Source organism: Leuciscus leuciscus (genome assembly GCF_965113295.1).
Source record: "Leuciscus leuciscus genome assembly, chromosome: 25".
In the NCBI taxonomy this organism is placed as follows: domain Eukaryota; kingdom Metazoa; phylum Chordata; class Actinopteri; order Cypriniformes; family Leuciscidae; genus Leuciscus; species Leuciscus leuciscus.
The window spans coordinates 2,297,965-2,442,143 of NC_138724.1; the positions used below are offsets into that span (position 1 = coordinate 2,297,965).

The 144,179-nt window shown below is 42.1% G+C and overlaps 3 protein-coding genes across 3 annotated transcripts; 1 reads left to right on the top strand and 2 right to left on the bottom strand.

Moving 5' to 3' along the window:
- Nucleotides 1-1,552: 1,552 nt before the first annotated feature.
- Nucleotides 1,553-4,856, bottom strand: LOC309490524 (uncharacterized protein). Its single transcript, XM_082159743.1, has 8 exons — nucleotides 3,956-4,856; nucleotides 3,222-3,855; nucleotides 3,039-3,137; nucleotides 2,794-2,936; nucleotides 2,601-2,707; nucleotides 2,382-2,526; nucleotides 2,171-2,297; nucleotides 1,553-2,018 (listed from the first exon to the last, which is right to left on the bottom strand). The coding sequence occupies exons 4-8, from the start codon at nucleotides 2,824-2,826 to the stop codon at nucleotides 1,804-1,806; spliced, it is 627 nt and encodes a 208-aa protein (XP_082015869.1). The 5' UTR covers nucleotides 2,827-2,936; nucleotides 3,039-3,137; nucleotides 3,222-3,855; nucleotides 3,956-4,856; the 3' UTR covers nucleotides 1,553-1,803.
- A 7,903-nt stretch (nucleotides 4,857-12,759) lies between these two features.
- LOC309490458 (scavenger receptor cysteine-rich domain-containing protein DMBT1-like) lies at nucleotides 12,760-88,922 on the bottom strand. Its single transcript, XM_082159644.1, has 23 exons — nucleotides 88,819-88,922; nucleotides 88,507-88,579; nucleotides 37,244-37,276; nucleotides 35,799-35,855; nucleotides 35,346-35,651; nucleotides 32,871-33,176; nucleotides 32,313-32,348; nucleotides 32,096-32,152; nucleotides 31,643-31,948; nucleotides 29,183-29,488; nucleotides 28,624-28,659; nucleotides 28,407-28,463; nucleotides 27,954-28,259; nucleotides 25,487-25,792; nucleotides 24,929-24,964; nucleotides 24,712-24,768; nucleotides 24,259-24,564; nucleotides 22,779-23,084; nucleotides 22,221-22,256; nucleotides 22,004-22,060; nucleotides 21,551-21,856; nucleotides 19,683-19,717; nucleotides 12,760-13,338 (listed from the first exon to the last, which is right to left on the bottom strand). The coding sequence occupies exons 2-22, from the start codon at nucleotides 88,553-88,555 to the stop codon at nucleotides 19,710-19,712; spliced, it is 3,273 nt and encodes a 1,090-aa protein (XP_082015770.1). The 5' UTR covers nucleotides 88,556-88,579; nucleotides 88,819-88,922; the 3' UTR covers nucleotides 12,760-13,338; nucleotides 19,683-19,709.
- Nucleotides 88,923-117,666: 28,744 nt separating this feature from the next.
- LOC309490036 (uncharacterized protein) lies at nucleotides 117,667-122,661 on the top strand. Its single transcript, XM_082158975.1, has 2 exons — nucleotides 117,667-121,716; nucleotides 122,453-122,661. Exon 1 carries the CDS (start codon nucleotides 118,227-118,229, stop codon nucleotides 119,430-119,432), a length of 1,206 nt encoding a protein of 401 aa, XP_082015101.1. The 5' UTR covers nucleotides 117,667-118,226; the 3' UTR covers nucleotides 119,433-121,716; nucleotides 122,453-122,661.
- The last annotated feature ends 21,518 nt before the right edge of the window (nucleotides 122,662-144,179 follow it).

Genomic DNA, 144,179 nt, shown 5'->3' on the forward strand with positions numbered 1-144,179 from the left:
TATTAGATGTTCCATTTGAAATGGCTGAATTGAAGAGAGCTAGCCTGGTTAAAACCAGACTATTCTCAGTAGTAACTGAGTTATAGTCTGGCAAAGCTCCATAGACAAATCATTTCCAAAGGGGCGTCACCAACGGGCATCGCTCAAATGCCTCTGGGCGCAGTTGGATAGACCTAAAACCAATCAGAGCGATCGTCATCGTGTAAAGCCATATGCTGCATCCCAATTTGCCTAAGTTACACTACGCCATAAAAGTATGTACTCTTTTTGTGAAGAAAAGGTATTTACTTTTGAATGTGTAGCAAAAAAGTAGGCAAGCTTTAGGACATACTACTTCGTCATCTTTATCGGACGGATCTGTCGCGTGCATCCTGTCACTTAAACTGCCCTGTCAATCATCGTGTCACAGTTAAAAAATCCTCTATTAAATCTAATTTAATTTCCTACCGTTTTGGAGAGAAATGTAGTATCACGTTCATCTGCCAGTGGGTCTTTTATGGAGACTGTCCTCATGTGTTTGCAATTTGAATATAATGCATTTAAAAGTTGAACGGACGTCGCTCAAATACCTCTGGGCGCAATTGGATAGACCTAAAACCAATCAGAGCGATCGTCATTGTGTAAAGCCCGCCTCAACGTTTCTGATTGGTGCCGTGATTTCGACGGCATGGAAATGGGCTTGAATGAGCTCTTTGCCAGACTACTTCTCGAGCAAATCTGAATTTGCCGGAAGTTGTCTGGGTTTTCCCAGGCTAGAAGAGAGCATTAAAAAGAGTGAAATAATCTGCAACTGGGCAAGATGGAGTAAGTTATAGTATGATAAAAAAAAATTAAGTGAAAAGGCATTGAGTGTAATATTGGAGTTTGTAAACAGGATATGGATGGAAGGAGTGTTACCTAAGAGCTGGAAAGTGGCAATAGTTATTCCCATAAGGAAGCCAGGGAAGGATCATAGTATTCCTACAAATTATAGACCAATAGCACTTACCTCCCATGTATGTAAAATAATGGAAAAAATTATTACAGACAGGTTAATGTATTATTTGGAATAAGAGAAGAAGTTATCTCTAAATCAGAGTGGATTTAGGTGGTGACGAGGAATGATGGACCCAGTAGTTTGCTTGGAGTCAGATATTAGAAAGGCGTTGATAAATAAAGAGATCGTGATAGCAGTGTTTTTGGACATTGAAAAGGCTTACAATATGGTTTGGAGAGAAGGGTTTCTACTGAAACTGGGAAGTATGGGGGTAGGAGGGAGAATGTATTTCTGATGGTCGAGACTTGTACATCCAATTTCTCAATAGTATAGCTCTATTTGTTCAAAAAAAATTGTCGAAGTGTGAAGTGAAACAGAACACTTCTCAATAGCTGTAATTTGAAAACAGCAGTGAAAAAAAAAAGTTTACAGACCTTTCTAAATGGCATTGGTCAAGGCACACTAATGTATATCATTATAGAGCAGGTCTCATTTGTACTGATTTAAGTAATGCAAATCAACAGTAATGCAAATCAACAGTAATGCAAATCAACAGTAATGCAAATCAACAGTAATGCAAATCAACAGTAATGCAAATCAACAGTAATGCAAATCTCCAAAGACCTATTATTGTATTAACCACAGAAACAGGATAAAGTGCAACATTTTCTAAAGTGCTGTTATTAAACAAGAATAAACAATGAGCTGTGTTGATATCTGTCTGACTACCATGTTTTAAACTCTGAAGAATCCTCCTCCATATCTAACAGCATCACTCATAATTATTTTAAACTCCTGGTATGTTCTCATGTGTTTAACAGGAAATGTTACTGTACAAGTGCAAGCACTAACAACTGGATAACATACAGAGTGATTTCCAAGTCGTTGACAAAATGACATGCAATTTTAAACAGTCTCTTTTCATCTGGAAGGATAGGAATGTGGGACTGCCCTGTCATCCACTGGAGCACCTTTTGGACAGAGAGTGGTTGTGTGTCACCCAGAACTGTATCTCCTTCCTCATCAGCAATGGACACATCAACTTCAAACAGAAAAACAGAACAACAAAGTTCTTGTTTTAGGTCTTCAAACAAAGCAGTACAGCTTTGATAAAAGTAGTGTCTAACCTTGGTTTAAATAAAGAAACCAGTACATAAGGTCATTCTACTAGAAAAGTACAGCAAAACTAATTACCTGTCACTTCAAGCTCTTGCAGAAAGTCTTGAAGGAAGTTAGTCACTTTCCTCTCAATTCTTTCTTTCAACGTTCCCTTTTCACTGTATAGTGGCTGACAGTTCATCATGATGAAGTCTGCATCAGGCTATAAAAAAATAAAATTGGTGATTACCTTTCTAAAAATAAAGAAAATAGTACTGGAATTGAAACAATAAAATATGTTAAATACTTTTGTTATCTTTCCCGGAACAAACAGTGGTTTGCATAATTCAGAGTTTTTACTCAATTGATCCACCAGGCCATACAATTGCATGCCACTCTGAAGCTGCTGCAGAAATTGAATCAGTCTTGTTGTAGAGTGTAAGACAATAGCCCTTTAAAAAAAAAGACAAACTGTTTTAAAAAACACAAACAAATGATAAAAAATAAAAAATAAATAAAACCTCACCGAATTATGCTTTCTTTCCGTTCATGATTGTTCTGACTAGTGTACCCACAACTAACAATTTCATCAGCCAACATCAATAGGGATTCTGTATCTGTAGCATCTTCAACCTGCAAAATTCAACAGTGGAAGAGAGATGGTTAAGAATCATAAATATGATATTAACCTGACACACACTCAACAAATGATTACTTACCCTACAGATGAGAAGAGAAGATTCCAGATCCATTACATCCTCTTTGCTCAGACAACTGAAGTTAACTTCTCCTGCACAGAGAAAGTTGTAGCACCACTCCCTCAGGAATGCAGGAGCAGGGCCCCCTTATTTCTCCAACTATTCTGTTTTTAAAAGGACAACCAAAAGGACCAATTATAAAACTACAAAAGCCTGTTTATCTTTACAATGCGTTAACATAATAAACAAACTCTGATAAAGGCCACCTGAAATTCTCATCATCAAGGTCAGTTAAGAGTATTTGGGATTTTTCCCCTGGCTCCCAGCTCCCTCAAATAACCGGGTTTCAATCCCTGAAATCATGTCTTAAGCAAAGAGCAATTATTTTTTGTTAATTGCTTTTTGTTATATCAGATTAAAAATCTAGAAAATAAGTAAAAATTACTCACCAGTCAGAAATTCCTTTCTGAGAGCCCCAGTATCAATGCCTGACTCTCCTATAAAGACTACCTTGAGCAGACTGACAGGAGATGCCATTTTCTTTATCTTCCATTGAATAATGCCTCTCTCTGGAAGATATTCTCTGTCGGCACACAACTTAAACTCTGTTGTTGTGTCAACCTTCTCTTTAAGGAATGTCAGAACCTCTTCAAGGCTGCGAAGGACATAATATTAGATCAATTACAAATTTCTAAATGTAAATCAACTGATGTGTATCTGGAGTGTGTATTTTGGACCATATCAAAGATATGGTTACTTATGTAAAATTAGTGTATGATGCATTTTGATTAGCAGCCTAACTTTTTTTTCAATGAAAGAAAAGACATGGCAATTTACAAAACCTAAAAATCAAATGTATTTGTATAGCGCTTTTCACAATACATATTGTTTCAAAGCAGCTTTACAGAAAGTGCATTTCAGAAATGTACATAGAAAAATACAGTTAGTTAATCATGTATTAATTTAGAGCATAAACATATCGCCAGCGTCGAGTCTTCTCTTCACAGGCTTCGAGTCGTCTCTTCACAGGCTTTGAGTCGTCTCTTCACAGGGCAAGTTGCTGCAGAAGTCACTGTACACAAACTACATAAAAACCAAATGCAAGAATACATTGGTAAATAAATTCAGGCATGCATACAGACATGTTATATAATGTTATATAAAACACCGCAATGCAAATCACCTCTCTCAACAGACACTTGCATGGCCATTGCAAATTGGACAAGACACCTGAATGATTTCCCATAAAAAAAAAGCAGTGTATTACAAACAATGACAGACTTGAGAACACTGGCCCAAATTGAAAAACTTTACTTTTAATACTATTGGGCCTGGTTTAACAGACAGGGCTTAGATTAAGCCAGGATATGGCCTTAGTTCATAGGACATTTAAAGGGATAGTTCACCCAAAAATGAAAATACTGGAATAACTCACTCTCAAGTTGTTCCAAACATGAATGAGTTTCTTTCTTCTGTTGAACACAAAAGATGATATGTTTTAAAAATGTCTTTAAGCAAACTATTAATGGGCCCCATTGACTTCCATAGTATTTTCCCCCCATACTTTGGAAGTCAACAGGTCCTTGGGTGGTTTCCCATATTCTTCAAAATATCATCTTTTGTGTTCAGCAGAAGAAAGAGATTCATACAAGTTTGGAACAACATGAGGGTGAGTAAATGACAAAAGTAAAATTTTTGGGTGAACTATCCCTTTAAGTAGCTTTTATAAACATGCCTTAGATAAAAAAAAATTACTGATGTGCATCTTAAGAAAAAACAATGGCACTGACATATTTTTAGATATATCAGTGCAAGTTGCTTTCTGTTAAAACATCTCAAACATTCAATTTAGTCTGGGACCTAGCTAAAGCTTTGTCTGTGAAACTGGAGGTCAATGTGTTGAGTTTACCTTACTCTCGTCCTCAACTACCCATACATCTTCGGATGTCTGCAGGTTTAAAGATAATACTTACACTAAAAATCTATTGCCACTAACACAACATAAAAAAGAGGTTTCTTTAGTTGTTCTCACCTGATCAGGCCCGGGGTGGGGAATCGGGAGAATCGGGAGAATCGGGAGGGTGGGCCGCTTGAGGATTTTTTTCCACATTTGTCACGTTAGTTACATTAGGCTACACACGTTCCGCATTCTGACACCGCAGCGCGCAGCCTCTGCATGGGTTGTACCATGTGAGGAAGTTCTCCCCTCCCCTCCTATAGAGTTGGTTGGGTCCATAGCCCGTCTTTTCCAAAACATTGGGCTTGTTTGAGATGAGCAAAATCTGCGCAGAATCGATCACCGGTGATCAGCGCGAGATGCATGCCGGTGTTGTGCCGAATTTCGACCCCCGCCAAATTATTACCCCCCTAGTATTGGTAGGTTTAGGATTAGTTGTGGGGGAGGGGTTAGGATTAGGGGTGGGGTTAGGATTAGGCAATCAGGTACTGACTTCAACGAGGGGGGTAATAATTTGGCAGGGGGTCGAAATTCGGCACAACACCGGTTAGAAATGTGTCCGAGTGCGGTCCGCCTTGCTCTGATGTCATGCTGACGTATGTCAAAAATCTCTCGCGACCGCAAGCCGCAAATGTCGGATTCTGCAGTCGAGCGCAGTTGCTCTCCATCGACTGCGCTGATCAAAAGCATGATGGGAAACGACTTACTGACGACACAGCTTAATGTTCATTGGTTTAAACAACCGTGATGTATTGTTCTCTTTTGATTTTAAAACTCTGATATCATGTTTTATGTGTATACGTTATGTGTGAATATTCCCAAACTATCTGACAGTGCGATCTCTATGTAATTTTTATAAAAATAAAATAAAAAACACACATAGCCTATGTCTGTATTATAGAAAAAAAAGATTGATAAACATGTATTTGGAATGGAATTAAATAAGTAGGCTGCTTTGGGTGTCTTGTTCATAATATATATTTTTTCATATGGGTTAGGGTTAGGTTAGGGTTAGTTTATTTAACAAAAATTCCATCCAGTTTATTAGCAACACTGTGCACGAGCGTGAATCCCGTGATATTCATCTTTGATCTCGCCGGTGTCAGATCCACTACGAGAAGAGAGAACTGTCCGGCTTGCCTGCGCTTTTTTCACTCCTCCCCTCACTGCAGCCGCCTACTCTCGCATACATTTCAGGCGAGGCAAGGCGCATCTCAAACAAGCCTCTTTTCTCAGGTAGGCTACCGCGGCACCGCCTAACGATAGCTGGGCCGGCCCTACCGTAACGGTACGCGTCAGAGAGGATGGATGGGAGGAAGAGGCCAGGAGGTATGGAAGCTTGTTTCCGCCACAGAATAAAACATTTTAAAAGATAATTGCGACTTTTTATCTCACAATTGCGGGTTTACATCTCGCAATTCTCACTTTATTTCTCAGAATTGCGAGATATAAAGTCAGAATTGCGAGATATAAAGTCAGAATTGCGTGAAATAAAGTCTAAGTGAATTGTTATTTAACCTTTACATTATTTGTTGAACCATAGTATTAATTAGGGCTGGGTATTGACACAAATTTCACAATTTGATTCGATTTCGATTCACAAGTTTGCAATTCGATTCCGATTCCGATTCGATTCAATATTGATTATTTTGGATATCAGGTACAATACACTGCAAATTTTCTCAAGGAAAACAAATCTCTTAACTATTATTGTAAACTATGGGAGTCAGTTGTAGCCTATAGGCTTCATTAGCCTACTATTATGTTGAAGGTAAAAATGAACTGTTTGTATACAAACACTTAAAATACACTTTTATTTATTTTATAAAAATTATATAAAAATTTAAATGGTGGCTGTCATAAAAAACTTTCCAGATTTATTCAAACATGCATTAAATATTGAAGAACATTACAAATTATAATGAATATGTAATATGGTGCATATATTTAACAAAATGCTCCTCTCTAGAGTTAATTTTTCTATGTGACTAACGAGTTTATGGTCACTGGATATGTTTAGGTAAATGTGACGTTACATGGCATTGTTTACTAACGTCTTTCCACGGTTGAAACACTGATTGAGCGATTCTATGTGATACAGACTTCGATAAGTTGTACTCTATCTTTTAACACACTTTCAGATGCTCATTCATGTTTATTTCGCACTGTAACTGGTTTTATTTAGGCGGAAGAGAAGGTCATGTCCGCTCCGCGCTGCTGCTTCTCTTGAGCTGCGCCAGAGCGATCTCACGCCACAGCGCCAAAACGGTAATTATGTTTTTGAATTTCGTAAGAAAATGGACGTAATTTGAAATCTGAGACTTTGTTTCATATTAATAATAACACAGCACAAAGATGATTGCGATTTATTGGATGGGATGCGCGCAACAATGTTCCATTCATTCATCAACTGAAAACAGGATGATTAATCGATTCTTGGGATTTAAGAATCGATATCATTTCGTAAAAATGAGAATCGATTAAAATCGAGAAATCGATATTTTTTACCCAGCCCTAGTATTAATACAAACTACACAATAGTAAGAGCTGAGCTGTTGCTTCATTTATCCAATTTGGAAAAAGTGCTAATTTGGAATTCCACCATGGAAAAAGTGGGCCGGTCTTGGGCCTGAAACTCCCGGGCTGAAAAGTGGCCCCACTCCGGCCCTGCACCTGATGCTCATCGGAGGACAATTTTCCAATGCAGGTTTTTATGTGCACTGCCAACATTTGCTGTGGCATCACCTCACTACATTGATAGCATGTCGTCTTAGGCATTTTTGAAAAGTGAGGCGAGTCAGGAGCCAGAGGAGAGGTGTCTAATGACTCCTGGAGTGGCACAATATAGAATATTGCTTTCCCTCCAGAGGAGACAGACCTTAATGTTTTTGCAGAGAATCCCTCGGATCCCTCGCGGAGGAATGATCACCAGCTTTCTTCTACCACTACCACCTTTAAAAAAAATTGCTAGTGCAATTCCACTAATGCCAACATCATTTTTGAGTCTATTTAAAAGAATGTTGTGGTCGATAGTGTCAAATGTAGCACTAAGATAGAGTAACACTAATACAACCACAATCGGACGATGGGGGCATCATTTGTAACTATTGTAACCGCACTGGGTAGTACGTTAACATTAGCTCAAATGTTCTATAGGGAATTTTAATAATTAATCATGAATATGATTAATATTGCATATTTACAGTTACATAAAATTTATCGAAGTTGAAAATAGATCGATTGTATATGGATAATCAATTACAACGAATTATAATTCCTCATTCATATATCAATAGTCTTATCTCAGATCGATTTATATGAGATAACCCTTAATGGAAATTAATGTAATTATCAAACAGTTGTTTTGTCCAGCAACCAGCCGTAAGATTAACTTATCAACTTCTCAATAAAGTTATCACTTCTTATAATTCAAAGAAAGCTGTTTTCTGGCCATTGAAACAACTCTCCTGTCCTTATAAAATTTAGGTTACTGAAAAGTAACAAGATAAAGCATGTAGCTTGGATCAACAGTTCATTGACTTCGTGTCATGAGCATTTAAGACAGAGACAATCAAGGATATATGGAATTTTAATAATTGGACTAATACTACATCGAACTACGAGTATACACAGAGTAAATACATGTATTTACAACAGAAACAAACGGACGAAAACATTACAAGACCAAACGGATAACAGATGAGAGAGAGAGGATGAAAGGGTGAGCAAGAGAAAGTGAAAGCAAAATCTGGCAAAACTCATATATGTAACCTTTTGAGAGAGACAACAAGGAATCACATCAATCAAATCAAATCAATACTTGCGTATGGTTCTCTTCGTATTTGCTTGAGGAAAGAAGGCGCGTGTGTCATTTTCTTGGAGCTAGTTCTCTCGTGTCTTCCGGGCGAGCGCGGTCGCGTGAAGATTTAAAGGTTCACCGAACGTGAAGTTACCAAAGAAATAATTCAGAGTTCATCTCCCTTGTGGAGGGAGAGGCGAATATGAAAATAAAACTTAGTAAAGGAAAGAAAAACGGAGATGAGAGCTCCCTAAAGAGCCATGGAACCAGAAATTCCCTCAGACGAAGTGCTCGGGCGTGCTTCCTTAAGGAAGAGGAGCTGAACGCGGTCGCGGGAATTTCAAGAGAGTCTTTTTCTTTGAGTTGAAGTTGCCGGCTACATTCGCTTCACTGAACGTAGGAGTCCGAAAACGAAAATAAAGAAAAGACTTAAAGAAAAGAAAAAAGAAAGCGGAGAACGCTCCCTAAAATGGAGCCATGGATCTTCTGTCACTGAAAGATGAGGGTTCGTAAAAAGGTCTCACTGAGGAACTCTAGGTCGGTGTTCTTATGGAAAGACTTAACGTACGCCTACTTTGCGTATGCGGACCAATCGCCTTAGAGTATCTCGAGCGGGAGAAATTCTTCTTTGTCTTGTCAGGAGAAATTATTTGTATAGTTTGATGGTATAAAATTTCGTAATTTTTACCCAGAAAGATTGTATACACAGAACAATACATTTTACTGTAATCTCCTATGTATGAGTGGTTCAGTCAAAACAAGACGGTTAAAGAGAGACCAAGAATGGCAGGTAAAGGTAGAAGAAACATAAAGTTACATTCATATGCAGAATTATACACATTCAAAGTTTGTTCCTTCAAATAAACGTCATAAACGAAGTGAATATAAACTGGGAAACACACAGGAGTATATGAAATATGACATGCTTATATTCTAAGTTTAACGTTCAAAGTTCGTGTATGTGTGTCAAGTCAAGTCAAGTTTATTTGTATAGCGCTTTTCACAATACAGATTGTATCAAAGCAGCTTCACAGTATTAAATTAAAATAATACAACAAAGTTTGTTTCAAGAGGAATTTATTGATTGATAAAATTAAATTAAATATCCCCAGAATATCCCCAACTGAGCAAGCCAAAGGCAACAGTGGCAAGGAACCGAAAAACTCCATCAAGTGACCTAATGGTGTCCTAAAACTCCATCAGGTGACCTAATGGAGAAAAAAAAAAAACCTTGGGAGAACCCAGGCTCAGTCGGGGGCCAGTTCTCCTCTGGCATTTATGAGCTAGAGGCCGGATTGTAGTTTGAACTGTAGGATTATATGAATGCCTGACTGAAGAGATGCGCCTTTAATCTAGTTTTAAACTGGGAGAGCGAGTCTGAGCAACGAACAGTATCAGGAAGACTATTCCAGAGTTTTGGAGCCAAGTGTGTGTCGGAAGCTGCTGAAGCTTGTTGGTCATAAGCTTTATGACCTGCCGTGAGATCGGGTTACGGGATGCGATTCCACTGGGAGAAACATTCTTCAAAAATACCTTTCAGAGCCAAACACTAGAAGATCATAACTATATGATCAAAACAACACTAATCAAACATGCATACAGGAAGGCCAGATACAAGTCTGAGTTACATATATTAAAAGGATATTCCTATCCTAAGTTACACACAAAGGATGTTTGTGTGTGTGTGTGTGTGTGTGTGTGTGTGTGTGTGTGTGTGTGTGTGTGTGTGTGTGTGTGTGTGGCGTATGTGTAATGTCACATAGAAAGGCTTGCGGAGCTCGCAAGAGAATGTTGATTTTAGGTTCTGGTAATACTCCAGGGTGCCATAAAGTGTCGCGAAAGACCATTTGTTGCAGACTAGCTGGAGCCTAAGCATGATTTGTATTTGGGAGTCAGGAGGTTAAAAGCTTTAGTGAGCTTTGCAGAGAATGTGTTTGGAAGAGATTTGCTTAGAAAACACAGAGTCCGAATTTGTTAATTCAGACCAAACGAACGAATGATTCAATAGCCCAGTAGTTACACTATTGAGAGCTGTCTCTGTACTATTGTATGGTCTAAATCCTGACTGGAAATCCTCGCAGATATCATTTCTTTCTAAAAGGAACATAGTTGTGAGGATACTGCCTTTGACAGAAAATGTAGATTCGTGATCGGCCTGTAATCGACTAATTCTGTAGGATCAAGTTGCATTTTTTTAACAAGTGGTTTATTAATAGGCAGCTTAAAGGTTTTTGGTACGTATCCTAATGTCAAAGATGAATTAATGATATTAAGAAGAGGATCTATGACCTCTGGAAGCATCTCTTTCAGTAGCTTAGTCGGTATAGGGTCTAACATACATGTTATTGATTTATATGATTTAACGAGTTTAGACAATTCTTCCTCTCCTGTAGGAATGCATAAAAGGAATTTTTCCTCAGGGAGACAATGCACAGCCTGATGCGATACTGTAGTAGACGGTTGCATAGTTCTAATTTTCTCTATACTATTATCAATCTTGAAAGTAAAGAAGTTCTTAAAGTCATTACTGTGCTGTTTAGAAACATCTGGGGTTGAAGCTTTATTTCTCGCTAATTTAACCACTGTTTCAAAAAAATTCCTAGGGTTGTGTTTGTTTTCTTCTAAGAGGGTTGAAATATAAGCAGATCTAGCAGATTTTAAGGCCTTTCTGTACGCAATCATGCTCTCTCTCCATTAAATGCTTCAGATTCAAACGACGCTACGGTCCCTAAAGGGTGCAACACACAACACAGGGTGCCAAATCTTCATCCCTGGAGGACTCTAGCCCACCCTCTAATGCAGCAATTGACAACGTATCTTCCACCGGATGCCTGAATGAGACGCTGGGTCACCCATGAAACCCACCCAGAAGCTCCACAGCTTGCAATGTGATAGAATGGGAGGGCCGCAGAGATTGGCCTGGTGCAATTATGAAGCAATTACGATCCACAACCTTTCAAAACCCCTTAATAGCTTACAATGACTTCAGCCATTACTAGAGACTTATCTTTTTTGTTTTTTCACTTTAGAATACTTTTCCAAATAATTAGTAATTCCTTCAGAAGGATTTGGTAATACTTGAGTCATTACTAGTAGGTAACCACCAGGAAGGTATGAAAAAATAGTAGTTGCTGATTAGCTAATAGTGAACTACCTCATTCGACTGAGCGCCATTAGTTTCTAATTCATTAGTCAGAGTTTCTTCTTAGGTAATAGTAGTTACTAGAGAGTTAATGATGCGTTACTCATTTGTTCCTGTGTAGTTATTCATTAATGATGGAACAGCATTCTAAAGCGTTCCCACATTGTTTATTTCTTTGGTGATTTTAATGTTATGTGAGTTTGCTTGTTGTATATTTGTGGAACCATGTGAATATATAGTGTAAATAGTTGTAAAATATACTGTGGAAAAATGTATATGTATACTGTGGCCATTTGTTTATTTGTGTCTTTATTTCAGACTTAGTTGTACACTATTGTAACGGACAAAACATTACTTTTTGTATTATTGTATTTTAGCTACTCTGATGCCCTTGTGTGATGTATTTGGGTCACATGCAGTAACAAAAGGAGCAGCTTGAGGGCGCTATTGCCTGGAAGTAACCGGACATATGAACTCAGCTATCATAGAGTACATCAGTTCGTTTGGTAGAGGGAAATCTAATCGCTGAATTCATGCTACCTTCTTGCTCCTCTAAAGTCCTTTGTTGAGAACTCTTTGAGTTTCTGCTCAACTGTGAGTATGGATTGATTTATATATTTGACGTTGTGTTTGTTTCATAAGATCATTGATGTTAGCTATTTGCTTTCTTTCTAGAAAGGACATTTAATTTCCACATGTTCTTTTGTGAGCACTGATTGGATACAAGAGGCAGTGAATTCAAGTGCAGTCCATGCTGGCAATGAGACTACAACACATGGCTTTGCACATGGCCAGTAACTTGGCGCTGAGGACAACGCTTCACTGAATGCTGTTGACCGCGATCTTTTCTCACATTGTGGATTATAGGATTACAACCATTGTAATATGGTTTGCAACCACTGCAACCACTAGCCTTGTGGATTTGTGGAACCAAAAAAAAATATGGTTCCAACCATTGCAACCACTCAAGTAGCCTTGTGGATTTGTAACTCATTTCATCTTCATCATCACTTCAACTTATCAAAGACAGGACATTCAAACGATAAGTTTACTTCATCTCATTGACTCATTATTGAAGAGACAAAGACCTTTGAGATTGCTTTGCAGTTTATTTCTATTGTCTGTTTGGCACATGTATTAAGCACTGGTGGGGAAAATAAAATAGGTTTAAATGATCATTTGTTGAAGAGATTTATTTATCAGTACATGTCAAAAATCTGTTGAACCACCTCAGAGTAACATAGAATATTGTCAAACAGTAGACATTGTTTCTGTTCTTCCTAATGATTCTATCCCACACTTTAATGTGAAAAGAAAACTACCCTTTGAACCAGACAGCTCTTAAGTTCTACTTAATAACAAGAAATCTACATGTTGATTTGGGAAAAAAGATATTACTCCAACGTACAAATTTAAGATGATCTTGAGAGTGTGATTTGCAAAGGTGTTGAGAAACGCAGCTTGTAGCAATGTGGCATCAGTGTCACATTCATTTAGAAAGAGATTAAATGTGTGTAAAACAATGAACATTCTTTGTAAAAAGTATTTCACTCTGTGAAATATTCTAGAAAAAGTTCAGGACACTTGGCAGAGAAACAAATAGCATAATCAAAGAACCACACAGAATTGGAGCTGTGGATATGTTCCGTTGTTCTTGGGTCCAAATATCTGTGAACAAGAAATATAATACAGTGATATGTAATAGATTTAATCTGACATATAGCAGATTATTTTAAATATGCATAACCAATACATCACTCAACTGAATTAAATTAGTTCCCTTTCAAGGGAACTCGCGCTGCATCAAGCGCTGCAGGAACGTCCTGCGTGATTGCGTCGTGAAGCTCATGTGTAATCAGTCCAATGGAAAGACGAGACGTCATAGGCGGGTGACATCATTGACCAGGAAACTATAAAGCACCCCTGAGACAGACCGCGACAGCTTCTGTGCCTTCAGCAAGCGATCTGTGTATTCTGTCCTTGTCATATTTATTGTTGTCTGTCAAAGTTGCAATATGCCTATATATTATGGCAAAAGAGAGCAAGCAAGCGTTATGTTGTTCCCTGCCCACGTTATATCACGGGTGGGGACACACACTTCAGCTTTGTGTTGCTTATTTGCGAGTGGACCATGCCAACAGTCAGTTCTCGAGGGGGCTGACTGTGAGCATTGCGAGAAGCTGTCTGAGAGGACGCTCCGCTCCCGCCGGCCGTTCTTCGAGGAGGACGGATAGGTGTGCTCTCACCGAGGCGCGGGTCCCGCTGCTGCCGAGGCACGGCATCGACGCGCATCTTGGGGATCACAAATGGTTCTAACGGCGGGGTTTGAGACGGACCCAGCCCTATCTCTGCCTTCACCTGTTAGATCCAGTGCTTTATCTCGGGGAGAAGCACGCTCTGCGGTTTCTCCTCCCCGGGATGAGGCACTCATGCTGTGATTTCCAGTTCCGAGGAATTGGTATTAGTGTTTGTTGTTTTAAAAATAAATAAGGCAGATGTTTATGAGTTTTCAATAAATAAATAAATAAGCCAGCTCATAACTCTGTTGAATGAAGAGGAGCTTATAAAAGGAGGTTTTATCTAGTGCTGTTGCTAAGTTAAATATTACTGGCCAGCCGAACATATATGAGAGTGAAAATATAAGGAAAACTCTATATCTCAGCCTCCTCGTCGTCGACACTGAGGTGTCGAGATCGTGGAATAAACCGGTTTTCTATTTATGTGAAATTCTATCCCTAAACTTCTACTATAGTAATGTTATGGGTATTAAGTATCACGGTATGACAGTGCCTCGGGTTAAAGAGACGCTTACGAGCTATCTCTCTCCTGGGTCGGCGTCATCATAACCCCGACGTTACCCACCAGCCATCATAAATAATAGATAAATATTATTAGGCAGAACTGGTGGGTAAAGTATATAAGGACATGGATGAATGTGAGGATATAACAGCACTGACGCTATTCGAGAATTGCTTCGCGCAACAGATAAACTATACCGGGGAGGGACGGTTTCGAGAAATCGTTTCTCCTCGGCGACTCTCTGTGGAGGGTCGCAGTGCTGCCAGTTCGGTTGTTTCCTGCTGGTGGCCACGGAGTGATATATATTTATATATATATATATGTATATATATAGTTTTTCTGATGTAAAGAAAAATTAAGATAAAATATGTCTGTTCTTCTGGGCGCTCCGCTTTCAAAAAAACAAAGAAAAATAAACTCGTCAGCGGCGTTCCAGAGGTTTCTTCCTCACCGATCTAATGTTCCTGAGACTGCTGGGTGGGAGCAGTCTCAGCCAACTAAAGCTCCTCGCAGCATAAATAAAATGCAGCAAAACAGAGCGTTGCCATTTGGGCTCATCCACAATCGAAGGGGACCTGGGTGGCGGTCGCAGTCTAGCCAGTTAGAGATATGCAAGATTTGAGGACTGTTTTTCTCTAAAATCGCTGGAAGAAGAAGCCCTGACACAGAGGCTGCAGGTTTCTGAGGGCAGTCCCCTCCGGGGTAGGGACAGTTTTGAGAAATCGTTTCTCCTCGGCGCCCTCTGGGGTACGACTCTCTGAGGAGGGTCGCAGCGCTGCCCGTTCGGTTGTTCCCTGCCGGTTCTCCGTTCAGGGCACCGAGGTGTCAGCGTCCCCATACGATCCTCCTCCGAGGGGAGTAGAACGGTCAGTTTGGTTGTTCCCTGCCAGTTCGCCATTTCAGGGCACCAAAGTGACTGTTCAACCAAATCCAGAGGCCAGTCTCGAGAGACTGGTTCCCCTAGTAGAATTTCTGGCAGCGTGGAAACTACTGCCACATATTTCTCAGTGGGTCCTGCACACTATAGAAAAGAGTTTCAGAATTCAGTTCGGTTCTCATCCTCCCAGATTTCTAGGGGTCCTCCCCACAGTGGTGGACCCCGAGCAGGCTCTGATTATAGAGCAGGAAGTACTGACACTTCTGCAAAAGGAGCTATAGAAGGGGTTCCTCCTCCCAGCAGACAGCCAGGGTTTTACAGCTGTTACTTCATTGTTCCGAAAGAGGATGAGGGGTTGCATCCTATTCTAGACCTGCGTCAAACAAAAGGTTTTAGAATCTCAAGATCAAAGTATGCTTACGCTAATATGTCACAGATTCAGTCCGAGGACTGGTTTGTCACAATAGACTTGAAGGAGCGTGTACTTCCATGTATCTATCCATCCTCATCACAGGAAGTTCCTGAGGTTTTCTTTCGGGGGCGAAGCATACCAGTATCGGGTTCTTCCCTTCAGCCTAGGTTTATCACCCCGCACCTTTACAAAATGCGTGGATGCAGCTCTGGCTCCTCTGAGACTCCAGGGCATTCGCGTATTAAATTATCTCGACGATTGGTTGATTTTAGCTCAGTCCGAGCAGATGACAGTTCGGCATCTAGATGTCGTTCTGTCTCACAGAGGTTGGGGTTGTGGCTCAATGCCAAGAAAAGCGTGCTCCTCCCAGCTCAGAGGACCCCTTTTCTGGGTGTTTTATGGGATTCGACATTAATACAAGCACGTCTGTCGCCTGCACGTATTTCTGCGATTCTCACAGCCGTAAAGGGGTTAAAACTAGGCCAGTCACTCACTGTGAAACAGTTTCAGGGACTGTTGGGGCTCATGGCAGCTGCTTCCAACGTAATTACTTTTGGTGTTCTGTACATGAGACCTCTGCAGTGGTGGCTCAGGACCAAGGGGTTTCTCTGAGGAGAAATCCATTTCACACGATCAAGGCCACGCGGCGATGCCTTCATGCCTTGGTCATGTGGAAGAAACCTTGGTTCCTCGCCCAGGGCCCAGTGCTGGGGGCTTCTTGTCGACACGTAATGCTTTCGACGGATGCCGCCCTCACGGGATGGGGGGCGGTCATGAGTGGCCGCTTGGCGAAAGGTCTTTGGCAGAACCATCAACGTTCTTGGTACATAAATCGGCTGGAAATGATGGTGGTATTTCAAGCTCTCAAATACTTCCTGCCAGACCTGAGAGGCCACCATGTGCTTGTCCTCCGGACAACACACTGATGGTCTCGTATATCAGAGCAGATATCCTGTTGAGGCAGGGGCTGAGGCCCGGGGAATGGAGACTTCACCCCGAGGTGGTGGAGCTCCTTTGGGAGAATTTCGGTCAAGACTCAAGTCTACCTTTCGCATCGTTTTATACAATGTATTGCCCTATGTGGTTCTCCCTGACGCATCCAGCTTTGATTGAACTAGATGCAACGTATTAGGTGTGGTTGAGGCTACACCTGTATGCATTTCTCGATATCTTTGCTCCTGGGAGTTACTCTCATCCGGAGTTATGGATACTGTGGGCTTGGCCTCTGAGGGGGCCCAGCTCATAGGTTCAGGTCTCTCGACTGAGGTCGTGGAGAGCATACTCCAGTCTAGAGCTCCCTCCACGAGAAGACTGAATATGCATTGGAATGGAAACTGTTCTCTGCCTGGTGCGGAGAACGCCTTCTGAATCTTGCTATCTGCCCTATGGTACAGTACTTGATTTCTGCAATGAATGTTTCTTTGCTGGGTTATCTCTGAGGAGAGATCCTTATTTCGTCTTCTCCATGGTACGTGAGGCTGAGGCCTGCACATACTTGGATTTGCACCTGGTATGGTGATAGTCTTTCTTCACCCCTTGCCAGGTTGTATTCCTAGGTCCCTTCTAAATTTTGCGGGTCATTTGTGCTGCAGGCCCTCTGTCCTCCACCTCAGATCAGGAAAAAACGTAATCTGTTATGCCCCTTTTTGGGCTTTCGATGCTTATGTCCACAAAGCTGCCCTGTATATTATATATATATAAGAGCAATTATTTGTTTGCTTCGGGTTACCTAAGTTAGGTTGCCCTGCATCTAAACAGATAGTGAGCAAGTGAGTAGTTGAGGCTATCTCACTTGCTTATTAAGCGGCTGGACAGCCTTCACCTTTGGCTGTCCCGGTCCATTCTACAAGGAGTATGGCTGCCTTTAAGGCTTTATTATCACGAGTTTCACTCTGACATCTGTAATGCGGCAGGCTGGTCCTCACCGCAAACATTTGTTAGATCTTATGACTTGGACCTAGGCTCCACTCCAGGGTCTAGGGTGCTTGTTCCTAGTGTGCGCATGGTCTTCATACAGAACAGGCATTTGTCATATGGCGTCGTGGGTATAGGGCAGTGGTTTTCAAACTTTTTCAAGAGCGACCCTTTTTTTTTTTTTTTTTTTTTTTTAAGCGACCCATAGGCCTATATAGGCCTATTCTTAAGCCTTTTCTTAGCAACCGCTTTTGATGATGCACGTGCAGTGGCTTATCCGTGACGCGATCGCAACGCAAAGTTGATTCTGCACTCTTTTGATCTAGCTAAAGCTACAGGGATGCTAATTAACCGGTTAACCATTAACCATTGTAAGAATTTTAACCAATTAATATAGCCTACTATCGTTTGATGTATGCTTAAAAAATTCACTAAAAATATTCCACAACAAATCCTTTAAATTTAATGATATTCAGAACAGAACAAGAATGAAAAAAATATCTATAAACAAGCCAAAACGAAATAATTTCGTTGGGCTCACCTAACTCTCTCATTCGAATATTTTTTTTTTCCATATTCGCGATTTATTTGGATGCTAAACTATTATTTATTATAGGCTTCTAAGAAAAAATGTAAATGATTATCCCCCCAAATTTTTTATATTTATTAGGCTTCAAAAAAATATAAAAACTTTTAATTTAAGTGAACTTAAAACAAACCTTACATAAACCCATTATAAATGTCATATTTACCTGTGCCTTTCCTGTCTAACAGATATGAAATATACAGAAATTGGATAAGGTTATCAAAACATTCTGCACTGCATAAATTATAAACTAAATATAGAGAAATCCGTATTAAAGCTACACGCATTCTTTAGTCAAGAGCAGTTAGTAATTTTCTCCGAGAATTAGCTGCTGCCACTTTAGGACCAGCCACAGCTGACGATCTCACGCATCCCATTCTCTCACTACTCTTTACTTTCATTTAAGATTTTATTTAACTCATTTTCTTGTGAGGATACTCGACAAAACGGACATTTTGGCATGCATGCGTGTTGTTCGTTCTTGCGCGAAAGAGAACTTGATACTGGCGCGCGTCTATCTGTGGGTCGTGTGTGTGTGTGTCAGGAGGACATTTACTGACAGCGCGTTCTCTTTTGTCTTGTCGCGCATGAATGGTTTAAAAGCATTTGCATGAATAAGAGCGGGATCATATAACGATAGCTTAGTCACCTGTTGTTGTTTCTGACGTTTCATCGCCTGTGCCGCAACCGCGATACCACGGAGGAGCAGGACGGAGCCTATATCGATGCGCGCGCGTCCGCGTCCGGGAACATCGCGTGCCGTCTCGGTTTTCTTTCCGTCAACTTGTTTGTGAGGCGCCGCGCCTCACAGAAATGGACCAAACTCAGTTGTTTAAATAGCCATATTTCGCGTGTTTCTTTTATATAGGCCTATAGACTATGATTTTATGAAAACAAATTTTGTTTTTTAATTTAATTATATTTTCCTTAAATCATCCTGGCGACCCATTTTGGGTCGCGACCCAGGGTTTGAAAACCACTGGTATAGGGTTCCCGCAGCGCTTGACGCAGCGCGAGTTCCCTTGAAAGGGAACGTCTCAGGTTACGTATGTAACCATGGTTCCCTGAGAGGGAACGAGATGCTGCGTCGCTTTGCCATACTCCCTGCATGCCTGTGATCGACATGCTTCGGCTTTTCAGAAGCTGTCACGGTCTGTCTCAGGGGTGCTTTATAGTTTCCTGGTCGATGATGTCACCCGCCTATGACGTCTCCTCTTTCCATTGGACTGATTACACATGAGCTTCACGACGCAATCACGCAGAGTCTCGTTCCCTCTCAGGGAACCATGGTTACATACGTAACCTGAGACGTTTTTTAAATTAAAAAATTAAAAAATTAATTAAAAACAAAAAACCCTTTGTTTCTTTCAGACAACATCAGGGGACCCATGGAAATTCCAGCACTGTCATGGAATTCTACAAACCTGCCCTCTCTCCAGTGGTCTCCAGAGTCACAGTGCTAAAAGAGAAAAGGAAATACAGGATAATCAGGCTGTGTATTATTTAGACTAGCATTTGATTCTATACTTTATTAAAGCAGAGGACAGTAAAAACATATACCAAAGCAAACATGTGTTTTGGTTTAGGACATAGTGCAAGAAAAAAATGTCATGATACTTTTCAACATTTATTGATACCTTTATTTATTAATATGTTTTGTTGGAGATCAAGACTGTATTAATGAATGCTAATTATTAGTATTTACAATAAGACTGACAATATATATATATTAATACATACATACATAATATATATATATATATATTAATATATATATATATATATATATATATATAACATTTTGGGATGATCCAGCCATACTCAGTTTACTGACCAAATATTCAGATATTGTTATGTATAAATCAGAGATAGAAGGGGTTGTGCAGTGGTGTAAGGAGTGTAACTTGGTGTTGAGTGTTAAAAAAAAAAATGAAAGAAATAATTTTTTGACCCAAGGTTTGTGGGTGATCATTGCCCAGTGTCAATTTATGAGGAGGAAGTTTAGCTGGCAATAACATATAAACATTCAGGGATTTACTTCTCAGCTAAAATGAGGCCATCAAGTGGAGTATGTTTGGACACAAGCTAGTCAGTGCTTGCATTATTTGTAAAGACTCAGGGACTATGGGGTGGATAAAAGTATCATGTTACAGTTCTACAGATCAGCTATTTAATCTATAATATGTCATGGCTTCACAATATGTCCATTAAACGTAGGTCACAACTTCAAAATGTGGTTGAAATAATTGCCATTTAGCCCCATCTGTCTGTAAAGAAACAGAGCCGTATTTATTATTGTTGATCCAAGCCATATTCTTCATAAGGAGTATGAGCTGATGCCCTCAGGCAAGACAACCTGTAAGTTGAATAGGTATAAATTCTCTCTAATTCCATTGTCAATTACATGATTGAACAATAAGTAATGATTGCTTTGTGTGAGTGAGGGTAGATTTGTAATGTGTTGGGTATTGGGTAATAATTTAGGTGTAGGTATTGTGTATTAAAATCTGTAATGATTGATGTATACCATTTGAAAATGTTATGTTTTGTGTTGTATGGATAAAATGTAAATGTATGGTGGACTGTTCTGCATTGACCTGCTCTCTCGATAGCCCAAGACAAATTTCTCAAAGTATCAAACTAAAGGTGATGATACACTGGGAAACTTTTTGAGCAATGTTGATGGGCAATCTTGCCGAGCGATTGTTGCTTGGGCACTTTCCCATTGAAAATGGGCAATACATTTCTGTCTGGATAATTTATATCAGTTGTGGGCCCTGTGACTCATCTGGTTGCCCGTTGACAGCAACATTGCCCAGCAACATTGCTTAAAAAGTTGCCCTGTGTATGCCCCTTCCCGAGCTAAAAACAAGTTGACTGTGGATGAGAGTCTGAAACAAGGACGGATGGGATGTTGTCGTTCTCCATTTCACAGACGATGAGTGGAAAGAACGTAATAGAACATACAATAATGCCTAAGTTTATCACTGGGGGTGACCACACAAATGTCCTCAACAATACTACGTGCATGCCATTGGATAGCTTGACCCCGTGATTTAAGCATGAATGGAATATAATTGGAAAAAGTTGTTGTGTTATTGCAAACATAAAATAATGAAATACTATAATTATACATGGGTTTTTTCAAGTAGATTATGTTATTTAGATAACATAAATATGAGAAATCTCATGAGAAAATATCAAAACAAATACAATTTATTTTTCACATACACAACAATATACTTTATAACATCCCAAATATACATCAGTTGTATAAATGTGTTTGACTCACCTTGGCAGATGACTCCAGCATCTTCATTGTGCCCACAGTCATGTGATCCCCATGCATTTGATGAACAGTTTGTCAGTGTTGATTCATTCCCACGGCACTGGACATTATCCAACCATATTTGTCCAGAACCTTGTCCAAAATAAGCAGAACTCTTTGCCTCTATAACTCTCCCACAGCCCAGTTCTCTACACACCACTGCTGCGTCTGTAGAATCCCACAGATCATCACACACTGTTCCCCATATTCCATTGTGGAGAACCTCCACTCTTCCAGAACAGAGGTTGGGTCCATTCACCAACTTGACAGCTATTAATCAGAAAACAATATAAAGAGAGAAAAACAGGTCATTAGGTTTTTCGTTTGTTAATTTTTGTTTGTTAGTTTTGTATTTTTGATGAGAAAACAAACAAAGTGTTAATATTAGTGGAGTTTCATCCTCCTCAGCATCATTACCTTTGGGTCCTGGCCGTGAGGCAGTCGTGTTCAATGTCGCTGTTGAAGCAGAAGAAACTAACACACAAATAAACAGCAATGTTATGTTTAGATGAAGATGTTGACATATCAGATTGATTGCAGTGCTTTATGTTTTTCAGTTCAAACTCATTTTTTAGGCTGTTTTAAAAGTTGTGTGAAAAGCAGATCTGGTTCTAATTCAAAGGTCTATAATTACCTGTCGATGGTGCTGCACTAGTTTGTGCCTGGCCTGCTACAGAAAAAGAGAGATGAACAAAGTCTATTACAGTTCCAGAATGGATATCTTCATTTGCATGGTCTTTCCCACACTGAGAGTGATATTCAAACGGATGGTAAACAAAAATTAGGTTTTTATTCTCTAAACCATTCGCCTTCAACATGCTAAGAAAGTCGACTGCAGAGATTCCAAACATGAAGTGAGTGGAACAAAACTCAATGTCTGACATTGAGAACAGGCCAATTAATTTAGCCCATGCAACCAACTGGGCAAAAATTACAAAGTTCTAAATGAAGCTTAATGTACACATTAGCTGCCTCCCAGTTCACTTCCCCCAAAGAGATTGCCTACTCATTAGTCTTCAGGCATCAGGAGCCGCCTTCCGGAGGGGGGAGTAATGTCATGTTTAGTCTGTTCTTGTTTCGTTTTCAAGGACTTTTAGCATGTGTATCTTTTGTTTCCTGCCACCTCATCATTAGTGGTCATGGCTATTCATTGTTTCATTAATTAGAGCATGAATAAATGTGTTTGACTCACCTTGGCAGATGACTCCAGCATCTTCATTGTGCCCACAGTTATGTGATCCCCATGCATTTGATGAACAGTTTGTCAGTGTTGATTCATTCCCATGGCACTGGACATCATCCAGCCATATTTGTCCAGAACCTTGTCCAAAATAAGCAGAACTCTTTGCCTCTATAACACTCCCACAGCCCAGTTCTCTACACACCACTGCTGCGTCTGTAGAATCCCACAGATCATCACACACTGTTCCCCATGTTCCATTGTGGAGAACCTCCACTCTTCCAGAACAGCGGTTGGGTCCATTCACCAACTTGACAGCTATTAATCACAAAACAATATAAAGAGAGAAAAACAGGTCATTAGGTTTTTCGTTTGTTAAAGGAACACTTCACCGTTTTTTGAAATAGGGCTTATTCACCTTCTTTCCTACATTTAGATAGGTGGGCAAATGCATTTTTGTCTCAGTGCATGCATTGTTTTAGTTTGACAGGGTCAGCGCTAGCTTAGCTTAGCACAATGAATGGAATCCTTTGTTGCCAGCTAGCATGTCCTGAGTAAAAGTGATAAAATAAAAAAAAACCCTCCTAATTACTTCTTGTGGCCTGCGTATTCACAACGAGCCGATTTCCTAGGCAGATATTGACTTGGGACTATATTAGGGGGAAGCAAAGGCGAAGCACTGCTACTTAGGCGAAGCATGCTGCTTGGGCGCAGAGATATCACGCAACACATGAAATCCCACGACTGCCCAAGTAGCAGTGCTTCGCCTAAGTAGCAGTGCTTCGCCTGTGCTTCCCCCTAATATAGTCCCAAGTCAATATCTGCCTAGGAAATCGCCTAGTGTTAATCTGCATCGCTATTTGTACTCATTGTGAATACGCAGGCCACAAGAAGTAATTAGGTGTTTTTTTTTTGTTTTTTTCACTTTTACTCAGGCCATGCTAGCTGGCAACAAAGGATTCCATTCATTGTGCTAAGCTAAGCTAGCGCCGACCCTGTCAAACTAAAACAACGCATGCACTGAGACAAAAATGCATTTGCCCACCTATCTAAATGTTGGAAACAAGGTGAATAAGCCCTATTTCAAAAAACGGTGGAGTGTTCCTTAAATTTTTGCTTGTTAGTTTTGTATTTTTGATGACATAACAAACAAAGTGGTAATATTAGTGGAGTTTCATCCTGGCCTGCTACAGAAAAAGAGAAATGAACAAAGTCTATTACAGTTCCAGAACGGATTTCTTCATTTGCATGGTCTTTCCCACACAGAGTGATATTCAAACGGATGGTAAACAACTGCCCTAACTGCTCATTAGTCTTCAGGCATCAGGAGCCGCCTTCCGGAGGGGGGAGTAATGTCATGTTTAGTCTGTTCTTGTTTTGTTTTCAAGGACTTTTAGCGTGTGTCTCTTTCGGTTCCTGCCTTCTCATCATTAGTTGTCATGGCTTTTCATTGTTTCATTAATTAAAGCATGAATAAATGTGTTTGACTCACCTTGGCAGATGACTCCAGCATCTTCACCGTGCACACAGTCATGTGATCCCCATGCATTTGATGAACAGTTTGTCAGTGTTGATTCATTCCCATGGCACTGGACATTATCCAACCATATTTGTCCAGAACCTTGTCCAAAATAAGCAGAACTCTTTGCCTCTATAACTCTCCCACAGCCCAGTTCTCTACACACCACTGCTGCGTCTGTAGAATCCCACAGATCATCACACACTGTTCCCCATGTTCCATTGTGGAGAACCTCCACTCTTCCAGAACAGAGGTTGGTTCCATTCACCAACTTGACAGCTATTAATCAGAAAACAATATAAAGAGAGAAAAACAGGTCATTAGGTTTTTCGTTTGTTAATTTTTGTTTGTTAGTTTTGTATTTGTGATGAGAAAAGAAACAAAGTGTTAATATTAGTGGAGTTTCATCCTCCTCAGCATCATTACCTTTGGGTCCTGGCCGTGAGGCAGTCGTGTTCAATGTCGCTGTTGAAGCAGAAGAAACTAACACACAAATAAACAGCAATGTTATGTTTAGATGAAGATGTTGACATATCAGATTGATTGCAGTGCTTTATGTTTTTCAGTTCAAACTCATTTTTTAGGCTGTTTTAAAAGTTGTGTGAAAAGCAGATCTAGTTCTAATTCAAAGGTCTATAATTACCTGTCGATGGTGCTGCACTAGTTTGTGCCTGGCCTGCTACAGAAAAAGAGAGATGAACAAAGTCTATTACAGTTCCAGAATGGATATCTTAATTTGCATGGTCTTTCCCACACTGAGAGTGATATTCAAATGGATGGTAAACAAAAATTAGGTTTTTATTCTCTAAACCATTCGCCTTCAACATGCTAAGAAAGTCGACTGCAGAGATTCCAAACATGAAGTGAGTGGAACAAAACTCAATGTCTGACATTGAGAACAGGCCAAATAATTTAGCCCATGCAACCAACTGGGCAAAAGTTACAAAGTTCTAAATGAAGCTTAATGTACACATTAGCTGCCTCCCAGTTCACTTCCCCCAAAGAGATTGCCTACTCATTAGTCTTCAGGCATCAGGAGCCGCCTTCCGGAGGGGGGGGTAATGTCATGTTTAGTCTGTTCTTGTTTCGTTTTCAAGGACTTTTAGCATGTGTATCTTTTGTTTCCTGCCTCCTCATCATTAGTGGTCATGGCTATTCATTGTTTCATTAATTAGAGCATGAATAAATGTGTTTGACTCACCTTGGCAGATGACTCCAGCATCTTCATTGTGCCCACAGTTATGTGATCCCCATGCATTTGATGAACAGTTTGTCAGTGTTGATTCATTCCCATGGCACTGGACATCATCCAGCCATATTTGTCCAGAACCTTGTCCAAAATAAGCAGAACTCTTTGCCTCTATAACACTCCCACAGCCCAGTTCTCTACACACCACTGCTGCGTCTGTAGAATCCCACAGATCATCACACACTGTTCCCCATGTTCCATTGTGGAGAACCTCCACTCTTCCAGAACAGCGGTTGGGTCCATTCACCAACTTGACAGCTATTAATCACAAAACAATATAAAGAGAGAAAAACAGGTCATTAGGTTTTTCGTTTGTTAAAGGAACACTCCACCGTTTTTTGAAACAGGGCTTATTCACCTTCTTTCCTACATTTAGATAGGTGGGTAAATGCATTTTTGTCTCAGTGCATGCATTGTTTTAGTTTGACAGGGTCAGTGCTAACTTAGCTTAGCACAATGAATGGAATCCTTTGTTGCCAGCTAGCATGTCCGTAGTGATAAAAAAAAAAAAAACCCCACCTAATTACTTCTTGTGGCCTGCGTATTCACACCGAGCCGATTTCCTAGGCAGATATTGACTTGGGACTATATTAGGGGGAAGCAAAGGCGAAGCACTGCTACTTAGGCGAAGCATGCTGCTTGGGCGCAGAGATATCACGCAACACATGAAATCCCACGACTGCCCAAGTAGCAGTGCTTCGCCTAAGTTGCAGTGCTTCGCCTGTGCTTCCCCCAATATAGTCCCAAGTCAATATCTGCCTAGGAAATCGCCTAGTGTTAATCGGCATCGCTATTTGTACTCCTTGTGAATACGCAGGCCACAAGAAGTAATTTTTATTTATTTATTTATTTTTTCACTTTTACTCAGGCCATGCTAGCTGGCAAAAAAGGATTCCATTCATTGTGCTAAGCTAAGCTAGCGCCGACCCTGTCAAACTAAAACAACGCATGCACTGAGACAAAAATGCATTTGCCCACCTATCTAAATGTTGGAAACAAGGTGAATAAGCCCTATTTCAAAAAACGGTGGAGTGTTCCTTTAATTTTTGCTTGTTAGTTTTGTATTTTTGATGACATAACAAACAAAGTGGTAATATTAGTGGAGTTTCATCCTGGCCTGCTACAGAAAAAGAGAAATGAACAAAGTCTATTACAGTTCCAGAACGGATTTCTTCATTTGCATGGTCTTTCCCACACTGAGAGTGATATTCAAACGGATGGTAAACAAAAATTAGGTTTTTAATCTCTAAACCATTCGCTTTCACCATGCTAAGAAAGTGGATGCATAGATTGCAAGCATGAAGTGAGTGGAACAAAACTCAGTGTCTGACGTTGAGACCAGGCCAATTAATTTAGCCCATGCCACCCACTGGGCAAAAGTTACAAAGTTCTAAATGTAGCTTAAATTTACACATTAGCTTGGTCCCAATTCAGAGGCTGCATCGTTCGAAGGCCGATTGCGTCACCGTTGCACCACAAAGGCTCCTTCAAATGCGGCCTCCAAATGCGTCCTTCGTTCCCCGTGAAGTGAAGTATACAACAGATGGATTCTGGTAGAGTACTGGTACTGGTAGAGCTGGATGATGAGTTGTGTGGTGAAGCCCTTCCTCCAGTATTTGAATTCAGTTTGGAGAGAACGATTTGCTGATCATTTCCTGTGCTCAGGCCCTTCCTCCTCCACTGGTTCCGTCCGGCATCCAAGTCCCTTCATTTCCATTGGGTCTGCCCAGACCAAGTCTTCCTCTTCTTCTCCGTCTCCACCGGTCCAGTCCGGTTCTGACTCATCTTCGTCACAGATGGTACTGTCCATCTTCAAGCCTCTTTCATCGCCGCTGGTCCTAACCAGCTCAAAGCTTTTGTTGCCACTAATGTTATGCCCACCTAGCCTCCCTCTCCCACCTCCTCTGCCCAAGCCATTCAGTCCTTCGGCCCCTCCTTTTCTGGCTCTCTTCAGTCCCTCAGCTCCACTATTTACTCTACCCTTCTTAGACCAGCCTTGGGCTTCAGATTCGCCAGCTCAGCCCAGGGGTGTCAATTCCAGTGCTCCACATCAGACCTCCAGGCCTGTAGCTCCACCTCGGCCTGTCGAGCAGTCGACTCCACCTTGGATCCTCCCTCCCTCTGCTTCACCCAGGACCGTCCACCTTGGTCTGACATCGCTCTGTCTGCATCACGGACTTCCAAACCTTACGCTGCTACCTGTCCTGACACTTCCCCCAAAGAGATTGCCTGCTCATTAGTCTTCAGGCATCAGGAGCCGCCTTCCGGAGGGGGGAGTAATGTCATGTTTAGTCTGTTCTTGTTTTGTTTTCGAGGACTTTTAGCGTGTGTCTCTTTCGGTTCCTGCCTTCTCATCATTAGTTGTCATGGCTTTTCATTGTTTCATTAATTAAAGCATGAATAAATGTGTTTGACTCACCTTGGCAGATGACTCCAGCATCTTCACCGTGCATACAGTCATGTGATCCCCATGCATTTGATGAACAGTTTGTCAGTGTTGATTCATTCCCACGACACTGGACATTATCCAACCATATTTGTCCAGAACCTTGTCCAAAATAAGCAGAACTCTTTGCCTCTATAACTCTCCCACAGCCCAGTTCTCTACACACCACTGCTGCGTCTGTAGAATCCCACAGATCATCACACACTGTTCCCCATATTCCATTGTGGAGAACCTCCACTCTTCCAGAACAGAGGTTGGTTCCATTCACCAACTTGACAGCTATTAATCAGAAAACAATATAAAGAGAGAAAAACAGGTCATTAGGTTTTTCGTTTGTTAATTTTTGTTTGTTAGTTTTGTATTTTTGATGAAAAAACAAACAAAGTGTTAATATTAGTGGAGTTTCATCCTCCTCAGCATCATTACCTTTGGGTCCTGGCCGTGAGGCAGTCGTGTTCAATGTCACTGTTGAAGCAGAAGAAACTAACACACAAATAAACAGCAATGTTATGTTTAGATGAAGATGTTGACATATCAGATTGATTGCAGTGCTTTATGTTTTTCAGTTCAAACTCATTTTTTAGGCTGTTTTAAAAGTTGTGTGAAAAGCAGATCTGGTTCTAATTCAAAGGTCTATAATTACCTGTGGATGGTGCTGCACTAGTTTGTGCCTGGCCTGCTACAGAAAAAGAGAGATGAACAAAGTCTATTACAGTTCCAGAATGGATATCTTAATTTGCATGGTCTTTTCCACACTGAGAGTGATATTCAAACGGATGGTAAACAAAAATTAGGTTTTTATTCTCTAAACCATTCGCCTTCAAAATGCTAAGAAAGTCGACTGCAGAGATTCCAAACATGAAGTGAGTGGAACAAAACTCAATGTCTGACATTGAGAACAGGCCAAATAATTTAGCCCATGCAACCAACTGGGCAAAAGTTACAAAGTTCTAAATGAAGCTTAATGTACACATTAGCTGCCTCCCAGTTCACTTCCCCCAAAGAGATTGCCTACTCATTAGTCTTCAGGCATCAGGAGCCGCCTTCCGGAGGGGGGGGGTAATGTCATGTTTAGTCTGTTCTTGTTTCGTTTTCAAGGACTTTTAGCATGTGTATCTTTTGTTTCCTGCCTCCTCATCATTAGTGGTCATGGCTATTCATTGTTTCATTAATTAGAGCATGAATAAATGTGTTTGACTCACCTTGGCAGATGACTCCAGCATCTTCATTGTGCCCACAGTTATGTGATCCCCATGCATTTGATGAACAGTTTGTCAGTGTTGATTCATTCCCATGGCACTGGACATCATCCAGCCATATTTGTCCAGAACCTTGTCCAAAATAAGCAGAACTCTTTGCCTCTATAACACTCCCACAGCCCAGTTCTCTACACACCACTGCTGCGTCTGTAGAATCCCACAGATCATCACACACTGTTCCCCATGTTCCATTGTGGAGAACCTCCACTCTTCCAGAACAGCGGTTGGGTCCATTCACCAACTTGACAGCTATTAATCACAAAACAATATAAAGAGAGAAAAACAGGTCATTAGGTTTTTCGTTTGTTAAAGGAACACTCCACCGTTTTTTGAAATAGGGCTTATTCACCTTCTTTCCTACATTTAGATAGGTGGGCAAATGCATTTTTGTCTCAGTGCATGCATTGTTTTAGTTTGACAGGGTCAGCGCTAGCTTAGCTTAGCACAATGAATGGAATCCTTTGTTGCCAGCTAGCATGTCCTGAGTAAAAGTGATAAAAAAAAAAAAAAAAAACCACCTAATTACTTCTTGTGGCCTGCGTATTCACACCGAGCCGATTTCCTAGGCAGATATTGACTTGGGACTATATTAGGGGGAAGCAAAGGCGAAGCACTGCTACTTAGGCGAAGCATGCTACTTGGGCGCAGAGATATCACGCAAAACATGAAATCCCACGACTGCCCAAGTAGCAGTGCTTCGCCTGTGCTTCCCCCTAATATAGTCCCAAGTCAATATCTGCCTAGGAAATCGCCTAGTGTGAATCTGCATCGCTATTTGTACTCATTGTGAATACGCAGGCCACAAGAAGTAATTAGTTTTTTTTTTATTTATTTTTTTTACTTTTACTCAGGCCATGCTAGCTGGCAACAAAGGATTCCATTCATTGTGCCAAGCTAAGCTAGCGCCGACCCTGTCAAACTAAAACAATGCATGCACTGAGACAAAAATGCATTTGCCCACCTATCTAAATGTTGGAAACAAGGTGAATAAGCCCTATTTCAAAAAACGGTGGAGTGTTCCTTTAATTTTTGCTTGTTAGTTTTGTATTTTTGATGACATAACAAACAAAGTGGTAATATTAGTGGAGTTTCATCCAGGCCTGCTACAGAAAAAGAGAAATGAACAAAGTCTATTACAGTTCCAGAACGGATTTCTTCATTTGCATGGTCTTTCCCACACTGAGAGTGATATTCAAACGGATGGTAAACAAAAATTAGGTTTTTATTCTCTAAACCATTCGCTTTTACCATGCTAAGAAAGTGGACTGCATAGATTGCAAGCATGAAGTGAGTGGAACAAAACTCAATGTCTGACGTTGAGACCAGGCCAATTCATTTAGCCCATGCCACCCACTGGGCAAAAGTTACAAAGTTCTAAATGTAGCTTAAATGTACACATTAGCTTGGTCCCAATTCAGAGGCTACATCCTTCGAAGGCCGATTGCGTCACCGTTGCACCACAAAGGCTCCTTCAAATGCGGCCTCCAAATGCGTCCTTCGTTCCCCGTGAAGTGAAGGATACAACAGATGGATCCTGGTGGAGTACTGGTACTGGTAGAGCTGGATGATGAGTTGTGTGGTGAAGCCCTTCCTCCAGTATTTGAATTCAGTTTGGAGAGAACGATTTGCTGATCATTTCCTGTGCTCAGGCCCTTCCTCCTCCACTGGTTCCGTCCGGCATCCAAGTCCCTTCATTTCCATTGGGTCTGCCCAGACCAAGTCTTCCTCTTCTTCTCCGTCTCCACCGGTCCAGTCCGGTTCTGACTCATCTTCGTCACAGATGGTACTGTCCATCTTCAAGCCTCTTTCATCGCCGCTGGTCCTAACCAGCTCAAAGCTTTTGTTGCCACCAATGATATGCCCACCTAGCCTCCCTCTCCCACCTCCTCTGCCCAAGCCATTCAGTCCTTCGGCCCCTCCTTTTCTGGCTCTCTTCAGTCCCTCAGCTCCACTATTTACTCTACCCTTCTTAGACCAGCCTTGGGCTTCAGATTCGCCAGCTCAGCCCAGGGGTGTCAATTCCAGTGCTCCACATCAGACCTCCAGGCCTGTAGCTCCACATCGGCCTGTCGAGCAGTCGACTCCACCTTGGATCCTCCCTCCCTCTGCTTCACCCAGGACCGTCCACCTTGGTCTGACATCGCTCTGTCTGCATCACGGACTTCCAAACCTTACGCTGCTACCTGTCCTGACACTTCCCCCAAAGAGATTGCCTGCTCATTAGTCTTCAGGCATCAGGAGCCGCCTTCCGGAGGGGGGAGTAATGTCATGTTTAGTCTGTTCTTGTTTTGTTTTCAAGGACTTTTAGCGTGTGTCTCTTTCGGTTCCTGCCTTCTCATCATTAGTTGTCATGGCTTTTCATTGTTTCATTAATTAAAGCATGAATAAATGTGTTTGACTCACCTTGGCAGATGACTCCAGCATCTTCACCGTGCACACAGTCATGTGATCCCCATGCATTTGATGAACAGTTTGTCAGTGTTGATTCATTCCCACGGCACTGGACATTATCCAACCATATTTGTCCAGAACCTTGTCCAAAATAAGCAGAACTCTTTGCCTCTATAACTCTCCCACAGCCCAGTTCTCTACACACCACTGCTGCGTCTGTAGAATCCCACAGATCATCACACACTGTTCCCCATGTTCCATTGTGGAGAACCTCCACTCTTCCAGAACAGAGGTTGGTTCCATTCACCAACTTGACAGCTATTAATCAGAAAACAATATAAAGAGAGAAAAACAGGTCATTAGGTTTTTCGTTTGTTAATTTTTGTTTGTTAGTTTTGTATTTTTGATGAGAAAACAAACAAAGTGTTAATATTAGTGGAGTTTCATCCTCCTCAGCATCATTACCTTTGGGTCCTGGCCGTGAGGCAGTCGTGTTCAATGTCGCTGTTGAAGCAGAAGAAACTAACACACAAATAAACAGCAATGTTATGTTTAGATGAAGATGTTGACATATCAGATTGATTGCAGTGCTTTATGTTTTTCAGTTCAAACTCATTTTTTAGGCTGTTTTAAAAGTTGTGTGAAAAGCAGATCTGGTTCTAATTCAAAGGTCTATAATTACCTGTGGATGGTGCTGCACTAGTTTGTGCCTGGCCTGCTACAGAAAAAGAGAGATGAACAAAGTCTATTACAGTTCCAGAATGGATATCTTAATTTGCATGGTCTTTTCCACACTGAGAGTGATATTCAAACGGATGGTAAACAAAAATTAGGTTTTTATTCCCTAAACCATTCGCCTTCAAAATGCTAAGAAAGTCGACTGCAGAGATTCCAAACATGAAGTGAGTGGAACAAAACTCAATGTCTGACATTGAGAACAGGCCAAATAATTTAGCCCATGCAACCAACTGGGCAAAAGTTACAAAGTTCTAAATGAAGCTTAATGTACACATTAGCTGCCTCCCAGTTCACTTCCCCCAAAGAGATTGCCTACTCATTAGTCTTCAGGCATCAGGAGCCGCCTTCCGGAGGGGGGAGTAATGTCATGTTTAGTCTGTTCTTGTTTCGTTTTCAAGGACTTTTAGCATGTGTATCTTTTGTTTCCTGCCTCCTCATCATTAGTGGTCATGGCTATTCATTGTTTCATTAATTAGAGCATGAATAAATGTGTTTGACTCACCTTGGCAGATGACTCCAGCATCTTCATTGTGCCCACAGTTATGTGATCCCCATGCATTTGATGAACAGTTTGTCAGTGTTGATTCATTCCCATGGCACTGGACATCATCCAGCCATATTTGTCCAGAACCTTGTCCAAAATAAGCAGAACTCTTTGCCTCTATAACACTCCCACAGCCCAGTTCTCTACACACCACTGCTGCGTCTGTAGAATCCCACAGATCATCACACACTGTTCCCCATGTTCCATTGTGGAGAACCTCCACTCTTCCAGAACAGCGGTTGGGTCCATTCACCAACTTGACAGCTATTAATCAAAAAACAATATAAAGAGAGAAAAACAGGTCATTAGGTTTTTCGTTTGTTAAAGGAACACTCCACCGTTTTTTGAAATAGGGCTTATTCACCTTCTTTCCTACATTTAGATAGGTGGGCAAATGCATTTTTGTCTCAGTGCATGCATTGTTTTAGTTTGACAGGGTCAGCGCTAGCTTAGCTTAGCACAATGAATGGAATCCTTTGTTGCCAGCTAGCATGTCCTGAGTAAAAGTAAAAAAACAACAAAAAAAACACCTAATTACTTCTTGTGGCCTGCGTATTCACGACGAGGCGATTTCCTAGGCAGATATTGACTTGGGACTATATTAGGGGGAAGCAAAGGCGAAGCACTGCTACTTAGGCGAAGCATGCTACTTGGGCGCAGAGATATCACGCAAAACATGAAATCCCACGACTGCCCAAGTAGCAGTGCTTCGCCTAAGTAGCAGTGCTTCGCCTGTGCTTCCCCCTAATATAGTCCCAAGTCAATATCTGCCTAGGAAATCGTCTAGTGTTAATCTGCATCGCTATTTGTACTCATTGTGAATACGCAGGCCACAAGAAGTAATTAGGTTTTTTTGTATTTTTTTTTTTACTTTTACTCAGGCCATGCTAGCTGGCAACAAAGGATTCCATTCATTGTGCTAAGCTAAGCTAGCGCTGACCCTGTCAAACTAAAACAACGCATGCACTGAGACAAAAATGCATTTGCCCACCTATCTAAATGTTGGAAACAAGGTGAATAAGCCCTATTTCAAAAAACGGTGGAGTGTTCCTTTAATTTTTGCTTGTTAGTTTTGTATTTTTGATGACATAACAAACAAAGTGGTAATATTAGTGGAGTTTCATCCTGGCCTGCTACAGAAAAAGAGAAATGAACAAAGTCTATTACAGTTCCAGAACGGATTTCTTCATTTGCATGGTCTTTCCCACACTGAGAGTGATATTCAAACGGATGGTAAACAAAAATTAGGTTTTTATTCTCTAAACCATTCGCTTTTACCATGCTAAGAAAGTGGACTGCATAGATTGCAAGCATGAAGTGAGTGGAACAAAACTCAATGTCTGACGTTGAGACCAGGCCAATTCATTTAGCCCATGCCACCCACTGGGCAAAAGTTACAAAGTTCTAAATGTAGCTTAAATGTACACATTAGCTTGGTCCCAATTCAGAGGCTGCATCCTTCGAAGGCCGATTGCGTCACCGTTGCACCACAAAGGCTCCTTCAAATGCGGCCTCCAAATGCGTCCTTCGTTCCTCGTGAAGTGAAGGATACAACAGATGGATCCTGGTGGAGTACTGGTACTGGTAGAGCTGGATGATGAGTTGTGTGGTGAAGCCCTTCCTCCAGTATTTGAATTCAGTTTGGAGAGAACGATTTGCTGATCATTTCCTGTGCTCAGGCCCTTCCTCCTCCACTGGTTCCGTCCGGCGTCCAAGTCCCTTCATTTCCATTGGGTCTGCCCAGACCAAGTCTTCCTCTTCTTCTCCGTCTCCACCGGTCCAGTCCGGTTCTGACTCATCTTCGTCACAGATGGTACTGTCCATCGTCAAGCCTCTTTCATCGCCGCTGGTCCTAACCAGCTCAAAGCTTTTGTTGCCACCAATGATATGCCCACCTAGCCTCCCTCTCCCACCTCCTCTGCCCAAGCCATTCAGTCCTTCGGCCCCTCCTTTTCTGGCTCTCTTCAGTCCCTCAGCTCCACTATTTACTCTACCCTTCTTAGACCAGCCTTGGGCTTCAGATTCGCCAGCTCAGCCCAGGGGTGTCAATTCCAGTGCTCCACATCAGACCTCCAGGCCTGTAGCTCCACCTCGGCCTGTCGAGCAGTCGACTCCACCTTGGATCCTCCCTCCCTCTGCTTCACCCAGGACCGTCCACCTTGGTCTGACATCGCTCTGTCTGCATCACGGACTTCCAAACCTTACACTGCTACCTGTCCTGACACTTCCCCCAAAGAGATTGCCTGCTCATTAGTCTTCAGGCATCAGGAGCCGCCTTCCGGAGGGGGGAGTAATGTCATGTTTAGTCTGTTCTTGTTTTGTTTTCAAGGACTTTTAGCGTGTGTCTCTTTCGGTTCCTGCCTTCTCATAATTAGTTGTCATGGCTTTTCATTGTTTCATTAATTAAAGCATAAATAAATGTGTTTGACTCACCTTGGCAGATGACTCCAGCATCTTCACCGTGCACACAGTCATGTGATCCCCATGCATTTGATGAACAGTTTGTCAGTGTTGATTCATTCCCACGGCACTGGACATTATCCAACCATATTTGTCCAGAACCTTGTCCAAAATAAGCAGAACTCTTTGCCTCTATAACTCTCCCACAGCCCAGTTCTCTACACACCACTGCTGCGTCTGTAGAATCCCACAGATCATCACACACTGTTCCCCATGTTCCATTGTGGAGAACCTCCACTCTTCCAGAACAGAGGTTGGTTCCATTCACCAACTTGACAGCTATTAATCAGAAAACAATATAAAGAGAGAAAAACAGGTCATTAGGTTTTTCGTTTGTTAATTTTTGTTTGTTAGTTTTGTATTTTTGATGAGAAAACAAACAAAGTGTTAATATTAGTGGAGTTTCATCCTCCTCAGCATCATTACCTTTGGGTCCTGGCCGTGAGGCAGTCGTGTTCAATGTCGCTGTTGAAGCAGAAGAAACTAACACACAAATAAACAGCAATGTTATGTTTAGATGAAGATGTTGACATATCAGATTGATTGCAGTGCTTTATGTTTTTCAGTTCAAACTCATTTTTTAGGCTGTTTTAAAAGTTGTGTGAAAAGCAGATCTGGTTCTAATTCAAAGGTCTATAATTACCTGTGGATGGTGCTGCACAAGTTTGTGCCTGGCCTGCTACAGAAAAAGAGAGATGAACAAAGTCTATTACAGTTCCAGAATGGATATCTTAATTTGCATGGTCTTTCCCACACTGAGAGTGATATTCAAATGGATGGTAAACAAAAATTAGGTTTTTATTCTCTAAACCATTCGCCTTCAACATGCTAAGAAAGTCGACTGCAGAGATTCCAAACATGAAGTGAGTGGAACAAAACTCAATGTCTGACATTGAGAACAGGCCAAATAATTTAGCCCATGCAACCAACTGGGCAAAAGTTACAAAGTTCTAAATGAAGCTTAATGTACACATTAGCTGCCTCCCAGTTCACTTCCCCCAAAGAGATTGCCTACTCATTAGTCTTCAGGCATCAGGAGCCGCCTTCCGGAGGGGGGAGTAATGTCATGTTTAGTCTGTTCTTGTTTCGTTTTCAAGGACTTTTAGCATGTGTATCTTTTGTTTCCTTCCTCCTCATCATTAGTGGTCATGGCTATTTATTGTTTCATTAATTAGAGCATGAATAAATGTGTTTGACTCACCTTGGCAGATGACTCCAGCATCTTCACCGTGCACACAGTCATGTGATCCCCATGCATTTGATGAACAGTTTGTCAGTGTTGATTCATTCCCATGGCACTGGACATTATCCAACCATATTTGTCCAGAACCTTGTCCAAAATAAGCAGAACTCTTTGCCTCTATAACTCTCCCACAGCCCAGTTCTCTACACACCACTGCTGCGTCTGTAGAATCCCACAGATCATCACACACTGTTCCCCATGTTCCATTGTGGAGAACCTCCACTCTTCCAGAACAGAGGTTGGTTCCATTCACCAACTTGACAGCTATTAATCACAAAACAATATAAAGAGAGAAAAACAGGTCATTAGGTTTTTCATTTGTTAATTTGTGTTTGTTAGTTTTGTATTTTTGATGAGATAACAAACAAAGTGTTAATATTAGTGGAGTTTCATCCTCCTCATCATCATTACCTTTGGGTCTTGGCCGTGAGGCGGTCGTGTTCAATGTCACTGTTGAAGCAGAAGAAATTAACACACAAATAAACAACAATGTAATGTTTAGATGAAGATGTTGACATATCAGATTGATTGCAGTGCTCTATGTTTTTCAGTTCAAACTCATTTTTTAGGCTGTTTTACAAGTTGTGTGAAAAGCAGATCTGGTTCTAATTCAAAGGTCTATAATTACCTGTCGATGGTGCTGCACTAGTTTGTGCCTGACCTATTACAGAAAAAAGAGAGATGAACAAAGTCTATTACAGTTCCAGAACGGATTTATTCACTTGGATGGTATTTCCTACACTGAGAGCGATATTTGTACGGATGGTAAACAAAAATTTGATTTTTTCATTCTCTAAACCATTTGCTTGCAACATGTTGAATTTTCGCCAGCAGCCATATCACCCTGTAGCCCAACACTGGTTGCCCACTGAAGCTAAGCAGGGTTGAGCCTGTTTAGTACCTGGATGGGAGACCTCCTGAGAAAACCAGGTTGCTGCTGGAAGAGGTGTTAACAAGGCCAGCAGTGGGCGCTCACCCTGTGGTCTGTGTGGGTCCTAATGAACCAGTGTAGTGACGGGGACACTATACTGCCAAAAGAGCACCGTCCTTCGAATGAGACTTAAAACCGAGGTCCTGACTTTCTGTGGTCATTAAAAATCCCATGGCATTTCTCGTAAAGAGTAGGGGTGTGACCTGGCCACATTCCACCCATTGGAATTTACATTGAATTGGCTCTATCACTCTCTCTCCACCTATAGCTGGTGTGTGGTGAGCGCACTGGCGCCGTTGTACTGTGGCTGCCGTCGCATCATCCCAGTGGATGCTGCACACTGGTGGTGGTTGAGGAGAGATCCCCTGATATGAGTGTAAAGCGCTTTGGGTGTACAGTAATCAGGCTTGGGAGGGTTACTTTAAAAATGTATTCCGTTACAGTTACAAATTACTTCATAAAAAAAGTATTCAGTAACGTAATCCAAGTACTATAATATGAAAGTAATGTAACTGATTACTTTTGGATTACTTCAAGGTCACGTATATAATTAAAGTCAAGCAAGAAGAAATATTATTTAAAAAATAATAATAAAAAAACGTTTATTTATTAAGAATTTGGTCCAGTGTACAATATTTGCAAAATATACACACAGGCCTTAATATATATTTATGTAAAGGGCTATACAGACATCTAGTGACTAATGTATGGTATTACAGATTATTTTGTTTTATTACTAATTAAAACAAACTATTACTGATTTAACTAATTTTTAACTAAAAAATAAAAACACAACATTTAAAATTTGTACACAATCTACATATTAGTTTATTTTAAAATAGGCCTACATGTTGACTAAAGCCGTGATCTTTCTTAATTTGCCTGACTGAACTTGGGGCGTTGGCAGTGGGAGTTCCCCTACGTTACCTAGACAGCGAACATCCCGTTACGCTAGAAAAGATAAGAAAGGACATTTTGGGTACTAAAAAAGCTACTCTCCTAATTTCTACAAAATAGCAGCGGAATTTCCATGAATTAAAAGCGATTTTACCCGCAGGCAGCATCGTTTCTACTAGCAGCAGTGATTCAATCTGCGTCTGAGGAGATTGTAGAAAGCTGTTATTTGCACATGCACCAGCGCGTGGCACACGTGAGTCATTACTGGCAACAGAACCAGGAACTACTGTATAATCAAGCAGCGCTTAATATAGTGTTATTATGCCAAAATACTTATTTATTTAGTTTTAAATGAAACCATTGTAATCCTGAAAGTATTCCCCCTTTTTTCAAAATGTAACTATAATCTGATTACAACGTTTTTTGACGTAACTGTAACGGATTACAGTTACTGGATTTTTGTATCCTGATTACATAACGCCGTTACATGTATTCCGTTACTCCCCAACCCTGACAGTAATACATATGAAAGCGCTATATAAATGCCCGATTCTATTCTATTCTATTCCCCAACAATCTCATAATATTATTTTATTATATTATTTTTATATTATTTATTATTTTATTGTATTTAATGCAGGTTTTTTTTGTGTAAATTATTTCATTTAATTGGTAACAGCCCTATAGTGTCTTAATATTTCTAATTGAATATATTGATCAAATGCAAGATTTTAAATTGAAAGATGAAGCATACTGTAACTTTAATAACATTGGGAAAGAAATGCCCCTTTTAAAGGTAAAAAAAAGAATTGCCACAAATATGCAGATTTATATATGTCAAAGCTGATAGAACAATGATGAGAATATTGCTTCAGAATAAATTATTTTTATAAATGTATTTTTCCAGACAAGCATTTTTTTATAAACCCTTTTAGAGTAATGGTTTGGGTTCAAACATTCTGACATAAAAAGTGAAGAATACACGTGATTGTAAAGAAAGTGATGCTTTGTTTTTCATTGATAATGTGTTTCTCTAAAAACAATAAGCGCTCCGGCATGGAGCTTCATGAGAAATTGCGCTGCGTACTCGATAGATGCTTTAAAGCTTCAGGGTCATATGTAACATCACTACTGAACAGTAAAGAGTATGGTAGGGCTGCACGATTATGACAAAAATCATAATTGCCGATTATTCCCTTGAAAATTGTAATTGCGATTATTAATTATGATTATCACAATTTACATTGGATATATATATATATATATATATATATATATATTATATATATATATATATATATTTATTTATTTATTTATTTATAGACATATATAGACATATTATTATACATGTTTACTTAAAAATTGTGAACACACACACTGTCCCCCTTTACTTAACATACACATAAATTGTAAGAATATGACTAATAGTAAAGACTACTAAGAAATTAACATTAGGCATAGATCCTAAATCTATTAAATAGCAGTCCCAAACTAGCTTTTAATACAATGTTGGTATGAGCCACCAGTCATTTAAAAATATAAAAAATAACACAAAGTGAAAATAAAGTGGCATTTTGGGGTTAATATTGAAACGACAGTTACCATGGTGAATACACAATACTAACAAGAACTGTTAATGAAACATGGAAACTGCTCCTGGTGAATAGAATGAAAATCATACCTGCATGCAAATCCTTCTTAGCTAACACACAACATACCAGTAACATGATTTATTGGTATTTTACTTTTATTTCATGACTTACTAATTTACAACGTAACAACGTTGCATGCTCGTAGTCTCCTTTGCACTTTATACACAGCGCACGCCGCCGCATTTGCGAGTGCGATTTAAGAGTGTGCGCTACGAACACAGTTAGCCTATAACGGCTGACATTACAGTCACAGGAACGTTCGTTTTTCTGAGGTGAAATTTTAATACTTACACATACGTCACTGCCTGGTAGTTCCTATTGTGCTGGGCTTTCTGAAGTAGTTGTGATTCGCCTCTCATAACATGCTTTAAATGCACGCAGAGTGGATTTTTATTTTTTTTTGTAATCACGGCTTTGAACGATTACATAATCGTGGCATCCATAATCGCAATCGCGATTAGAAATTCGATTAATTGTGCAGCCCTAGAGTATGGATTATTACTCAGCAGTTTGCTTTACTCCACAGGACAGGATGATGGATTTACTCCAGGAAACACATCCTCTGGAGGATTATGTGGAGGAATTCTTGGAGCTGTCTCAGCTCGTTCCCTTGAATGATGACAAACTAAAGGGCAGTTTTTGGAGTGAGCTCAGCAAGCACCTCTTATTAATAATGCCTATGGGGAACTCCAGCTGCACATTGCAGCAGTTCATCGATTATGCACTGTGGTTGGGGGGTTCCCCCTGTGACTGTAGGGGTGGTTGAAGAGGATTGTTACATCTCACATTCCAAGGTCCATTCACCCAGAGGTTGTCCTCACCCCAGAGCCTACGCCCACGGCAGCTAAGGAGCCAGAGCCCACCAAAGGCCCAGTGCCAGAGCTGATGCCCGCCAGGAACCCTGAGTGTAAGTCCCAGTGGGAGTACTGGTGGAGCTGGATGATGAGTTGTGTGGCCAAGCCCTTCCTCCAGTATATGAATTCAGTTTCGAGACATCGATTTACTGATCACTTCTTGTGCTCAGGCCCTTCCTCCTCCACTGGTTCCGTCCGGCATCCAAGTCCCCTTATTTCTGCTGGTTCTGCTCAGACCCAAGTCTTCCTCTTCTTCTTCGTCTCTGCTGGTCCAGTCCTATTCCAACTCGTCTTTGTCACAGATTTTACTGTCCATCTTTAAATGTCATTCATTGCTACTGGTCCTACCCAGCTCAAAGCATTCATTGCTGCTAATGATATGCCCAGCCTCTACCCTGCTTAGATCAGCCTTGGGCTTCAGATTCGCCAGCTCAGCCAAGGGGTGTCAACTCCTGCGCTCCACTTCAGACCTCCAGGCCGTCGTCCCCTCACCTCCACCGTGCTTCCTCACCCCACCGGCTCCACCTTGGTCTGACATCACTTTGTCTGCGCTGCAGAATTTCAAGCCTTCCGCTGCGCTTTCGGGTCTCCATCCCTTCGGCCCCATCTGGCTCCGACTTCCCTCTAGCTCCTCGATTTTCAGTTTCATTGAACCTCTAAAGATAATGTATTACTTGAGCTTGGGTATGGTTGAGGGGCTTTATGGCTGTGGTCAGGATGAAATTTCTCTTATGTGCACGAAATTTTGATTTTTTACACTTTCACACACTATTTTGAGGGTCTGACCATGGCTAAAAACTCATGAACATGACTAGGCTATACTTAAACATCTGTTATGTGATAAAGCTTTTCAGGACTGTACTAAATAAAATGTTTTTCTAAAAAACAATGTTTTTATTATCCTTGTTATTAAAAAATAAATTAAAATAACATTTTGGAGGTTCTGCAAGGTGAATGTATTGCAAACTTATGACTAAAGCGTAAATGTAATCATAACATTATTAGATGGCAACATGTTGATATGTTTATCACATTCTCATCTTGCTATGTTTACTATGTCAATCATAACAATTTCATGATTCACAGAACTATAATTTAGCGGATTCACTCCCACATTTAAATGCAGTTATCACTCCTTACACTTTACAGTGTGAACGTAACCACTGGTCTTTTAGAACCATGAAAAACAAAACTATTAGCGCTCCCATTAAGCCATCCCTTACTTACCGTGTTCTGCACTCTCACTAAAACTCTCGTCATAAACACTTAAGTTGTCTGCATCTGCACTGTGAATCTCTTATTTACATCGCGTCTAGACTTTGACTGTTTATGAAGGGATTTTCTAAAGTGTAATGCTTGTGCTGATTCTGAACATTTGAGCAAATTCTCCGCATGGTGGCTCTAAAACGCCTCTGATTGGCCACTGTGTTCATGCGCTTAATATGTCTGTGATTGGCTACAATGCTCAACGCTGAAACAACACAATACAAGTAGTTTTGTTTCGTGTCCTATAGTGCCCGGACTCGACTGTACGAATTAAATTTATACCATTTTACCAACTGCATGCATGTTAATTGAAAAACATTTCCACCTAAATGGCAGCTACACAAAGAAAAATCTGACAAACACAATAGGTATGGAATGGAAAAACTGGTTTAAGGTATTGTTGAGTGATTAAGACACAACACACGGTTTAAGGTGTTGTTGATTCTAGATAAAGTCATAATCTGCCCACATTTGTAAATAAAGGCACTGATCAGATTATATATATATATGAAGAGTTCAGATGCAAAAGCCTGTAAGTGCCATCTGAAAATTTCTTCTAGAATTATCATTTTTATCAAGCTTGATAAAAATGTAAAAATGGAAAGAAGAAATTTTCAGATGGAACTCTTCATTATATATATAGTATATATATATAGTAACAGTCACCGCCTGTCACAGGGTTTCTTTTAGTCCACTTGTGGGTGCTATTTGTTTCCTAGCCACTAGGGGGATACAAGAGGGCACATTGTATGAGATAAAACAGGAAGCAGTAGAGTAAGGTCTGTTTGAGGGAGCAGTGCTGAGTAATTTGTTGGCGTGAGTGGAGCAGCATCAGGTGGCGGTGGACGGCGATCCGAGATTTTGTTTTCAGGAAACGTCAGGACAAATTAATAGATTCTAAAAGGACAAAACAGGAACGGTTCTTGAGTTGAAGTAGGTGGACATAATGGACGATTCTTTGGATGATGGTAATCAAGATATGGAGTTCCAAGAAGTACGATATAATAAAAGGAAAAAAGGAAGTAACATGGGTGATGAGTCTGAATATGAGAAACTATGTACAAGTAAAACCAGGGATTCAGGGCAAAGGATGATGAGAAACCGTGAGGAAAAGGAAATAAAAGTTATGATCACATTTGTCAAACAAGCAGAGCAATACATGCATCCTGTTAAACTATCAAAAGCGATAGAAAAAGAAGTGGGATCAGTGAAAGAGGCAACATGTCTGAGCAATGGAAGAGAGTCTTGATTAAGTGTAAGGATGAAAATCAGAAAGCAAAGATTCTAAAACTGAAAACACTAGGTGGTGGTAAAATAAGTTGTGCTGGAATAGATGTGAAGAAATGTGGCGTTATTTCAGCAGTACCCTTAAATGTAACTATGGAAGAAGTAAAAGGAAACTTAATTGGAGGCAAAGTTGCTTTGGCTAAAAGATTGACGACATGGAAAGATAATGAAAAATGTGATAGTCTTTCTGTGCTGTTACACTTTGAAGACAGTAATCTACCAGTCAAGGTGAAGCTAGTTATCAGTTATGTGGTACGGGAGTATGTACCCCCTCCTTTGCGTTGTTATAAGTGTCAGCGCATAGGTCATACTGCTGCTGTTTGCAAAGGGAAAATACGTTGTGCAAAATGTGGAGGGGAGCATGAAGGAGCTGAGATCAAGTGTTGCAACTGTGGGGGAGAACACAGCGCTGCATATGCAGGATGTCCAGTACAGCAACAAGCTCGTGAAATCCAAAAGGTAAAATCCACCCAGAATGTAACATATGCAGAAGCAGCTCGTGGAGTGAAACATGTAGACGATACAAGAATACATATTGGACCGGAACAAACCTCTCAGAATGACAAGTCAATGGAACAGCTGAACTTGATAAAATATGACTCAAATGACAACATTAACATGAGCAAAACTGATTTTGTGGCATTTATCTGTGCAGTGGTGAATGGCACTGGGCAGGTAGAAAGAAGATCTGATAAAATAAAAATTGTGGTAGAATGTGCAAACAAATTCTTGAACTGCATCGGTATATCATGTAACACCTCCTTTCTTTTAAAGATGTTATTCTGAGGGGGTTCAACTGAATTTTGACATGTACTGATAAAAATAACTCTTCACAAAACAAATGATCATTTGCTTCAATTTTATTTTCTTCACCAGTGCTTAATAAATGTGTCAAAAAGACAGAAATAAATTCAGAGATCTTGGAGGTCTTTGTCTCTTCAATAAAGAGTCAATGAGATGAAGAAAACTTATCTCTTGGCATGTCTTGTCTTTGATAAGGTGTGTGATGATGAAGTGATGAAGATGCAATGAGTCAGATCCCCAAAGTTATTTGAGTGCAATGCAAAGATTGAGTGCGATGCAATGATAGTAATCCTATAATCCTCCATACGAGAAAAGATTGTTTGAAATGAAGATGCTCAGTGAATAGCTGTCCTCAGCGCCACATGGCTGACCATGTGCAAGGCCATGTGCTGTAGCCTTGATGCTAGTGTGGACCACTCTTGGATTCACTGTCTCTAGAATCCAGTCCGTGCTCACAAAAGAACATGTGGTAAATAAAAAGTCCTTTCTAGAAAGAAATCAAATAACTAACATCAGTGATCTCAAAAACACAACATCAAATATAAACCAGAATGCGCAGAATGTCGCCGCCGGTGTGGTGTACACTCATAGAGAATAATGTGTTCGAATTTTAAATACGACGCGCTGCGCTTCGCTTCTCGTCCAGTGTGCGCCTTTAACATTACGTTTTGAGTGGATGAATGATGAGCGCGAGACGCCGAAATGGATGCCAATAAGATACTGAATGGAAAGTTTAATTTAAAAAAAGTGGCCAAATGGTTAAATTGACAAGACCAAAGTGATCTGTGTGTTTTGTCGTTGTGAACTGAGCTATCATTGCAGGCTTCGCAGCACGTCCAGTCTGAAATACCACTTGTTGGCCAAGCACACACAGCTGATGCGAATGCTCCGCCCCTCGTCAATATCAGGACCTCATCAGTATTTCTTTCACCCTTTTATTGATGGACAGTGTTACATTGTGTGAGAGATTATTTGCTCCAAGTGAGAATGTTAGTGTCAAATTGAACACTACAGTATATGCCAATGTTGCTTTCAATAAAAAAAAACATTTGCACAAAGCAAGCCGATCCACTTTTCCATGTTGATAAGAGCATTAAAATGAGAAAAAATTAATGGGACAAAAAGAAATCAAGAGACATTTAGAATAGATAAAAATGTGCAATTAATCGCGAGTTAACTATGACATTAATGCGAATAATCGTGATTAAATATTTTAATCGTTTGACAGTACTAAAAAAAATACAAAATTACAAAAAGTAACGTTTTGTCCGTTACAATCAGCAGAGCAAGTTCACAAGATTCTACAGTCTAAAGAAGGGAGAACAGAAGGTAGTATAACAACAAATTATGATGCATCTCAATGTAATGATATATAACATTATCATGTCTTTCCTGTTGCTTCATTGGAATGCCAGAAGCTTAATTGCTAATGGACAGGAGTTTAAAAAGTATATTGCAGATATGAATAAACCTCCTGATATCATTTGTATACAAGAAACATCGTTATGCAAGTCATTAGATTTTAGGATGAACGCCTATGAGGTAATAAGGAAGGACAGGATTAATGGTAGAGGTGGAGGGTGTGCAACATTCATAAAAGAAAATGTGATATATAGACAAAGAAATAATGAAGGTGATGTAGAGAGCATATGTATAGAATTAATGGGTACACAGGGGGTAATCAAAGTGTTAAATTTCTATAATCCATGTTCAGAATTAACAATAGATATCCTGAAAAGTGCCATGGGAGAAAAGGCAAACAAAATGATTATGTGTGGTGATTTTAATGCTCACAATTGTATTTGGGGTAGTAGGAGTACAGATAAAAATGGAGAAATAATAGAAGAGTTCATGGAAGATAACTCTTTAGAATGTTTAAATGATGGCAATCCAACAAGAATAGACATATCAAGAGGTGGAATGTCATGTTTGGATATCACAATAGTTTCAGCATCATTAGCTGGTAAATGTATGTGGTCAGTATCTAAGGATAATATAGGAAGTGATCATTTTCCAGTGACGTGTATTTCAAAATAAGATTCAACTACAAAAATGTAATTATGGTGTAAGATGGATATATAAGAAAGCAGATTGGGGAAAACTTCAAATGTTATGTGAAGAACAATTAAAAAAATCTGTTAGTAGAGGGTAGCGTTGATGACAGATATAATAAAGTAGTGAATGGCATTTATTTTGCAGCCTCTCAGTCTATCCCACTATCAAGTGGTATAAGTACAAGAAAGAATGTGCCATGGTGGTCAGAGGAGTGCTCGGCAGCAATCAGAGAAAGGAATAAAGCATTTCAGTTCTTAAAAAGAACACTCACCCCAGAAGCAGTCATAGATTATCAAAGAAAAAGGGCTCATGTTAAAAAGATTATTAAAAGTACAAAAAGGACAGCATGGCAAAACTTTTGCGATACAATAGGGAGGGAAACCGAAATAAATGCAGTCTGGCGTATGATTAAAAAGATGAATGGAATTGACAGCTTTAAAAAAAAATACCTGTAATGGAGGAAAATGGGAAGGTAGCTATCACAGATAAAGAAAAGGCTACTATGTTGGCTCAAACATTTGCTAAAGCTCATAGCATTGAAAATTTAGATGATACATTTTTAACAAGACGACAACAAATTAAGAATATCTATGGAGATGCTTGCAAGAAAAAGCAAGATTTTAATAATACTTTGGATGATGAGTTTAGTTATTTTGAATTAAAAACAGCAATTAATAACTCAAAGAGTACCACACCAGGAAGAGATATGATAAGTTATAGAATCTTAAAGAAATTATCACCAAAAGCATTAGAAGCATTATTGGACTTATATAATTATATATGGAATGAGGGTCCCTCTAGCTAAGCCTGGTAAAGATATAACAAAATCGTACTCGGTTACTAACGTAACCTCGGTTCTCTCTAGAAGAGGGAGCGAGTACTGCGTAAGATATCTTACGCTAGGGGAAAATCCTTTTTCCGCGAGATATTGAAGCCAAAAATTATCCTTAATTTTGTAATAATGCAAAACGCGTTGCGGCAGCATGCAGACATAGGCGAGGCAGCTCGCGCGCCTATTGGCTGCTCTGCGGCAACTGCAGCAGCCTATCGAGCGAGGCCTGGCGTGACGCCAGACCCAATCAGGGCACTTCGCGCCCGCTGCGTCACGTCCCGCCGAAATGGGCGTGGTCTAGGCCTATAAATACCGCTCGCAGGCAGCTATTATCTGGTTTTTCATCATCGAAGCAACCAGAGCGTGTGCATGCACGGCAAGATACGCAGTACTCGTTCCCTCTTCTAGAGAGAACCGAGGTTACGTTAGTAACCGAGTACGTTCTCTTACGAGAGGTCTCTCGTACTGCGTAAGATATCTTACGCTAGGGGACCCAATGCAAAACGCCGTGCATGCTGAGATCTGACACCAAAGACCCAAGGGGCGAAAGCCCGGGGTACATATAGTGCACAATCACTCAGGGAACTCACAGGGAGTCCGGGAAGAGGGAGGGGCGGAGCCGCACTCTTCCACATATGGCAGCGTCGCTTAGACGCGAATTTCATCATACAGACAGGGCGGAGTACGGCCTGAACTGATGGGGAAATGTGGGTCTTACACAGTTTGCCCAGGCACATCTCGTGCTGCTGCTTTTCACTGTCGATCATCGAGCTGTGCTCAGTAGACGCAGCATTCTGAGCTGATAGCATCAGGTCAGATAATACTGGTTAACTTAGACCGACAGCAGCCTGGCCTGCAGGGCGGGAACCTCTAGGTTGTAGAACCTTATAAATGTAGACGGGAAGGCCCAGCCTGCCGCCGTACAAATATCTTGCAAGGCAATCCCACTTGACCAGGCCCACGAAGAGGCCATGCCACTCGTGGAGTGCGCTCTGACACCCAACGGGCACTGCATGCCCTTGGAAGCGTATGTCAGCGCTATAGCATCAACTATCCATCTGGATAGGCTCTGTTTCGACGCGGCTAGTCCCTTAGGACGCCCGCTAAACGAAACAAAGAGCTGCTCCGTTTGTCTGAAAACAGACGAGCGAGACACATAAGCTCGTAATGCCCTGACTGGGCAAAGGAGGCCCGCGTCTCTTTCCTCATCAGGGACCGGTAGGGCTGACAGGGAGATAACCTGCGCCCTAAACGGTGTGTTGAGGGATTTTGGAACATAACCGTGCTTAGGTTTGAGTATAACTTTCGAGTCATTAGGCCCAAACTCCATGCACGTCGCGCTCACAGAGATCGCGTGTAAGTCCCCTATGCGCTTCACTGAAGCGAGAGCCATCAGAAACACAGTCTTGAAAGACAGATGTTTCAAATCAATTGACTGTAAAGGCTCGAATGGCGCACCTTTCATGGCTTCCAGAACCGTAGAAAGGTCCCATACGGGGACTGCGGGAGGTCTGGGAGGATTCAGTCTCTTAGCCCCTCTAAGGAAGCGGATGACTAAATCGTTCCTTCCTATTGACTGGCCAAGCGTTGTTCCTGAGAACGCTGCTATAGCCGCCACATAAACTTTGAGCGTGGAGGGGGCCCTGCCCTTGTCCAACAGCTCTTGTAGGAAGGAAAACACCTCCGTCACTCCACAGTCTGTGGGTGACACGCCACGGGCTGTGCACCAGCCCGAAAACACTGACCATTTCGAGGAGTAGAGCCGTCTCGTAGACGGAGCTCTAGCCTGCGTGATCGTGTCTAATACTCCTTTAGGGAGTCCAACATGTACCCGTTGATGGCCCAGACATGAAGGGACCATAATTCCGGGTGAGGATGCCAGATCGAGCCGTGGGCCTGTGAGAGGAGGTCTCTCCTCACTGGTACTGGCCACGGGGCAGTACTTGCTAACTGCAACACGACTGGGAACCAAGGTTGGTTTTCCCAGAACGGTGCTACCAGCAATACTGAGCATCCTTCTTCCCTGATCCGCTCTATCACCTGAGGCAGGAGAGAGACGGGGGAAAAACATAGACCGGGGGGCGGGGCCACACATGGGCCAGCGCGTCCCTGCTCTTGGAGAAAAATTCCGGACAGTGAGCGTTTTCTTGAGACGCAAACAGGTCTACTTCCGCTCTGCCGAATTTCTTCCACAGCAGTTGGACTGTCTGTGGGTGTAGAGACCATTCGCCTGCCGGAACATTGTTCCTGGACAGTCTGTCTGGTCCTATATTCAGGAGCCCTGGCACGTGCGCTGCTCTGAGCGAGCGCAGGTTGCGCTGAGCCCACACCAGGAGGCGTTCTGCTAGCCTGTACAGGTTCCTGGACCTGAGGCCGCCCTGGCGATTTATGTAGGACACCACAGGCACGTTGTCCGAACGGACCAGGACGTGGCGTCCTTTTATTTGGGGACAAAAACGCGTCAGCGCGTTGTTTACTGCCAGCATTTCGAGGCAGTTTATGTGCAGGAGCTTCTCCCGTTCCGACCACTGGCCGAAGAACGGTCTGCCCTCGAGCAGCGCTCCCCATCCCGAGGTGGACGCGTCCGTGGACACCACTTTCACCCTCGAGGAAGTCCCCAGGCTTACACCTGACTGGTACCAGTCGTTCGCTCTCCAAGGTTTCAGAGCTGTGACGCACTTCTGATTGACCCTGAGGCGAAGCAAACCGGATGCCCACGCTCGGCGTGGGACTCGCGCTTTCAGCCAAACTGCAGCGGGCGCATGCGGAGCAGGCCCAGCTGGAGCACTGATGATGATGCTGAGGCCATGAGACCCAGCATCTTCTGAAACTTCTTGAGCGGGACAGACGCGCCGCAGCGGAACGAGTTCGCTGTGCGTTGAATGTCTACCGCGCGCTGTGGTGATAGTCGCGCTATCATGGACAGCGAGTCCAATTCTGTGCCCAGGAAAGATATCTTCTGACTGGGTGACAGAGACCTCTTCGCCCAATTGACACTGAGACCCCAATTCTCGAGGTGATCGAGTAAAACGGTCGTCTGTTCTATGAGCACTGAGCGAGATTGCGCTAGAATCAGCCAATCGTCCAAATAGTTCAGTACTCGCATGCCTCTCATTCTGAGGGGTGCGAGTGCCGCATCCATGCACTTCGTAAACGTACGGGGTGCCAGGGACAAACCGAACGGGAGGACTGTGTACTGATATGCCTGGCCCTCGAAGGCGAATCTCAAATATCGCCTGTGACGTGACGCTATCTGTATTTGAAAATACGCGTCTTTCAGATCTATTGACACAAACCAATCTCCTTGGCGAATCTGCACGAGGATTTGTCTGGTCGTGAGCATCCTGAACTGTCGCTTCACAAGCACTCTGTTCAGTTGCCTCAGATCTAGTATGGGTCTGAGACCCCCGTCATTTTTCGGTACCAGGAAGTATCTGCTGTATAGCCCTCCTTCGCTCTGAACTTGAGAGAGAGAGAGGCTCTATGGCCCCTTAGTTCAATAGTTTCGCCACTTCGGCTCGAAGTAAATGTGCTACTTCTGCTTTTACCGTGGTCTCGACGCGCGCCGCATAGCGGCGAGGGCGTCGGCGAAACTGTAGGGAATAGCCTCTTTTTATAATGTCCAGCACCCACTTCGAAACCCCGGGCAGCTTTGCCCATGCGTCTGCATGAATAGCTAGGGGTTGAATACGAAGCGCGCTCCGCTCGCTCAGCGATGGAGAGGCTTCGGCGTGCTGTAACACAAGCGTCGCGCTCGTGACATTTGAGGCATGGGGCGCGCTGATAACAGCGGGCAGATTGCCCGCGCTCGACTCCTCTGCGACGGACAACAGCAAGGGGGAGGGCTGGGCGGTTCCCGTAGGAACTGTCATGTCTATGTGTGGATGTGGGCGCGGGACAGCGGGCACATTTATCACACTGAAAGCATCGTTCGCTTGAGTGAAGCGAATGCACGTTGGTTTCGTTTTTACAGAAACCGTGAGACATGCATAACGTGGTGTTAGTGGGCACATTCACCATGTTTGAAGCGCAATCGATCGGAGTCGATTCATGTGCGCGAGCCCTGTGTGACGGGCTGTGCTTGTGTGTAGAGATGGGCACTGGGCAGTGGGCATTCTTTCTACACATAAAACACCATCGGCCGTGGCCGGGACACCAGAAAATTCACACTTATGGGATTTATCTGGGTAGCCGTAAAAACGGCGTTTGTGTGCAGGCAAGCGTGCTGTGTCGCCAACTTGTTTACTGCAGAATACACTGGAACAGTCACATTTACTGGAACTGAACGAGCGAGAAGTTGCCATAGAAACAGAGAGCGTCAACATGCTGGCGTTTATTGCAGGCCTGCGTGCATTACAACAGGCTCGTTCACTGCAATATTGACATTTCTCGTTGGCTGCAAAATACACATCTGCAGTCGCCTTTTCAGGGAACTGACAGAGCGAGCATTGACGGCATAATTTTATCTGCCGGTAGACCCGGGGATCGAACGCGGGTCTCTCGCGTGCAAAAACCTGAGAGTCTGCCACTGGGCCACAGGGGGAGACACATTGTAACTCAGTTAGCGCGAGTATTATAAGAGAGCGTCAACGTGCTGGCGTTTGTTTGCAGGCATGCGTGTATTACAACAGGCTTGCTCACTGAAATACTGACATTTCCAGTCGCCCGAACTTCAGAGGGGAATGAGAAATGTACGAGAAAGAGGAGGTCGGTCCGTCCGCGGGGGGACCAGAAACACTCTTTTCTCCTTTCGCCAGTGACGCACGGAAACCATAGAAACGGTGTTTGGGTGCAGGCGAGCGGGTTGTGCAACGCGCTCGTTGGCTGCAAAATGCACGTCTGCAGTCGCTTTTCAGGGAACTGACAGAGCGAAGCATTGGCGGCATCATTTTAACTGCCGCTAGACCGGGATTCGAACACCGGTCTCTCGTGAGGAAAACCAATGATTCCGCCACTGAGCCACAGGGGGGAACACAAAGGCTTTCGGATGCACGAGCATATAAGAGCGTCAACATGTTTTCTTTGGCGTTTGCTTGCAGGCGCGCTTGTATTAAAACAGGCTCACCTACTGCAATATTGATATTTCCAGTCGCATGATCAGGGAACTGGGAAATGTATGAGAAATTGAAGGTCAGTCCATCCTCGGAGGGACTAGAAACACTCCTTTCTCCTTTCGCCGGTGAGTGACGCATGAATGGGGCGCAGAGGCAGGGTAGCTTTCTTATAACGTAAAGAAAAACTAACCCCGACCGTCCACTTCCAGCCTCCCTTGTGAGCGGCGCAGTTTGCGCGGCTTGAACAGAGGGAGAGAGAAAGCTAGCCCCGTGACCGCCCGCTCCTGACATCCCCTGTGAGCGGCGCGGTTTGCGCGGCTCGAACAGAGGGAGAACAGGTATCGTCCCCCAAGCAGGCAAGGCAAGCGGGCGAACCGGCAAGCTTTGCGGGTTGGGGGGGGGGGGGCGGAGGAGCAGTCTCGGAGAAGGATGCCAGGTGAGTCCTCAGAGTCACCATAGGCAGTAACTAGCTCGCAGTGAGGGCAGTCGCCGTCAGCGAGCGCGAGAGCTGCGTGATCAGGAAAAGGGGCGTCTTCGAAAAGACGCCCAGCTCTTTTAGTGCAATGGGAGTGTGTGTCGCGGCGGCGAGCACACACACATACATAAACACAGTAGCAGAGAAAGGATATAACGCCGGATAGCGCAGCAGGAAGGCAAGGAAGGCGGCGCGGCCAGCGACTTCAGTGACTCGTCCCGCTGAAGGTGCTCTCTTTCAGACGGCGCAGCTTCTTCTCCAGCTCCAGCGATGCGTGTGCTTCGCTTGAAGGATGAAAAATCAGATAATAGCTGCCTGCGAGCGGTATTTATAGGCCTAGACCACGCCCATTTCGGCGGGACGTGACGCAGCGGGCGCGAAGTGCCCTGATTGGGTCTGGCGTCACGCCAGGCCTCGCTCGATAGGCTGCTGCAGTTGCCGCAGAGCAGCCAATAGGCGCGCGAGTTGCCTCGCCTATGTCTGCATGCTGCCGCAACGCGTTTTGCATTATTACAAAATTAAGGATAATTTTTGGCTTCAATATCTCGCGGAAAAAGGATTTTCCCCTAGCGTAAGATATCTTACGCAGTACGAGAGACCTCTCGTAAGAGAACTAGTAGTTATAGACCCATCGCTCTTACCTCTACACTATGTAAAGTAATGGAAAAAATTATTGTGAGGCGAATGAATTACATTTTAGAGAAAAGGGAATTGTTTTCAACATTTCAAAGTGGTTTTAGGAAAAGTAGGTCTACAGCAGATGCTTAAGTATTGTTTGAAAATGAAGTTAAAAAAGCTTTTGTAATGAAAGAGTACATGATTGCAGTCTTCTTTGACATAGAAAAGGCTTATGACACTTTGTGGAGGGAAGGTTTGCTAATTAAACTGAACAAAATTGGAATAGGTGGCAAACTTAATAATTGGGTTTTAGATTTTTTATTTGAACGCACTTTTCAGGTGAAAATTGGGGAAGAATTATCAGCTCCTTATAACATTCTAAATGGAACTCCACAGGGTAGTGCAATTAGCCCATTTTGATAAAGTTAATAAACCAGGAATGGGATTGGCTCTTTATGCAGATGACGGAGCATTATGGAAGAGAGGCCGTAATATAAAAAATGTGGTTAAAGGCATTCAGGAGTCAATTAATGAAGTGGAAGAATGGTCATTGGATTGGGGTCTAAAGTTTTCAGTCTCAAAAACACAATATATGTTATTCACAAAGAACAAGAGGAATGAACATTTAGATCTGAAGTTGTATGATCAAACATTGGAAAGAGTACCTGTTTTTAAATATCTTGGATTATGGTTTGATGGAAAATGAACATGGAAATGTCATATCAGTAAAATTGAGTCAAAGTGTAAAAAGATCTTAAATTGAATGCGTACGGTTGCTAGTCACAATTGGGGAGCTAGTCGTAGTGCATTGTTGTGCATGTATCAAGCACTGATTCGTTCTTGCTTTGATTATGGATGTATTGTATTTGGTTCGGCATCCAAGTCTTTACTGAAAAAAATAGATATAATTCAATCCAAAGCACTAAGAATATGTTGTGGAGCAGTTAAAACATCCCCTGTAGATGCAATTGGAGTAGATATGGGAGAGATGCCTCTAGATATTAGAAGGGAAAAACGTACTCGGTTACTAACGTAACCTCGGTTCTCTCTAGAAGAGGGAACGAGTACTTGCGTAAGATATCTTACGCTAGGGGGAAAACCTCTTTTCCTCGAGATATTGTAGCCAAAAATTATCCTTAATTTTGCAATAATGTAAAACGCATTGCAGCAGCATGCAGACATGGGCGAGACAGCTCGCGCGCCCATTGGCTGCTCTGCGGCAACTGCACCAGCCTATCGATAGAGGCTCCTCATGACGTCAGAACCAATGAGGGCGCTTCGCGCCCATTACGTCATGTCCCGCCGAAATCAGGTGGGGCCAGGGCTATAAATACGGCCCAGAGAGGCTGGTTTGGTCAGTTTTTCATCGCTGAAGCGAATCAGAACATGACGCATGCACGGCAAGATACGCAAGTACTCGTTCCCTCTTCTAGAGAGAACCGAGGTTACGTTAGTAACCGAGTACGTTCTCTTACGAGAGGTCTCTCGTACTTGCGTAAGATATCTTACGCTAGGGGAACACATGTAAAACGCCGTGCGTGCTTGAGACATTACACTAAAGTCCCAAGGGCAGGTGCCCGGGGCTCATACAGTGCCTAATCACAAGGGACTCACAGAGAATCCGGGAAGAGGGGCTAGAATAGCATCATTCCTGTAATATGGAGCTCTGATAAGAGCATGTTATATCAAGTGTTCCACACAGCCAGGGCGAACTCGGCCTGGACTGGTAAATATGGGGGACTTACGCACTGCGCACAGGAGTATACAGACGATCCGTGATCGACGCTCTAGCAGTTTCAGCATCCCGAGCCGATAGCATCGGGCGGGCAATACTGAAAAATTAAACCGAGAGCAACCTAGCTTGCAAAGCGGGAACCTCGAGGTTATAAAACCTTATAAATGTAGACGGGGAGGCCCAGCCTGCCGCCATACAGATATCTTGCAAGGCAATCCCACTGGACCAAGCCCACGACGAGGCCATGCCTCTTGTGGAGTGCGCTTTGACACCTATCGGGCATTGCAGGCCCCTGGATGTGTAAGCTAGCGCTATAGCATCAATTATCCATCTGGATAGACTCTGTTTTGACGCAGCTAGTCCCTTAGAACGTCCGCTGAACAAAACAAAGAGCTGCTCTGTCTGTCTGAAAACAGATGAGCGAGACACATAGGCCCTTAACGCCCTGACCGGGCAAAGGAAGCCTGCGTCCCCTTCCTCTTCAGATACCGGCAGGGCCGACAGGGAGATCACCTGTGCCCTAAACGGTGTATTGAGGGATTTAGGAACATATCCGTGCTTTGGTTTGAGTATGACTCTCGAGTCATTCGGCCCAAACTCCATACACGTCGCGCTCACTGAGAGCGCTTGCAAATCCCCTATGCGCTTCACTGAAGCGAGAGCCAGAAGAAACACTGTTTTGAAAGACAAGAGTTTCAGGTCTATTGACTGTATTGGCTCGAATGGGGCACCTTTCATGGCTTCCAGAACCGTGGAAAGGTCCCAAACGGGAACTGAGGGTGGTCTGGGAGGGTTCAGCCTCTTAGCTCCTCTAAGGAAGCGAATGACCAGATCGTTCCTTCCTAATGACTGGCCAAGCGGTGGTTCAGCGAACGCTGCTATGGCCGCCACATAAACTTTGAGCGTGGATGGGGTTCTGCCCTTATCCAGAAGCTCTTGTAAAAAGGAGAGAACCTCTGGCACCCCACAGCGTGAGGGTGAAGTGCCACTCGCTGTACACCAGCTAGTGAACACAGACCATTTGAGGAATAGAGCCGCCTCGTAGATGGAGCTCTAGCCTGCGTGATCGTGTTTAACACTCCCGCTGGGAGGTTAACGGGTACCCGTTGATGGCCCACGCATGTGGGGCCAGACGTGAGCCAGCGCATCCCTGCTCTTGGAGAAGAATTCCTGACAATGAGCGTTCTCTTGAGACGCAAATAGGTCTATTTCCGCTCTGCCAAATGTCCGCCATAGCATTTTGACTGTCTGTGGATGTAAAGACCATTCTCCTGTCGGCAGATTGTTTCTGGACAGTCTGTCTGGTCCCACATTCAGATGGCCGGGCACATGCGCTGCCCTGAGCGAGCGCAGATTGTGCTGAGCCCAGACCAGGAGGCGTTCCGTCAGCCTGTGAAGGATTCTGGATCTGATACCTCCTTGGTGATTTATATAAGCCACCACTGACATGTTGTCCGAACGGACCAAGACGTGGTGTCTTTTTATCTGGGGACAAAAGCGCCTCAGCGCGTTGTCGACTGCCATCATTTCCAGGCAGTTTATATGCAGAAGCTTTTCCCGTTCCGACCACTGGCCGAATAACGGTCTGCCCTCGAGCAGCGCTCCCCATCCCGAGGTTGAGGCGTCCGTAGACACCACCTTCACACTCGGGGAAGTCCCCAGGCTTACACCTGACTGGTACCAGTCGGTCACTGTCCAAGGTTTCAGAGCTGCGACGCATTTCTGATCGACCTTGAGGCGCGCGAGACCGGAGGTCCAAGCTCTGCGCGGCGCACGCGCTTTTAACCAATACTGCAGCGGGCGCATGCGAAGCAGACCCAGCTGAAGCACTGAGGATGCTGAAGCCATGAGACCCAGCATCCTTTGAAACTTTTTGAGCGGGGCTAAAGCGCCGTGGCGAAAAATCTCTGTCATGCGCTGAATACTTAGTCTGCGCTGCGGCGACAGCTGTGCTGTCATAGACAGCGAGTCCAGATCTGTGCCCAGAAAAGATATTTTCTGACTGGGAGACAGTGAACTCTTTGCCCAATTGACTGTGAGACCTAAATTCTCGAGGTGATCGAGTAATATGGTCCTGTGTTCTATGAGCTCCGACTGTGATCGAGCTAGAACCAGCCAATCGTCCAAATAATTCAGCACTCGTATGCCTCGGAGCCTGAGGGGTGCGAGCGCTGCATCCATGCACATCGTGAATACGCGAGGTGCCAGGGATAGGCCGAATGGCAGGACTGTGTACTGATATGCCTGGCCCTCGAAGGCGAATCTCAAAAATCGCCTGTGACGTGACGCTATTTGTATTTGAAAATAAGCGTCTTTCAGATCTATCGACATGAACCAGTCCCCTTGGCAAATTTGCGAGAGGATTTTCTTGGTCGTGAGCCTTCTGAACCGTCGTTTCAGAAGTGCTTTGTTTAGTCGTCTTAGATCTAAAATGGGTCTGAGACCCCCGTCTTTTTTTTTTTTTTTTTGGGTACCAGAAAATATCTGCTGTACATGCCCCCTTCGCTCTGAGCTTGTGATAGGGGTTCTATAGCCCCTTTGCTCAGTAACTTCGCTATTTCAGCCCGAAGTAGGTGTGCTACTTCCTTTTTCACCGTAGTATCGATTCGCGCCGCTTTGCGTTGCGGGCGTCGACCGAACTGTAGCGAATAGCCTCTTTCTATAATGTCTAGCACCCACTTCGAAACCCCGGGTAGCCTTGCCCATGCGTTTGCACGAATGGCTAGGGGTTGAATGAAAAGCGCGCTCTGGTCGCTCAGCGACAGAGGGGCTTCAGTGTGCTGCAACATAAGCGTCGCGCTTATGACATTTGAGGCAGGGGGCGCGCTGATAACAGCGGGCAGATTGCCCGCGCTCGACTCCTCTGCGGTGGTCAACCGAGAGGGGGAGGGCTGGGCGAGTCCCGTAAGACCTGTCATGTCTATGTGTGAATGTGGGCGTGGGATAGCGGGCACATTTACAACACTAAGAGCATTGTCTGCCTGAGCAGAGCGAATGCATGTTGGTTTCGTTTTACAGAAACCTTGAGACATGCAGAATGTATTGTTTGTGGGCACTGGGCAGTGGGCACATTTACCACATTTAATGTGCAATCGATCTGGGTCGATTTCATGTGCGCGAGCCCTGTGCGACGGGCTGTGTTTCTGTGTAGGAATGAGCACTGGGCAGTGGACATTTTGTCTACACTCATAACACCATTGGCCGTGGCCGGAACACCAGAAAATACACTCTATGGGATTTATCTGGGTAGCCGTAAAGCTGCGTTTGTGTGCAGGCAAGCGGGCTGTGTCACCGACTTGTTTACTGCAGAATACACTGGAACAGTCGCATTTACTGGAACTGAACGAGCGAGAAGTTACCATAGAAACAGAGAGCGTCAACATGCTGGCGCTTGTTTGCAGGTGTGCGTGTATTACAATAGACTCGTCCACTGCAATATTGACATTTCCAGAGAAATGTGTGAGAATGGAGGTAGTGACGCACGGAAACCATAGAAACGGTGCTTGGGTGCAGGCGAGCGGGTTGTACAACGCGCTCGTTGGCTGCAAAAATACACATCTGCAGTCGCCTTTTCAGGGAACTGACAGAGCGAGCATTGACGGCAAAATTATTTTATTTTTTTTGCCGTTAGACCCAGGATCGAACACGGATCTCTCGCGTGAAAACCTGAGAATCTGCCATTGGGCCACAGGGGAAGACACAAAGGCTTTTATATAGCGCGAGTATTATCAGAGAAACCTGTGTTTCTGTGTAGGAATGAGTACTGGGCAGGCAGTGGGCATTTTGTCTACACTCATAACACCATTGGCCGTGGCCGGAACACCAGAAAATACACTCTATGGGATTTATCTGGGTAGCCGTAAAGCGGCGTTTGTGTGCAGGCAAGCGGGCTGTGTCGCCGACTTGTTTACTGCAGAATACACTGGAACAGTCGCATTTACTGGAACTGAACGAGCGAGAAGTTGCCATAGAAACAGAGAGCGTCAACATGCTGGCGTTCGTTTGCAGGCGTGCGTGCATTACAACAGGCTCGCTCACTGCAGTATGACATTTCCAGTCGCCTGAACTTCAGAGGGGAATGAGAAATAGAATTCGGCCCGGCCGCAGCGGGACATTAACACTCTTTTCTCCTTTCGCCAGTGACGCACGGGAACCATAGAAACGGTGTTTGGGTGCAGGCGAGTGGGTTGTACAACGCGCTCGTTGGCTGCAAAATGCACATCTGCAGTCGCCTTTCAGGGAACTGACAGAGCGAAGCATTGGAGGCATAATTAATCTGCCGTTAGACCGAGATTCGAACCCCGGTCTCTCGTGTGAAAAACCAAAGATTCTGCCACTGAGCCACAGGGGGGGAACACAAAGGCTTTCAGATGCATGAGCATATAAGAGCGTCAACATGTTTTCTTCGGCGTTTGCTTGCCGGCGCTGCAATATTTATATTTCTAGTCGCCTGATCAGGGAACTGAGAAATGTGTGAGAAGATTCAGGTCAGTCCAGCTCGGACTAAAACACTATTTTCTCCTTTCGCTGGTGATTGACGCGTGAATGGGGCACAGAGGCAGGGTAGCTTTCTTGTACGTAAAGAAAAACTAACCCCGACCGTCCGCTTCCAGCCTCCCCTGTGAACAGCGCATTTTGCGCGGCTCGAACAGAGGGAGAGAGAAAGCTAGCCCCGTGACCGTCCGCTCCTGACATCCCCTGTGAACGGCGCGGTTTGCGCGGCTCGAACAGAGGGAGAGCAGGTATCATCCTCCAAGCAGGCAAGGCAAGCGGACGCACCGGCGAGCTTTGCGGGTTGGGGGGGAAAGGGGCGTCTTGAAAAAGACGCCCGGCTCTTTTAGTGCAATAAGAGTGTGTGTTGCGGCGGCGAACACACACACATACACAAAACACAGTGGCAGAGAAAAGGATATGTACGCCGGAAAGCGTCAGCAGGAACGGCGACTGAAGGCGGCGAGTTGTCGACCGGCAGCTTCAGATGCAGATTAATCCCGCTGGGTGCTTGACTCAGACGGCGCGGCTTCCTCTCAGGATCCAGCGATGCGTGAGCCCGCTGAAGAGATAAAAAACTGACCAAACCAGCCTCTCTGGGCCGTATTTATAGCCCTGGCCCCACCTGATTTCGGCGGGACATGACGTAATGGGCGCGAAGCGCCCTCATTAGTTCTGACGTCATGAGGAGCCTCTATCGATAGGCTGGTGCAGTTGCCGCAGAGCAGCCAATGGGCGCGCGAGCTGTCTCGCCCATGTCTGCATGCTGCTGCAATGCGTTTTACATTATTGCAAAATTAAGGATAATTTTTGGCTTCAATATCTCGAGGAAAAGAGGTTTTCCCCCTAGCGTAAGATATCTTACGCAAGTACGAGAGACCTCTCGTAAGAGAACTGGCAATAACATACTGGGTAAATCTTCAACAATCAGCAAATAATCACCTTACTCGCAAAGTATTGGAGGAGTGCTGGGAATACTCATATGATGGAGGACACAGTTTTGGATGGAAGAGCAGAGTATGGGCTAAGGAATGTTGTATGGACAATAAGATCTTCCAATATAACACTTACTGATACTCCACCATGGATAGTCTCTGAGCCGCTTGTAGATTTGAGTTTACTAGACAAGTCCAAAGAGGAGTACATTGGAAATGAGGTTAATGCTTTTTTAAATAACACATTTTATTCAGTATTACAAATATTTACAGATGGTTCTAAGGAACCTATCAGTCAAAAGGTTGGATTAGGTGTATATATTTCACAATTTAAAAAAACAGATTAGTTTGAGGTTGACTGATGAGATGTCTGTGTACACTAGAGAGTTAACAGCTATAATAACAGGACTACAGTGGGTCGAACGAGTCAGACCAAATAAAGTGGTAATATGTTCAGATTCTTCTTCAGCTTTAATTAGTATAGTACATGCAAGATCAGACAGAGAAGATTTATTAATGGAAGTATATTTATCACTATACAGACTGAAAGAGGCTGGAATAGTGGTGTATTTCTGTTGGGTACCAGCACATGTTGGGGTATCTGGTAATGAAGTTGCTGATAAACTAGCAAAAAAAAAAAAAAGCACTAGACAAGAGGGAGGTGGATGTTAAAGTACCAATTGGGAAAAAGGAGGCAAAATCGATTTTAAAGAGAAAGTTAATGAATAAGTGGCAAATTAGATGGGACAGTAGTAGCACAGGGAGCTGGTGTTATAGTATCACACAGACAGTAGGGAGGATACATTGCCAGGGAGGAAATAGGAAAGAAGAAGTATTGCTGTCTAGGTTAAGACTGGGACATACAGGGTTAAACTCAACACTGGCAATTATGGGGTTACATGAAACTGGATTATGTGATGTGTGTGGTGTATCTAAAAATGTATGTCATGTATTATTTATTTGTAGCCTGGTAATACCAAACTCTGCTACTTCGCTTTGCTTCGTAGACAGAGTCTGGCATGGCATAATTGAAAAGCGTTTTCTTTCTCGTGGGGAGGCGCTTGTCTGAAGTTTAAAATCATTGGTTACCCGTAAGAGTTTGTTATGCGCATGCTCAGCCGCATCTAACTTCCACTGTAAACACATGTATGATGCGAAAACAAAACCATTGAGCGAAATACCGGAGTGAACATGGCTGTGAACGACTTTTGCAGATTATGTGAAGTAAATCTACGCATCCACGGTACAATCAGCATCTACGTCACGGCTCTCAGCCCACCCTCTGTTCGTTGATTGGCCCGGCTGTTTTGAAGCCGGAGGAAAACGCAAAGCTATTACTCTGTCTCAGTACAGAAGCTAAATGAAATTGAGCGGAAGTACGAAGTCTGACATAGTCAGGCTAATTTATTTGTAGTAAGTATAATATTTTCCGGGATGTATTATTCAGTCATCTGAAGAATGGAGAGGATAGAATGAAGAATGAGGATATTTTAGATATTTTAGGAAAAGGTTTAATGGACAGACAGATATATAGAGCACTAATTGCGTTTATATATGATTCAGGTTTGGGATTTAGAATATAATATGCTTGTAATGTTGAACCTGCCATGGGGGCTGAGTGTGGACGAAGGAGCTGAACACGCAGCGCCAGATGAAGCTCAATGAAACCTCTAATGCAGGTATGATAAATAATGATGATGTATGTGGGATGATAGAGTATGGTTCAACAAGGAAATATAGTCAATGGTCCATTTGTGAAAGAAGGAAGAGGAAATAGTTTTAAACTTCAGACTTATCACCCAAGGTTAATTTGCCATCCAGCACAGTAGGTGGCGATAATGCTCCTTAGGAGTTAATCGCCATTAAAGAAGAAGAAGAAGAAGAAGAAGAAGAAGAAGAAGAAGATGAAGATGATCTGTTTGATGCTGCCTCATGGTTGTTTGCTTACTGCTTACCAATCCTGGGGGGTATTCCAGAAAGCTTGGTTAACTTACCATTTGGTAAATCATAACCTCTGGGTTGATTTACCCCAAACCCGCATACCATGAGTATGTCGGTTCCAAAACACCTGAGAAGAGTTAGTTTAATCAACCTCCTACTGGTTACCCAGAGTTAATGCGCGCGCACGGTGAGTACATAAAGACATTTTCAATGGATGGCCGATTTCAGGAGTCACCATGGAAACCCAAGGAGAAAAAAAGTGAGCTACATACTTAGGTGAAACTGAGTTGGAGGTTTTAATGCTTGCTTATGAAGACTATAAGCCCATTATAACAACAACAACAAAAAGCAATACTGCTGCATCAGCAAAAGAAAGAGAGTTGGCTTGGCAAAAAATAACGCACGAGTTTATAAAATTATAAATGGGCTATTTTCCCCTTTCATTGTGACGCAAAAATTATTTAGAGCATTTAGTAAAAATAGACAAGTATTTACTTGTTGGCCTCCATACATTTCTTAATATTACAGTAGTAATGCACATAATTGGCTAGTAATATGTTGGCTTCTTGTTTTATCAGGTGTAATCCTTCTGGAGCCAGAAGAAGTGTGAGCTAAGTCAAAATGAAACACAAAAACATTCTCCAACAATGTAATTTAGTATTTAATGTAGCCTAATTTAGTTTTCTATGTAGCCAATAGAAAGAAGGCTGAGGCCCATAAAACAGGTGAGGGTCCACCTTTACCTTCCCTCACCCCAGCTGAGGAGCTGGCACTGTCCCTTAATAAAGGGCGACCTGTGGTCGATGGGATTCCAGGGGCAGTTCGTCAGACTCAGTTACCAAGACAAGTGGTTTAGTAAAATGTAGGTGTACCATATTAATACTTATGATTTATTGATGTTTTCACTGTTTTTGTCAGTGTTTTAATAAAGAAAATCATCAACACTGTCACCATTTTAAAAAGGCATTTTGAATGCATTTTACAGTCATTGATTCACTTGTGCAGTATGCATGCTGCTTTGACTGCATATGCTGTATACTGTAATCTTATTACTAGTACTCTTAGATGTTCCTAATGTCCTTCTTTATTAGTTGTATTTGTTTAATAATATACATTGAGTATTGAATATGCATGATTATCTTATTGGTTTAATTATCTTGCAGTTGCTGATGGCCACATTGTATTATTGGATCCTCCTGCAACACCACACTCTGTCACAGTTGTAAGTGATTATTGTCTTTAGGTTTCTGTTTGCTAGACCAAGCATCCTTCCTTATTTTCACTGTAGGATGACGATGAAGAGACAGAAAATGTGGGGAGGCTCATAGAGGTATGATGCATAGAATGAATTCCCCCTTTTTTGCATAAGAGAATAAATAAATTGTCATTGTCATTTTACAGAATATGGCAGGAGATTTTAATACAGATGAGGGTCCATCTACCTCCACACAGAATCTTAGCAGTGTAAGAAATGTTCTGCAGTTCTCCTTCCTCATTTAAATATTTGGTCTGTGTTTGTATTACAGACTTTATCAGTCATGTTTAATTATTCTGTCTTTCTAGTTGCCTACCAAAGAGCTGTATAAGGCCCACCTTCAAAAGCAAATCAGAAAAAGTGACATGGACCTTATACAGCTTCAAATGGAGGAGAAAAGGCTCAACCTAAAAAAAGGCCAGACTTGACTTGCTGGAGCACCAGCTTAAGGTGGGAAAAAGTATGTGAACATTAATCTGTCATTGGTTGATGAATGAAATCTAAAGCAATAAATACAAATGTCTTTTTGGTTTTAACTGGTTTTAATTAAAGTGATTTTGGCAAATCATGTCTCGTACCACCCTGCCATCTCTTTGGTCTACTGGGTTCACTGGGGGTTCCTCTTGGCCATCTTCAAGATGGGGGGGGGGGGGGAATGTTGTGAAGAACAACACAAGCAGCTGTACCTTGCCTTCAGGATGCCTATGGTCCATGTTCTGCTGTGGGCCAGGTTGAATTGTGCCTGTGGTCCAGGCTCAGGTTCAGGGTAGGGTGTCATCATATAGGGCAGACAGGGGTACCCTCTGTCCCCCAGCAAGTAACCATTGAAGTGTCATATAAAGGTAGTTAAAGTGTATAATTGCATAAAAAAAAACTAAATAAAAAAAACCATTGTGTAAGGCAAAATTTGTGGCACAATGATGCGTCCCTAAATATTCTAGCATCATGTACAGACCCTGGCCATTTGGCTTCAACATTAGTGATGAGGTGGGTTGCATCACATATTACCTAGTTAGTGGGGACCAGTAATGAGGGTGATTTAATGGTTTAAACACCCAAACATTTAGCACCCAAAAAATCTATTGTCACCTGCACATTGATGCTATGGATTGACTTCCTATTAACATAGTCTCCTTCATTGACTGAAGGAGCTTTAATGGGAATGTGGGTTCCATCAATGCACCCAATTACATTTGGGAACCCTGAAATTGAAAGTTATATAATTAGAAACTTTTAAAATGATTGTGATTGTGACTGTCACTGTATACAGTATGAATAGATTAAGTATAGTGCTATGTAACTAAAATGGTCTTTCATAGAATATCATAGAATGGACAAACCCGCCACTCTGTGGAATTCCTCTTTAATGACCCTCAGTGGTTTATGGCCAGGGAACTGCACAAAAGTGTGTAGGAACCGTTTGATTGCAATGCATACTGTAGGAACAGCCCTACACACAGTTGCCTTTCCCACATGTTCTGCATCACCTATTGTATACAAAAAACTCACCGTCGCAAAAAATGTTTAATAAATGGAGTTAAATATTTAACTCCATTATCTTCGTTTAATAAATTAACGATTCTTTTGAAAAACGGTAACGCTCCCGCAAATATTCATTTGGATACGAAAACACATTGATACGTGGTCGTATCACCCTCTCACGGCGGAAAAGATTTCGTATTATCTGTGCTTCCACATCCACTGGATCGTCTTCAAAAGGGCACGCCATGCTCAGTAACCTTCTGAAACAAACTAACCCTGGAACATAACCTGCTACCGAGCAGGTTATCTTCAGAGAGTAAGTTCCTATGGTTACATACATACCCAGAAAGTTACCTCCGTTTTTGGAACCGAAAGTTGAGGTTATCCACTAACTTACCCTTAAACTTACCCGGGTATGTCACATAACCTGCTTTCTGGAATACCCCCCTGTTTGATTCCTGCTCAAATGTAAGTTTAATTGTTTGTATGAATTGTTTGGGTGAGCTGATGTGGAATCTATATAGTTTAATTGATGTGTTTTATGTTTTCTTGTAGAGGATTTGTTTGGGATGTAACTATTGCTCATCAGCTGTGGATACTGCTAAGTGTTTATGACCAAACACCCTGCTTATACTACTGAAGCACTCTTTTGATTTGTTTGCTGGGAAACCTTACAACTCACCAAACAACTAAGCGTTGGACAACCTTCTAATTCATCACTATCCACTTTTGCACCTATGTTCAAACTACATATAAGACTGGTTTCTTTCATTTTCTGAACTGTTGGGGTTCGTGAACCTCAGAGGACTGTGTTGGACATTTCGATACACCATATACACACATGTATATACTAGCTCATGAATATATATATATATTATATATATATATATATTAGTGGTGGGCATAGATACATTTTTTTAATCTAGATTAATCTCACTGTAATCTTGGAATTAATCTAGATTAAAATGGCTCATTTGAATTCTGCCGAAGGCATTCAGAATATGCGTGTGCTACCCAAATAATGACTAAAGGGCACGTGTTTCTTAAATACAAAGTGACATTTAAAAGAACTTGTGAAGAAATGCCAGAGATTTTTTTTTTTATTATTATTAAAACTAACAAAATAAAGTATTATTTTTTTTATTTATTTTTTTACTTTGATCAATGATGGAGCTATAATAGACTCTTCTTATGAGCATATAAAACAAAACAGCTCCTTGGAAAAAATGAAATGTAGCCTAACATTGTAGTAGTTATAAACAAAGGTCTATTTTTAGTTAAGATTAACCCTCTGGGGTCTAAGGTGTTTTTGGAGTCCTTGAGATGTTCTGACATGCCCTGACATTTGTGCTTTTTTCAGTTGCTTATAAACATATTAATGGCAAAGGTGTAATTACACTCTAATTAGTACAAACAGGGCTACCATAATATGTGAGCAACATGCATGTACATGTTTGCATTTTTGAGAGAATAATGTTTATGCATGGTTATTGAAAAAACTAAAAACTAAAGTTTCTGAAATAAGGCCACAAAACACATACTAAATATGTGTCAATAAGACTTTTGACTAATGGATGTTGTCGCCTAGAGTTTTTTCTTCAAAATGATGTGAAAATCATCCTCCCTAATCATTCACATAACACAATACATTGATTTAAATTTTGCAAAACACTTTCTGTTTGGAAAGGCAATATGCGCAAGGGGCGTCAACCATTCAACAGCATCATGCATATGTAGTGGTTTACACCTGAGGAGACAATGGGGCCCGCATACTTAATGAGCCATTCATTCAGGTGTGTCACTGAGCCACAAGAAAGAATGCAAGAGCAACAGTTGGAAGCATCTCAATTTTTTGTATTTTTCCACAAATTGTGCTTGCAAAATTGGCCTATAATATCCAAGGAAAACATGTCTAGTAATTGTGCAGTTAATTCTCATACTGTATTTTCAGTTTTGGAATATTTATCCTCTCCCCAAATTTGTCACTAATAAAACACAAAAATTATTTAAAGAAAAGGCTTATATTTACCTTTTAATAGTTTGTTTACATCTACGTTGTAAATATATATTTTTTTATTAAAAAGATTACAATTACAACAACAATTGAAGTGTAATCTTTCTTTGTAAAAACTAAAGTATACATTTTATCATACATATTTCAAAGTTAAGGATTCATTACTTCGAATATAGCCTACATTGACAAAACATACTATATTTAACATATTAGCAAAAATTGGCAAACAAAAGCTTATTTGAGGTGGCAGATATTTTACAGTAAAAATGTATAATCTATCCAAAACTAATCAACGAAATGTTGTCTTTCATATGTCTCTAACATAGGTCTCTCATTTTTATTATAAGAAATATAAATGTTAATTTGCAGTTTAATACGTTGCTTATACAAATACATTTTATTTCAACATATTTCAGTCGATTTTTACTCAGTATACCAATACAGTTTGCGTCTTTTTGCGAGTTGTGGTAAACAGCGCATCTCTGCCGTTCATTCATTCACACTCAGAAATGCGATTCACTTGAGAATGAAAAAAAAACTTACTACAGTATTCCATCCGTTGCTCCAATACCAGCACTTCTGAGGTACATTTTCCATTATTATTATTACGATAGTATTATTCCTCACAGCGCTGCGAGACAGTGTAAACAAGTACAATGATCTGAATAAGCTTGATGTGTTTTCTCGAGCTGATATGGGGGCGTTCACAGTTTGCATGGATTGAGAATATTTGTTTTTTATAAAAATTACTTCATTTAAAGGAGCTGTATGTAGTTTTCAGCGGCCTCTAGCGGTGATGTTTCAGATTGCAACCAATAAGTTTACAAGCGCGTGCTCTTACGCGTGCTCGAATTTATGAGCGAGCACTCTGTGGTTACCGGCCAGACTGAGACGCAACACACAAAGCATGGGATGCTTTGTGTGTTGTGTGAAACATGCAACATGCTGGAAACTCAGGTAAACTCCCACTGCAACGTTACAATAATAGGCTACTTTTATCAGCTTGACATTGAACTAATGCTCCATGCTCGTACCATGATAAGTATGGAACCCTATCAACCGTGCCGAATTTTGCCACTGCAAGCACTACTTCACATTTTCTTCAGGAAATGTACATTCTAGGTTTGTAGATAAGGTTTCTCCATGATTCAAATGCCGATGTTGATCCGTGTTTTTTACCCGAAGTTCATCCGATTCACGTCTGGCCTTTAATACGAGCTTCAGCAGAAACATTTTTTATTTTTATTTTTATTTTTATCAATATGTGGAGTTTGTGTTGGAGTCTGCGTTTTGCTGGGAGCAGGTCGTTTCTTAGTGTTATCAGACATGTCATAAGTTGCATAAGTCATAAGTCCATGTCATAAGTTGCAGTGTCGTCGCTGTTGAGTGCAGAGTCAGTAGACGAGGCGAGAGGCTCGGGAGCGCGCGTGCAGGTGACGTCACTGGCGGTAAATCCGACCCGGCACCTTCACATAAAAATAAGAATACTTGCTTTCAGAGGTAATAGCAAAACCCGCAAAGTGGATAATTTTAATGTGAGGTTACAACCCCTTCACACACAGGCAATAAAAAAATGATTCGTTTTGGTAAAAAAGCTACATACAGCACCTTTAAAAGAAGAGAATTCAAGCTTCATGCCTGTGTGTCTGTGTGACTGTTTGACTGAGTATTCGCTGAGTTATTGTTCATTTTCGGACGCGTTTCAGAATGGACTTCACTGGCAGAGAGAAGGCAGAACTCGCTTCGTGTTTATTTTTCTTTATTTGGCAAAAAGCACAACACTTTGTTTTTATTGTGAGTATACACAAAAATAATACACATTTAACAGAATCAATTGATGTATGAAACTCCTCTGGAAAATCAAAGTCAACAAAGTATTTATGAGTCTCTTTTACATTGATAAAAAAAAGCGAGCAGATCACGCCGGCGTGATTGCCGACCTCAGGGGGTTAACATTTGAGGGCAGCAATGTTATTCATAATGTCAAAATAAAACCAACGTAATGTTTTTTTTTGTTTTTTTTTTATATTATATTTTTATTTTGACCAACACGGAACAATACAAAACAGCAACAACAACTTATAAGGACAAAGAAAAAAAAAAAAGAAAAAAAAGGATTTTAAAACCATTGTTACATCAGTTCCTCCAGTTTTATACATAGGTTAACTATGTTACACATATATTTCTGGGCCAGTGGGCACAGGCACTATGATGATCTCACAAACAATGAAAAGGTCATAACTTCAAACTGTTATCCTTGACATTTGACAGGTAATTAAAAAAGGGTTCCCAGGTGGATTCGAAGTCAGCAATGCTATCAGAAAAATTGTGTCTAAGTCTCTCTAAATGCAAAGTGCTAGAGAGTTCAGAAAGCCAGGATTTAAAAAAGTGGTTTTGATGCCTTTTTCCATAGACAAAGAATAATTTTTTTAGCTATCACCATTCCATATTGGACTGCTTTTTTAATTTGATGACTGAACCCACGAAGTGAGTCAGACCAACCAAAAACAGCAATTGCTGGATCAGGGACAAGGATACAAGAATAAGCCTTAGAGTAGAATCTGAAAATTTCGCTCCAAAACTCATAAAGTTTTGGGCATGACCAGAAAAGATGTCCCAAGGATCCCTCTGCAGATTCACATTTGTTACAGTTAGAGGAGATGGAGGGGTAGAATTTGTTAAGCTTAACCCGAGAATAATGAAGCCGATGTACTACTTTATATTGGATAAGTTGGTGTCTTGAGTTAATAGAGCATTTATTTATGACCTTGATAGACTTTTTCCAATCCTCATTAGTAATTTGAATACCTAAATCCTTTTCCCAGGAATCTTTCAAATACAGGGTAGATATGTCTGACTGACCAATAAAAACATCCATAAAATGAGAAATCAAATTAGAGGCATCAGGGGAGGCAGAAAGTAATTTATATATATCATGTTCATCTGCTAATAGTTCAAAGTGGGAGATAGATGTACGAACATAGTTTCTCAGCTGTAGATATCTAAAAAAATGTGATGGTGAAAGATCAAATTTCTGTTTCAGCTGAGGGAATGTGGCAAATTTACCATCCATGTACAAGTCTCTGACAGTGACCATTCCTTTACTGGACCAAATCGAAAATGCGGAGTCAATGAGTGATGGCTTAAAGGCGTGGTTATAAGCAATAGGGGTGGACAATGAGGTTGATGGCAACTTAAATGCCTTCCGGACCTGACACCATATTTTGAGAGAGCTGCTTACTATAAAGTTTGTGTTGACCACTTTTATGGATGGTACAGGCGCCGCAAAAAGCAGAGAGGAAAGAGAGTAATTTGTAACACTTTGTTCGATGGCGAGCCAAGAAGGAATGTCACCTGAAGACCCCGCTGGATAAGATTTTTTCCAATATGATAAGGCTCTGCAGTTTGCAGCCCAGTAATAATACTGGAAGTTTGGCAGGCCTAGTCCACCCTGCGACCTTGGTTTACATACATGTAGTTTAGAGATACGGTGCGCTTTAAAGCCCCACACAAATGGTAACACGATTGAATCCAGAGTTTGAAAAAAATTTTTGGCCAAAAAGATTGGCAGGTTTTGGAAAAGATATAGAAATCTTGGCAATATCACCATCTTGATTGCATTCACGCGCCCTACCATAGACAGCGGAAAGGTCCTCCAACTTTCTATATTAAGCTTTAAGCTCTCTAACATAACTAAATAATTTAATTTATAGATATCCTTTGCATTTTTCGGAATGGTGATCCCCAAGTATTTCAAACTATCTGCTGCAATTTTAAAAGGTAGGTTTTGTATAAAGCTTGGGTTAGTCTTGTTAGTCACGAGCATGAGTTCACTCTTTTGCCAATTTACAGAGTAACCAGAGAACTTTCCAAAAGTCTTCAGTAAATCTAATAGGGGTGGGATGGATCGTTCTGGATCGAGTAGGTAGAGAATAACATCGTCGGCGTAGAGAGATATGTGATGGTCTAATTGGCCTATCTTGGGTGAAAAAATAAGTGGGTTATTTCTAATAGCAGTCGCAAGTGGTTCTATAGCTATGGCAAAAAGCAGGGGTGAGAGTGGGCACCCCTGTCTAGTGCCTCTATGCAATGCGAATTGTGAAGACTTATCAAAATTGGTGAGCACCGAAGCCCTAGGTTTGGCATAAAGCATTTTCACCCAGCAGGAGAACGACTCTCCTAGATCAAATTCCTGGAGCACTGCAATAATATAACTCCATTCAATTTGGTCGAACGCCTTTTCGGCATCCAGAGATAAGATGGCGACATTTGAAGCAGAATCTTGTTTTGAGTATAAAATGTTCATTAAGCGTCTCACATTAAAGAAGGAAAAGCGCCCAGGGATGAAACCGGTCTGATCAGGATGAATAATTTTTGCTATACATTTATTTAATCTGTTTGCGAGGATCTTAGTAAAAATTTTCAGATCTGAATTTAGAAGGGCTATGGGACGATATGATGCCGGATCTGTTTCATCTTTTCCTTTTTTAAGAATTAGAGAAATATTTGCGTCGTACATTGACTGTGGAAATTCCTGATCATCAATAGAATTATTAAATAATCTGAGCATCAGAGGAGCAAGTTTTTGAGAGTATTTCTTATAAAATTCAATTCCGAAGCCGTCAGGTCCGGCAGCCTTACCATTGGGAAAAGATGCAATGGCTTCGAGTATTTCATTTAATGTTATCTTTGCATTAAGGGCGTCTCAATCTGCTTCATCTAATTTGGGGAGATGTAGTGATTGAAGAAAGTGGGAAAGGGTTGTAGGAACAGTGGGGGATCGAGATTCATACAAAGCCTCATAAAATTCCTTAAAACATTTGTTGATGTCACTGGGGTTTGTTGTTAGGGTTCCATCCTTTTTCCTAAAATGGTGTATAGCTCTATTAGCTTGAATACTTCTTAATTGACGCGCGAGCAGCCTATCTGGTTTGTCTCCTAGCTCAAATTGCTTTTGCTTTATTTTTAATAGCATATTACTAATTTGTTTGGAAAAAATTGTATTATACTCTAATTTTAATGCTGCAATCTCTTTGAGAACCTCAGGATCTGCTGAGTCTACATGTAAATGTTCAAGTTGATTAATACGAGCTTCAATTACTGACAGGCATTTTTGTCTTTGTTTTTTTAGGCTGGATTCATATGAAATTATGTATCCCCTTAATACCGCCTTAAGTGACTCCCACAGTGTTGAATCAGATACTTCCCCTGTATCGTTAAACATAAGATACTCATCTAACCATTCTGTTACACGTTGGGAAAAATGAGAATCAAAGAGTAATGTAGGATTGAATCGCCAGCTATAACTGGGCTTAATTTCAAAAAGGTCAAGAGAAATGGTCACTGCAGAGTGGTCTGAGATTATTCTGTTGTGATGCTTAATTGCAGTTACACATGAGGCAACCTTGAAGTCGGCCAGGAAAAAATCTATTCTGGAGTATGAGCTATGAACGTTAGAGAAAAACGTATATTGTGTATCAGTTGGGTGGTTCAGCCTCCAAATATCAACTAAATCATATGAGTTAATTAATTCATTTAAGGTGGAAGTGGAGTTGGGCAAATGACTCACAGAACGGGCAGGAGTCCTATCCAGAGTGGGATCTAGAACCAGATTAAAGTCACCACCAATTATTAAATGTGTGTTAGACAAGTTGGGGAGGAGATTAAAAACTTTACGGAAAAAGGATGGGTCGTCATAATTTGGTCCATATAGATTCAATAGTGTAATATGTACAGAAAAAATTAAACCCGAGACTATCACATAGCGACCATTTGGGTCACTAATGGTGGATATATGCTTAAAAGGTATTGTTCTGCGGAACAGAATGGCCACTCCTCTAGCCCTGCATGAAAAGGTAGACTGGAACATCTGCGAAACCCAGTTACACCTAAGTAGTCTTTGTTCGTTATGCTTGATATGTGTCTCTTGCAAGAATATAATATCAGCAGATATTGACTTCAAATAAGAGAAGACTTTGAACCTTTTAACCCGGTTATTAATGCCTCGTACATTCCAGCTGGCTAAGGTAACATTACAATTTAAGGATTGCATATTATATGGCAGTACAATTGAGCTTCAATTTTAAGATAACTGTATGGAACTGGAGTTATTACAGAAAACGGGACAAAACATATAACACTTAACACACACTCGTGAAAAAAGAGAACCCCCGGCGCCCTCCCCCCCTCCCTCTCTTTCATCCGCTTCCCCAAACGAAGTGGAATACAAAATACAAACCCCATATGAACCGTAGAGCTACAAGGCTTCCTAAGGAGCAATAAGGACACTTATCAGCAGCAATAAACTTAACCGTCGAAGAAAAAAAAAGATAAGAAAAAACAAACGGCTCCTCCTCTACCCTCGACGCATAAAATTAACAAAACTAGTGATTTTGAACATTAGCATGAAGCCAACAGCATTACCGAACATAGCAACATAGTATAGCAAAATACCGGAGCCATAATCCCGTAAAAGGATACTTTCAATGTAGTCAAAAGTCTTGGTTATACTAGTGGGCGCGGGCGCGCGCATTTGAGGAAGTCATCGGCTTCCTACATCCGAGAGCCCGGGTCACCGCTCAGTATAGCGGCTCATAAACAAGACCATACTCACAGGCTTGACGCACTTAGAAAAATTGAGAAAATTGTCAAGTGTACGTGCGTAGGAAGAAGTCAAGAAGCTGTGATATTGAATAGATAATTGAATTGGCAAATGTTTCGGCGTCCTCGACTGAATTGAAGATTCTCTTTTCCGATCCCTGAGTGACAATCAGACGCGCGGGGAACAGTAGTCCATATCTGACACCAGCCTCCTTCAATTTCTTCTTAACTCCGTCAAAGTTTCGGCGCTGCGACAAAACCTCCGCTGTCAAATCAGGATATATAGAGATCCGAGTACCCTCAAACTGTAGAGGTGACTGTTGTCTGGACAACCTCAGGATTAATTCTTTCACTGGGTAATGGTGGATTCTTGCTATTAGCATCCGGGGGCGCCCTCCTTTGGCTGGCAGGGGTCCAATGCGATGTGCGCGATCCACTTTTACTCCAGATGGGAAATTTTGGTCTCCCAGGATGGCCGGTATCAGCTTCTCCACAAATTCCGTTGGGCGACCATTTTCCACTTTCTCTTGTAGCCCCGCAATTTTAATATTTTGCCGACGGGAGCGGCCTTCCAGATCATCAAGCTTGACGTGTAGGGCTTTATTGGCGGCAACAATATCCTTGCAGAGAGCCTCCAGCTCGGAAATGCGACTGTCATGCTCGACTCTCGCGCCCTCGAGATCAGAGATACGGGAGTTAGTTTCGGTAAGCGATGCCTGCATTTGCGACAAGGTATTTTCGATGGAGTTAAATCTGTCGTTCATCGACTTATCCATAGCTTGGATAGACGTTTGGATTGCTGCCAAAATTGGGGATAAGGCCGCGGTCTCGTCGTTGACAGTAGCACTAGCCGCTTGTTCAGCCAGTGTTTGCTTCTCCATTGACTGTTCGTCTACATTGGCCGATTGGTCACATTTCTTAGTTTTAGGTTTCGTCATCTTGACTTCAGGCTTCAAATGATATTGTTTTGTTTTGATTATGATTAAATGAAACTAGTTTTTTCGAGGTTAATGCTGGAGCTCCTCACAACTACGTCTACTCCATTCGGTGCTCTCGAGCGCCCCCCCACCAACGTAATGTTACTAGAAAGCATTATAGCCTATTCCTGCCAAACTTCCATGGTTGCAGTTAGTGTTACTACAGTAAATCCATGGTAAATGTTGCAGATCTGTGGACACTGGATAGTTCATTCATGGCACAATGCTTCTTCCTGGCTTCCACGCACTGTTTGATCCGTTAATAACGGAGAAATGTGAATGTTTCTCACTAGATCTTGCAGCAATGTTATTACTTAAGTAGCGAATTCAAATTATTTCTTTACTGGATCTCTTTATCAAGATCGGCTCGCGCTGCTTTGGTTCAAGTCCAAACTGATAAACAACGGTCCGTCAACCACACAATAACTAGTAGCTCAGTTTCGTTCCGCCTACATTACGTTTGCCATTTGATGTTGGACAATGTTGTCCCGCCTACATTTGAAATAACGAAATTTTGGTTGGCAGGAAAAAATGGTCCAACGAACCGTTCGGTTTGAAAATGCTTACCGAACACGAACCGAATTCGGCTAGGTATACATCCGTGCTAAAATATCAATGTGAAAGTCATCATAGCTTGCGTAGTATAGACCACGCTCACAACCCAACTTTGAGAATAGATTAACGGTGATATTTTTTTATCGCCCGATAAGAGTCTCACGTTAACGCAGCACATTAACGCCGATAACGGCCCACCACTAATATATATATATATATATATATATATATATTTTTTTTCTTTTTTTTTTTTCTTCCAGTTTACTCTTTACCACTCTCACTTACTATGTCAAATGTTACATAGGAGAAATGGGGTTCTTTTGTACATATAGGATTATTGTTTGTAAAGTGGGAGATTGTGCTGAATAGGATTGCATTTAATTTTGCTGTACTCTTTTGTATAATGACAAATAAAGATTTTGATTCTGATTTTGATATGAAACAGTCTCTCAGCTTTCAAATTCTGTTCATTTTATCACAAAATTCACATAATAAATACAGTTTTGCCGCACTTTAATGTAGTGCAAGTGAAAACGGATCATCCCTTCCTCTTTACTACATTACTGAACAAAATGAACATGAGTGAACAGAAAATATGTTGAAAGATACTGTCGAACTTACTGAAATCTGCATCATGTCCCTCATGTAATCACTCAATCAGTGTTTCAACCGCAGAAATATGCAAATAAAACCGCTTGTAAACTTCTTGTCTCATGTCACTCAGAAAATCCATTAGTTGATCATTAACTTAGTCAGCAAGAGTGCACTCGCCACCAAGTGGATAGGGGTGAGAATTACAGTCATAAGTTACAATCAGATCACCCTTAGTGTAATCTGTCAAAATGATGGATGGTTTTCAGATTTTTTCGTCACAGCTAAAAAAAAAGTGAGTGTCCATAGTAACTAATAACCGGAACAAAGGAACACAGGAAACTGAAAGTCCAATATGAAAACGATACCAAAACACAGGCAAAACATGACTGAACTCCTCCCTTCCGGAAGGTGACTCATGGTGCCTTAAATGAAAAATTAAGTTCAGGATAGTGGAGGAGCAGAGGATTTTCAAAGTGGAGCAGAAGACCACCACAGCAGAACTGACAACCCCTATGGAGGAGGGGATGATGGAGGGGCCCATGGGATGAGTGGATTGGGGAAGAATCCATGGAGGAACGGATGGCCACCGAGAGTTCAGAGTGAAACGGGTGCCAGCAAGGAGGAAGGTGACCCACAGCGGAAATGATGGAGGTAGGAGCCATGGTGGAAACTTGGGCCTGTCCAACTGAGGTGACACAAGGAGATGGTGGATCCCAGACGATGTCCAATTAACAGAGAGACCCGGCGACAATGATGAACCTGGAGACTAAGGCGGAGTCTCGGCATTGAGCGGCCAAGGTGGAGCCAGGGGCCCGGAGGACTGAGGTGACGCGGGTGTGAGTGAGGACAGCAATGGAGCTTGAGGACAGCCCAGCTATCACATGACAAAAGAACAAATTACGCAGACCAGAAGACTTGAGAGGTGGGTGAAATTACTTGAATAAAGATTCATTCATTTTGCTGAAGCGATTTAAAGATCCATGTCAATAAAATGATCTGATCTTTCAATAAGGTAAAAATGACACGTGACATACATGGGGTTTTTTGTTCGTCTACACACACTTGGTTAGGGGCATGTGCCACCCACTGTAAGTTTTGTGTTTGGCTAGATAGAGTAGTCTAGTTAGGCCATCTTTGACACTGAAGATTGTTTTTTCTTTTCTCTACTATTTTGATTGTGCTTATCAGGTTAGAATTATAACATCAGCTAGAATTGGTTTTGTTTTGTTATTTCATTCCGTTGGAGCCGCCCATGTACCTTTTCCCCTCTCTGTGTCTTTTTTATTTGTTCTATTGTAAATATGCACACTTGATCACATTTCTCAGTATTCCAGCACTTTTCCAACAATTTGTAATAAACCAGTGTTTTTGCACCGTACTTTTTCAGTCTGTTTTTTTTTTGCTACCGCTCAATAATTATTAATAATAATTTAAATATACATTTTGATGTTACAACCCTCATATCCCTGAACCAACTGGGGTCAAATGGTACAAGAAATGGATTTTTATTATCAAAACTGTTTGCCTGCTATGTACTAAGAAGTTGACCACAAAGATGCCAAGAGTGAGGCTGTGCCTTTACACATTGGAACAAAACTCAGTGTCTGACATTGAGACCAGGTCAATTTATGTAGTCCACGATACTGGGCAAAAGTTGCAATGGTATAATAATTTAAGCTAAATGTACTCATAGTCTTTGATCTACTTTTCCTCAGATCAAGAAGGCTGATATGACCACACAAATCTACTCAACATTAGTATGTTCATGTCATTGGTGAGACTGAGCATAAAGCATAATGCAGCATAAATGTTTTATATAATTGTAAAACTCATTATGTAAAATTAAATTATCAAAAGTTTTAGATCAGTAAGATGTTTAATGTTTAACTGTATCTTCTGCTCACCAAGACTGCATTTATTTGATTAAAAATACAAACAAAAACAGTCATATTGTGAAATATTATTACAATTTAAAACAGCTGTTTTCTATGTGAATATATATATATAGTAAAGTGTAATTTATTCCTGTGATCAAAGCTGAATTTCAGCATCGTTACTCCAGTCTTCATTGTTACATGATCCTTCAGAAATCATTCTAATATGATGATTTGATGCTCAAGAAACATTGTTGAAAAATGTTTTTTTACATTTTTATTTCATGATGCTATGATGAATAGAAAGTTCAAAAGAACAGCATTTATCTGAAAATGGAAAGCTTTTGTAACATTAACCCTCTGGGGTCTGAATGGTTTTTGGGGTCCTTGAGATGTTCTGACATGCCTTGACATTTGTGCTTTTTTCAGTTGCTTATAAACATATTAATGGCAAAGGTATAATTACACTCTATTTAGCACAAACAGGGCTACCATAATATGTGAGCAACATGCATGTACATGTTTGTATTTTTGAGAGAATAATGTTTATGCATGGTTATTGAAAAAACTAAAGTTTCTGAAATAAGGCCACAAAACACATACTAAATATGTGACAATAAGACTTTTGACTAATTGATGTCGTTGCCTAGAGTTTTTTTCTTCAAAATGATGTGAAAATCATCCTGCCCTTATCATTCACATAACACAATACATTGATTTAAATCTTGTAAAACACTTTTTGTTTGTAAAGACAATATGCGCAAGGGGCGTCAACGATTCAACAGCATCATGCATATTTAGTGATTCACACCTGAGGAGACAATGGGGCCCGCATACTTAATGAGCCATTCATTCAGGTGTGTCACCTATAGCCACAAGAAAGAATGCAAGAGCTATATATATATATATATCAGTGTTTCCCCTATACATTTTTCCAGCAGCGGTGCTGTTACGTGCCGGAGGTTGTTACCAAGCCGCTCGCGGGGGGTCCGGGGGCATGCACCCCTGTAAGATTTTTTTTTATTTACCCCTTAAACCATGATTTCTGGCAAGTTTTGTGGATAGAAATGGACATTTTGAGACATACAAATTTGACATACCATCAACAGAAGGCATGATTATTGCAGCACGTACATCACAAACAGGATTAGGACAGGATTATTGTTATTTGTTTTTCTTTTGTGTTAATTTTCAGCTGTAAGGTAGAAATTGATAGTGGAAAAATGAAACTCTTTCCACCTTACCTGCACTACTGATCTTTTTTTCTGTAACACACTTTAGCACTTAGATACATCATCATGTAACCAGTACTTTCATTTATTTTATCCTGTAGACATTTTGAACATTAAAATCCAAATGAAACTTTTCATTAGTTTAAAAGGTGACTAGCTTGCATAGCCTATTTTACTTCACTAACCTCCAGGGACGTGCAAAGAGTTCATCAGGGGCAGGGGCTCAAATGTAAGAAACGGTAATGTAATAAAAATGCTGTGATTAATCGCATTTCCCCCAAACTTGTAATCATCCATATTTAAATGTAGAATCACTAATTAAATTAAACACACAAAAAAGGGGAAAAAAAGAAAAATGTCCACACAAATTGGACAGAAAATAGCCCTATATTAAAATATAAAACACCAATATATTATTCTTCATTCAGTCCTATGCAACTGACTAATTATCAAAATAAAGTATAGTCATACAAAGCTATTATTACCAGAGCATGTGATCAGAGCAGGTCATTTTACCATTGTTGCCCGGCATGGCTATACCAGCTCAGCAAACAGAAGTCTACTACTGAGAAATGTCACGTTATTTGAGCGGATTTTGCTTTTCCAGTGCGTGATCGGTAGCCAACATGATTGGAGCGTTTGGGCCGTTAAGGAGCAGAACGCGCAGCGCAAAGACGGAGCGGAACATTGAGCAGATAGCGCAGTGCGCCGACACACACACACATGAACCATGAAGAGAGGCGCGCGTGAGAAAACGAGCGCGTCGCGTCGCTTCTATATGAGCGCGCTTACCGCGCGCCCACATTTGAAATATTTGCATGTGAACGTGAATGTGAAGTGAACGGCCCCTTATGGCAACGTGAGATTAGCCTAATCAAAAATATTTCCATTTGCTCTTTCCTTGTCAACAAGTGGATTCAGAGCCATCACATTAGCAGCGCCGCCGGTCGCCATGTTTCAGTGTTTTTAGGTGTGTAAGTGAATGTCGTGATATTACTGATCATGTGAAGATTTTGCAGCGGCGCTGAAAATCCAGCGGCGGCGCTGCGCCGCTGCCTAATACATTGTAGGGGAAACACTGTATATATATATATATATATATATATATATATATATATTTCTACCAAATTGGTTCACAGTTGGAAACATGTCAATTTTTTTATTTTATTTTTTTCACAAATTTTGCTTGCAAATTGTGTAATATCCAAGGAAAACATGTCTAGTAATTGTGTAGTTAATTCTCATACTGTATTTTCAGTTTTGGAATATGTATCCTCTCCCCAAATTTGTCAATAATAAAACACAATAAAAATTATTTAAAGAAAAGGCTTATATTTACCTTTTAAAATTTGTTTACATCTACCTTGTAAATATATATATATATATTATTAAAAAGGTTACAATTACAACAACAATTGAAGTGTAATCTTTCTTTGTAAAAACTAAAGTATACATTTTATCATACATATTTCAAAGTTAAGGATTCATTACTTCGAATATAGCCTACATTGACAAAACATACTATATTTAACATATTAGCAAAAATTGGCAAACAAAAGCTTATTTGAGGTGGCAGATATTTTACAGTAAAAATGTGTAATCTATCCAAAACTAATCAATGAAATGTTGTCTTTCATATGTCTGTAACATATGTCTTTCGTTTTTATTATAAGGAATATAAATGTTAATTTGCAGTTTAATACGTTGCTTATATAAATACATTTTATTTCAACATATTTCAGTCGATTTTTACTCAGTATAGCAAAATAGTTTGCTAAAAGCAGATCATTCATTCATTCACACACGCGATTTAAATTTAAACTGTCTTTTTGCGAGCTGTGGTAAACAGCGCACATCTCTGCCGTTCATTCATTCACACAGAAACGCGATTCACGTGAGAAGGAAAAAAACTTACTACAGTATTCCTCAGCTCGCTCCTCGATATACCCACACTTCTGAGGTACATTCACACTTCTGAGGTACGCTCTCCGTGGGCGGAGTCACATTACATTTGAATGAGCTGTAATGAGCTCGACTGGAATCGCTCTCTTTTAATACAGATTTCACAAGATGAGAATATTTGTTTTTTATATAAATTACTTCATTTAAAAGAAGAGAATTCAAGCTTCATGCCTGTGTGTCTGTATGCCTGTTTGACTGAGTATTCGCTGAGATATTGTTCATTTTCGGACGCGTTTCAGAATGGACTTCACTGGCAGAGAGAAGGCAGAACTCGCTTCGTGTTTATTTTTCTTTATTTGGCAAAAAGCACAACACTTTGTTTTTATTGTGAGTATACACAAAAATAATACACATTTAACAGAATCGATTGATGTATGAAACTCCTATGGAAAATCAAAGTCAACAGAGTATTTGAGTTTCTTTTACACTGATAAAAAAAAAGCGAGCTGGTATCGCCGGCGATACCGCCGACCTCAGGGGGTTAAACAAAAGTTTGGAGTCAGTAAGAATTTTAATTTTATTTTGGGGGGGGGAAGAAATAAAAAAAAAATCAATACTTGTATTCATCAAGGATGAGTTAAACCGATCACGTGACCCATCGACAGCGATGCCAGCATAGTTTTCGGCTCTGCTCGCATGGTCTTATTTTTTCAATAATCCTTTAACATACTTAAAATACTTCGACATCTATCTCATCATGAATCCTTCCCTAAGCAAAGAAGCACGGAAAAGGGAAAATGAACAAATCGCCCATAAAGAAAAAAATTCAAGGATTCTGCCATCTCCAAGGAAGAACTCGATGCAGCTATTGCTAATGGCATAAAGCTAGCTCTCCAAGAACAACAACGTGGTCTAGATGTGGCCGTAGCCTCCGCGGTCAGGGAAGCTGTGGACTCTATTCTTGTCCCCGCACTATGTGACTTGCGAACGGAAATCCAAAAGACTAATGAAACTGTGAAGGAGATCAGCAGTTAACTTGAGAAGGTAGCCAAATCTACTAAACGGACTCAAGACCGAGTGGAATCTGTTCAGACGGCTGCACGAGAGGACAGGCGATCGGTTATCGAACTAAAGACACAGCTAGACCAGCTCACCACAAAGTTGACAGACCTGGAGAACAGGGGAAGAAGAAATAATGTAAGGCTGGTTGGCTTACCAGAAGCAGTGGAGGGTTCGGATGCAATCGGCTACCTGAAAGATAATCTTCCCAAGTGGATCCCCTCATTGGTGGGCAGAGACATTGACATTGAACATCGTGTGTATGATGGAGGAGAGGCTAAATCCAACAAGCCGCGCACCCTCATCTTCAGATTACTCCGTTGGCAAGACAGATCGGCTATCCTGAACGGGGCACGTCAAGTTTAACCAGTGAAGTTCGCTGCCAATGGCGTGCACGCATCTGCTCACACCTCCCGCTCATGCTTCGGCGCCAACAGCCGGCACTCTCCAGTTCTTCCCCGACTACAGTCTACCATGAACAAGGCTAAGGGCATGGGCCTGGAGCCATTCCTCATCTATCCTGCGCGGATAAAACTGCAGTATAAAGGCGAAAGGAAGATGTTCGATTCCCCCCAGGCCGCCGAAGATTTGATCAACTCTCTTCCGCGGAGGTCCACCTTTACACCGTTACAGCGAGATGGTGGTGCTACTGACGCAGCCTCAAACCCGACCGAAGAAAACAACCACAGGGATCCTCCTCACGCCAGAGAAGGCAATTTAGTGGACATGGAGGAACGATCTTAGATCACCTAACAAGTTATGTTGCAATGGTCAATCTCAGGGTCCTACAAGGTATGATCTAAAAACAAATACGCTAAATTAGCCTTGCTAACCCAGTTCGAGAGGTGACGAATGTATCAATTTTATGTGTTAAGATTATGTGGGTTTATCTGATTCTATTGCCATGCGTTGGGGTAGATTGGTCACGTATCAGAAAATGTTTATGTTCTTACAAACCTACGGATTTTTGCCTGTGCGGTCTGTGTTAGTTTTTGTACATAGTTTTTCCCCTCCCCTTGGAGAATCCGCCGAATTTGGAAAATCGGCCGACAATTTTAAAATCATCCCGTGTGAACCAGGCTTTATTGAAGTCGCTTCTCAAAGATTTAAATCTTGTGGATATTTGGCGTATACAGAATACTACTGCTAGAGATTACACATTTTTCTCAAATAGACATAAAACATTTTCCCGGATAGATTATATTTTTCTTAGCCCAACCCTTATTGCAGGACATACGTCCATTACTATCTTACCAATTCTACTATCTGATCACTCTTCAATTTTATACAACATCGATCTGCCCAACATTAAGACAAAGGCCCCCAGGTGGTGTTTAAACACATCTTTACTAACTAACTCTGGATTTCTTAGTTCGCTCAAAGTACAACTAAAATATTTTTTAGATATTAACACAAAGGGTTGCTCTAATCCACAAGTTTTATGGGAGGCCACAAAGTATTTTATTCGTGGTTTCTGTATTTCATTCTCCTCAACTTTAGCTAAAACAAAAGCTTCCCAGATCACAAATCTTGAAAACAAAATAGAATCATTAGAGAACCTACAAAAACATAGCTTTCAGATGATCAGTCCAAACTGCTGGCATCCTTAAAAGATGAATACAATACATTGGCCATATCAAAGGCGGAATTTATCTGGCATAGAACCAGACAAAAGTACTATTTTGAAGCAGAGAGGCCTAGTCACCTGCTGGCTCTTATGCTTAAGGGATGTGAAACAAAAGCTCACATTCCTGCAATAAATACACCTGAGGGCAAAATTACTACTAATCCGCAGGCCATTAATAATGCATTCTTAACATTTTATGAAAACTTATACAAATCAGAGATTTCTTATGATGATGCTACCAGTTAACTTTTTCTTGATATACTAGAGCTTCCCTGCCTCAAGCAAACTGACCAAGATGATCTGGAAGCTGCATTAGAGCTGGATGAACCACAGAGCTGCAAAATGTCTCAATAAAGGCAAATCGCCTGGCTTGGATGGCCTCCCTCCAGAGCTTTATCTAGAACTATGGGACATGGTGGGCACACTCATGCTGAATTCATTTAACTTTGCAGTCAGAAGTGGGACCTTCCATAGAGACCAAAAAACAGCACTCATCACCTTACTCTTGAAAAATGAAAAATATCCTTTTGAGTGCTCTAATTTTAGACCAATATCGTTTCTTACAAGCGATCTCAAGATATATGCCAAAGTACTCGCTCTGCGCCTGGAAAAAGTTATTAAATCTCTAGTCAATGAGGATCAAACAGGATTTATCAAGGGACGCTATGCATCTGATAACATGAGAAGGTTGCTACACATTATAAAGGTTGCAGAGACACACCCAAATCCTTGTGCCGTATTTTCACTCAACACAGAGAAAGCCTTCAAAAGGGTAGAGTGGAAATATATGTGGGCAGTTTTGCAACGTTTTGGTTTCAGGCATAATTTTATAGCAATGATCAAGGTGCTATACCACTCACCTTTAGCAAGTGTTCTAACAGGTGACATAATCTCTTCTCCTTTTACCCTGCAGCGTGGTACAAGACAGGGCTGTCCACTCTTAATTTGTCTTTCTCTGGAACCTCTAGCACAAGCCATTAGGCAATCTACAGCTTCCCCTATGGAAATTGGTCATCATAAGCATATTATATCTCTGTATGCGGATAATATAATCTTGTTCTTAGATAACTTTGACACCTCTATTCACCCAATTATTAAGGAATTTGATCATTTTAGCAGCCTGTCAGGCTACAAAATTAATTGGACAAAATCTGCACTTATGCCTCTAAATAATATACACACAAATGTTCCTATTCCCGTCTATATTCAGTCCAAAAGCTCTTTTACATATCTGGACTGCGTTTCCCAAAAGCATCGTAAGCCTAAGTTGATCGTACGACTGATCTTAATATTACGGTCTGTTTCCCAAAAGCATCGTAGCTTAAGTAGCACTTGAAAATCTTCGTAGAACTACGAGTGCTCTGGAGTAATCGTACATCCCCAAGTGCATCGTAAGAAGACAGATTTATGAGGACACCTGCAGGACAACCGGCAGATTACACCTTTAACTTTATTCAAATGCAATGTGATTATAATATATGGTTTTGATTGTACTTTATTGTACACTTTTATTACACTTTTTTGTTGTTGGTTAAATTAATGTATAAATTAAATAATTAAAAAGGTCAGAAAACAACAAAAAAAAAATATATAAATAATTTAATCTAATAATTTTAATCAAAATTAAATGAATGAACAAAAATAAATAAAATAAATGTAAATCTGTTAAAAATTACATCTTTGTTTCGCTCTATCTCCTCTAAAAGGACATTAATTTAATCTTTTTGAAAGGTATTCTTTTCCTTTTTTTTTTCTTTTTTTTTCAGCCATTTTGTCAGTGCCTCCGCCTGCAGGTGCTTTATATAGACTTGTCTTGATTGCTAATCCACAACAGATGACAATTATTAGGTTAAACGTTCAGAATACGATTCCATATAAGGTTATGTTTCAGAACTTCACGAATGGACAGCGACTCTTAAGTAGCACGTAGAGCGCGTTCTCGCGCGTTCATGTTAAGTGCATTTTTGGGAAACGCTCGTGGAATTGCTGCGAGCTTTCGTAACCTTGCACGTAGAAATACATCGTTATCGGGAAACCCGGCCCTGGGCATTACGATCTATAAAAACATACATAAAATGAACAGAGACAACTTCAACACTATGCTAAGCAAAATAAAATCAGACATTCATAGATGGAGGAATCTAAAAACGTCTCTTCAAGGTAGAATTAATACAGTCAAAATGAACATATTGCCCCACCTCAATTTCCTCTTCTTTATGTTACCACTCTGCCCCCCTCCAAATTACTTTAAAGACATTCGCTCCATGATTTCCAGTTATATTTGGGATGGTAGGCGGCCCAGTGTTCGTCTGAATACACTGCAACGACCCAAACTGCTGGGTGGTCTGGCAGTACCGAACGTTGAACTTTATTATTGGTCATTTCAGATCAGAGCACTTAGCACATGGGTGGACCCACAGTCTACCACTGCATGGCGATTGATTGAATCTGCTAAGATATTTCCACACAAGCTGCAAGACATACTATTCTCCAGGGTAGCAAACAAAACAATTAAAAATAATTTTGGGCCCTTTATTGCTAACTCTATTCAAGTGTGGAAGAAAGCAGAATGGTGGATGGGCGGCCCACCTAAATTCTGTCAGAACACGCCACTCTGGCATAACCAGAGTTTATTATGTGGCAGCAAACCATTCAATCAACCATCTTGGTCATCCCTTGGGGTGAGTACGTTAGGTGATATATACAATACTCGAGGTCTTTGCTCCATTCAAGATTTAAGAACACACTTTTCGCTTTCTGTGTCCTCTTATTTTGTTTACCTTCAGCTAAGATCTGCCTTAAAGGGGTCATATAATGGTACATGCACTTTTACAAGTTGATTGTACTGAAATGTGTGTTGGCAGTGCCTGTACACAACCATCATAAAATGATCAAAATCCATCCAGTGTTTTTTTTTAAATCTTCTTATGTTTCCTCCTGTCTCAAATCAAGCTGTTCGATATTGTGACGTCACAATATCGACGCCCCTCCCATGATGTCTGATTGACAGCAGCGCCAACGCGCGTTCATTGTTGATAGCTGGAGTGCTGAGTAGAATGGTGTCTAACGATTGTGGTGTTCTGTTCTTGGGTGTAATAACAAACACAGCAGTCATATTGATGATGTTTCTAAATCCGTACAGCTGAAGACGCAGTGGCTGAGTTTGTTTTCGAAGGAAATATTCCCCACGATCAACGTCAATGCTTTCATGTTGGCGCGAATCATTTCACCAGACTCGAGACTGCTTTACAAACGAGGGTCAGTATTTATATCCACAAATATCTGGATTTGCTAAGAAGCTGCTCTTGAAAAAAGGATCAGTACCAACTATTCGTGTTCCTGCTGCACCTCCAGAAGAACAAGTGAGTGTAACGTTTTATTGACCTTTATATTAATCTTTATATAAATTTTTGCAAATAGCTTGCACGCTTCACGATGAATGCGGCTAATGTTTACACTCAGGGTACATTATGGCATGTTTTCTATGTACGACGTTTTCAATATAATTCATAATCCCACGTTTATAATGAACAACGCATTATGGTTATTGTGTTATTATTACAAACGGTGTACGCACAGAGCAGAGGGGCGGGGTGAGCAAAGCTCATTATCATTTAAAGACACATGCACTTAAACGGCGTGCTGAAAACAGAGCTGGTTTTGACCAGGTAAAATTAGTGTTTTCTTACAATACTAATGAGAATTTTTAATTAAAGTATATTACAAACTTTTAATTTAGACCCTAAAGAATCATATTAGCTTGTACAAAAATGACATTATATGACCCCTTTAAAAACATATGGAGTTCCCTGGAATTCTCCTCTCCCCTCACATCCCATGTTACAATGGATTGCACCATTACTAGGCAGATCTTCTGTCTCTTTAATATATAGTGCACTGATTCAGCACAGTGTCAAGGCTTTGCCAATTGAATCCATATGGAACAGGGAGTTGGGAAGTTTAAATATAAAATTAGATTAGGAGAGAATATGGTGCAATTTAAGTATGACTTCTAAGAACCTAGCTCACCAACTATTCACTTCAAAACCATACACAGAGCCTACATCACACCTTATAAGAGATTCCAGATGAAATTACAACCTACTCACAACTGTCATATATATGTAACACTGCTTCACCTGGAACATTGTTACACATGTTTTGGGAGTGTCCAGTTATCTCTAAGTTCTGGTTGCATGTAAATTCAGTTTTAGCGGATATACTTGACATTTTTTATGTTCCTAATCCTGGTTTCTGTCTCCTTAATGATAATTCTGATATAAATCTAAAGCAAATTCAGCTCAAAATGGTATTTGCAGGGTTTACCTCTGCAAAGAAAACAACTTTGAAAAACTGGTTCTTTCCGGATATGTGTATGAAATCATTCTGGATCCATAGCCTTGTCAATATTGACAACCTTGGACATACAACTGCGCGACTCAAAAAAGGCACGACCAGTGACTGTACAAGCTTGGAACTCTTTCTCATCTAAGATAATCTCTTGGACCAGGGACAACAGCTAGGCAATCATTGTTGTGAAACACCTGCCGAAAATGACACATGACAAAGCCATTTGTTTGATACATACCACAAATGCTGCCAACAGAACTTAATTTTTATTGAACCTTGAACATTCTTTTAAAAGGGGATAATTCCTCCTGAACAAATCTGGTGGAAATGCTGAAATTTGAGTCAACTGAACACTGGGAGCAACAAGAATGAGTGTAAAAATTACCTGGTGTTGGTCCATTGATTATTCCGCCTGTCAAATAAGAATATATGCATTATGCTTTAATAATAGGAAAGCATAGTTAATTCACTTATTTAAATCAGTAATTTTACTGCCAGATTATTGATCACACTTCTGTATTGCTAGTGCTATAAAAGCCTCACCATTAATCATCAGCAGCAGAGACACACTCAATGAGATTAGAAACCTCATTATGAGAAACTTCACCTCCTGCACCTGCATATTTATATGAACACAAACACACACACGCATATATAAAATAAAATTTAAAATAAAAAAAAAGTGTATATTTAGAAACATATTATATAACAAATAGTATAAAAAAATAACAAAAAGTGCAAATACAACCTTTGGAAAAAGCATTGGTGTATTTACAGTACATAAAAAAGAATTATTACTTTGAAGGAAAAATCCATTAAAAGCAGATGGGATGAAATACAGAAAAGTCATTTTACCAGAGATAAACGCAGAGCAGAGCAAACTTCAGCGGCTTTACCAGAATACAGGGATGCTGAACTGCAGGTGTCAGAATCTGAGCAGTGCCTTTATTTATAAATGTGGACAGACCATTACTTAAACTGTGTGATGTGTCTTAATCCCTCAACAATGCCTTAAAGCAGTTTTTCCATTCCACACCTATTGCGTTTGTCAGATGTTTCCTTGTTTAGCTGTCATATAGGCAGAAGTGTTTTTTAATTAATGTGCATGCAGATGGAATGGGCCCAGTCGGGTTCAGACTGAACAAACTTCCTTGTGGGCTTACCTCCACCTGTTACAGGAGGTTGAGTGACACAGGCTAGATAGAGTTGGCCTCTCCTACACCCACAGCTCATGCTCTGGAACCTGGATCACTGTAAAAAATGATTTGTTAGTTTGACTAAAAAAATTAAGTTACCTGGTTGCCTTAAAATTTTGAGTTCATTGAAACTAAAAATGTGAGCTTTTACAACAAATGATTTTGTTGTTTCAACTATTATTTTGTTATTTGAATCAAATATTATTTTTTAACTTAACGTTGTTTTGTTGTCATAATTTAGGATTAAATATAGTATCAACTTATTCAAGCAATCAAAGGGATTAAGTTAATTTACAAATTTAAGTTCACTCAACTTAATTTAATATTATATGAACAAACTATTTTAAGTTAACTCAATCTTGACTACATATAGTTTGTTGTAACAATTAACTAATAAGTTTGCCTTAAAATTATGAGTTAAGTCAACTTCAACACAACTTAACATGACAAAAGCTTTTTTGTTAAAACAAATTCTGGAATAACAGAGCACAAATAAACCATAACTTTAACATTTATTATAACATTCACAAAAATATGAATTCACTGAATTGTCTGACAAGTATATATTAGTATAAATGAGTAGGCCTATGACAGAATTAACTGCTGTTTGAAAAAAAACAAAAGGTTACAAAGACATCATTGAAGTAATCCATGTGACTCCAGTGGATTAACCTCAAGTTTATTAATCTATCAATCTTCAACGCACATTCATGTTTTTTTTTTGTGCAAACAAAGCACTCACTTCATAAGATTGAGGTTAATCCACTGGAGTCACATGGATTACTTCAATGATGTCTTTATAATATTTTTTCAAAATGCTGTGTAAATATGTACCCAATTAAGGTGAATTAAAATGCAGCTTATTAATGAGAAAAACATTCGGATGTTAAACGCACTATTTACGCGTGGCTGGGAGCAGGTGCAGATTTCTTTCGTACCAACTAACATTTGGAAAATAAGAACATTTTAATGAATCCGAAAATTTACTCCAGAACCACTTTACACACGATTTACACAAAATTCGTTCTGCTCGTGTTTCATGAATGAGACCCATTGAGATGATCCTTTTTCCATTTCCTTTCAGCTTTACGACAGGCCTGCCTAAGAGAGCGCGTATCCTCATCTAACCAGTAATGAGATTTAAATTTGGGGCGGGTGTATGTGACAGGTGCTACAGAGTCAAGTATGGAAGAGCAAGATGAGTGAAAAAGGGTAACTAATTAATCTGGACTAGAGGAGAATGATACCGCTTTTGCAATAGTAGATGCAACATTTCCACTCAAGAAAATGTATCTGGCGAGAGTAATAATCCTGAACTCTGACAGTTTGCAGGGGACTGAAAAGGGTGATGTTAAATATAATGGGCTTATGATCAGAGAAAGTGGCCTCCTCAATCAAAATATTATCAACAATAAAACCATAAGATAAAATTAGATCAAGTGTATGTCCCAGTTTATGAGTAGCTTTATCTATATGTTGCGTAAGGCCAAAAGCATCTATTACACCACAGAATTCGCTAACCATAGGTCTATCCGGACAGCAAACATGAATATTAAAGTCACCAAGTATAAGGAAAAACGATTATATTGTAACGTAAATGACTCTGGGTCAATGCGAATTAGCTCAAGAATATAGGGAATTTGGGAAATATTACTAATCACTCATGGTCATAATTCATAAATCGCATATACATTACTTTATCAATTTTCGGAAATACCTCGTTCTGTAACTGGTCTCGTCATCAGTCATTCGTCCAGCGAATTATCAGTTAAGAAGGAGTATCCCTGTTTACAAACTCCAAGAAAGTTTCATCTTCTGGCCACGAACATCAAACTTTCTGAGTTTATGAATTAAAACTACTCAAGGTAGTCAATATCGAGCTTGTAGCTTGGATCTTTGATTTCATTGACTTATAAAGTGGGTTCCCTTTCAAGGGAACTCCCGTTGCGTCGAAACTGACGCTATGGGGAATGCTTTGCGTGATGACGTCTTGAAGCACATGTCAAATCAGTCCAATGGTGTGGCGGAACGTCAGAGGCGGGTGACGTCACGTACCAGGAAGCTATAAAAGCCGGCCCGAAACAGAAAACGAAAGCTTTCTGAGTCTTCAGTTGCGCTCTGTGTTGAATCTGTCCTTGTTATTTGGTGTTGTCTGTCTATATTATATATATACAGTATATATATATATATATATTCAGTATGGCGAGCAAGCAGCAGTTTAGAGTGTGTGTCCATCCCTGCCCGCGTTATTTAACGGGAGGTGATACTCACACTCTTTGTGTTGTTTGTTTGGGTGAGGAGCATGCCCAGTCAGCACTCGAGGGTGGTGACTGTGTGCATTGCGAGGCGCTTCCATTGCGTACGCTCCGATCCCGCTTGGCTCGGTTCAATCCCGACCACGTTCCCCAGGGCTTGGGTCGATCTCAGACCTGGGGTTCACAAATGGATTTATCAGTGGATGTTGAGACGGGCTCTGCCTTATCTCAACATCCTTCTGATAGATCCAGTGCCTCTCATCAGGGTGCGGAAGCACGCGCTGCGGTTTCTTCCCCCCCGATGGAGGCACCAATACTGCAATTGTCCAGCTCTGAGGAGTTGGACGTTGTTAGTATTGAAGCTGAGTCTGAGGATTCGCCACCTCAGTCTCACGCTTTTGAGGAATTGCTCGATGTTGTCACGAGAGCAGTTCACAGATTATCTATTGAGTGGCCAGAGGATAGGCAGGACGTTCGTTCGAAAAGTAAGCTCGACGAACGCTTCCTGCCATCTCGTACACAGCCTCAGCGAAGAAGCCTTCCGTTTTTCCCCGATCTCCACACCGAGGTGTCGAGATCGTGGGGAAAACCAGTTTCATACAGAGTGTTTACACCACAAACATCCCACTATTCTTCCATTCATAAATATAAAGAATATGGTTATGGGGAGATGCCGAAGGTGGAGGAGACGCTTGCGAGCTATCTCTCTCCAGCAACGGCATCTTCCCTGAAGGCTCCTTCACTTCCCTCTAAGCCAGTAAAATTCACATCTTCTCTGGTTCATAAATCGTATGCAGCCGCTGGTCAAGCTGCAGCGTGTCTGCATACGATGTCTATTATGCAAGCCTATCAGGCAGAATTATTGGGGGATTTAGTGGAGGGCGGGGGAATTGGTCCTGACACAGTGGCCGAACTACGCAGAGCCACAGATCTGTCTCTCAGGGCCACCAAAGAGACCGCTAAATCAATCGGGCGGTCTATGGCAGCCCTGGTGGCCACTGAGAGGCATCTGTGGCTCAATTTGAGCGATATAAAAGAGAAAGAAAAGCACGTTCTCTTAGATGCTCCGGTTTCCACTGTTGGATTATTTGGTGATGCAGTAAACAGTGCGGTAGCTAAATCTCAGGAAGCTGCTAAACAGGCAGCTGCATTACAAAAACTTCTCCCCCGCCGTTCTTTTATTGAGGCTGCTGAGCGGGAGCAGCCTCACTCCTCTAAAAAGAGCGCTGAATATCGTGCCACTCAAAAACAGAGTGTGTCCTCTCGTGCTCCCCCACAAAAATCTCGGGGACACGGAGGGCGCTCTCAAACCCAGCAGCCTTCGAGGGGTAAAACGGATCTGCGGACCGTTATTACCGCCAAGAAGGCTGCTGGGAAAAGGTCCTGACGTCCGAGGGCTCAGGACAAATGAGGGTAGTTCCCCCCGAAGCAGAGCGGTTAACACCTCTTTTTACGGTGCCCGTCTCTCTTCGGTGCCCTCAGGGGACCGTTCTGCCAACCCTGCCACCTCTGGTGTTACAGGGCGCAGCGGTCTCCGGCGAGCACATATCTCAAGGTCCACCCGGAAACGTAGTGGCCTCGGGATGCCCGCCCCCTCCGAGGAGGGTGCTAGAGCAGTCTGTTCGGTCGTTCCCTGCCGGTGCGCCGTTACAGGGCGTCGAACCGACTACTCAACAGCAACAAAATCCAGAAACCAGTCTCGAGAGGCTGGTACCTCTAGTAGAATCTTTGACAGCGTGGAAGCTACTGTCAAATGTTTCTCGTTGGGTCCTGCAGACCGTGGAAAAAGGGTATCAGATACAGTTCAAGAAACGCCCACCTCGGTTTATGGGGGTCCTGCCCACAGTGGTGGGCCCCGAGCAGGTTCTGGTTATGGAACAGGAAGTAAACACTCTGTTAGAGAAAGGGGCCATAGAATATGTACCTCCCTCCAACAGGGAAACCGGGTTTTACAGCCGGTACTTCATAGTTCCAAAAAAGGACGGGGGATTGCGTCCCATTTTAGATCTTCGAGTTCTGAACGAGTCAGTCATGCAGCTCAAGTTCAAAATGTTAACTTTGAGACAAATCGTGCCACAGATCAGGTCCGAGGACTGGTTTGTCACGATAGATCTCAAGGACGCATATTTCCATATTTCCATCCGTCCGTGTCATTGGAAGTTCCTGAGGTTTGCTTTCGGGGGCAAAGCATACCAATATCGAGTTCTTCCATTCGGCCTGGCTTTATCACCCCGCACTTTCACCAAATGCGTGGATGCAGCTCTGGCGCCTCTGCGCCTCCAGGGTATTCGCATCATGAACTACATCGACGATTGGTTGATTTTAGCTCAGTCGCATCAGTTGGCGGTTCAACATCGAGATGTTGTTCTCGCCCACATGAAAGAGCTGGGGTTACGGCTGAACGCCAAGAAGAGTGTGCTTTCTCCACTTCAGAGGACCACTTTTTTAGGCGTGGTTTGGGATTCAGTGTCGATGCAGGCGCGCCTGTCACCGCCACGAATAGATTCCATCCTTGCAGCTGTGAAAAGTGTAAAGCTAGGCCAGCTACTCACTGTCAAACAGTTCCAGAGACTGTTGGGTCTCATGGCAGCAGCTTCCAACGTGATACCTTTTGGACTACTGCACATGAGGCCCCTGCAGTGGTGGCTCAGGACCAGAGGGTTTTCCCCGAGGGGCAACCCATTTCGCACAATCAAGGTCACGCGGCGATGCCTACGTGCCTTGGTTATGTGGAAGAAACCCTGGTTCCTGTCCCAGGGCCCAGTGCTGGGAGCCCCTTGTCGTCGCAAACTGCTAACGACGGATGCTTCCCTCACGGGCTGGGGAGCGATCCTAGAGGGTCGCTCATCTCAAGGTCTGTGGGAAGACCATCATCGTTCCTGGCATATCAATCGCCTAGAGATGTTAGCTGTCTTCCGGGCTCTGAGGAGCTTTATCACAGATCTCAGGGGACACCATGTGTTAGTACATACGGACAACACGTCGGTAGTCGCCTATATCAACCACCTAGGGGGTTTGCGCTCGCGCCCATTGTCCAATTTGGCACGCCATATCCTCTTGTGGTCCCAGGGGAAGTTGCTGTCACTCAGGGCAGCCTACATCCCCGGGGTACAGAATATAGGAGCAGACACTCTGTCGAGACAGGGGCCGAGGCCCGGGGAATGGAGGCTCCACCCCGAGGTGGTGGAGCTGATATGGAGGGAGTTTGGCCAAGCACAAGTGGATCTGTTTGCGTCTCGAGAGACGTCTCACTGTCCACTTTGGTTCTCCCTCACGCATCCAGCTCCTCTGGGACTGGATGCTATGGTACAGACGTGGCCGAGGCTACGTCTGTACGCCTTTCCCCCAGTGGCTCTGCTCCCGGGAGTTCTGGAAAGAGTTCGCAGGGACCGGGTCCATTTACTTCTTATAGCCCCGCGCTGGCCGGGCAGAGTGTGGTTTCCCGATCTTGTGTCCCTCCTCGACGGGCATCCTCTGGAGTTACCCGTCAGGAGGGACCTTCTGTCCCAGGCAGAGGGCTCGATATTTCACCCCCGCCCAGAACTGTGGAACCTGTGGGCTTGGCCTCTGAGGGGGCCCAGCTCATAGAGTCAGGTCTCTCAACTGAGGTTGTTGAGACCATTGTACAGTCCAGAGCTCCCTCCACGAGGAAACTTTATGCCCTGAAGTGGAGAGTATTCACTTCTTGGTGTAGTGACCGTCGGTTGGATCCAGTCAACTGCCCAATTGGTACAGTTCTGGAGTTCCTGCAGGACCGGTTCACTGCAGGTCTGACCCCGTCCACTTTAAAGGTTTATGTGGCGGCCATAGGTGCTTACCACATTCCTTTGGGTGGAATGTCTGTGGGGAAAGACCCTCTGGTATCTCGTTTCCTTCGTGGCACTTGGAGGCTGAGGCCTGCAGTTCGCTCTAGGGTGCCACCATGGGATTTGTCCGTTGCGCTGCAAGGCCTTTCCCTGGCCCCCTTTGAGCCCATTGAGGAGGTTCCTGAGAAGTTTCTAACTCTGAAAGCTCTGTTTCTTCTCGCCATCTCTTCTCTTAAAAGAATAGGGGATCTCCAGGCATTGTCGGTTGCTCCGTCATGCTTGGAGTTTGCTCCGGGTATGGTCAAAGCTTTTCTTCACCCTAGACCGGGCTATGTCCCCAAGGTCCCCACTAATGTGGCTAGACCTAATGTTCTGCAGGCCTTCTGTCCTCCTCCCTTTCAGAATGCGGACCAGGAGGCTAATAATTTGCTTTGCCCAGTTCGGGCGTTAGACGCTTATGTCCACAGAGCTGCCCTGTGGCGTAAAAGTGATCAATTATTTGTGTGCTTTGGGTCTCCTAACAAGGGAGGTCCGGTGTCTAAGCAAAGGATGAGCAAGTGGGTGGTTGAGGCTATCTCACTTGCTTATGAGGCGGCTGGACAGCCTTCTCCTTTGGCTGTCCGGTCGCACTCTACTAGGAGTATGGCGGCCTCTAAGGCCCTTATATCAGGAGTTTCGTTACAGGACGTCTGTGATGCGGCAGGCTGGTCCTCACCGCACACCTTCGTCAGGTTCTACTCTCTGGATTTAGACTCTGCTCCAGGGTCTCATGTTTTGTCTTCTTAGTGCTGCTCACTTGATACACACAGGACAGACATTTGTAGCTATGGAGGCGTTGGTATAGACGTTCCCCATAGCGTCAGTTTCGACGCAACGGGAGTTCCCTTGAAAGGGAACGCCTCGGTTACGACTGTAACCTCGGTTCCCTGAAGAGGGAACGAGCGTTGCGTCGCCTTGCCATATCTCCTTCATGCCTGTCAGCGCGACTTCAGACTTTACGAAGCTTTCGTTTTCTGTTTCGGGCCGGCTTTTATAGCTTCCTGGTACGTGACGTCACCCGCCTCTGACGTTCCGCCACACCATTGGACTGATTTGACATGTGCTTCAAGACGTCATCACACAAAGCATTCCCCATAGCGTCAGTTTCGACGCAACGCTCGTTCCCTCTTCAGGGAACCGAGGTTACAGTCGTAACCGAGGCGTTTTCAAACACAGAGACAGTTAAAAGTATAAATGGATTTTTAATAAATGCAAACTTTAAAAAATAATAGAAAGATTATATGAGCTACAAATATAAACGTACGTAAAAATGCAAACAATAAAACAAACAAACATTTAACCAAACAAAAACATAAGACATAACGTGATAGAGAGAATAAAATGATCAGAATTAGAGAAAGATAGAATGACAGAAAAAGATGAGAGAGAGGATGAGAGAGAGAGAGAGAGAGAGAAGGAGGAGAGATGAGATCGGAAGTGAAAGCAAAAATCTGCGATCAGAGAATTGAAGAAGAGCCTGGCAACTTATTACAAACAAAGAACCCTCTTGAGAGACACCATCGATTCAGCTTTAAAATATGTCAGATTATATACTTGCAGTTTGATGCACTCTTTTGTGGAGCTGAGAAAAAGGAATATGTGTGTGTGTTCCTTTAAGAGCAGTGTGAGTCGTCTGAGGGGAGGCCTGCGCGTGCTGGGTCTTCCGGGCGAGCGCGAAGCTTAAAAGGCTCACTGAATGTAACGTTACCAGAAAGTTCAGATCATTTCCCTTGTGGAGGGGAAAGGCGAGTAGGAACTTAGTTGCAAAAGAACGGCAGCTTCTACATGACGCGGGCATGCGTCCAGAGGCCAAGGCAAGGCCTGTCCAGCTGGTTGCGTTGGGAGGAGAAGCGCTGCGCGTGGAGGAGAAGGTCAGAAGAGAGGAAGAGTTGAGAGAGAGAGCAAACTGAAAGTTTGGACTTTTATCAGTGTCCCGTGAGCGGTGTCCCACGTCCCCTTTTTCGTGGCAACAGCGAATCAGATCTTCTGATCTGAAGCGGGAAGAGGTTTCTTTGTTTGTGAAGAAACGCCTACTTTGACTGTCATGTGAGAGATCGAAAATAACATTCATATTTAGAAATATGGTATTTCCTGGAATAAATGCATATTATTGTACTTTGCAGTCAAGATTCGACTCCGACATGTTTTTCCCATTACATTGACACCTCGAATGACGTTTTTGCATGAAAGAAATACAGGGTTACATAATTTCCTCATAATCACTAGCATAGTGATTTTGATTACCATAATAACGTTGCATAGATACCTCAGACATTATCTGGCCAATTATACACACATAAAAATACATATCAAAAACATTGCTATTGGATCACATGTGTGGAAATGTCCGTTTCAAAGTCCACACGTGTGTGTGTGTGTATATAGCCTATATATATATATATATATATATATATATATATATATATATATATATATATATATATATATACACACACATACATAGGCTAAATAATCATGAACACAATGACGGGGGCACCAGGTAAAATCTTGCAAATTGGTCAGGGCCGGCCCTGCCTGCCAGTGACCCTTACGGCTAACCAGTGGGCTTTACTGGAGAAAATAATCACTGTTCTGGCACCATTTGAAGAACTGACCAGACAGATTAGCAGATTAGCTCCTCCACCTCTTCTGCGGCTGAAGTCAACCCCTCAGTCACAGTGCTGAAACGCCTGCTTGCTCAGGAGAACGAGGGGGACACGGGTATAAAAACCATGAAAACAACACTTCTTGAGGCTGTCCAGAAAAGATTCAAGACCATCGAGAATGAGCCCTTGTATGCAGATGCCACTCTTTTAGACCCACGCTTCAAAGACAGGTATGTCTAATATTTTTATTAAATGTCTATATTATAAACAAAATTGAAATGGTGTTTTGGATAACTAGATACTGCATTATTATTGATTACTATTGCATTAATATGTTAACATTAAAAGCTACTATGGAGGAGGTTATTTGTTTATTTTACACATTAATACATTTATTTATTATTTTTCATTGCTTTTAGATACTTCACAGAAGCAGACAGCATCAAGCATGCCAAGGATGCTCTGACCCGAGAGGTGGAGAAGATGGAGGCGTTACTGAGCAGGACCACACCTGAGGGAGCAGAGACAGTGCCAGAAAACCTCCATAAAGCCCCACAAATGGAAGCACAGCCAGACAGCATCAGCAGCTTGAAAGGCCTGTTTGAGGAAATCCTGCAGGAGCATGATGAGGAACGTGGGGCAGGTAGCACAAGCACACAAGTTCAAATACAGACATATTTGACCAGTACTGGGGAGTCAACCAAATTCGGTTCCCTATCCTGGTTGCCACTGCTGCAAAGTTTCTCTGTGCTCCTTGTACCAGTGTTGACAGTGAGAGACTGTTCAGTGCAGCGTCCAACATTGTTGATGCAAGAAGGAACAGGCTAGGAGGAGAGAGAGCAGAAATGCTCATCTTCTTGAAGAAGAATCTGCCTTTGCTCTTGAAATTATGAGCAATACTAAATTACTAAAATGCTACTGCAATGTGTAGCCCAGGGCTGGACTGGTAATCTGGCATACCGGGCAAATGCCCGGTGGGCCGACGTGCTTTTTGGGCCGATACATAATGCATTGTTCAAAAAAAGTAAGGATTAGTTTTTTTTCCACTGACAGACCAGCCCATGAAACACGTAGATCAGCGGCCCATTGGTTGTTTTCTTGATTGACACTGGCCCAATCACAACGAGTGACCGAGCGTGCAGCAGTGTCAGTGTGTATCTGTCAAAATAGTCAGCGAGATGGAGAAGAAACGCAAGGAATGTGCAGAGAAATAGCGTGAAAAATAGATACAGGCCCTTCAAGCAGACACTGTAAAATGTGTCAAAATATGTTTTCTGCCCTTCTTCAGCTCCAGTTATGATGATGATGATAGTGAGGAGGATCAGGGGAGAGATGAGAAAGTGTAGAGCCTGCGGTAAGCAGAACTACTTTCAAAACACTTCGGCTATGAGTGTAGGAACCCATGACCCCGAAACCCCCTAGAAGGACACAGGTCCACCCACCACAGTTTTACCAAAAATCCTGTGGGAAACACTGGTATTGCTATGCCAATGCAGCTTATAGCTTGTTTTTTGGATTCACCACTGTGGAGTATATGTGGCAGGATGGGTTATTACCCCTCCTAATTTTTTAATTTGAGGTTTGGCCAATGGGCTGGGACCATGGGTGTATAAGAGCACGGGCTGCCAGGCATAGGCGTGCGTCACTTTCCGGGGCCGTGACGTCACCTACGCGCCCTGCTGCTTGTGCTGGAGGATTAAATGTGGACATTTGATATGGTAAGGAAAGCATGTACGACGACGTTTGTGTAATGAGATTCCTGTGGGTTGCTTTAACCGAGCGGGTACTAATCTGTATGATTTACGTAGTCCAAAGTTCATCCGCGCTCTCTGCTGATGAGAGATCTGGCTCCATGCATCGCTAGGAATTCGGGATATTAATCCCAGTGCAGCATCTGTTATTGTGAGTATGTTTGCTCGAGCCGGAAGCCAGGGGGAGAATGAATGGCAGTGTAACACTTTCTGTTTTGTTTGTAGGCGCGTGACAAGGGCAATGGCGGCGTTCTGGTCAATTGTTATGTGCTCTGTGCCTCATCATATATGCTGGTCGCTCCGACGCTCCGTGCTTCATCATAGAGTTGCTGTTCGCTCCAATGTTCCGTGCCTCATTATAGAGTTGCTGTTCGCTCCGACGCTCCGTCTCTCATCATAGTTGCTGTTCTGTTTCCATCGGATTGTTCCGTTTCTACGAGACTGGGACGCTCTCAATGAGTTTTTCCGTGTTTTAAGTGAACTTTTTCATGCTTTCTAGGCTGTGTCTCAGTGATATGTTTTGAGTTTCTTTTGTGTTCCTTTTTTTGGTTTATTTCTTTAATTGATGTCAATGGTTGGGTATTTTTGAATTTGTATTTTGATTTCTATTTATTTGTGATTTATTTAATATATCGTTTTCATCTAACCATTTCTACGGTCGAACTATACTGCCAGTTTATTTAATCATTTGTTTATGTTAAGTTTATGCTTTCTTTTGTTGTTTTTGATCTTGATTTGTGACGATCCGGGCGGAACCGAGTAGTTGGTTTCTTCCTGAAACTGTATTGAGTTGCTTTTTATTTTGTATTATTATTTGTTTATGCATATCTCTGCTCTATCTTAACGTCTTTTTCTTTCTTTGTTGGCAGGACCTGGGCACCCGGGGGCAGACGAGTGACCTTCTGGTGGTGGCATCCTTCACTGTGTGTTGTGGTCTTCTCTGACCTTAGTCGCTGTGTGTGTGCTAGTGTGTGTGCACTGTGATTTGTGTGATCTTTCATTAAGGGTGATATTCTGAGACTGCCCCTGTGGTAAGCCTGGGTTCTTTGCCCCCAATGAGTGAACTTAACAATTTGAGATGAGTGTGATTGCTGGTCAATGCCTCTTTTAACTGTTAATAAAATACTTTTGTACGATTACTTATGTCTCTGACTCCAACGGTGATTAGGACCTGTGCGTGCCTTTAGAGGGTGTTTAATTCTTGGGGTGAAATTCCCCAGGTGGCGTAGTCGGAAATCATATCAATTTGAGTCAGTTCATGCCCGCTTTGCCACATATAGTTCAACTGTATTAATAAAGTACAATTTTGTACTTATTTCATCTGTTAACTCTCACTCGTTCCTACTCACTCATTACATGGCATTAGTGGTTTTAATGAATAGAAGTTGAACAAAAACATATTCAAGGGCGTGCAAAGATGGTTGGTGTTTATGATCATATGTAGTGGGCCAGTCTGGGCCAAAATGCCAGGGCCGATTTTCTGTCCCAGTCTTGCCCTGGTGTAACCTACTTGTTTTAAAGTATTTTTTGTTTACTGTGTAGCTGCTGCTCTTTTGATTTGTATTTTTTTTTATGTTTACTTTATAGGTTGGTGTTGCACTATTGTTAAATACTGCACTATTTAAAGATTTAAATGCCTTTTTATTTTAGTACATAATGGTTGCACTTTTTTTTTTAAAGGAAACATTAAAGTCGCTGTTGGACTACTGTTTTATACTGTTCAATTTAAAATTTTAAAGGGTTAGTTCACCCAAAAATGAAAATTCTGTCAGTAATTACTCACCCTCATGTTGTTCCAACCATGATGAAATCTGAGAGCTTTCTCACTCCTACATAGGCTTTCAGAGGGACCAAAACTCGCCGGCCCAGAATAGTTATTAAAAACATCAGTAAAATAGTCCAAGTGACTACAGTGGCTCTACATTAAGTTTATCATGCGACGACAATACTTTTTGTGCGGAAAAACAACGACTTTATCCAACTATTAGTGTTCTTCAATGTGGGCCTCTGACGAGAGTTCACAGGAGCACCAGGACGAGAACTGAGATTACGGCGTTCTTCTTCTACTCCTACTTGTTATTGGCTGCTCACTCCTTGGGAGTATTACCGCCATCTACTGTACAAGATGACGTCCCGACATCATCGAGACCTAAATCACAGTAAGTGTCGAATTCAATAGCTTACATAGCTTACGTCTTCCTCTGCTTATAAACAGACCGTTTTGCGCTTCCGGCAATGTCGGGACGTCATTTTGTACAGTAGATGGCGGTAATACTCCCAAGGAGTGAGCAGCCAGTAACAAGTAGTAGTAGAAGAAGAACGCCGTAATCTCAGTTCTCGCGCATGCGTCCTGGCGCTCCCGTGAACTCTCGTCAGAGGCCCACATTGAAGAACACTAATAGTTGAATAAAGTCGTTATTTTTGTTGTTTTTCCGTATAAAAAGTATTGTCGTCGCATGATAAACTTAATGTAGAGCCACTGTAGTCACTTGGACTATTTTAACAATGTTTTTAATAACTATTCTGGGCCGGTGAGTTTGGGTCCCTCTGGAAGCCTATGGAGGAGTAAGAAAGCTGTCAGATTTCATCAAAAATATCTTAATTTGTGATCCGAAGATGAACGAAAGACTTACATGGTTGGAACAACATGGGGGTGAGTAATTACTGACAGAATTTTCATTTTTGGGTGAACTAACCCTTTAAATGCCTTTATTTTACAATATTGTGGCTGCACTTTATTTTTTTTTAATATAATTAATCCTATATTTATTTAAGTTGCTGTTTTATACTGTTTTATACTGTTCTATTTAAAAATAAATTTAAAAAAAAATGGCTTCCATTTTCTATATTCATTCATGTTTTACAAAGGGTTTAACCTGAGCCAGGCCTTACCAGAATGATAATCATATCACAGTCATGCAGGCGTAGTATGATCTTTTTTCTTTTCTTTTTTTTAACACACTGGTATCGGTACTCAGTCTCGGCCGATACCCATAGCACGAGTATCGGAATCGGTATCGGGAGGGAAAAAATGGTATTGGAACATCTCTAGTGGTGTTACACGTGTGCTGTGAATGATCAATTCACTGGGACCTTGTGCTGTTAGTGTGTGTGTGTGTGTGTGTGTGTGTGTGTGTGTGTGTGTGTGTGTGTGTGTGTGTGTGTGTGTGTGTGTGTCTGTGTGTGTGAGTGAGTGAGGGGAACGTAGGTGGGTGATTCTTAGATTATGGGCACTTTTAGGTTCTTTGGTCATATTTTTAAAAATACATATCATTTTGAACAAATTCCTCTTTCGATGTCAAACTAACAATAAAACCACTACCTTTTACTACCTTTATATTATGATATTTCATACTTTTCAGCCTCCTTATAGGTGTCAAAATCGCTGTTTTCTCCTTGTCGAACACCCAGACTTTTTACAGTTTTTCTTGATTGTTTACACACATTTTCTGAAAGCATGCCTCATATTCTCAGAACTCTACACACAAATCCAAAAAAACACACACACAATGGGCAAAACCCCTCAATTCTCCTGCAAAATGGAACTTTACATTCAAAACAATGTTATTTCTTCTCAAAATGGTATTTTGTTTTCAAATGACACACACAAACCATCAGATGAATATACATTTATAAGAACCAGTTGAACACTGATGTGCTCAATGTAAAACACTGTGATGAATGGAAAACACTTCTTCTCCATTCATCATAATGACTTAGGCCTTTTTTTTGGTTCAGTGTTTCACTTACTACAGACAGTACATACATAAGTGTGCTGTCAAATATTTGAGAATATTGTTTTTATACTCAGAACACACAAATACACAGTAACAAATATATTTTATTTTTCCCACAAAAACAATGTACACAGTGTACATCCCAACCAACACAAAGTTGTACAGTACATACAGTGGTCTACATTCAAAACAACAGAAGAATTGACTGTATACAGTTACAGTAAAAATTAAAGCTGCAAGCAGCATTTATCGGGGTTCAAGCAATTAAGGCCTTTAAACACAAAAGCATCAAAAGTTATTACGTTTTATTTAGCAAGCATGTAACCACTGATATAATAGATGGAAAAGACCATTTACAGCCAATACAGGCAATGTACTATAGGAAATATATGGTTTTAAATCTTTTAAACAGTTATAGCGCCACCTATGGTCCGATCTCCATAAAATTTCGCATGCTTGTTAATGATGTTATGTCACATATGCTCACCAATTCTGAGTTTTCATTTAGGATTTATAGGCTTTTTAGTGTATTTTAGTGTATTTTGCCACACACATTTTCTAAATGACCCTATTACAGCCTTGTAAATACAAAAGTTCAACTTATTTTGATAATTATTGATCTAGAGAGTCCAGAGAATTGTCCTACACTGGTCTGGTTCCGATCGGGTGAAAAACCTAGGATTTTTAACATATTCGTGAATATTTAATGAACGGTTTGATTGACAGCAATGGTTCTTGAGGCAAAGTTATTCAGGATGAGGAGATCTATCAAATGATATGCATATTGTGTGGATGAGTGTTACACCACGTAATTACAGAGCCATACAACTCGTTAGCGCCAACTAGTGGTCAATTTCTTTCAAAATTCTTACAGACTAGGGCCATGAGTCGAACATGCCCATTGAGTTTCGTTCCGATCGGCCTCCGTTAACCTTGTCTAATAGGTGCTCAAACTTCATAGGCCAATGGCGGCCATGTTTTCTGAGATACGCCAATATCCTTTTAGACATACATGGCACCTTGGACCAAGACACTGCATACCAAATTTCAAGTCATTTGGACAAACGGTTGGGTGTTTATAGGTTTTTTTTATCTTATAGCACCACCATGTGGCTAATCGATGCAATTGTTTTACTGTTACCCCAGACTGACGTCCTACACATGTGGAGTTATGACCAGTTTCACGATTTTGGTCGCTATAGCACCACCTATGGGCCAATCGAGGTCATAATTTGATCAATTGTCATAAATTTATTTTTGTACTACCATATGGCAAAGTTTCAAGGTTCCAGCTCTTACGGTTTGGGCTGCACGATGCGTTTTACGGCGGAAGAAAAATCATAAAAATCAGGGCAATTACAATAGGGTTTCAGCACTTCGTGCTTGAACCCCTAAAAAGAAAAATCCAATGTTGGCATCCATTGCTCCATTGAAGAGCTGACCTGTTGCCCTTTTATGCTAAAGCTCTGATTGCTAATTGTAAAACTGTGTGACGGGTGTTTGCCCATGTGATGAGTCAGTGTGCATATTTGAATGGCAGTGTGTTCCTTGTGAAAACAAGAGATTTTCTGCATGAAAATTGTGCCAAAAGCAGAGAATTGTGTGTAGTGTTTTGAAAAAAGTGTGTTTTAGAAGTGCAATTTGAGTGTAAAGGTTGGTGAATGAGTTACATGTTGTGGTCATTGTGTCTCAAGTACCAGTATTTGTGTGCAAACTATTGAGAAAAACTGTAATTTCAACAATGAAAATACAGTTTAAAATGATGAATTATCTGGTAACTATTACAGTTTTTTTCTCGATTGATTAAACACTATAACCAGGCTTTTGAACTAAAATTTCTAAACCATAACGCCATTTATCAAAAAGCACACCCATTTCCCTAAACTATAAACACTATTCCCTGTTTTGACACATGAGTCAGATTTGTTGAACTGTCACTGCAAAACGTACTCGGTTACTAACGTAACCTCGGTTCTCTCTAGAAGAGGGAACGAGTACTGCGTAAGATATCTTACGCTAGGGGAAAATCCTTTTTCCGCGAGATATTGAAGCCAAAAATTATCCTTAATTTTGTAATAATGCAAAACGCGTTGCGGCAGCATGCAGACATAGGCGAGGCAGCTCGCGCGCCTATTGGCTGCTCTGCGGCAACTGCAGCAGCCTATCGAGCGAGGCCTGGCGTGACGCCAGACCCAATCAGGGCACTTCGCGCCCGCTGCGTCACGTCCCGCCGAAATGGGCGTGGTCTAGGCCTATAAATACCGCTCGCAGGCAGCTATTATCTGGTTTTTCATCATCGAAGCAACCAGAGCGTGTGCATGCACGGCAAGATACGCAGTACTCGTTCCCTCTTCTAGAGAGAACCGAGGTTACGTTAGTAACCGAGTACGTTCTCTTACGAGAGGTCTCTCGTACTGCGTAAGATATCTTACGCTAGGGGACCCAATGCAAAACGCCGTGCATGCTGAGATCTGACACCAAAGACCCAAGGGCGAAAGCCCGGGGTACATATAGTGCACAATCACCCAGGGAACTCACAGGGAGTCCGGGAAGAGGAAGGGGCGGAGCCGCACTCTTCCACATATGGCAGCGTCGCTTAGACGCGAATTTCATCATACAGACAGGGCGGGGTACGGCCTGAACTGATGGGGAAATGTGGGTCTTACACAGTTTGCCCAGGCACATCTCGTGCTGCTGCTTTTCACTGTCGATCATCGAGCTGTGCTCAGTAGACGCAGCATTCTGAGCTGATAGCATCAGGTCAGATAATACTGGTTAACTTAGACCGACAGCAGCCTGGCCTGCAGGGCGGGAACCTCTAGGTTGTAGAACCTTATAAATGTAGACGGGGAGGCCCAGCCTGCCGCCGTACAAATATCTTGCAAGGCAATCCCACTTGACCAGGCCCACGAAGAGGCCATGCCTCTCGTGGAGTGCGCTCTGACACCCAACGGGCACTGCATGCCCTTGGAAGCATATGCCAGCGCTATAGCATCAACTATCCATCTGGATAGGCTCTGTTTCGACGCGGCTAGTCCCTTAGAACGCCCGCTAAACGAAACAAAGAGCTGCTCCGTTTGTCTGAAAACAGACGAGCGAGACACATCGTAGTGCCCTGACTGGGCAAAGGAGGCCCGCGTCTCTTTCCTCATGGTTTCCTCCACCAGACACACTCTCTTTTCTCCTTTCGCCAGTGACGCACGGAAACCATAGAAACGGTGTTTGGGTGCAGGCGAGCGGGTTGTACAACGCGCTCGTTGGCTGCAAAATGCACATCTGCAGTCGCTTTTCAGGGAACTGACAGAGCGAAGCATTGGCGGCATAATTTTAACTGCCGCTAGACCGGGATTCGAACACTGGTCTCTCGTGAGGAAAACCTATGATTCCGCCACTGAGCCACAGGGGGGAACACAAAGGCTTTCGGATGCACGAGCATATAAGAGCGTCAACATGTTTTCTTCGGCGTTTGCTTGCAGGCGCGCTTGTATTAAAACAAGCTCGTTTGCTGCAATATTGATATTTCCAGTCGCATGATCAGGGAACTGGGAAATGTATGAGAAATTGAAGGTCAGTCCATCCTCGGAGGGACTAAAACACTCCTTTCTCCTTTCGCCGGTGAGTGACGCATGAGTGGGGCGCAGAGGCAGGGTAGCTTTCTTATAACGTAAAGAAAAACTAACCCTGACCGTCCGCTTCCAGCCTCCCTTGTGAGCGGCGCAGTTTGCGCGGCTTGAACAGAGGGAGAGAGAAAGCTAGCCCCGTGACCGCCCGCTCCTGACATCCCCTGTGAGCGGCGCGGTATGCGCGACTCGAACAGAGGGAGAACAGGTATCGTCCCCAAGCAGGCAAGGCAAGCGGGCGAACCGGCAAGCTTTGCGGGTTGGGGGTTGCGGAGGAGCAGTCTCGGAGAAGGATGCCAGGTGAGTCCTCAGAGTCACCATAGGCAGTAACTAGCTCGCAGTGAGGGCAGTCGCCGTCAGCGAGCGCGAGAGCTGCGTGATCAGGAAAAGGGGCAAAAAGACGCCCAGTTCTTTTAGTGCAATGAGAGTATGTGTCGCAGCGGCGAGCACACACACATACATAAAACACAGTAGCAGAGAAAGGATATAACGCCGGATAGCGCAGCAGGAAGGCAAGGAAGGCGGCGCGGCCAGCGACTTCAGTGACTCGTCCCGCTGAAGGTGCTCTCTTTCAGACGGCGCGGCTTCTTCTCCAGCTCCAGCGATGCGTGTGCTTCGCTTGAAGGATGAAAAATCAGATAATAGCTGCCTGCGAGCGGTATTTATAGGCCTAGACCACGCCCATTTCGGCGGGACGTGACGCAGCGGGCGCGAAGTGCCCTGATTGGGTCTGGCGTCACGCCAGGCCTCGCTCGATAGGCTGCTGCAGTTGCCGCAGAGCAGCCAATAGGCGCGCGAGCTGCCTCGCCTATGTCTGCATGCTGCCGCAACGCGTTTTGCATTATTACAAAATTAAGGATAATTTTTGGCTTCAATATCTCGTGGAAAAAGGATTTTCCCCTAGCGTAAGATATCTTACGCAGTACGAGAGACCTCTCGTAAGAGAACTCTACACACTAATCCCTTCATTTCTCATTGCCTACACCATGTTGTCATGTATAAAGCACTAGCATTCAATATTGTTCACTCAAGTCAGCACAGCTTCAGCTCAGTTAGACACAATTACACAAGTGGAAACACTAAGAGTCAAAATTGATCAGACACTAATCAGAGCCTTCAATAGATAAAAGGGCCAAATTAGTTTATTGAGTTTTGGAACAATGGATCCAGAAAGACATGAAGGAAGAGATCGAGGAGGGATAAGGATAAGGAGGAGGAGGAGGAAGGGCAAGAAGACAAGCAGTCTCAGATGAAATTCAAGCCACTCTAGTTGCCCATGTCTTAGTCAATGGTATGACTATGAGGGAGGCTGGGCTGGGCTACGAGTAAGGCCAAATATGAGTTGCTTTACCGTCGCCTCGAGAGCCTTCAGGGAGGTGTGCTGGCAAACAAAATTCTATCACTCAATAAGAGACAAACATTTCCAATGGTCTTTGATGAGGTGTATTTTCTCGCAAGAAAAGGCCAGCAGTCGTACAGTCACTCAGAGTGACACAGGAGCTGTGTCCCAATGTAAAGGCTGCATCCTCCGAAGGCCGTATTTGAAGGCCGATTGGCCGTATTTGAAGGCCGATTGCGTCACAGCGGCACGACGAAGGACGTCCCAATTCAAAGGCTGCATCCTTGGAAGGTCGCATTTGAAGGCCGATTGCGTCACCGCGGCGCGATGAAGGCTGTCCCAATTCAGTTCTGTATCCTCCGAAGGCCGTATTTGAAGACCGGTTGCGTCATCGCGACGCAACGAAGGCTTCCCTGATTCAAAAGCGACGCCGAATGCGTCCTTCGTTTCCTCGTGAAAGGAAGGATACATAAATGGACACTTAGCGGCCTATCCTACCCTATTCTACCCCATAAGTCATTGCGCGCCGGTGACGACAGCATTTATTTTTTTTTTTTTAAAGGCGGCCGAGACTAGAGATCGGTGGTGGACAGCAAATTCACATTTAAATGTAAGTATTATGTTTTCATTTACTTAAATAGCTAGCGAAACCGAGTTAAAGTTTATTATAAACTTCATCTTAACTCCTCCGTCACCATTGCGTGGCTTCATTTGTCAGGTAGTTTGAGGCAAAACTTGTGCTAATATTAGTTTAACGACCTGTTTGTAATATTTGCACTAGTCTATCTCACTTGTGTATTATAGGAAATATCACTCACCCTATAAAGCCCACAGCAATAAGAAAAGCAGTTGATAAGGCAATGGGGTTTCACTTTTATGTGTTTTTGTAGTGCTGTCATGAAAGCTATGTGGTTTTAACCAAATTTGAGTATATAGAAATATGATTTCTTAAGTATTTTGTATGCATGTCTTGATGTGTCATATTTTGCAGTGTTAACAATGCACTTAAGATTGCACCCATGTGTTAAGCTTTTTAGAGCAATTCAGGAGAAAAAATAAAATAAATACAAAGTAAGAAAGTTAATACACACGTCTTTGCTGAAATGTATTGTGCTGTTGTTGTTAACAAGCCATGGTTAATTTGCTCTGCCCTTAGGATTGCAAGTGTCCTGGGACAGGTGAGGGTGTGAGTGGGAAACCCACTGCTGAAACTTGGCCCTGGTTTGTCCTCAGGGCCCAGTTCAGCAGTGGGTGCCCACGGTGAGGAGGAGCCAGCACCAGCAGCACCAGCAGGAAGGTGGTTTAACTTGTTTAACTTTTTTCCCTTTTATTTTTTAAAAGGAAAGAAAAAATCTGTACATTATTTTTATGCAACTTTAAATGTGTAAATAAAAGAGAATGAATTGTTCTGGACATTGTTTATTTTTTTGACAGTCATAATTTCTACATGAAACAAACTCTTGTATACCTTTTAAAAAAAATAAAATTGGTAAATGAAAATAATTTGTTCCATGGGCTACATTAAAGTACTTTTTCCAACTATTAACAACATACGTTAAACATATCAAAATCAACAAACATTTACAGTACATAAAATAAGAAAAAAATGATGTAGACTTTTATTGAGCTGAGCAGGGAGACCCTGGTGGAGCTACTGGACTGGAATGGGCTACCCCTGGTAAGGCCTTCTGCTGGTGGGACATCATCTGGGACGCTCTCCAGAGTGTTTGAGTGCATATTTCCACTATCCACTAAGTTGTATACCAACAGGTTTGCAGGGCTGACTCAATCGACGGCTGCCATGTCACTGAGGTTTTTTTTTTTTTTTTTTTTTTTTTTAAAGAGTAATTTCTGAAAAAAGTACTTTTAATAACAAGTTTTTAGTATCAAGAGTAAAACTAGAGGTATGTATTCTGCAGGGGAAAAAATCTCCTTGTCAGGGTTTTTATTATAGTTTTGTATTTATATTATGCTACTACTGCATTTTACTTCTGAATATTTTCAAGGTTGTTACATACTTTTGTGTAGTTTAATGTAAAATCATATGTGAGGGAAAACAGGTTCAGTAGGTTACTTCACATTTGTACGTGAATATTTAATGAAATATGCAGTTCCAAAAATTAAAGTAACAAAATGTAGGTCTGTTGTCACTATATTAACAAATTGTTGCTAACTACAGCTGCGTCCCATATCAAAGGGTGCATCTGAAGCTCGGACCGGTCTAGCCCATAGACATAATAAATACATAGACGCCCTATTGGCCGCTGGATCGTACGTCAACGGCGCCGCCATACTGCGGAGGGCAACTTTCCCATCCCTCTCATAAGGAGAATTGAGAAAAATGCCTCTTTCATGTGCTGCTTGGGGCTTTACAAATCGCCACACAATTGAAAACAGGTCTCAGGGAATTACCTTTCACAAGGAAAACTGAAAATGTGTTTCTGGTTGTATTTCATTTACTATTTTTATTTTCAGAGGAGAAAGGCCGTGAAATTTAAAAATACTACTGTTATTGTGTCACGAAATGTAGTTTTAAGAGTTTTTTCAGTCGACAATGTAGTTGTTTAAAGCTCAAATCTGTGGTTTATTTATAAAGATAGTGTCACAGGTCGGGATGGGCCAAGCCGGACTGCGCCCACCCCTGAACCAGGACCACCCTGAGGAGCGTGTCAGAGACGAGACGGAGACAGAATTTAAAGGAATAACAGTTCTTTTTTATTTAAGTTAAAAATGATTTGAAAATCCTAAACTAAAATCTTCCTTTCTTCTTCTTCCCAGGAATCGAGGATATGCAGTAGTCTCCGGGGCCCACTCCCACGCCGGTGCAAGATTCACAGTGGCCTGTGATGGACCGGTGGGTTTCCACAGGTGAGTATGCGGTCGAGGCTATTACTCTTCCCACACTGATGCAGGGTTCGCAGGGACCTACGACGGACAGGTGAATTTCCACAGGTGAGTAGACGGTCGGGGCCTTTCCTCTTCCCGCACTGATGCAGGGTTCACAGGGACCTACGATGGACAGGTAAGTTTCCACAAGTGAGTAGATGGTCAGGGCTCTTCCTCTTCTCACACCGGTGCAAGGTTCGCAGTGGCCTGTGAGGGACAGGTGAGTCTTCGCAGGTGGGTCGGAGCTTCTCTAGAACAAACAGAATCAACTTCAACAGCAGTGTACAGTGCTCACGTGTATTGCAGGGGACAGATAACTTCACACCATGCAGATGGACTTGGGGCTATAGCAGACTCAAAGTCACAGGCTGAGCAGGGCTTCTCTAGGACAGACAGAATCAACTTCAACAGCAGTATACAGTTCTCACGTGTGTTGCAGGGGACAGATAACTTCACACCATGCAGATGGACTTGGGGTTGTAGCAGACTCAAAGTCGCAGGCGGGGCGGAGCTTCTCTAGAACAAACAGAATCAACTTCAACAGCAGTGTACAGTGCTCACGTGTATTGCAGGGGACAGATAACTTCACACCATGCAGATGGACTTGGGGCTATAGCAGACTCAAAGTCACAGGCTGAGCGGAGCTTCTCTAGGACAGACAGAATCAACTTCAACAGCAGTATACAGTTCTCACGTGTGTTGCAGGGGACAGATAACTTCCCACCATGCAGATGGACTTGGGGTTGTAGCAGACTCAAAGTCGCAGGCGGGGCGGAGCTTCTCTAGAACAAACAGAATCAACTTCAACAGCAGTATACAGTGCTCACGTGTATTGCAGGGGACAGATAACTTCACACCATGCAGATGGACTTGGGATTATAACAGACTCGAAGTGCAGGCTGGGCGGAGTTTCTCTGGGACAAACAGAATCAACTTCAACAGCAGTATACAGTGCTCACGTGTATTGCAGGGTACAGATAACTTCACACCATGCAGATGGATTTGGGATTATAACAGACTCGAAGTGCAGGCTGGGCGGAGTTTCTCTAGAACAAACAGAATCAACTTCGACAGCAAGTTAGTTTGACTCACGGATGCTGTTCCTTCTAGTCCTCAGCAGATGGGGCCGATCGACATTATCAAGCTCCAGTTACTGACAGTAGACCAACATGGCACGGGGAGAGTGCACGGCAAAGAGAATAAATCTTCCACACACACACACAGCACTTTCACTCCAAACATGCAACGTGAGGGGGAGAACCGTCAATTTAAGCACTGCAATCCACTTCAATAAGTGCAAATAGGGCCAGCACTCACCCAGAGGCCTCCGTGCCACAAGCAACGAGCTTCAATGTTGGAAAAAGGGTGTCTCGGGGCTTCCCTCCACAGACATAGACAGGATTCACATCACCGTTCCAACACGGGGGAGGAGGATAGGAGATCGCACATTAATCAGTGTATTTCACTCAGTGACGGTTAGATAGCACAATCAAAACACTCCAATCCACTTCAAATTCAGTGTTGAAACATGTAGGTAAGAGATCCAATGGTCGATTACTTATCTCTCTCCCTTCCAGGCGAACGGTGTATCTTCACAACTCTTTCACACTCCTCGAGTCCCATCCAACACACTTGCCCCTGCACACCACAATTCTTCTCTGCAACACTCAAATGAAACGACGTCTCACGGGGGAGAACCCACACAACAGTCTCTCTTCACTAGCTTTTTATATCCTTCTCAATGCCCACATGGCTTCGTCATGGCTCTAGATTAATTCCCCACACCTGATGTCGATTTCCTCATCCCGGTTGGCAAGGCAACAGATACACATTTACACGGGGGGTGGAGTGTCCTTGTTATTATACCGGAGGGGACACAATTGCGGCGAACTTTAGTTCCGCCCTCTCATTTGTCACACCGTGACAATAGCGCCTATTTAATAATGTTATCTGAGGGCGTTTTTCCACTGGGTTCGTTTGCTGCGGTCCGAACCCGAGTGCGCTAGTTCCCGGCGCCCCCCGCAGCGTTGGTCTGGTTTCACACTCAATTAGTTGTATCGAACCCAGGTGCGTTTGCAGTGATCTTACGTCATCGCAAACACACACGGAAAACGCATGGAGAATACAACTCGACTGAGCATAGCTGTAATTTGTCTGTTTTTTTGGTGCTATTATGCGCAACATAGTGAGAGACAACTACGTTTATGTTCATTACATGGTGTAATTCAGCACATATCCAGGGGACGCCGTGTTTCACAACGTTCCCCTGCCACTCATGGTTGTCGTGTGTGAGGAAACAATGATATCAACAGTGATACGCATGCGCGGGATACTATACTTCCTGAACAAGCGCGCACCCGAGTCCGTGTTGCTTGCACATTAACGCGAACCGCGCCACGGTTCGGGAGCAACCGAGCTCAGACCACCTCCTCCAGGTAGTCTCGGGTTCGGTACTCTAGTGCGCACCCGGGTCCGATGACAGCGTTCACATTAGCGATTTTTCATGCGAACCGTGCCCCGGTCCGCACTAAACTGCCAGTGTGAAAGCGCCCTGAGGGTTTGGGAGTTGTGAGATCCAGCGATCACCGGGCGCTCAGCACTCATGTACCCCGCCGAGAACAGCCTTACCTCGGCTAGTGCTTCTGACGTTCGCCGCTGGATCTGATGTCTTTAGTCTAGTGGTTAAACATGAGAATAATTCGTCTTGTGTATATCTAACGGGCGATCTTTGGTCTCATTAATCTATAATTTGTTCCTTGGCAAATCGTTTTGGCTGAGGGCAAAGTGAAGTTTCATAACTTTACATATTTAGGCTATTTAACTTTAACGTTGTAGCCTGCTGTATGTTTGACTCAATCGTTTACTTTATTTCTTGACTTGTATAGTTTCTTAAACCTTTTAAAAACTGAAATTTAACAAAAAGAGACAGGGTTGCGTCATTTTATTTTATATAGCCTACCGTATGTAAGAATATTTTAAAATATATCAATTTACATTATTTATTATTGTTATTATAATAATATACCACTTGCGCTTATCAATCTATTATAGTTATGCTGTTAAATTATTGTACTATTCATAGTAGGCTAACTATTTAACTTATTATTTTTTATTGTCTATATTTTGTAATTGATATTTCATATTCTATTGCTATTATTATAGTATTATACATAAACTATATGCTATTATCAATATATTATTATTATTATTAAATTATAGTACTTATGATATTATATAATTAAACTTTTCATTACTATTTTATTTGCTGTATACTGTTTGTTTATTTATTGACTAAACTATATACTATTAGCCTACTTCTCACTTTATCTTATATTTACTATTTGCATTGCACTGTAGTTGTACCATATCATATGTATTACCATAAAGGATCCATCAGTTATCTTTGTTATTGCTAAAATCGGGTCAATGACAGAGTATGCTTTTTCCACAATAAGGAAACTTTATTTAATTTAATGTGAAAATTCTCTCAGTATACCCCCATACATAGTTCACAATTCTTATCCAAGAATAAAAAGCCAAATACATGACAAGCCTGAGCTTTGGCCATTCCTTATTAAAAAAAATATTTTATAAGTCTAACTATCGAGATTTTAAATAACTAGAGATGGAACTTTTTTGTACACCACATACAAACCACTGAAATCGGTTGATAAATGTACATTTTTTTTGGTTTTTATCCAGAAAAACCGCAGCTCACCTGTTTACTTGCATTTGATTACAGCGCAGTCTTGCCCTCCGCAAAATGGCGGACGCGTTGACGTATCGCAGCAACGTTCCAAAGCGGCCAATAGGGTGTCTATGTATTTATTATGTCTATGGTCTAGCCCAGTGGTTTTCAAACTGTGGGTCGCGACCCACTTGTGGGTCACACAGTGAGAAAAAGTGGGTCGCACAAAGGCACTTAGCTGCAGCTAAATTTACGTTACGATGAGTGAAACAAAACCAGTCCGATTAATGACCAAACGACAATGAGTTTTAGCGCCCGCCAAAGTGTTATTTGATCGCTGAGTAATGTAGATGAACTGCTGCGCTTGTGACAGAGTCACAGTGCATGTTTAACTGAAAGAACGAGCAGAGAGAGCGCGACCGAGTAATCAAAATAAATCGACACGGTGGTAAAAGGTCGGAAGACCAAAGTTCTCTTACGAGAGGTCTCTCGTACTTGCGTAAGATATCTTACGCTAGGGGAAAACCTATTTTCCTCGAGATATTGAAGCCAAAAATTATCCTTAATTTTGCAATAATGTAAAACGCATTGCAGCAGCATGCAGACATGGGCGAGACAGCTCGCGCGCCCATTGGCTGCTCTGCGACAACTGCACCAGCCTATCGATAGAGGCTCCTCATGACGTCAGAACCAATGAGGGCGCTTCGTGCCCATTACGTCATGTCCCGCCGAAATCGGGTGGGGCTAGGGCTATAAATACGGCCCAGAGAGGCTGGTTTGGTCAGTTTTTCATCTCTTCAGCGGGCCTTCGCATCGCTGGATCCTGAGAGGAAGCCGCGCCGTCTGAGTCAAGCACCCAGCGGGATTAGTGCATCTGAAGCTGCTGGTCGACATCTCGCCGCCTTCAGTCGCCGTTTCTGCTGACGCTTTCCGGCGTACATATCCTTTTCTCTGCTACTGTGTTTTGTGTATGTGTGTGTGTTCGCCGCCGCGACACACACTCTCATTGCACTAAAAGAGCCGGGCTTTTTCAAGACGCCCCTTTCCCCCCCAACCCGCAAAGCTCGCCGGTGCGCCCGCTTGCCTTGCCTGCTTGGAGGATGATACCTGCTCTCCCTCTGTTCGAGCCGCGCAAAATGCGCCGTTCACAGGGGAGGCTGGAAGCGGACGGTCGGGGTTAGTTTTTCTTTACGTACAAGAAAGCTACCCTGCCCCTGCGCCCCATTCACGCGTCACTCACCGGCGAAAGGAGAAAATAGTGTTTAGTCCCGCCGGACTGACCTGAAAATTCACACATTTCTCAGTTCCCTGATCAGGTGACTGGAAATATAAATATTGCAGCGCCTGCAAGCAAACGCCGAAGAAAACATGTTGACGCTCTTATATGCTCGTGCATCTGAAAGCCTTTGTGTTCCCCCCTGTGGCTCAGTGGCGGAATTTTTGGTTTTTCACACGAGAGACCGGTGTTCGAATCCCGGTCTAACGGCAGATCAATTATGCCTCCAATGCTTCGCTCTGTCAGTTCCCTGAAAGGCGACTGCAGATGTGCATTTTGCAGCCAACGAGCGCGTTGTACAACCCGCTCGCCTGCACCCAAACACCGTTTCTATGGTTCCCGTGCGTCACTGGCGAAAGGAGAAAAGAGTGCTAATCCCGGTCTAACAGCAGATTAATTATGCCTCCAATGCTTCGCTCTGTCAGTTCCCTGAAAGGCGACTGCAGATGTGCATTTTGCAGCCAACGAGCGCGTTGTACAACCCGCTCGCCTGCACCCAAACACCGTTTCTATGGTTCCCGTGCGTCACTGGCGAAAGGAGAAAAGAGTGCTAATCCCGGTCTAACGGCAGATTAATTATGCCTCCAATGCTTCGCTCTGTCAGTTCTCTGAAAGGCGACTGCAGATGTGCATTTTGCAGCCAACGAGCGCGTTGACAACCCGCTCGCCTGCACCCAAACACCGTTTCTATGGTTCCCGTGCGTCACTACCTCCAGCATGTTGACGCTCTCTGTTTCTATGGCAACTTCTCGCTCGTTCAGTTCCAGTAAATGCGACTGTTCCAGTGTATTCTGCAGTAAGCAAGTCGGCGACACAGCCCGCTTGCCTGCACACAAACGCCGCTTTTACGGCTACCCAGATAAATCCCATGAGAGTGTATTTTCTGGTGTTCCGGCCACGGCCGATGGTGTTATGAGTGTGGACAAAATGCCCACTGCCCAGTGCTCATTCCTACACAGAAACACAGCCCGTCGCACAGGGCTCGCGCACATGAAATCGACCCAGATCGATTGCGCATTCAGTGTGGTAAATGTGCCCACTGCCCAGTGCCCACAAACACTACGTTCTGCATGTCTCAAGGTTTCTGTAAAACAAAGTGCTGCTCAGGCAGACAATGCTCTCAGTGTTGTAAATGTGCCCGCTATCCCACGCCCACGTTCACACATAGACACGACAGGTCTTACGGGACTCGCCCAGCCCTCCCCCTCTCGGTTGACCACCGCAGAGGAGTCGAGCGCGGGCAATCTGCCCGCTGTTATCAGCGCGCCCCCTGCCTCAAATGTCATAAGCGCGACGCTTATGTTGCAGCACACTGAAGCCCCTCTGTCGCTGAGCGACAAGAGCGCGCTTCGCATTCAACCCCTAGCCATTCGTGCAAATGCATGGGCAAGGCTACCCGGGGTTTCGAAGTGGGTGCTAGACATTATAGAAAGAGGCTATTCGCTACAGTTCGGTCGACGCCCGCAACGCAAAGCGGCGCGAATCGATACTGCTAGATCTAAGACGACTAAACAAAGCACTTCTGAAACGACGGTTCAGAATGCTCACGACCAAGAAAATCCTCTCGCAAATTTGCCAAGGGGACTGGTTCATGTCGATAGATCTGAAAGACGCTTATTTTCAAATACAAATAGCGTCACGTCACAGGCGATTTTTTGAGATTCGCCTTCGAGGGTCAGGCATATCAGTACACAGTCCTGCCATTTGGCCTATCCCTGGCACCTCGCGCATTCACAATGTGCATGGATGCAGCGCTCGCACCCCTCAGGCTCCGAGGCATACGAGTGCTGAATTATTTGGACGATTGGCTGGTTCTAGCTCGATCACAGTCGGGGCTCATAGAACACAGGACCATATTACTCGATCACCTCGAGAATTTAGGTCTCACAGTCAATTGGGCGAAGTGTTCGCTGTCTCCCAGTCAGAAAATATATTTTCTGGGCACAGATCTGGACTCGCTGTCTATGACAGCACAGCTGTCGCCGCAGCGCAGACTAAGTATTCAGCGCATGACAAAGAATTTTCGCCACGGCGCTTTAGTCCCGCTCAAAAGGTTTTCAAAGGATGCTGGGTCTCATGGCTTCAGCATCCTCAGTGCTTCAGCTGGGTCTGCTTCGCATGCGCCCGCTGCAGTATTGGTTAAAAGCGCGTGCGCCGCGCAGAGCTTGGACCTCCGGTCTCGCGCGCCTCAAGGTCGATCAGAAATGCGTCGCAGCTCTGAAACCTTGGACAGTGACCGACTGGTACCGGTCAGGAGTAAGCCTGGGGACTTCCTCGAGTGTGAAGGTGGTGTCTACGGACGCCTCAACCTCGGGATGGGGAGCGCTGCTCGAGGGCAGACCGTTATTCGGCCAGTGGTCGGAACGGGAGAAGCTTCTGCATATAAACTGCCTGGAAATGATGGCAGTCGACAACGCGCTGAGGCGTTTTTTGTCCCCAGATAAAAAGACACGACGTCTTGGTCCGTTCGGACAACATGTCAGTGGTGGCTTATATAAATCACCAAGGAGGTATCAGATCCAGAATCCTTCACAGGCTGACGGAACGCCTCCTGGTCTGGGCTCAGCACAATCTGCGCTCGCTCAGGGCAGCGCATGTGCCCGGCCATCTGAATGTGGGACCAGACAGACTGTCCAGAAACAATCTGCCGACAGGAGAATGGTCTTTACACCCACAGACAGTCGAACTGCTATGGAGGACATTTGGCAGAGCGAAAATAGACCTATTTGCGTCTCAAGAGAACGCTCATTGTCAGGAATTTTTCTCCAAGAGCAGGGACGCTCTGGCTCACGTCTGGCCCCGCTGCCCGCTCTATGCGTTTCCCCCTGTCACGCTCCTACCCCAGGTGTTAGAGCGAATCAGGGAGAGCGGATGCCCAGTGCTACTCGTCGCCCCATTTTTGGACAAACCAAGCCTGGTTTCCAGTCTGACGAGTACCGCCCCATGGCCGATACCGGTGAGGAGGGATCTCCTCTCGCAGGCAAACGGTTCGATCTGGCATCCTTGCCCGGAGCGTTGGTCCCTACATGTGTGGGCCATCAACGGGTACCCGTTAACCTCCCAGCGGGAGTGTTAAACACGATCACACAGGCTAGAGCTCCATCTACGAGGCGGCTCTATTCTTCAAAATGGTCTGTGTTCACTAGCTGGTGTACAGCGAGTGGTACTCCGCCCTCACGCTGTGGGGTGACGGAGGTTCTCTCTTTTTACAAGAGCTTCTGGATAAGGGCAGAACCCCATCCACGCTCAAAGTTTATGTGGCGGCCATAGCAGCGTTCGCTGAACCACCGCTCGGCCAGTCATTAGGAAGGAACGATCTGGTCATTCGCTTCCTTAGAGGAGCTAAGAGGCTGAACCCTCCCAGACCTCCCTCAGTTCCCGTTTGGGACCTTTCCACGGTTCTGGAAGCCATGAAAGGTGCCCCATTCGAGCCAATACAGTCAATAGACCTGAAACTCTTGTCTTTCAAAACAGTGTTTCTTCTGGCTCTCGCTTCAGTGAAGCGCATAGGGGATTTGCAAGCGCTCTCAGTGAGCGCGACGTGTATGGAGTTTGGGCCTAACGACTCGAGGGTCATACTCAAACCAAAGCACGGATATGTTCCTAAATCCCTCAATACACCGTTTAGGGCACAGGTGATCTCCCTGTCGGCCCTGCCGGTATCTGAAGAGGAAGGGGACGCAGGCTTCCTTTGCCCGGTCAGGGCATTAAGGGCCTATGTGTCTCGCTCATCTGTTTTCAGACAGACAGAGCAGCTCTTTGTTTTGTTCAGCGGACGTTCTAAGGGACTAGCTGCGTCAAAACAGAGTCTATCCAGATGGATAGTTGATGCTATAGCGCTAGCTTACACATCCAGGGGCCTGCAATGCCCGATAGGTGTCAAAGCGCACTCCACAAGAGGCATGGCCTCGTCGTGGGCTTGGTCCAGTGGGATTGCCTTGCAAGATATCTGTATGGCGGCAGGCTGGGCCTCCCCGTCTACATTTATAAGATTTTATAACCTCGAGGTTCCCGCTTTGCAAGCTAGGTTGCTCTCGGTTTAATTTTTCAGTATTGCCCGCCCGATGCTATCGGCTCGGGATGCTGAAACTGCTAGAGCGTCGATCACGGATCGTCTGTATACTTCTGTGGGCAGTGCGTAAGTCCCCCATATTTACCAGTCCAGGCCGAGTTCGCCCTGGCTGTGTGGAACACTTGATATAACATGCTCTTATCAGAGCTCCATATTACAGGAATGATGCTATTCTAGCCCCTCTTCCCGGATTCTCTGTGAGTCCCTTGTGATTAGGCACTGTATGAGCCCCGGGCACCTGCCCTTGGGACTTTAGTGTTATGTCTCAAGCACGCACGGCGTTTTACATTGTGTTCCCCTAGCGTAAGATATCTTACGCAAGTACGAGAGACCTCTCGTAAGAGAACGTACTCGGTTACTAACGTAACCTCGGTTCTCTCTAGAAGAGGGAACGAGTACTTGCGTATCTTGCCGTGCATGCGTCATGTTCTGATTCGCTTCAGCGATGAAAAACTGACCAAACCAGCCTCTCTGGGCCGTATTTATAGCCCTAGCCCCACCCGATTTCGGCGGGACATGACGTAATGGGCGCGAAGTGCCCTCATTGGTTCTGACGTCATGAGGAGCCTCTATCGATAGGCTGGTGCAGTTGTTGCAGAGCAGCCAATGGGCGCGCGAGCTGTCTCGCCCATGTCTGCATGCTGCTGCAATGCGTTTTACATTATTGCAAAATTAAGGATAATTTTTGGCTTCAATATCTCGAGGAAAAGAGGTTTTCCCCTAGCGTAGGATATCTTACGCAAGTACTCGTTCCCTCTTCTAGAGAGAACCGAGGTTACGTTAGTAACCGAGTACGTTTCATGTGGAGCATTCGGAGATTTTTTTTTTTCTTCCTCAATTACCGCTGGGTGTGAATTGTGCTAAATAAGTTGTTGCCTTATCTTCTCTGAAAAGCGTCCCAGACATTCAGCTGACATAAAACAACACTTTAATTAAACGAAAAAAACTATCCAGTGATGAAACGTTTTCTGTGTTGACACAAATCTTGGATGTCCATGTCCTAACTGCTGGGATAATCACACAACGTGCACGACACGTCCAGTTCGCGAACTAATGACTCCTTTGAACGATTCATTTTAATGAATGGACAACTGATCTTTCCAACAGTGAACTCAGGAGACGTTTGAATCAGTAACACTTTACAATAAAGTTCTATTTATTACATAAATTACATAAAAAGTACAGTTTGCTTACTCAAGCTTAAGTTTTAAAATAAATAAAACCCCTTGTTTTTTTTTTTAAAGCATATGACTACATTTTTCCACACAGTGCTATCAAGAATCGATAAGAGAATCGTTAAAGAATCGGATCGATAATCAGAATCGTCAGTGGCATTATTATTATTGATAAAATCTTATCATTTCCCATCCCTATGTGAAGACGGTAAAATTATAATCAAACATTAAAGAACATACATGTTTTTAAAAGTTTTTTTAAGAGTTAAAAGTTTAAAATATTTTGCTAACATGAAGGCTTGTCACTGTCAGTCTTTTTACATCAGTAGCTACGTTTACATGGACACAATCGGAATGAAATCAATCCGATTGATGAATCCGAACAAGGTGTTTACATGAATGATAAATAAAGTAATCGGGTTGATGTGCGCGTTTATATGTCACAAGTTTCAAATCGGATCTGATGTTTTGACATGCGCACACTGCACGAATATACAGAGTTTCCCACTTTTCGCGCATAAATATTCTCCTCTATTGGTTCTTTACGTAATATTAATTCATCTCTGGTCATAATTTAGAGCATATTAACCGTTTTGCCGTGCTGCTTATTGATCACGCAGTAAAAATGCCCCTCCCTGCGGCCAAAACCAGTCGTCTGTGGATGAGAATCCAAAACAAGGACTGGTGGGACGTTGTCCTGCTTCACTTCACAGACACGCGAGTGAAATTAGAATTTTAGAATGACGGGAAACGTATTAATATGACACTTTATTAAACAGGAAGAACAGCTCGTTCCGCGCGTCATACGTCATTACGCTAGTTAACGTCATTGCACATGCGCAGTCCTTTCAGTTTCGGTTTTCAATCCGATCAAGTGTTTACATGTTCTCTCGATCGGATTACAAAAGGGATAAACCACCCCTTTCAATCCGATCGAAATTTCATTCGGATCGAGCTGAATCGGATCGATTAAGGTGTTTACATGAAGGTTTTTTAGTCCGATTGAGCCGTCAATCCGATTTTAAGTGTCCATGTAAACGCAGCTATTGCAAAACTAAGGAATGCAGATTAAGACCATCAGCATGCATTGATTAATCCCATGGCATGTAGCAAAAAAAATAAATAAAAATGTGCGACCAAATCATGCTGGTGCGACCAACTGAGAAAGTTGGTAGCACCAGTGCAAGTGGGTCTTGAGATTGATTATACTTGTCTAGGTGGGTCCTAGAACGCAAAGTTGTGGGAACCCCTGGTCTAGCCTACAAGGACTGTTCTTGTCGCCTGGCAACCGTGACAGCTGCCGATGACGAGCGGGAGAAATACTGGACTTTTTTATATTCAATTGGGTTTTATATTCAAACAGGGCTAAACCGAAAATACATGATCCGGCAGCGCTGGGGCTGAAACATCCTCAACATGTCCTCCAGTAAAATATAAAACATAAAAATGACAATAGCCAATTCTGGCTCCATAGCTGTTTACTCAATTAGGCTATATCAAATGAATTATCAGGATGGCAGCTGTCCTCTCGCACCGTTGAGGAGCGGTGATCAGAAACACCTGGTTGCGCAATTAGGAAATCCTATGAAGGCTACATGGTGCGTCCTTCGGAGGACGCATAAGCTGCATCCTTGAAGTCTTCAGTCCTTCGAAGGATGCAGCCTTCACATTGGGACACAGCTAGAGTGTGAGTGTGAGAGTGAAGGGAGGGCATCCTTTCTCCTTTATAGTCTTGACTCCCAGAATGTTATCTTTCTAGGCAAATGATGGTATTTCAACCATATCTGGAACATTCTTAGACGTGTTCATCGTATTGTATCCTTGAGTGGAGGCTCTCCTGTCATGACCAACACTCTTTACCATTCCTATACAATTCCATATTAGAATAAGGTTTGTGTGTGCTCTTTTACTGTCATATGATGGAACCACAAGCAATATAACTTACCAGTTTTGGAAATGTTGTTTTGAATGTATTGCACCAGTGTGTAAGACTATGTTGTAGTGTGTGTGATTCTGACGGCTTGTGTGTCCTGTCTGAGGGCAAAGTTTGGTTTTTCAGCAAGAGTGAATGGTTTTGAGAGTAAAGCTTCATTTTAACCTGAAAATAGGATGCTTGGGGAATTGGGTGAGACGTTATGGATTTGTGTTTACAGTTTTGAGAATACGAGACATAGTTTCAAGAAATGTGTTTAAGCAATCGAGAAAAACTGTAATGTACCTGAATTGAGCACAAGTAAAATAATAAAAATACTTTATAGTATTTCACGTGAGACCACTATCAATATTACTTTTTATACAAAATATAGCTGTCGCACAGTATTGGTGTCATTTCCACCACAACACTGTAATGTCCCTTTAAAAAGATTGTGTGAAAGATTGTTTAGGTGGTTTCTATGGAAATGTTCAGTGACATCAGAGCACATGTTGAACATGGAGGGAATTTAAATTTTCATCAACAACAAATGAAGAAAAATCAAGGTAAATATTGCTTGATCCGTTAATATATTTATTCTAAATTTTTTCCAAACATGCTGTACATTCAAGGATGTTTTTAAAAAGCTAAAAAAAATTTAAGTTAAATAAGAGAATTTTGCATACATGAAATGCTAAGTATTAATGCAAAGCTAATTGGTGAAGCTATCATCCATTTCTTCACAAAAAAAAATGACAGAAATGTAATTTCCACCACAATCATTTACACTACACTGCCCTCTGCTGTGGAAATGACATTTCTGTCAGGTCCATTAAGTCAAGAACACACAGACAATACAAATAATTAAAGAATTTTTATTGAATAGATTGCAAACAAGTTGATGTTCCTGAATTGAAATTTGGCGGTATGGCTCTGTTCAGGGAGTCCTCTGACCTTTCATGAGCACCATGAAATAGCAGAAAGTCAGAGGACAGCAGCAGCAGCATTAGGGAACGCTCACACAGTTTAGGACTGTGAGAGCTAAAATATCCCCCCTGTGAACAGAGCAGGCAACATGACATAAATCAAATGCCACGTTATGCATAAGGAGGAGCTGGGGAGGTGGCGGGCAGCAGAAGCGAGCAGCAAGCATGTATGAGCAGGCCCGGATTGGCTAATCCAAATGTCCATTTGGAAAAGGCCAGAATAATAAAACATCTCTAGAAAAGCGGCCAAATAGCCTACGAGTCAGGGCCGTACCGACCATTGAGGTAATTTTTCTTGAGTGTAGCCTATAATGAACATTGTGAAATAATTGCCTAATATTAACTCTAATTTGGTGCTGCAATGATTCGCATATCGCGACGATAACCGACCTCATCATCTGAGCTGCTTCAGCACTCAAACACCGCTCGTCAGAAATGGCAAAATGTTTGATATGACCGATCAAAGCAAGCGGGATTTATGTTCACAGAAGCGCGAGCGAATCCCAACGCGACGCTTCACGAGATAAGGTGCACGTTGCTAAACTAAACAGCTGTTTTACGATAGAAATTTTAAACGACCGACATAAATAATCACTTTGCAAAGACTGCAAAGCTGACTAAGCTCAGCTTCAGGAAGGGGAGATTTACAGGTAAAGATAAAGAGACAGAGAGAAGAAGAACGAGAGAAGGAGATGGAGATGAGAGAGGAGAGCAGGTAGAGCAATAGCCTATTGCATACTGTGCCCACAATGAGAATAACTTTATTACAATGGATTCCTATTTAACACAGATGTTCTTTGCCAATGACAGTGGACAAATAATATGCCCCCGAACCCCCTAGCAAGATCACTTTTGGGACCTCTGTGTTTATAAAACCCTGTGTACTGATATTGCACGGAATAGAAAATAATATTTTTGAAAAATACAATGAATTACAAGGCTGTACAGAACAGTGCACTATTGCAGACTTAGGCTCAATCCCAATTCACCCCTTGGCCCTTGACCCCTCCGTTTTGCGCGTTCCCGTGAAGGGGTAGGGTTGTCTCGATTCTCTTTTGGTTGGAGGGGTAGGGGTAGGGGTAGGGGGAAGGGCCAGATAGCCCTTGAAAGATTGGGCCTTATATACTGAGGGTTTAATTACATTAATTTAATAGTCAGTCGGGAACTAAAGTGGGCCGGTCTAAGGCATGAAACTCCAGGGCTGAAAATGAGTCCCACTCCGGCCCTGTGTATGAGCAAACTGAATGTGCTTTAAATAGGGCGCCTTGTTTGAGCTTTGGCCATTGAGCAGAGAGGGGAGTTAACCAGCTAATTCAGCTCAGCTGGAGCAGATCAGCTGACGGGACAGTGTTGTTAGCAAATAGCATTAGCAGCATCTTGACTACCTGGCCTGCCAGAACTGACGCTGACGCTCAATTAATGGTTACAAAGTACAATTGATAAGGATTGCGAGAGTAGATTTGTGTACTACTTTTTACATTATAATGTATTACAATACTTTTTATATTTTATAAAGATAATGTATATATATATATATATCCCCCTCCTCCTTGAACTGCCACCTTATCGTGGTGGAGGGGTTTGAGGACCCGAATTCATTATTCTTATGGGCAGAATTTCTAGGCACAGCCAGGGGCCGGAGGGTGTCTGGTTTGCGCACCACACGATTTCACCTCTGCTTTTGCGGATGATGTTGTCGTGTTGGCCCCATCAGACCAGGACCTTCAGCATGCACTGGGACGGTTTGCAGCCGAGTGTGAAGCGGCTGGGATGAGAATCAGCGCCTCCTAATCCGAGGCCATGGTTCTCAATTTACCGGTTGATCTTAGTTCCTACTCTCACCTATGTTCATGAGCTGTGGGTCATGACCGAAAAGCCAAGATCCCGGATACAGGCGGCCGAAATGAGCTTTCTCCGCAGGGTGGCTGGGCGATCCCTTAGAGATAGGGTGAGGAGCTCGGTCACTTGGGAGGAGCTCAGAGTAGAGCCGCTGCTCCTCCACATCGAGAGGGGTCAGCTGAGGTGGCTCAGGCATCTGTTCCGGGTGCCTCCTGGACGCTTTCCCGGGAAAGTGTTCCGGCCGCATCCCACTGGGAGGAGACCCCTGGCAAGACCTAGGACACGCTGGAGGGATATGTCTCCCGGCTGGCCTGGGAACGCCTCGGTGTCCCCCCGGAAGAGCTGGAGGAAGTGTCTAGGGAGAGTGAAGTCTGGGCGTCTCTGCTTAGACTGCTACCCCCGCGACCCGGCCCCGGATAAGCGGAAGATGGATGGATTATGATGTTATTTTTATTTCTAAATTATATTGCTTTTATATTAATTGATTTCTTTTTTATCCATTTTTATTTTAGTATCCACTGTAACCATTCATCTGTGAGACAAATCATTTTAATACATCAAACTCAGCAGTACACTAAAAACAGGTGTGGTTGTGTTTAATGACTTTGTGAATTGAGTTTAATGAGTGTGCTGAGTTTAAGAATTTTTCTAATAAATATCTCTACTGTTTCTATACATTCACATTAATTCATTGTCATTTCCACCACCATCCCGTCATTTCCATCACCACACACATTTTTTTTAAATTAGAGGTGGGCATAGATAATTTTTTTTAATCTAGATTAATCTAGATTAATTTAGAAATTAATCTAGATTAAAATGGCTCATTTGAATTCTGCCGAAGGCATTTAGAATATGTGTGCTACCCAAATAATGACTATAAAAGTAAGTCTTTGAGAACGGGTTTCTCAAGCCAGGTGGCGCATTAGACCAGGGGCTCAACTCCTGTTTCCAAAATGCATCACAAACTGCTTGAGAAAGCTGTTCTACTCATAGACTGTAAAAGGTTACTACTGTACTGTTACCGTCCGTAGGCAACATTAGGTAGGCCTATGTTATTATCAACTACTATAGGCTATCAATTAGGGATGGGCGATATGGCCTAAAATCTATATTGTGATATACATTGCAGCCTCTTGCGATAACGATATAATAAAACCATTTCAGAACAGGTTACATAGACCCTGCTAAACAACTGCTAAATGTATTTTTTTTTTAAAGGGTGCATGTAGTTTTGAGAACATATATTGTGCAAAACTGTAAGTATACAGCATAATTTTGCAGATAAATAAAATGTAAGTACACTGGCCTGCTGTGAGTGTTTTTGCTTCGTTGCTGTAAGCTCCGTCTTAGCCTCGTATTTCCTTGTTTTGAACCATAATTTACTACAATTTCTAGTTGTTTATACTACTACTAAATACGGCTTGCCCAACATCGCTGGCTTCCGTTACTACTAGCACAACACGCTAGTAATTCGCTAGCCTGTTAACGCGCCACCCGTGCGCTCAGCTATTTTTATTTATTTATTTTTCTCTCGCGCGCTCGCGCCTTTGAGTTCATAAAAGCTCAGGTGAGTAAGAATCACTCAACAAACACGGTGAGTAATGTCTTGTCCTGTTATTATCATGCGTCGCGTCTGAATGCGTTGTTGTTTTTGGAGCTCTATCGATTTGATTTATAATTCTTGATTTTTCTCTCTGCCTCGATCGCTGCCTGCTGTGAGTGTGTTTGCTTCGGAGCTGTAAGCTCCGTCTTAGCCTCGTATTTCCTTGTTTTGAACCATCATTTACTACAATTTCTAGTTGTTTATATTACTACTAAATACAGCTTACCCAACCCTGACGCACAACACGCTAGTAATTCGCTAGCCTGTTAACGCGCCACCCGTGCGCTCAGCTATTTTTATTTATTTATTTTCTCTCGCGCCTTTGAGTTCATAAAAGCTCAGGTGAATAAGAAACACTCAACAAACACGGTGAGTAATGTCTTGTCCTGTCATTATCATGCGTTGCGTCTGAATGCGTTGTTGTTTTTGGAGCTCTATCGATTTGATTTATAATTCTTGATTTTTCTCTTTAAACTCGCTTACAACGAACATTTTCTACTTTTCCTCACTGAGAAGCACTACTGCTCAAACCTCATTGTTACAACGCGGACTGTTGAGCAGACGCGTCTCAAGCCTATTAGTGATCCAACGCTGCATACTCTTAAAGGTTACGTCCGTGGATCACGGCTGAACGCGTCTCCACACTCACTTATAAACAAACACTTTTTTTCGCCTATCGTGCGTCTACTCTACACCCCTACCACTAAAAAACCTCATAGTTACAACGCGGACTGTTGAGCAGACGCGTCTCAAGCCTATTAGTGATCCAACGCTGCATACTCTTAAAGGTTACGTCCGTGGATCACGGCTGAACGCGTCTTCTCCACACTCACTTACAAACAAACTTATAATATAAATTAGTATTAATATTGATAGCATCACTGGTAGCTTCGTTGCTAACTCACTGTCCATCTGTTAAAATGGCGAATATATCAGATGTAAGTAGTCTACCGCTTGGTGCAGGTGAGGACACATTTGAGCTTCACGCACTGCAGTCTGAGCTGGAAGCTGTTGAGAAACAGATCCACAACCTTTTATTGAGACAGGCCGAGCTGAGAGACCGGTGTTTGGCTCTTGAAACATCACGCGCCGATGCACACAAATCAGTGTTTAACGTTACTAACCCGCTGACTCCGACCGCGTCTACTCCGTGCGTTCCTCAGCATCGGTCGCAATCAGCCATGGTCTCGTTCACTCCGGCTCCAACACGCCACCACGAAGCCTGGGTGGTTCCGCAGCAGAAGACGCGAGTCAGGTTTAGACCAAGACTTTCTCCGACCCTCCCGGTTTTCGAGTTATCCACACAAAACCGCTTCTCCCCTCTACGCGAAACAGAACGCGATGCTGTGATCATCGGCGATTCCATCGTTCGGCACGTACACGCTACGTTAGGTAAAAGTAAGGTGCAAAGTCACTGCTTCCCTGGTGCTCGTGTTTCTGAAATCGCTGCTCGCGTTCCCGAGATCCTGAACGGTGACGAGCGCGTCGGAACTGTGGTCCTGCACGCGGGAGTGAACGACATCAGGCTGCGCCAGACGGAGATTCTGAAGAAAGACTTCAGGAATCTAATCGATACGGTACGCAGCACATCGCCTGAAACAACGATCATTGTGTCAGGACCGCTTCCCACCTACCGACTAGGGCATGAAAAGTTCAGCAGATTATTTGCGCTAAATGAATGGTTAATGTCATGGTGCAATGAGCAGAAACTGCTCTTTGTAAATAATTGGAATCTGTTTTGGGAGCGTCCTAGGCTTTTCCGTGCTGATGGCTTACACCCAAGCAGATTCGGAGCGGATCTTCTGTCAGATAACATCTCCAAAATGTTAAATACCCTTTGACTAGTAACCAAAAGTCCAAATCATAGTCTCTGCTGCACCAATTCAACTGATATAAATACTAGTGTAGAACATTGCATAGAAACCGTGTCTATTCCTCGTTTAGTGAGATCAAATAATAAATCTAATGCAGTATCTAGGAAAAATCTAATTGTTATTAAAACAGAAAATGTTGCTATTAGTAAACAAAAACTATTTCTAAAGCTAGGTCTTCTAAACATTAGATCACTCACACCTAAGGCAGTTATTGTAAATGAAATAGTCACAGATAATAGCTTCGATGTACTTTGCCTTACTGAAACCTGGCTTAAACCAAATGATTATTTCGGTATTAATGAGTCTACTCCTCCTGGATACTGTTATAAGCATGAGCCCCGTCTGATTGGCCGTGGCGGTGGTGTTGCAACCATTTATAAAGATATTCTAAATGTTACTCAGAAAACGGGTTATAAGTTTATTTCATTTGAAGTACTTGTACTAAATGTTACGCTCTTAGATGTTAGAAAAACATCCCTATTATCTCTAGCCTTGGCTACCGTATATAGACCACCAGGGCCTTACGCTGATTTCCTAAAAGAGTTTGCAGATTTTCTCTCAGACCTATTAGTCAATGTCGATAAAGCATTAATTGTTGGAGATTTTAACATACACGTAGATAATCCAAATGATGCGTTAGGAGCTGCGTTTACAGATTTATTAAATTCATTTGGGGTCAAGCAAAACGTCACCGGACCAACTCATCGTCTTAATCATACACTCGATTTAATTATATCACATGGAACCGATCCAACCGATATAGATATCATTCCACAAAGTGATGAAGTCACTGATCACTACATGGTAACTTGCATATTACGTACTGCTGTAATATGTCATGCGGCGTCGCGTTATCAACCAGGCAGAACAATCCTCCCATCCACCATAGATAATTTCTCAAATTGCTTATCTAATCTGTCTCAGCTGCTGCCTGAACCCAAACAAACAGATGAACTAGAAGAACTAACTAGCACTATGAGCACCATTCTCTCTAGAACATTGGATGTGGTTGCACCTATTAAATTAAAAAAGGTCAGAGAGAAAAATAAAGCACCATGGTATAACAATACTACGCATGTTTTAAAGAGAGAAACCCGTATTTTAGAGCGTAAATGGAAACAAACTAATTTAGAGGTCTTTTGAATCGCGTGGAAAGACAGTATGTCGCGTTATAAAAAGGCCCTAAAAGCTGCCAGGGCTGAGCACCTCCGCAAACTAATAGAAAACAACCAAAACAATCCAAGGTTTCTATTAAACACCGTGGCTAGACTAACAAATAAACAGACGTCACCCGAACAAAATATCCCGTTACAGTTCAGTAGTAATGATTTCATGAACTTCTTCACTGAGAAAATAGAAAGCATCAGAACCACAATTATAAACGTTCAATCTTCAATCGCGCCTTATAATTCAGCTTCAATTATCACCCCGAAAGAACAATGACAGTGCTTTACAACTATAGAACAAAAAGAGTTAAATAAACTTATCACTTCATCTAAAACAACAACATGTTTATTAGATCCTATACCAACTAAACTACTGAAAGAAGTGTTACCTGTAGTGGAAGAGCCTCTCCTCAATATTATTAACTCGTCTTTATCTTTAGGTCATGTTCCAAGAACATTTAAACTGGCAGTTATAAAATCTCTCATTAAGAAACCACAATTAGATCATAATAATCTAGCAAATTATAGACCCATTTCAAATCTTCCATTTATGTCTAAAATATTAGAAAAAGTGGTGTCCGCTCAACTGGGATCTTTCTTGCAACAAAATGATATCTATGAAAAGTTTCAGTCTGGATTCAGACCGCATCATTGCACTGAAACTGCGCTCGTTAAAATCACAAATGATTTACTTTTAGCTTCTGACCAAGGCTGTATCTCAATACTAGTTTTACTTGATCTTAGTGCTGCGTTCGATACTATAGATCACACAATACTCTTAGATCGACTACAAAATTATACTGGTGTTCAAGGACAAGCACTAAGCTGGTTCAAATCATACCTATCTGACCGCTACCATTTTGTCTATTTAAATGGAGAAAAATCGATCATAACTCCAGTAAACTATGGAGTGCCGCAGGGATCTGTATTAGGCCCTCTGTTATTTTCAATATATATGATGCCACTTGGAAATATTATAAGGAAACATGGAATTAGTTTCCATTGTTATGCTGATGACACTCAAATATATATTTCATCACGGCCGGATGAAAACGCTACATTTTCCAAATTGACAGAGTGTGTTAAAGATATAAAAGATTGGATGACGCGTAATTTTCTTTTATTAAATCCAGACAAGACAGAGGTAATACTTATCGGTTAAAAAAACCGCCCACAAAACCTCGCACAATACAACTTTAACATCATAGGATGTCCTGTTACTTTATCCTCTACAGTAAAAGACCTGGGTGTTATACTCGATTGCAACCTGTCTTTTGAAAATCATATTTCATATGTTACAAAAACAGCCTTTTTCCACCTTAGAAACATTGCTAAGCTACGTAATATGCTATCAGTTTCTGATGCAGAAAAGTTAGTTCATGCATTCATGACCTCGAGACTGGATTACTGTAATGCTTTATTAGCTGGTTGTCCTGCATCCTCAATAAACAAGCTACAGTTAGTCCAAAATGCCGCCGCTAGAGTTCTTACGAGATCAAGAAAATATGATCATATAACACCGATTTTATCATCACTGCATTGGTTACCTATAAAGTTCCGTATTAATTACAAGGTATTGCTACTGACTTATAAAGCCCTAAACGGCTTAGCTCCAGTCTATTTAACGGATCTTCTATCACCCTATAATCCATCGCGCTCTTTAAGATCACTAAATTCAAGGCTTTTGGTCATACCTAGGATATCCAGAACCACCAAAGGAGGGAGAGCATTTTCACATTTGGCTCCAAAACTCTGGAATAGTCTTCCTGATACTGTTCGTTGCTCAGACTCGCTCTCCCAGTTTAAAACTAGATTAAAGTCGCATCTCTTCAGCCAGGCATTCATATAATCCTACAGTTCAAACTACAATCCGGCCTCTATCCAATGCCAGAGGAGAACTGGCCCCCGACTGAGCCTGGGTTCTCCCAAGGTTTTTTTTTCTCCATTAAGGCACCTGATGGAGTTTTAGGACACCATTAGGTCACTTGATGGAGTTTTTCGGTTCCTTGCCACTGTTGCCTTTGGCTTGCTCAGTTGGGGATATTTTGGGGATATTTAATTTAATTTTATCAATCAATAAATTCCTCTTGAAACAAACTTTGTTGTATTATTTTAATTTAATACTGTGAAGCTGCTTTGATGCAATCTGTATTGTGAAAAGCGCTATACAAATAAACTTGACTTGACTTGATTTGACTAGCTGCAGAGACTTAAGTAGGTCAAGTCAAGTCAAGTCATCTTCATTTATATAGCGCTTTTAACAATGTAGATTGTTTCAAAGCAGCTTTACAGAGATAAACGTATAATTTATGGTAACAGAGATTGTTTTGGCTTTATAGCGGTTCTTTAGTAAAGTTATTTTCCAGTTAAGGTTAGTTATGATTGATTCGCTTCCGTCGCAACAATCATTTGTTATTAAATTAGGGGCCGCTAAGACGACACCATTCTCTCTACATAGACTTTAAACGCGAACCTGTGAGAAACGCTGATGGCGTTCACATGCGCATTAAGAATTGGTTCTATAGTTATGTGCGTTTGAATATATGTATGCAGGTTTGTAATTCCCTACAAACCAAGCCTAAACAAAGTACTGGTGTTTCCTTATAATTTTTGATACAGAATTTTATTTTATTTGATCAATTCGGAGTAGATACGCGAATTGAGTTTCCCGACGACGCTTTATCTGTAGAGTGGTAAAAGGATCCTCCATAGGGAGAGACTAGTTGGCACTTCAGCACTGCGTTGTCATCGGGTCCAGGCGAAGGTCCTTCATCAGATCTGGATACGGCCTGGATCCGGCAGGCTGCGGGAAAACCTCGGGATAAACAAAGACACTAAAATTAGCGTAGATGCCATTCTTCTTATGATGTAACGAGTACATCAGGATTTATGGGAAGTGTTCCCGGTTCCAGCTGACCTAATCTATGCAGCCTAACATTGAATTATAGAAGTCTATAATGTATTATGTGAAAGCTAGGTCAAAGGGATGTGTTTTTAGTCTAGCTTTGAACTGACAGAGTGTGTCTGCTTCCCGGACAATGGTAGGAAGGCTGTTCCAAAGTTTTGCTGCTAAATAGGAGAAGGATCTACCGCCAGCAGTCGATTTTGATATTCTAGGTATTATCAACTGGCCGGAATTTTGAGATCGCAATAGACGTGAAGGACTATAATGCGTTAAGAGCTCGCTCAAGTACTGCGGAGCTAAACCATTTAGTGCTTTGTACGTGATCAGCAATATTTTAAAATTGATGCGATGTTTAATAGGGAGCCAGTGCAGTTTTGACAGAACCGGGCTAATATGGTCATACTTCCTGGTTCTGGTAAGAACTCGAGCTGCTGCGTTTTGAACCAGCTGTAGTTTGTTTATTAAGCGTGCAGGGCAACCACCCAGTAGAGCATTACAGTAATCTAGCCTTGAGGTCATGAACGCATTAACTAATTGTTCCGCATTTGTCAATGAGAGCATATGACGTAATTTAGATATATTTTTAAGATGGAAAAATGCAGTTTTACAGATACTGGACACGTGACTTTCAAATGAAAGATTGGTATCAAAGTAGGTCTAATGTTTATTATGGCTTGGAGCTTATGAAACCCCAAATTTAAAATTAGAATATTGTCTAACTGATGTCTTTTCAGTTAAAAAGAAACACAACAACGATTCTTGAAATCGGCGCAGACAGAGATTATGTGCTACACCACTAAGATATATTGGAGTGGGAATAATACGCGCGCGCTGGTATTCAGTGATATGTTTCGTTTTGAATTTGAGGTGGTAGAACGGATTAGTCGTGTGTTAACTTACCGAACTGTTACCCCACACACTCTGTCTATATAGTTTTCTGCTGCTCGTCGGACGGCTTAAATCCGAACCAAGTCCAAATAATGGATGTTGCACCGATCTTTTTCACCAGCTTTCACTTTCAGCCGTGTTTACTTAAGATGACGACGAATATGTGTTGCAGCCGGGTGTACCTCGCGGCCGCGGGTAGATTGCGTCATCATAGCTTGTGTAGTATAGAATCAGCACCCAACCCAACTTGGAGAATAGATTAACGGGGATATATTATTTTTATCGCCCGATAAGAGTCTTGCGTTAACGCAGCACGTTAACGCCGATAACGGCCCACCACTATTTTAAATATTTAAAAAGTTCTCATCACACATTAAAAATGTATCCACAATTTATGAGATCTTGCTCTACTTAATAGCGAAATTCAAGTTATTTATTTTCTAATAAGCTCTTAGCCAAACCAATATTAAAGGGTAACTTTTGCCAAAATTTAACATAGGCTTTTTTTGTTAATCTACCCGAGTCAAACTTTCATGTAAAAGCTTAATTAGAATGGAAACGCCACTTTTAAGATTTATCGGATTTTCGTTTTAAGTCAAAATGCCTTTTAAATGGGAGAGCATGGGGCACTACAGTGATAGCATCAACATCGCTATTTACATTAATGCTATTTACATTAATGCTATTTACCGAATGCAACGTAACATAAGGAGAGTAAAGATGGAAAGCTCCTAAAGCTTGTTTTCATATAAATTCACGGATATTTTTTTATGTAAGTTACCATGCTTTTCATTGAAATTACAAGTTCATGACATCTCCTCATATGGAGTCAGTTCATTACAATGCATTCGGAGATTGACTACTTTTGACTGACAAAATTCCAGCCACCGGAAACACTAACTGATAAAGTGAGTCGTACAAAACCTTTCTTTTTAGTAAACTCTTTGCACACAAACAATGTAGTCAATGCTCGAGTTCATGTGTAGAGCCCCTGGTGATACTTCCAGCACAGTTTCATGTTGTGTCGAGCCTTCTTAGTGTTTTAAACTAGTGCCCCAAGCACTCCCATTCAAAAGGCAATTTGACCAAAAACGAAAATACGGTCAAACTTAAAAGTGGCGTTTCCATTCTAATTATGCTTTTAAACGGAATAGGAATAAAAGGTGCCATCCCTCTTTAACACATCCAAAACAAAAATTACAACTTTGTCGACCCAATTCTTAATAAAGACAGATTTTTTTCCATGCAGCACATTCTGATTGTTCCATAAAATACTCCTATGAGGAGGAAAATTGAGGCAAAAGGCAAGCTTACAGGCTTCCAAGGCTTTCTTATGAAAATTAGCAAGCTTAACCAGAAGTTTGTTGCATTTGAAATCGCAGGACAATAAAAAAAAATAACCCCCCACATTTTTCAAAGATGAATTTAGGAATGTAAAAACCATAACTAATTAGGATCAGCATTCAGGCAGTGTTTAATCCAGACAGTCGTGAAAGCCTGATTGAGAGTAGTGAAGTCCAAAGCATTTCTTATCAGAGTCTACATGTTCAGTTTTATTTTTCCACAATAATTTAAATAGTATGGAGTCGATAGATGAGCAGACTTTCGGGTTGACATATAAGGACAAAGTTTGGTAAACAATCCTAGAAATGTCTTCAGCTTTAGATATCAAGACACGACCAAAGATAGTTACATTTCTTTGTAGCCAGCAAGTGAAGACATTCTTTAAATTCTTTAAAAAAGGGTCATGACACTTCCATTCTGTTGTGAGCACACAACCTTGACAGGGCCATTATTCTAAAGTGTTGCCAAATATTTAACTAGAGAAGCCTTCCTGCAAAACCAGACCAACCTGTAATGCATTCAATTGTCTATTGTTGAGTTTTGAGATCATGTTCCTAATAAGGGTTAGTTTGGTGATGTAGAAATAGAAGGCTATGACCCTTTTAACCCTTAAACCAGATCCATGGACAGTTTTTTTTTTTTTACTCCCTCCAACGTTTCATTTTTAGATTTTTTCTTCTCCCTCTCTTCCTTTTCTTTGCTTTCTTTCTCATCATCATACTATACATTAAATATATAGAAGGTTCTATTTTTTAATAAGTTTCATTTTAACACAGAAAGGTTGTTCGGGTATTGTTTTACTAGTAAACCAGGTTACGGTAGTTGTTCAAGTTATTTCTAATCCTTTCTTTTTCTTTAGTTTCTCTTAATGTTAGCTGCATCCGCGATATAAATAAAAGAAAGGCTTTATTTTTATTTTTTATTTTTATTTTACAAAGTCATTGGGGTCAGGACATTCGGTTGAGTCATGGTACAAATAGATCAGCAGGGGTCGCTATTCTCAGAGGGAATTTCAGGTGCAAAATGCTTTATAATGAGAGTAATAATATTAATAATGGAGGGTGGCTATGTCACTAGCTGTGTCCCAATGTGAAGGCTGCATCCTCCAAAGGCCGTATTTGAAGGCCGATTGCGTCACAGCGGCGCGACGAAGGACGTCCCAATTCAAAGGCTGCACACTTCGGAGGTCGCATTTGAAGGACGATTGCGTCACCGCAGCGCGATGAAGGTTGTCCCAATTCAATTCTGCAACCTCCGAAGTCCGTATTCGAAGGCCGGTTGCGTCATCGCTGTGCAGCGAAGGCTAAAGCGACGCCAAATGCGCCCTTCGTTTCCCCGTGAAAGGAAGGATACATAAATGGACACTTAGCGGACTATCTTACCCTATTCTACCCCATAACTCATTGCACGCCGGTGACGACAGCATTTTTTTCTTTTTTTTTTAAATGACGGCCTAGAGTTTGGTGGTGGACGGCAAATTCACATTTAAATGTAAGTATTATGTTTTCATTTACTCAAATAGCTAGTGAAACCTGAGTTAAAAGCCACAAGTTTTTCTTTCTTATAAACTTCATCTTAACTCCTTTGTCACCATTGCGTGGCTTCATTTGTCAGGTGGTCTGAGGCAAAACTTGTGCTAATGTTAGTTTAATAATTGTTTCAGGGAGCAAGGAGCAGACAGTCCAATTTATGAAATTGCAATTAAAAAAATAAATAAACTAAATAAATTAAATAAAATTTTATTGTAATATTTGCACTAGTCTGTCTAACTTGTGTAAATAAGAAATATCACTCACCCTATAAAGCCCACAAACATAAGAAAAGCAGTAGATAAGGCAATGGGGTTTCACTTTTATGTATTTTTGTAGTGCTGTCATGCAAGCTATGTCTACAAAGGTTTTAACCAAATTTGAGTATTCATAAATATGATTTCTGAATATGAATATAATTTTAAAAATACAAAGTAAGAAAGTTGAGATCACATCTTTGCTGAAATGTATTGTGCTGTTCAGTGCCGGCCCGAGCCTTTTGGGGGCCCTAAGCAGAACTTGATTTGGGGGCCCCCTCCCACCACGCAGAGTCACCTGTGCTTGACGATTATTGACACAAATGTCACGCTATAATGTTACATTATAAATTAATACAATGAGGTTATGTATTAATACAAAATAAATACTTAATAAAAAATAGATACTTAAAGTATTAACTTTTTCTTTACTCTTTTACTAACTCTTGGAAACTTCTGAAAACAAACTGTCACAAAACATATAAAAAAAGATATTTGCAAAATGTCCTCCAACGTTTTGCAACACTTTGCAGTTTGAATGATGTCTTGTATGAACATGACGGAGTATGTTTTTATGTTTCCACTGTTCGATCGCGCCCGCGACTTACACACACACACACACACACACACACACACACACACACAACATATTCCAGCTTTGTAATCTTCCACTGTGATGTTTCCAAGCACATTTTTGCGCGTGCTAAGAGGATGATTTTTTCCGTCGATATTGGAACGTTACGTAAGTGAAGTACAAAGCCTATGATAAAGAATAGTTTACCATCCAAATCCATCGCGAATGTTGAAACATTTTGATTCTAATGAGAGAGAGATACGTGAGCCCAACGCCGCTTACTTTCACTTTCGCTTTAAATTATTTCGTTTTGGCTTGTTCATAGTTATTTTTTTTATTCTTGTTCTGTTCTGAATATCATTACATTTAAAGGATAAATCATTGATCAAATAAAATTTTTGTGACATGGCTTAACATTACCGTGACTTAGCGCACGAGTTGTCTATGAACGCGAGGTTATGCGAATGACTCAAACACTGGCAGACACAGCAGCAGTTGTAAGCAGGTATATTGATCATGAAATCAGAATTTTCTTGTCTTCAATTATTAATCCTTTTATTCATTTATGTCACTTGTTTAAGTTAATTAAATGGTGGCGAGGGGGCCCCAAGCAGCCGCTTAGTTCGCTTATGCCTCGGGCCGGCCCTTAGGATTGCACGTGTCCTGGGACAGGAGAGGGTGTGAGTAGGAAACCCACTGCTACTGTATATATATATATATATATATATATACAGAGAGAGAGAGAGAGAGAGAGAGAGAGAGAGAGAGGTGTTTACTTATATTTGTGTGTGTGAGGCGCGGGCGCGATCGAACAGTGGAAACATAAAAACATACTCCGTCATTTTGTTTATACAGGACATCATTCAAACTGCAAAGTTTTTATGTTACTGTTAATTAAAATTTTAAGGAAAACCAATATTTTATTCTGAAATGTAGCAAATAATTTTCAATTCATTCAGGTACAATTACCAAATATATCTCAAGGTCTTTTTTTCTTTTTATTAATTTAATTAATAAACTAATTATATAAAACTATTGTCAGTGCACTACACATAAACTGGTTCTATGACTTTACTTTATGAATAAAACTTATTTAAAAAATACAAGGCTTAAGTAATTTATTTTCCTTCGGTGGTACAGCCTGAGACATGCACAAGCCTTCTGCATTTTTGTTGTGCTTTTCCCTCCATTGTACCGAACTCGTACCGAACCGTAATGTCTGAACCGAGGTATGAACCAAACCGTGACTTCTGTGTACCGTTCCACCCCTAATATATATATATATATATATATATATATATATATATATATGATAATAATAATAATAATAATAATAATTTATTTCTAAAGCACATTTAAAAACAACACGAGTTGACCAAAGTGCTTTACAGACTCAACATCTCAACAGCATTACACAAACATCAAACGACACAACAAGACACTCAACACCACATGTACCTAGGAACAGTTAAAAGCAGCAGAAAATAAATACGTCTTCAACATAGATTTATATACAGGGAGACTATTCCAAAGACTCTGTGCCGCCACCAAAAAGGCTCGATCTCCCTTTGTTTTCAATCGAGATTTTGGAACCTTTAAAAGCAAGCTTTGCGAGGATCTTAGTGGTCTGGCAGCACAATGATGCTGTAATAGATCAGAGATGTATACAGGGGCTAGCCCGTGTAAGCCTTTAAAAACTATTAGGAGAACCTTGTATTACACCCTATACTCCACAGGGAGCCAGTGCAAAGAGGCCAGCACTGGAGAGATACTGGAACGTTTCCTGGTGCCAGTCAGCAGTCTGGCCGCTGCATTCTGCACTAGCTGCAGACGTGAAAGCGATTTCTTTGACAGCCCCAAATATAACGAACTACAATAATCCAGTCTGGACGAGACAAATGCATGGATCACAGTTTCCATATCTTTAAAGGACAAGAAGCCTTTCAGTTTGGCAATACCCCTTAGTTGAAAAAAGCTACCCTTTACCGCAGCATTTATTTGTTTATCGAATTTTAATTTGGAGTCGAAGATCACACCAAGGTTTCTCACCTGAGTATTAATATTGGAGGCTAAAGGGCTCAGATCAGAAGAAAGCTGTTTGGCTAGCTTCGATGGGCCAAAAATCACCACTTCATGTTTCGACTCATTCAGCTGTAGGAAACTTGATGCCATCCACTGCTTTATCTCATCCAAACAAACAAGCAAAACTGACCATTTAGAATTGTCATCAGATTTCAATGGAAAATACAGCTGGGTGTCGTCTGCATAACAAGGGTATGCCACGCCATGTTTCTAACAGATTAAACCCAGAGGGAGCATATATAATGAAAACAAGACAGGGCCGAGATACGAACCTTGAGAAACCCCAAAAACAATCGGACGGGCTGAGGAGATAGAACTCTCTATTTCCACAGCAAAGGTTCTCCCCTGTAAATATGAAGCGAACCAATCCAATACAGTCCCCCTAATACCCACCCACTGACTCAAATGATCGAGGAGAATCCCATGATCCACTGTGTCGAAGGCTGCACTAAGATCAAGCAGCACTAACGCTGTACATTTCCCAGAATCTGCCGACAAAAGCAAATCATTGGTCACCTTGAGAAGGGTAGTTTCTGTACTATGCTGAGTTCTAAAGCCTGACTGAAATGTATCAAAAATATTATTTTTGGTTAAAAATATAGAAAGTTGGTTAAGAGCCACCTTCTCCAACATTTTGGCTAAAAAAGGCACCTTTGAAATTGGTCTATAGTTATTTAACACAGAAGGGTCTAAACTCTTTTTCTTTAAAAGAGGTTGCACAAGAGCGTGCTTAAAATATAATGGCACCAGCCCCTCCATAAGACTCTTATTCACTATAACTACTATAGTGGGACCCACCACATCCCACACCTGAATTAACAACCGGGGCGGTAAGATATCAAGCGAGCAATAAGCAGGCTTCATATGTTGGACAATTTCTAACAAATTAGTCTAAGCTTACCCATACACAAAAGAAATATATTTGAAATATATTTTCAGGATATATTTTGGAATATATGCAAATATTTGAAATTGGCCCAATAAATATATTGCATACTTATATTTCATATTTTTTTGTTATATTTCAAATATATTTATTTTGTGTATGGGAGTAACTGGCTCAAATGTACTCAACTGACCCGAGTTAAATGAATCAGGCGGGGGTTGAAGAAGGCTTTGATTCCGGACAGAGTTAGAGATGCTGGCTCTAATAGCGGTGATCTTATCCATAAAAAACTGCAAGAAATTTTCGCAAGCTTTCCCTGAATTTTCACAAACAGAGGGACAGGCAGGATTCTGGACAGGCAGGATTCTGGACAGTATTAATCACACGAAATAATACTTTAGGACTATGCTGGTTTTTGGAAATTAAATCAGAGAAGTGTCTTGCCCTAGCCACTTTTACAAACTGTTGATAAGACACCATACACTCTCTTAATATCTCATATGAGACCTGTAGTCTGTCTTTCAACCATTTCCTCTCTGCCTGCCTCCATTTTTGCCTAAGCAACCGACTCTCGTCATTGAGCCAGGGCTGAGATACAGTTTTCGCTTTTACCTGTCTCCAGGGGGCGATACAATCCAAGATATGGTAACACCCCATATTGAAGTCAGATACAAGCTCCTCTACACCCTGATTAGAAGAATTGGACTTAATAGCTAGCGTATTAAATTGCTTTGAAAACTTAGTGGCCGATGCAGCATTTATGGCCCGGGCACGACGGCCAGCTGTCACTGGCCTCGCAGGAAGCCTCGCAAATGTGACATTAAACATAATAATAAAGTGATCTGACTGCCCCAAATTCTCAATAGTCAGCTCACCCACCGGAACACCCCAGGACAGTACCAGATCAAGAGTGTGCCCCTGCTTATGCGTTGCACCAGCTACCGACTGGGTAAGGTTAAAGGAATCCAACAATAACAAAAAATCTTGTATCAAGGGCTTCTCAGGGCAACAAATATGAATATTAAAGTCACCTAATATAACAAGGCTATCTCCACAAGTAGTCATAAAAGATAAAAACTCAGAAAACTCACCTAAAAACTCCTTGTTATAATTGGGAGGTCTGTATATAAGTGCAAAAATAACTGGCCTGGTCAGGACCACTTTAAACACTTGCACCTCAAAAGTAACATACTTATCAACTGTTACCAGTCTGCATTTAAAATAATTCTTTAAAATTGTCACAATCCCCCCGCCCCGACCCCCAGTCTGTAGAGAGTTGAGAGCATTATATTCTCTAGGTGATGCTTCAGTGAGGGAGCCACGATTACAATCGCTGAGCCAGGTTTCAGTCATTAAGAAAAAGTCCAAATCGCGTGAAGAGATAAGATCATTAATTGTAAATGTTTTGTTACTAATGGATCTTATGTTCAAAAGGGCCATCTTCGTAATTGTACCGGTAGCCGACTCACTTCGTTTATGTAAAGTTGGCACATATTCCAGAGAACGAAGATTCTCAGAGTTAACCCCTCTCTTCCTGAAATGCCGTTGCGAATCTTTGATCCCCATTGAAAACACCCAGCGCTGAGGAACAACCATAACCAGGTAAGAGTCCCTTTCATTCCGATGACACGAAGATAGACACCTGAACGTTGGGTCGATGACATCCACCAATGAGCCCGTATGCACGGTCGGACAAGCCGCTGCTGCACGCGCTATCGCCCGCGCTCGTCTCCGTGTCACCACCACACCCCCACGCTTGCCGTGTCTCCTATTTCGTTTCCTTCTGTTACGACAGCAATCTGAGAGGCCGCACAGATACACCGATGCACAAGCAGTTAATGGGGGATCATCACAAGACCCTTGTCCACCTGAGTAGCCTCTGTAAGCTTCCACCGCCGACTCTCGAAGACTTAGTAATAAATCACGCTCATACACTTGGAGAGAGCTGACTCGCTGTACCAATAATGCTAAAAACAGGACTTAAACACTGCATGAAAAGAGGTGTATCCGGACCAGTATACTCCTGTATACACTGCTGAAATTCAGATAAAACAGATATAACAATGATCTACTAAACATTTCATCTGCAGACGACTTGTGGTCGTGAACGTATGATCACAAGTTTGGATGGCAAATGGCCTGGCTCCAGTTCTTGACTCACGAATTTCTGTGAGTCTGTATTGTATCAGCGCTTTGAGGAAAGCCAGTTAAATTTGGTACAGTACAAAACACTGTTAATTTGAACTGAGATAGAAAAACCTACACAATAACCCCCTATCATGACCCTCAGACAGGGCCACAGCACAGCTTCAATGTGGCCCTCAGTAAAACCAGAGTGAAGATAGAGATGACCTTTGACATCCTAAAGGCACATTTCAACTGTGTTCGGCCCTTAAAGCCTGGAACACACCAAGCCGACGCAGACGAACTAGCGCTGATGAAAGCCGACTGTGTTGTCGCCTCGCGTCGGGGTAAAAAGCTGCACTTGAACACACTGAGAGAACTACAGCCGACTGTCAGCTAGAATGCGCGTTCTGCGCCTGCGTGTAAATGAGACAGCTGTCTATTTCTGCAGATATATTCGTCTATATTCGTCATTCAAAAAGGGAAACCGGCGCTGCCGGCTGCAGTTACACAAACCGTAAACAAAGCAGTGTGTGCTTACCGTTTTGAATATCAATCCTGCTAAACACTGTCTTTATTCCACTCCTCTCGTGTTAATATTGAAATATTCGAAGGAACACTCAGATAAGATGACATATCATTAGAACAGCCTTCTATCTGTACCGTTTTGACTTTGCTCGCTATTTTGCTATTATTCTCGTGCACTGACTCGGTCACTAAGCTGAACAGCCAATCAGAGTTCCCTCTTTCACCGACGGCCCGACGCCGATTCAACATGTCGAATCGGCCGTTACAAAG

What these genes read in the sequence shown, in the direction of transcription:
- LOC309490524 (XM_082159743.1), bottom strand. Translation starts at nt 2,826, where the DNA reads ATGGATCTGGAATCTTCTCTTCTCATCTGTAGG. An exon ending in CTTCTCTTCTCATCTGTAGG is followed by an intron (nt 2,708 to 2,793) that starts GTAAGTAATCAT and finishes TGAATTTTGCAG; the next exon opens with GTTGAAGATGCTACAGATAC. An exon ending in CGGAAAGAAAGCATAATTCG is followed by an intron (nt 2,527 to 2,600) that starts GTGAGGTTTTAT and finishes TTTTTTTTAAAG; the next exon opens with GGCTATTGTCTTACACTCTA.
- LOC309490036 (XM_082158975.1), top strand. Translation starts at nt 118,227, where the DNA reads ATGCTGGGTCTCATGGCTTCAGCATCCTCAGTGCTTCAGCTGGGTCTG.
- LOC309490458 (XM_082159644.1), bottom strand. Translation starts at nt 88,555, where the DNA reads ATGAGGTTTCTAATCTCATTGAGTGTGTCTCTGCTGCTGATGATTAAT. An exon ending in TGCTGGAGTCATCTGCCAAG is followed by an intron (nt 32,349 to 32,870) that starts GTGAGTCAAACA and finishes CTTTTTCTGTAG; the next exon opens with CAGGCCAGGCACAAACTAGT. An exon ending in CTCACGGCCAGGACCCAAAG is followed by an intron (nt 24,565 to 24,711) that starts GTAATGATGCTG and finishes TCTGATTAATAG; the next exon opens with CTGTCAAGTTGGTGAATGGA.